We start from the raw sequence: 144,179 nt of genomic DNA, 5'->3' as shown, positions 1-144,179 counted from the left end.
GCCCAATGGCGGAGCCCTGCAAGTGGACGTTGCCCCTGCAGGGCAACAACATCCCACCTGATGGTATCTGCCGTGTGACCATGGCGATGGGTGCAACTCCTCCCTGGGTGCCCCCAGAGCCGGGGCTACGGTGAGCTGGGTGCCTCCATGCAGGGATTGTGGCTCCGGTGAGCCGGAGGCTGCAGGGTGCCCCTAATGGTCACCCACCAACATTGGGTCCCATCCGGTGTGCATGATTGCAGAGCGGGTGTTGGACTGATGATCCAGGCCTCCAACAAAGACCATGCGGTCACCCGAAACTGCATTATACCACTAGGACAAGTAAATGAGACTCAAAAACAAATGATAATGATGACAACATAATTGTAACTTTTCATCTAGTGTTTCAACTCTACTAACAGCATAAGAGTAGTTTACAGATCTTTCATGATTGCATAATAACATGCGTGGGTACAAAAAGAGCAGGTGACCATTATCCTCCAGTCTCCCGCTCTAATGGCATATTCACTTTTCGAAGATACTTCAGCTTCATAAGCAACTGCTTACCAAAAAAGTCAGCGTGTCAATTCGGTACATTGTATCACCTGTCAACCATTCACAACGCTAATATGAAAGACATTTGAAAATGTATGAAACATTTATTTTTTGCGATTCTTTTGCAATGCGGTTGGATCCTCTTCAAACAAGAACATTTGAATGTCGGAGACCCAAGCAGGAGATCACAGAATGCGCCTGCAGCACTTCACCTGCTTCAACCTCAAAGATATGGATATTCTCTAATGTTATACCTTGCATTTGCTCACAGATTGTATTAAAATACTTATTCTATGTTCCGGATAAAGCCTCTGGGCGGTCTTCTTTATGTACAAACCTGCTTTCATCCTCTTTTAACAGAAACAGGTTTTCTTGCCTGTATCCTGAACTATCACACTTTGTCATCAGAGCTGTTCAAATAAGTCTTTCATCAATTATTTACTTAGGTTAACCCATTAAGTGTGAACCGGTTCCCTTTGTAGGCATTCTCCTTGTATATACTTTGTCATTCTCATTGTTCTAGTTTCGGATGTACATTAGTTCAGTTTACACTACTACAAATCCTGCAATCCCATTGTCATTTCAGAATAGAACTTTGTACATTCTTTTTTGTTTTGATCCAATTTTGTATATTCTACGATCTGCATCAACAGCATTATGAAATTGCACACTCACAATCCTCACAAAACATGTTTTTTATAAAGTGCAAGCCCCATACAATACAGTGTTAGCCTGACCAAGCCTTATTACTGCATACCGTGTTTGTCCTCAGTGTTCGCTCTTTCTAGAAACTTCCACCATTCTGCTCTGCCAGAGTCAGTCTTTAATTCACTTATATTTTGTTTCCATCTCTTCAGCTGCAAGGCAGTTTCATGCATTCAATCACCTATCTGTGATGAAATATTGCCATATGTTACTACTGAAGCGCACCTTTCCATGGTATTATCCTAGCAGTGTTTTGGCAAGGAAAACCATTTTCCTCTTTGACCGTGATCATTCCTAAAAGGAAATGTACCATACATCATACTGCTTCTCAACATTTCTTAATTTAACATTTAGCTTCTCAACATTCCTTGTCTAGAATATGACATGCCTCTTCAAAATATGTATGGATTACTGTGCAAATCATTTTGACAGAATAGCATCTGCAAAGGTGGTCTCTCATGAGGTTTTTCGTTTTTATTTTTGTAACACAAAGTTAAGGTGGAGTGTGCACCGCAGTCTGTCTTAGAGTGGAAATAATAAAATCACTGTTATCCGAATAGTGGCTATACATATAGATGTGCTGTTTGTAGCCCAAGGACAAACCAAACAACTGAGACGTGAACTAGCCATAGTTTAGATCAAATGCAGTGGTCTAACACAAAATGTGCACCCCATGACCCCCGCAAGCCATGCTGAGACCTGACCCCCAAGCTTGACAACAAAGCACGGGGCGCGACAACCTCTATGCCGGCCTGGACCACCACGCATGCACAATGTGCATCATGGACATGCTGCTGCAGGGGCATGCTGCACACTGCACTAGGTGAAAGGTGTATGTGTTTTAATCAACCCTTACATCTTTCACCTAGCGTAGCAACAAGGGGGCTGTGCCTGGCTCCTGATTCCTGACACCAAATGTACCAACTTTCTGCATGACCAATAATATTACGCACATTAATGATACCATAAGAAAATGTTCATGCTGGCTTTGCCCTTAATGCCAATAACAATCTAACTCCACAGGAAGAAAACATGTTATTGCTGCTGCACAAATGCTTGCCCAACCTCCAACACCTCAAGGCCAGTAAAACATGCAATGTGACAGCAAGGACCAATTTTATTCATTGGTTGCTTTAATGCCTTCACCTACGACGCACTATGTAAGAACAGTCATTAAGTTGACTTTAGCACTGCATGTTTTACTGATGTTAAGAGCACAGCAACAAATATGTACTTGCTGACTGCACAGCACAAGTGCCCCCAACGTTCTCATGCCGGAACACACATCACATTGGCCTTTCCCCTTTTATGAGTATGAATTCCATGCTACAGAAAGAACATTTCTGGTCTGCACACCCCATTGTGCTACAAACACCCCACCCCAAATGTAACATTTATCAAGTTGGCTTTGCCCAAAAACACCAGTAAAATAGGCAAGAAAATGTCCATGCCCCAATGCCTCTCTCCTGTGTCCCAGCCTTGCACAGACATATTCATACAATTTCACCCAGGAAATTTCACCCAGTGGCAGCATGTGCATTTTCTACTTGGAATAGAGTAAGCATTTTCCACATATGCCAGAGCGAGCGAGTGTAGCGAGGGAGCCTTAACCAACCAAAGGGTTTTTTCGGGGGTGCCCTGAGAAATGATTTTGGGCTAAAATTGTGCATTATAAAGCACACGTTCTGTAAAAAAATGGGTAAAAAGCCAGATAGTTTGCAATTGGTATTGTGGGATAACCCCAATCCAAAAACCCAATAGATGCAATCCACCAGAAGAGTATTTCCAAATACATTTTCATGATTCCTTTGCCCACAATATGAGCCAGGTTAAAACATTTTCAAGCTGACTGTAACCATCAATATCCATGATGGCTACACCAATATTTGACAGTCTTCCCATAGAAAAAGACTCATATTTCATTTGCACATGCCAGTAATATTACATTTATTTTTAAATCTAATATGCCATAGTCAACACATTGACTTTTCATTTATCATTTTATTTTATTTTCCAATATAAAATCAATAAAACAGATGTATCTAAAAATCAGTCCTCAGGGATAATTGTAATACAGATTCAACAATTTCAAAACTTTTACAATTTCAAGTGACAAAAAGATTTCATGCCCTGATGACAACCTGTACAAAAAAAACATTTTCTGCAGTCACCACTGGGCACTTACAAACCGACTAAATGCAGAGTCCAACATTTCTCTCAACCCTCACATTTAATCAAAATATGATACAGAGACTGGCAAATTTCATTTTTACACCCAGAACACCGGTCCTTACTTGGTCTCATCCTAGATCTGCAATCCAGGATTGCACCAGCAGGTAGAATATTTTGCCGAAACCTTAAAAGTGCTTGTCTTCCTTGGCTATCTCGGAATTTGGTCAAGTAATTAGGCAGGACCCTTCTAGGTTTATCCAACACAGAAAGTGGTTAGACTGTCTCTCCTCTTCCTCATAGATATCCATATACATAGAGTTATCCTTAGGCATCTTTATTAGTTAGTGAGGTAAGACCAAGCTCATAATGGAGCTAGACCATTGGCAGGGACAAAGGCATCCCCAGAACCTTTTGCCAAAGCAAAATTTGCTTTGCAAAAAAAGGAGTCAAGATCCCATGCCTGGGATTCCCCATCCATTACATAGGCCAAAGTTGGGATTATTTTACCAGTATAAAACTTTAGCAGATGAATTAGCGAGAATCTGCAGAGTACTCTGAATGTTTATCATCTGGGTGGCCAGTTGATTAATCTTAATTTTCAGAGCAGCCTCCACCAGCTTCTTATTTGGGGAAGATGTTAATCAGAAGCCTAGATAGATAGTTTGCACGACTGGCTCAGTACATTTGGACTCCATGGACCACCTAAACAAGGACCCCTTCTTTTTAAATGTCCCAAGCCTCAATATGCTTGTCTTGCCATGATTGATGACCATTTCATTCTAGGATGCCTACTCGCTCATTGCCCCAAGAGTTGATGTACACCGCGTGGAGCAAACTCTAATAACAAAATGTCATTGCATCTAAACAACCACCAAAGTTCTTTTTTGTTCAAATGTTTTTTTTTTATATTGAGTCTGTCAGTGTCTGAGGAGTGGAAAGGAGTGGAGCCTGCTTTCCTTGATGTTTGCCAGTAACTCTACTGTGGCTATACCTGTGGGAGTGTCCTGCTTTAAAAAATGCATCTCCCCGTGGAGCGGGCGCGGACTCTGGCAGAGTCTGGCAGAGTCTGAAGAGTATGAGGAGTCTGAGGAAGTCCGTGGAATCCTGGACTCCTCCCTGTCTCTCCTCAGCTCGCCTTCCCTGTGCGTCGCCCCTGCTGCTGCTGCTGCTCGAGTTGTTCGAGCCATGCGTGTCGGTGTGAAAGCGAAATCGAAAACAAACACTGCGGCGAGGAAAATGCGGACTCAATGGAAGCAGGGAAATGACTCGCCGAGTCTGGAGTCAGAACGCTCCTCGTTGCCAGCAGAGCCTTCCCTGCGGACTGCTTCCGGGCTCGTATCTGTGTCGGCGTCCCCGAGTCGGCTGGAGATCGAAAGCCGAGAAACCGAGAGCCACAATCAATCAAGCCAAGTAAGTGACTATGTTCCCATCGAGCTGAATGAGTCTACTGTGTCCACTGAGACTACCCCGATCTATGCATCACACACTTTGAGTGTATTGGGAGAAGAAATAGTGCCTGTAACACTACTGTTATACATTTCGCCCGTTCAAATGTTACCATCTGAACTCTGCGCTGATGCAAGTGCGACCTTAAATAACAAGGAGCTATTTGCCCGCTCTGTGAAATCTGCTATGCCGTGACTCCCGGCCCCGGCTCCAGCCCTCTACTTGTTTCAGTAGTACCGAGTGAACTGAGGCATGAAAATGGGGCGGCTTCTGCGATAAATTACGTTGATGTTGGTCACCCTGTGCAAAATCCAGGCAAAAGTGCCATTGACAATATCTGTATGGGAGAGATTCTACAGCGCTTACGAAAACTTGCTGTCATCTCCTCTGAACTCCCGTGAATTGGCATGTGTTGGCGTTGATAAAGATAATGTATTCCTCACGCTTCAGGCTGATGTGGAATTAGGTAGAGAGCCAACTCCGGATGTGTTTTCAAATCAATCCCCTTCCTCTATAGCTCTCACGAGTGAGTCAAAGCAAGGTGATTCCAAACGAGACGATAATCGCAGAAACTCCCTGGATGTTGTGAACAAATTATTAACAGACCTTACTCGGATAAACAGAGACAGATGTAATAAATTAACACCAAAAGTAATATCAGAAAGATTGGAGGGTTTGGTGGAGCACCTTGCTATTTCAAATCCATCGGTTACAGTCAGAAATAGCAAAATGCAGACTCCTCATACAAATAGTCTGTCTAAAAGAAGGAGAGTTGAGTCGAGTATCTCGCCAAGACTTCAATGTTCACAGTTGAAGAAACCTAAAATGGGTACCATTCCACTGAAATCTTTGCAAAACTGTTCATTGAATGAGTAGCGCTTGGTTGGGGAAGAGCTTGCTCCCAACCATGAGCGAACTGACTCTTCATCTGATTTCGCTTCTTCAGATTCAACCTTAATGGAGTGTTCATTTCCGAAAATCAGACGTCTTCCATTTTGTAGAAAGCACCGAGTACGACAAGAAGTAGTGGATGACGCTAGTGTGGGACAGGAACTAAAAATGAAAGACCTTCAGGTCACTATAATATCATCTATGACTCTGTCTACTGCCCCCTTTCTGAAAATGTATGAACACCTAAATGAGAACATAAAAGAGCTCACAGCCTTAGTTTCCTCATGAACACCAAGCTCTTGACTATTGAAAATACACACATGTCATACAAGGACTCAGTGATGGGAACAAATATTAAGGCTGAGTTGGCGATGGCGTCACTTATGGACTTTACCAAAAATGCTAATTTAGACAAGAAACTACTGGCTGAAGTGGCGAAACAAGCGCTCAACCTGTTTCAACAAAAGACCGAAATGAGCTCCGAACGGGGCAATAAGTGTGAAAGAGGGGCTGACAACCACACTTGCATTGATATGTCGCCCATTCGTAACTCGAGTTGCTTTCTTCCCGTCCCAAGTGAATTGGCTTTGGTAGCTCAAGCATCGACTAAATTACTAAACACAACAGAAAGACCACAAGAGAGTGTAAGTATAGATGTCGGTCGAGGTAACGAGGCTACATTAGACAAAACAGAATCAACTTCAGCTGGAGTCACTCCACCACTCCTGAATCCGGCCTCCTCTAACCTTGACTGTGAAGTGAGAGCCCAAAAATTGGCTGGTGTGCTCTCCACGTCTGAAAAAGAAAAGAGGAACTCTACACATTTCCACGATATCCTCATGGTGAGTCAATCTTCAGGGAATGTGGCTCTCTTAGATCCACAAATGGCGTCTTCCTCCAATTTGATTCACCAGCATGCCTCGATAGGCGTGGATCTTGTCTTGGCAAATAAAGATGGGAATGCAAATTCCCCAGAAGTTTTTGACATATGTAAGACCTCTAAGACCAACCCAAAAGTTGGCTGGACTTCAAACAACTGCAGAGGCACTGGTGTCAAAAAATTGAAAAACCAACCCTTGAAAAAAACAAAGCGAGGAAAGGACTCACGGAAGTTCCTAAGAAACATCAAAACTGTAAATGTGACAGTCAATAGAACAATTATGAAAGAGAAAAGTGGTGAAGCTAAAGCCCAAACTAACGAAGTAGTAATTGAGCCGGATCAAACCATTGAGCCCAAAACAAACTCTTGTGACGCATCTGAAGACCTGATGAATATGTCAATTTACGAGGATGATGTGGTGAAGGAGAAGGGGGTGATGGAGGTAACTGATCCACTGCCCTACAGAGTTAATAACGGCGAAATGATTAACAACATTGATGGTGTTTCAAATCTCAATATTACCATAAATTTGCCGCAACTGCCCCAAGTGCCAGCGCCCACACAATTGGAAGATAATGCTTCTCTTGCATCCAAATCATCTTGCAGAGAAAACGGGGGTGGCAGAACTCTACCTCCACAACACAACAGAGTTGTAAGACTATGTGAAGTGATTCAGCAGATAGCAGTTTTGCCGGACGATCCTGACACACCGAAGAAGTCGTTTCTGACACTTGATGAAAAACGTTGTAGGATAACGGCGTTGTCAAATAAACTGGTCTGTCAGTCGAAAGCAACAGATTCACAAATACAATCTGACAGTTGCTGTAAACCAAGATCAGTCTATTCTGATGCACTTCAAATTCAAAAAGACCAGAAAAAGAAATCAAACCTTGATATGCAGTTGGGGTTCAGCGTTGGCCCTATTGTTCAACTGAGACCAACCGCAAGGGACAACATCAAAAATGCTCCTGCAAATTCCAATGTCCTAAAGAAGGGAAACCACACACGGAATGAACAAATGGTCGATAAAGTGCTCTTGGAACGGATAGAATCTTCAGATGATCTAATTTTGAATCGTCACAATGTCCTGTGGCTGTGTCATCTTGTACTGAGCCTTAGAGCCATTGAATCTGGAGACTTGAAAATTGTTGAATTCTTCAATGAAACTAAAAATGATGCTGTAATATTACATCTGCAGTCTAAACTCATAGTTGACACGCTGCTTGAAGCAAGTCCTGTGTTAATGTCGTTGGGGTTCGACATTTCTTTGGCACTGATTTGGTATGCAGCCATAGCAACGGAAAAAGTGTCTTGTAAGGCAGCTATCAGTGAAGTGAAACAGTTGGACACGTCTTTGGCGCATGGAACTCTGTTAGCGACATCCCCTGTGATCTCATCACGAACTGTTTTCCCTGAGTCTGAGCATCTGTCTGAGATGCTACGGAATGACTGCATAAGCATAACAATTCAAGGAGCGGACCGCGCCACTTCTAATGTGGATGCTACAGAATAGACCGCCCCTAAGGCTGTCAAAGAAAATGACTGGTCATGGGTTGCCGGAACACTGAATATTGAACAGTCAAAATAAGGCCAGGCCCATCAACCACGTACAAACTGGAGATCTCGATCCTGGAATACCAGGGGCTTCACACATCTGTTCAACACATCCTGGGCTGCTGATTTGATTTCATTTGTCTGCAGGAAAAGCGGCTGAATGAAAAACCAATACTGGAAGGGTTTGAAACAGCTCACAACCCAGCAATTAAACAGGTCAAGTGGAGACCAATGGCCTGGCTTATGGTGGCAGCAAAGATAGCCTCTGGTTTTAGGATTGTGAACTGCGTAAACCCCTCTCCTTTTATCCAGGTGGTGACGGTCGGTTGTTCAGGGGCAACACAGGCACAAGACTCGAAATTTTACATCATCAACCTTTACTGGAATCACGGGGCCATTGGTGCTAAATTTTTTGTCGACGAAGTAACAACTGTTATTGATGACTTATCGGAAATGGGCAACTCAAATGACCTGATCGTTTGTGGCGACCTTAACATCGATTGTGTCACCCACCTAAATCTAATCAATGGCAAGAAGAGAATAAGCAAATTTGAAGAACAACTGACAACTCAGTGGTGTCTAGAAATGGACATACGTGGATTAACAATGTTAAATGGCCAATCACCGGGAGATATCCCGACTGCCCTGACGTGGAGAAGAGGTGACCCAAGCTCTACGATTGATTACATATTCGTATCTGGAAATATCCATACGAGAGCTAACTCTTTTGAAGTCACAAAAATGATCCAGAGTGACCATGACATGGTGACCTTGAAATTTAATTCCATCATTCGGCCCAATCAGGAGCGTTGAGCCCATTCAGTAAGAACAGGAGCCTGCCGAATTAGTTTATATCTTGATACTGATGACTTATCTCTTATTTCGGCTAAATTTCAGAATTCAGGAACTTTGGAATACGATCACCTTTTGACCCAATATGTGGAACGGAAGAATAACTTAAGAAATGCTGAATTCACCTTTAAACATAAATTTGACCTAGACATTTCTCAACGAAAAAGATCTCTGCGTGGGCAATTGAGAAAGGTGCGCAAAATCCCCTCTTTAGATGCCTGCGAACAAAGACGAAAGCTTAAACAAGCCTACAAGAACTAGCTCAAGTCTCACAAAGCCATCATGTTACAAAATGACGCTGAGCTTATGCTGTCGAAAATGGCGAGTACTAACTCAGCAGATTATTGGAGACTAATAAATACCAATCTCGCGCCACAACATGCCCTGCAGGCAAACTTGGTCTTAGAGACAGAGTGGATATCCTTCTACTCTGATCTCTTTCATAAAGACGCGTTTACTAAAGAATGGGAACCTCCCATGCTAACGCACTGGGAGATTGAGTTTGATAAAGAAGCCATCTTGAGAGTAATTAAGAATGTGCATGACTCTAGAGCACCTGGCCCTGATGGGCTTACGAATTTCTCCATTAAACGCCACCCAGAAAAATGGTCAGACTTTTGTGCAACAGAATTGTCAAGTGCTGTAACACCCCGAAATCATGGAAATCTGCCGTGATTGTACCCATCTTCAGAAAAGGAGACCGAAGAAACCCAAAGAACTACAGACCCATTGCACTGCTTGATGTGCTAGGGAAAGTGTATGCCACCCTCCTACAACAGCAACTCCTGGAGTGGTCTACTAAATGTAATCGGGTAGACCCGAGACAGACAGGATTCGTCAAGGGGTAGGGTGTTGTGTTAATCTCCTGTTGTTAAATCTATTGAAGATGGAAGCTCATCGGTCAAATTCTAAGATATGCTTGGCCCTAATAGACTTATCACAAATATTTGACAGCATAAATAGAGACCTACTTTGGGGAAAGTTGAGTGAGTGGAATTGTCTACCTAGTTTGCTGGCTGCTATTCGTGAATTACATACAAACACTTCTATTAGGGTCAGATTAGACCTCAAGGGCAATCTATCAGCCCCAATTGAAATGTTTAGGGGCGTTAAACAAGGTTGCCCCTTAGCAGCCAGCATTTTCAACTTGTTCATATCCGACATTAAAGATATTTTCAAAGAATTGACCACGTTTCCACCAAAAATACACGGCACTCACATTGATTATCTTGTTTATGCGGATGACCTCATCGTTCTGGACTTATCACCTATAGGCCTACAGCACAAACTTACCATCGTTGAAAAGTACTTAACAGTGAATGGCCTTAATATTAACAAGGAAAAATGTGAAATTATGGTATTTGAAAAATTGCAGGGTACCAAAAGAAAGATGAAGAAATTCAACTGGTATCTGGATAAAGAGTTAATTAGGATTGTGAAGAACACCTCCTATTTGGGGATGAGAATCAGTGCCAGTAGAAATGACGCACCTTGGGTAGAGTCAGCGAAGAGTAAATGCCGGCAGTTGGCATGCCAGGCGTCTCTGATCAATAGAAAATTAGGTAAATTCTCTCTAAAACCCACAATAGTCTTTTTCCAGCAAAAAGTGGTGCCGGCCTTGATATACGGTGGAGAAAACGTTTTCGGCTGTGGGCACGAGGTATGGAACTCGCTTGAAAACATTTTTTGGTCAAAAGTTCTACACCTCCCAAAGGGGATTGCAACAGGCGGTGTAAAATATGAACTTGGTTACATCTCAATCCAAGCACGAGTCGCTTGGAATCTTCTAAGTCTATTCAGGAAAACAATACAAATGAATCCATTACCTCAAATTGCCATACTCCACAATCCAGAGTCTGAAAAAACACAATCAATTTTGTATCAATGGAAAGTGTTGTGTCGTGAGGTACTAGACACATACGATATCACGGTACAAACATTGATTGAAAATCCAGACTCGACGAAACTGAAGATGTGAAGAACTGATTGGATCAATACATGCAAACTAAGATCTGACTCACGAACAATGAAAGAAGGCATGGGCACCGAGAAAGCATTTTTTGAATTTGGCGCCGAAACGACGCCGCTTCCCGCCCGTAACCCGCAGCCTCATACGGCCTCCCACCCTGCCGGCTCCATCCCCCCACCATAAAGAGAGACGGGGCCCACCGCCAGGCGAAGCCGCAAGGAGAAGGCCAGAGGACAAGGCCTGCACTCCTCTTTGCAGCTCCGCTGCGAGTGCCTCCATCAGCTGTGCTCGATCAGCTGGCAGCAGAATTCCATCTGCTTTTCGGAGAGCCAGCTGATCTCGCGCAGGCCCCCGCCTTGGAAGGCATGGGCACCGAGAAAGCATTTTTTGAATTTGGCGCCGAAACGACGCTGCTTCCCGCCCGCAACCCGCAGCCTCATACGGCCTCCCACCCTGCCGGCTCCACCCCCCCACCATAAAGAGAGACGGGGCCCACCGCCAGGCGAAGCCGCAAGGAGAAGGCCAGAGGACAAGGCCTGCACTCCTCTTTGCAGCTCTTCGCTGCTCGAAGTCTGCCGTTTACCACGGACTCTTGCTGGAATCTCAAGGTAAGGAGTCCCGCACTCCAGAACTACCCCACACACTCGCAAAAAGGCGAGACCGTCTACGCACACGTACTTTACCTAGCGTATTGGTCACTCTGCCCATCCCCACAAGTGCACGCAATGCACGACTACAGTCGAGAACCTTACCTACAACTAACCGAAAGGCCACCTCCCCAGTACTGCATCTATACCACAAACTAATCCACACAACGAAGCTGACCCCACTTATCAAGCACCACCGTGAGCCACTTGCATTGGATACAATGTCTAAGACTCTTGTTAATGTGTCACTCACACGTATGAATGAAATTACCGCTATTAGCAATTCTTCTACCACTGCCTTGCTACCTAATGATGCAAATGCCACTTTATCTGTGTCTATGACTCCAGAAAACATGCCCCCCACTGGTTTGAATGAAATTACCGCTATTTGCAATTCTTCTACCACTGCCTTGCTACCTAATGATGCAAATGCCACTTTATCTGTGTCTATGACTCCAGAAAACATGCCCCCCACTGGTTTGAATGAAATTACCGCTATTTGCAATTCTTCTACCACTGCCTTGCTACCTAATGATGCAAATGCCACTTTATCTGTGTCTATGACTCCAGAAAACATGCCCCCCACTGGTTTGAATGAAATTACCGCTATTTGCAATTCTTCTACCACTGCCTTGCTACCTAATGATGCAAATGCCACTTTATTTGTGTCTATGACTCCAGAAAACATGCCCCCCACTGGTTTGAATGAAATTACCGCTATTTGCAATTCTTCTACCACTGCCTTGCTACCTAATGATGCAAATGCCACTTTATCTGTGTCTATGACTCCAGAAAACATGCCCCCCACTGGTTTGAATGAAATTACCGCTATTTGCAATTCTTCTACCACTGCCTTGCTACTTAATGATGCAAATGCCACTTTATCTGTGTCTATGACTCCAGAAAACATGCCCCCCACTGGTTTGAATGAAATTACCGCTATTTGCAATTCTTCTACCACTGCCTTGCTACCTAATGATGCAAATGCCACTTTATCTGTGTCTATGACCCCAGGAAACATGCCTCCCACCGGTTCGGATAGGCCACCCCGACCATCAATGTCACCCCTGAACCGCACCTCAAATGTGCCCTCATCAACGCCCGCTCCATCAATGCGCATGCACTAGACATCCACGACCTTATTACCACCCTAGATCTAGATCTTCTAATGGTCACCGAAACTTGGCTACATGAAGCCTCAGGCCCCGCCCTATCCCTCGCTCTCCCACCTGGCTATGCCATCACGAGACAAGATCGCATGACCACTGGAGGCGGTGTCGCACTTATAGCCAAAGACTCAATCACCATCAGAAGGGCTGACAAAACTATCAACAATAACAGCGACTACCTTCAATTAAAACTCACCATCTCGCACCAATGCACCATCACCCTACACCTCATCTATCGACCACCAGGCCCCCTAGGAGACTTCCAGGCCTCCATCACCCACCTCCTGGCGGACAACCTCAAAAAGTCATCCAAAGCCATTCTCCTTGGAGACATCAACCTTGGCCTGAATGACGCCAAAGACCCTACAGCCAAAGCACTTGACACAGCTCTAGCCACCCTAGGATTCGTCAACACCATCAACAACCCCACACACGCCCTAGGCAGATCACTAGACTGGATCGCCCACCACAATTGCCCCATCACAGTCACGGGCAACACCCCCACCCCATGGTCCGACCACCACACCATCACCTTTAACATCCCCACCACTACAACCACATCCCACCCCCCTCCTCCCTTGCCTCCTGCCCTTACAAGGAGTGCCCGTCAACTGACCAAAGAAAGACTCCTACCCTTCTTACAGGGACCCGCCTTCACAGCCCCATTCTCCAACGACCCGGAAACTCTGGCAAAAAATTATGATACGGCCATCACAGCAGCAATCAATACCATCGCCCCACTTAAACTTCGGAAAACCAAACCCACTAGACACGCTAATGCGTGGTTCACCCAAGACCTTCTAAAACTACGCTCCGACAAACGGGCAGCATTAGCTCTTTGGCAAACATCACGGGATGAGAAAGACAAACTCAACTTCAAATCCCTTGCAATTAATTACAAGAAAGCCATCATTAAAGCCAAAGCTAAATCCTTCGAAGAGAGAATTGCTGAGGCCAAGTCGAACACCAAGGAAATGTTCGCCATTTTCAGGGAACTTGAGAACCCCACACCCACCCCACAAAACTTCACTAAGGACAAAGAATGGTGTGACAACATCCAAACAGCCATGCGCAATAATAAGATCAGCTCTCTCCAAGCCAAAATCTTGAACACCAAACTAACACTCTCCACCCACACTACACCCTCCCCACCACCACTGCCCCCATCACCCACTGAGGCCCCACCCACCTTCTTGTTTAAAACCGTCCAAGAAAACGACATGATCAACATTATGAAAAACATAAAACCCTCCAATTGCAAAGGCGACCCCTGTCCTGCCTCCATCATCAAAGACTGCGCAGACACCTTGGCCCCTTTTCTAACAGCCTTCGTCAACGCCTCCTTCACCACGGGGAGAGTCCCCGCCTGCCTAAAGGAAGCATGGGTCCGACCCCTCATAAAGAAACACACACTTGACCCCACCTCCCCTAATAACTACCGCCCCATCACCACTGTCCCTTTCCTCCTCAAGATTCTAGACAAAGCAGCCTACCTGCAGGTCCAGCACTTCCTCGAAGAACAGAACCTCCTTGGACTGAGACAATCCGGCTTTCGCCCTAGGCATGGGACAGAGACCGCCCTACTCGACCTAAAAAACCAAATGGACGACGCAAGGGACCAAGGCAAACCTGCCTTGCTCCTTCTCCTGGATCTGTCGGCAGCCTTTGATCTTGTAGACCACGACATCCTCTGCCACCACCTCTCCTCCACAGCCAACTTCTCTCAAGAAGCCATTACATGGATCGCCTCCTTCCTCCAAGGCAGGACCATGCAGGTCTTCTCCGACCTAGCCACTGCATCACCCTCTATCATGCTATGTGGGGTGCCCCAAGGCTCCTGCCTCTCCCCACCCTCTACAACATCTTCACCCGCCCCCTCTTCCTCATCCTTGACGCCATGGGCATCTCTTACACCAACTACGCCGACGACACACAGATCCTTCTCACTCTGACAGGCAACTATGACACGGACTCTGCTACCCTCAACAACATCTACAACACAATTCAAATGTGGATGGCTATCAATGGCCTCTGCCTTAACTCCGACAAAACTGAGCTCCTACTCGTAGGCTCCCCTGACACCATCAAGAAACTTGATGCTCAGTTCAGCCATTTCACCATTGACTCAATCACGATCCCAGTACTTGACACGGTAAAAACACTAGGCGTCTACTTAGACTCCAATCTATCCATGACCAGACAAGTAAACGCCATTGCCTCCTCTGCCGCTTACCATGCAAAACTCCTTAACGCAATCAGACCTTATCTGTCAAAAGACACCTGCACTAACATAGCCAGGGCCATAACCGGCTCGCGACTTGATTACTGCAATATTCTTTTCCTTGGGACCTCCAACAAAAATCTTGAGAAGCTCCAAGTAATACAGAACAGTGCCCTACGCGCTGCACAAGGCATTGCCAAGAGAGAGCACATCACAGCTGCCAGAAAAGCTTCCCACTGGCTCCCCATAAAGGAGAGGATCCTATTCAAGGCTCTAAGCATCACCCACAAATGTGTCCATCTTGCCGCCCCAATGTACCTTTCGCAGAGGATCCACCTGGTCTCCTCCACAAGACCCACTAGATCACCCTATGCCAGCATGCTCTCAGTACCCAGGGTAAAAAGGACCAGAGCAGGGGGCTCCAGTTTCCCGTACCTCGCTGCCGTACACTGGAACACCCTCCCTAGCTCCCTGCGTTCTGAACCCTCACTGACCGCCTTTCGGAAAACCCTGAAAACGACCCTGTTCATCTAACAATTACATGGCCTAGCCCTCATAATTGTATTGTATGATGTATTATGTGATATATCTGATCACAGGTCACTGCCTTACTGTAACCCAAGGCACAACCTGCTCACATTGTAACTAAGTCTTCCTGCAAGTAACAGTGCCACAATGCCCCTGGGCTGCCTGCGCGCTATATAAATTTAATAAATAAATAAATAAATAAATAAAGAAGCTCCTGAAGAGGCAAGAGCATGTGGCCTGCTCCTGGAATACTTAACTTGCTTCCCAGACCAACAGTCAAGAATCTTATACATGCAGTTCAGGCTCAATGCACTGCCTACTAAGGAGCGCCTAAGCTTCTGGTCCCAGCTTGACGACTCGGATCTATCATGCCGATTCTGTGGAACCACCAACGAAACTCTCAAACATTTGGCAATGATGTGCTCTGGGCTAGAGCAACAAAGAAACACGATTTTTGGCCCAGTAACAAAGACATTTCAGTTTCCATCTCAAGAGGACTGGTGGAGAGCTCTGTTTGATGGTTCAAACAGATCTGTTTTATGTGCTTTGGTCACTTTTCTCTGTGTACTAAAGGAGAGTCTGGATGTAAAGACTGTTCACTAATTGATGTGGCAAAATTAGGTGTACCTTGTTGATGAAAGAGGTGGCTTTGATGACGAACTGGATGTAAAGAGGTGTATTCTTCTTTTATTGTTTGTTATTTTCGTCTCTCTCTTTTTAAAGGTTTGTAAAAAACCGAACAAAAAAAAAAAAATAAAAAAAAATGTCATTGGCGCCTGCCCCCCAACTGATCTTATGAATGCCGATTCTGGGGCTAGCAAGTGCATACTTTTTCAATGCCTCACCCAAGTCCGCCAGGTACAGGTTAAAGAGGCAGGGCGCAAGCATGCAACCCTGCCTCACTCCCCTCTCCATAAGTATTAGTCGTTTGAGATGGCCCACCGTGTAATGATATACATATACTGTGTGTTAGGAAGTGGCACTCAAATAACACGTTACGGTGCTGGAGACTTCCAGTGCAGTATTCCTTTGTGATAAAGCATAAAGGTAAGAGACCTTCCTTGAATGATTCCTGTAGCAGGGCTAGAGGGTGATTACTTCTGTTACTCGCTCCCTTTTTAGCGGCAACTTTGATACACATAAAAAACATGTTGGTGCCTTTTCACAGATGCTGAACAAGCGTGCATGAAAACAGTTCAGAATATGAAGTCACAAAAAATCCAACACCCATATCTGATACTTTTCTAATAGAACTTAGGGAGTAAGTTCGTTTTATTTATACTCCACACTGTTTATTTATTTGTGACACTAGACTTCACACCGAAACCTTGTTTTTGATGTTGTAGGCAGATATTGAGAACATACATTCTAGTTCAACATGGAGAAGAAGCCAATTCAAGGAGCTCATCCCTGTTTATAGATAACTTTGGACTTGCTAGGATTACATGTATTCTTTACAACAGTAGCCTTGTTGTTTGTTGTTTGTTATTCAGCACAACTTATGGGTCACTTTCAGCTTTTCACATCTGCATGAATTCTGGTGCATAGAATTATCATGAACAAGAAGTTATGAAGCCACAAGAAACATGTTTGTTCACATTTACAACGTGTACCATCTTTAATGTGCATAACTGGCAGACACGTGATATAATCATTTCCCAGAGGAATGTCAAAATGAAAAGGTGTTGACAGAAACATGGTGGAAAATGTATGAACACATGTGAACATAGAGCATGAATGAATTGGTCAGAGCAGACCCTTTTTAAAATGAATCATGGAAATTAGGTTATGTTTGTATCTGAATTATTTATCTACACACATGTATTGTTTAGTGTTTATGCCTGTATAATTATATATAGATAATGTTTTGTGACCATTTTTGATTAATGTGTCTTACATTTTTGCATTACATTGATGTTGTACTGATCAGCCTTATATGACAGTGCAGTTGGTTAAGGGCATTGAACAGATGTAGATGAAATTAAATGATTGAATTTGAATAGTAATTATATTTTTATAATTGACCTTTAAGGTGGTATGCATTCTCTACTGATGTAGTACAGTAGTTACACCGACACTCAGCCCCAATTTCACTTTCAGGGGTTGGGAGAGCTATTTAGAGATAGGTATAGACATGGTATGTCCAATGGATTCCTAGATAGAATCAGGAAATGTTTTATCCTTGTGGATGTGGACCATGATACCTGGCAGCCAGAAGTTGTTCCCATTCCCTTATGGAGCATAAAGATCCCTCCAATGGCAAAGTCTCTGATTGGGATTTTCTCTTCTGTGCATTTTCCCATGGGGGTACCAATTTCATATTGGGATGAACGTGGAGTGAAATATAAGTTCTCAACATCTGTTCTTCCAAAGACAAAATCCTAGAATACCTTACAAACGGGTTGATAGGTAAAGAAAAAGATAAAGCAATATTCTGCCAAATGAGAGTATTGTGATAGGAAGAGAAGCATAGTTATAGACAATTTGATGTTTCGTGAATTCGTTTTACTACATTTTGTTTGCACTCATTGGTTCTCTAGATAAAAGCAGCATCTACAGGGAAAGCTTCAGTACCCTTCAGGACTGACAGTATGTCCTTCAGTTCCTTCCACGATACCGCCCCTTATCCTCAATTGAGACTTTCATAACACACCAGCATGTAGGAAGGAAGGCTTCTAAAAGTTAGTCCGAACCATTAAGAAGCCCTAGAACCCTGTTAGCATGGACTGACACATGCAAAGTACAGTAATTGCAGGCAAAAAGCCCTTTACCCTCAGGGATTATGGGGAGGATATCAGCCGAGGTAAGGCAGTGCAGGAGCCAAGAAACAGCTAGACACTTGGGTTTATGAATAGTTTTATTATCCTCATGAAGAGGGATGAACAATCCTTACAGCCTAGTAGGAGTATTTCTCGAATGTTTGGCAGTCAAGTGACAAAGGGGGTATACAGATACCAAGCCTAGAAGGCGGATTAAGTTAGTTGTGTGCCATTTCTGGGGTTGCTAGGCTATTTCCTTGACTTACAAGCCAATTAATAAATCACCTCTTTTTACAATTGTAGGAATAATCGTATCGGGCAATGTGAATTTACCTGAGTGCAGAAGCCTTCTGGAAGGAGAGATATGCATTGTTAGGTGGGCTGTGTCAGTCTCTCCACACCACACAACCCTCCAGGTAGGAACCTGCCTGAGTCAAGTGCCCGGGAAAAAACCCTTACGGGAAAAAAACATTGAAGGATGCATGACTTGTGCAGGACTGCAGAGTAGTATGGGTGCCATAATGATTGCTATGTAAACTCAAAGAGACAGGGGGGCGCAAGGCAATACACAAGGCATGAACATGGAAAACAATAGGAGGGAAAAATGGGGCTAATATTCAGTGAGCAAGCAAGGGTGGAACACAAGAAAATGTGAGTGAGACTCACAGCATCTTCACAGGCAAACAAACTCCTACAGGAAGGTTAGACGAGTTGGGTTTATGATGCTCTTGCAGGGATCTGGCAGCTGGTTCCTGGTGTTGCAATCATGCATGAGGTACGGGCAACATCTTGGATGTGACACTTCAAACATGTAACCCCTCCCTGTAACTCAAAGTATAACATGTGTCCATATCCTTCCAAGTTTGAATCAATCAATCAATCAATCAATCAATCAAACTGTGTACTCTTAATTCTCCATGCTTCCAATTGTATGCATATAATTGTACCAAACCATGTTCCCATATTGTACAGTACTCCATTACGACATAACTAGATATGTACTATACAAAAGTTGATACATAGCCATTGGTCCTGGGGATTTGGTCCTTTACAGCGATGTCCCGGCTGGGCAATGTAATAATTCAGACATGAGTTGTTTGACTGAAAAAAAAGACCTACTGCCGAATTGACCTATTTTTGTTTGGTCACATTATTTTTGACCTACTATGGGTGGAGACCCCCTGCTGCCCCCATAACGTGTAGGAAACCTCCCCAATTCCCCCCACCGTAGCCTATTCTCTTACCCCACCCCACATCTATTGTTTAATTAAAATGTACGAATTGACCAACCAAATTCGACCAAAATAATGCTGTCAATTCGGAGTAGGTCAATTTGGCATTAGATCAAATTGGGCAATACCAATAATTCTACTTCCATGGAAATATCATGAGGCACCCCCTTTAACAGTTGACCCAAAGATGGAGAAATGGCTGCAAAGGCGGCACACCCAATACCAGATGCTCCTTTGTTTACTTGCCCTTTTCTAAGGAGTTGAGGAAGGATGCATTGAAATCCACTGTTTTCGACAAAGTGCAGGCGTCTATTAATAGTGTTTTGCTACATTATGTTTTTCCCAACACTGACTGGGGTAGCCTTCTCTCTCCTTCCCAATTCCAGGGCCAGACACAGAGGTTTGAAAAAGGCTGGCACCTACAAGCAGTGACAGGATTAACTCTGAAAAAAATAACTTTTACAAATTAGAAGCCATGCAGGTCGAGAAAGATGCATGAGTCGGTTCACTAAACAATCACAATACATACTACAGATCAGTGCACGGATTGCTCCTGCTCTGAAACTGTGTTGGAGACTTCCATGTTCCTGGACAGCTGTATAATAATCATGTTGTATCCCTGGGTCATGCACTTGGACCGAGGTTTCCATGTTGACATTTTGATTTTATGTGATTACTCTGAGACTATGACCAAATTCTCAACATTTGTTGACCAAATAATAAGGTGCAAATGATGAGATTTACTAGTGCATCTCATGATGAGTGCCAAAAAATGCTCTGCATTCATAAAGGGTATTTGAATGTGTGCATCACAGATGTGTGCATTTGGGCAAATCAGTGTGCATTTCTGCACATTTTAAAGCACATCCTGCATTCACAAAAAATGATATGCTTTTAAATGCACGGAAATGAAAGAGATCTTTGAAATAGGCACAGAATAATGCGTGTTGCATGATAGGGCCAGTGCAGACTGACGAAAAGAAAAAGAAATGGTCGATCCAGTAATCAATCTAAAACAGCTTAAAGGATGGCTAGTTTATCAGCATTTCATGACAGACAGATTATTCATCCACATTCATGCCCACGTTTCCAGGGATTGATTGCCAGGATTGAGCATGGAGACATAGAATTATTGGCTTTGACAATAGCCATGACATAGGTGATACCACAGTTCCTGATCTTGTATGTGCAATCCAACAATAGGGAGATCTGTGCCAATATCTCCAAGGAGCAGATATCACTCTGAGAGATGCCTTGGTTAATGGGATTCCTATCCTCTTCTTTTCCGACCAATTCCCCCTTCCTTTTAAATACAAATGCAAATGATGCTACATGTCTGGAGGGGACCACCATACTCAAAATGTTCCTGTATTTAGGTGACCAAGACACAGATCTGATGGTTGCTAGAACACAAGAATGTTGCATTCTGCGAACTGGCTTAGGAGTCTCGCAGACCTGTTTATATTGACAGACATGAGCAGGCCTGAGTTTGCTGCATGGTGTGAGGATCCACCGACAATGTGTGGGGAGGAAGAATAGCTCAGGGGCAATGTGTTTGTCTTGGAGCAAGACAATGCGCTGCAACACAGGTTGGAATCCTGATTCCTGATCCCCCGCTTAGAAACCACTCACTGGTATAAATGAAAAATAAATTAAATAAATAAAAGTGGTCAGTAGGACACATTAATCTTCATGGCAGTGGAGTGTGAAATATCTCAGTTGAATAATTAACTAGACTAAGAGCGTTCAGTGCAGTCAAAGTAATTTTCATGCATGACAAAATGGAAAAATAGGTTCATGACATATCAAAGCAATTGGAGGCAGTATCGCCTGATTTCCACCATACCACTGGGGCAGATATCTGCTTGCTTCAAGAGTCAACACCCTTGATTTTTCACCCAGGGAGGAAAGGCAGAAGTAACCGTTTGATACACATTCTCAACAACGTGCTATCTCTAGGCAGACTATGTGGTCCCTCTCTGCTCTCTATTTATGATGATCCCCAACTCCATAGGATGTGTCAAGAGGGGGTGACCAGGAGAAGTCTGAAATACTTCTTGGTATTGCATGACCTGGTGTCTTCTGGCCCAATAACTTTCTGTTCATTCTATACTCCATCTTCTACAGGTCACTGTTTTTGAGGATCATCGGGCTCTCCCCGTCTCCCGCATCACCTTATCCAAGTTTGGTCTGTCGCATCAATGTGGTGTGGTCAAAAATATCAAGGTATAATGTAGAATCACTGTGTTTTTGCAAGATGCAGCAAGTTTCAAATGGGATTCAACAGCACTAAATATGACCAAGTGTTATCGATCAGGCTTGGTGGTATGGTCTGATTGGTGGGTGTGAAAAGAGGCAGGGGGGCTTACGTTTTTGATGCAGGGACCACATTTGAGGCTATTTCGCCTCTGGTGGCAGCCATTCAATTGATTACGTTTCTAAAGAATTCCACTGAAACCAGCCACCCACCTTGTTTCATTTGTGGAATTCAACTTAAATCAACATAATAAAAGCCTCTGTTCTTGACATAGAATGTTTTTTTGTTTTAAATGTAACACAGTCTTCCGGTAAGCCGTGTTTAAATTGAAAATATGAATGTGAGGATTACACCACCCAGAATGTAGTTATTCAGTTTTGAGTGTGAGTGCAGGTTACGCCTTAGCATGCTGTGTTCTCTGAAAAATCAATGATTTCATGCAATGTTGTACTAACTGGACTGGGCGAACTTGGTCCCTATTGCACCCCAACCCTGCCCCCACACTTCCTGTTCTTGCACCTGCATGATCTGAATGTACCACGCCTAGTAACATCGTTTATCTTGTCTTGCTTACGTCTTCCGCTCCCATGCATGTTGCGCGTTCAAACACTTGTGTATAAGCACATTATAAATAATCAATCAATGTTGTTGATCAGATTTCTTGCTGGTTTTTCCTACTATTAGAAATGTCAGTGATAATAGGAGATCGAAAAGGAGTTTGTTGGTGGTGATTAAGATTATTTCAAGGAAAAAGAGGTGTTGGCACTATTGCCTAGTCACAATGAAAGAGGCAGAAGATTAACTAGATTGTGTCAGAGTTGTATGTGGCTTCAAGGAAGTACATGATCACATCGTATTTTACTTTGTGGTTATTTACTTTTTTATTTTAATTGCAGTTCCCCACATTCTTCCCCACCGCCCTCCCACCCACCTCACCCCAACCCGCTGCCACTCCTTTGCAACCCCGACCTCTCGCCATAGACATGTCCATTTTACCCCCACAAAGTACATTTCTATGAAGTAAATGACCACGCATTCATTTATTTCTATGAAACGTCTGTACACTGTTTTGGTCAGAATGTTAAAAAGCCTTTGCTTTGGAATCTACACTTTTTCTCAAGGTTTCGTTGGAAAGAACCTTTTTTAAAGTAACTTTTTATGTTCTGAGTAGTACAGAAAGCAAAACGCATAATGTTCGCCTCACTGGAATTAACGGTATCAAAATTATGTGCGACTTTACCATCTACCGGGGCACAAGCAATATTTTCCACTATTGCCACAGAATTACTGCAGTTTTCTAAAAAAAACGTACAGCTCTTCAGCCTCACAGCATAACAGCGTCAATGCGAACCCCATCAAGAACAGGCAGGTTTTGAGTCTTTGACTTGTATTATAACCGCAGAGATTAAATACAACTTTGTTAGAACTTAACTATTACCAAAATGGACTCTGTTTAATTAATTTTGGAACAGTTATGTCATGACTTTTCTTATGAATGATTTTAAGTGCAACTAAAAGGAGAAAAGGTGCAGGTAGTCCAATAAAATAAAACCTTTTGAATAGTTGGAGGACTACAAATCCCCCCCTCCGCCAAGAGCACTGCGTTTCTGTATAAAATTCCAAGCCCAATTCTGACACAATCCTATTGTAAAGCACTCCCCTGCTCTTAAGCTAGTTACGCTATATGCAAATTAAAACTAAATAGTCACTTAAACGCATTTCCAACTACAGAGCTGAAGAAATAAGCATAGCTCTCAACCATTTCTGTTGCAAAGGTGGGTGAAATCACCCGATTTTGTTTTTGGCGGGTGAGACGCCCATTGGAATGAATGGGCGTGCAAGGGTCTTGGCGGGTGAGTCAGCCCTTTACAAGGCGGGTGAAACCTGCCAAAAGCGGGTGAGTTGAGAGCTATGAATAAGAGGCTTCAGAAGAAGTGCCCTGAGGAAACAGTTTTATGAAGACAAAATGGCGGCTAATTATCCTTAGTTAAGGAACATGTTGAACACGGTGGGGAAGATGTTAGCAAACTTTATTGGGGTGAAAGGTGTTGGAAACATGCAGACGTACTGTAACTTGTTTTCAAAATATCTTGCTCCTACATCTCTTTTTATGAACTGCCAGAGTTGTTTTGCAAGTCATTTCTGACTATTTAGTGAATCTTTAGGGTTAAAGGCTCTTGAGATTCACAGTAATCCTCGAGATTCCTGACTTAAGTGAAATAGCTCACAGGCACCTCTGGCCCTGACTGCTGGCCAGCTTCGGGCTCTGACTTTTCACCCTTCATCTACTGCAGATGTCAGTGATGTCATCGAGCTCGCTGGGAAGTACATGACCTTGAATACAGAGCTTTATTTTAGGCGTTGTGCTTTACATATTTCCCTTTTATTTTCAGCCCTAGGGGTCCAGTTTTGGATAATATCCACTTCCAAAATCGAGACAAATGTGAGATGTTAGTCGTTTGAGCATTGAAAGAAACAGACTTAAAGGGAACGTAGCCAAGACCATGTTGTTATCCTATTAGGAAGGGCAATGGTAACATGATGTCTGTATTATGGACACATTCGGCCTCATTCCGAGTATGGAGGTAATCATGCGCTATTAGCGCCATGACTACCTCCAATACTGGTACCGTGTCTGCCCTCGTTCAATGGGGACCTACCGGTCTATTCCGACCTTTATCGGACCGGTAAGTCCCCATTGAAAAAGCCATACCCCATTCCTATTTCAGCCTCCATAGGGTTCAATGGGAAGAGGGAAGGCGCTAATAACGGTACCGCAAATTGTGGTACCGTTATTAGCTCTAAAATCCCTTAACGGGTCCCGTCCTTAACGCCTGGTAAAACCAGGCGTTAAGGAAGGGACCCGCTAAGGGAACAAGGAATAGGGTGCAAAGGGATTACCGGCACCGGTGTCCTTACCGGTGCCCGGTATCCCTTTGCGCCCAACTCGTAATGAGGCCCATTGTCATTTGCCCTTCACGCCTCATAAAGGAGAGTCGAAAACAAAGTCTCAATCCGTTAAAGCCATACCACATTCCTATTTCAGCCTCCATAGGGTTCAATGGGAAGAGGGAAGGCGCTAATAACGGTACCGCAAATTGTGGTACCGTTATTAGCTCTAAAATCCCTTAACGGGTCCCGTCCTTAACGCCTGGTAAAACCAGGCGTTAAGGAAGGGACCCGCTAAAGGGAACAAGGAATAGGGTGCAAAGGGATTACCGGCACCGGTGTCCTTACCGGTGCCCGGTATCCCTTTGCGCCCAACTCGTAATGAGGCCCATTGTCATTTGCCCTTCACGCCTCATAAAGGAGAGTCGAAAACAAAGTCTCAATCCGTTTACTCCTGCATGCAATTGTATTACTAAGTCGAGAGGAATCATTTTACAATTCAGAAATACGGTAACATCCTACGGTCAGAAATACTCCATGGTGCTCTGCCAAACTATAACACACTTACTGATGTAAAAGGTCAACAAAATAAAAAATATATAACACCTATGTTTTGTGCTTGATTTTGAGCAATTCAGTAGTCATCTTATTTTTTTAACAAGAGAATGCAAATTCCTTAAGTACAGTCTCCAGGTGTATGTTGTGGTGCCGTAAATTGAGTCTTGCTTTCTGGGAAACAGTTGTTCACACAGATGTGATAAAACAAACTACCAGTTCAATAACACGGGAGCAATGGCAATTGTAGCTTTTGTGTGTTTGTGACTGGTGCAAATTGGAATTTTTAGAATGGAACTTCAACAGTCCCTTCTCTATCTGAATCCAGCGCCTCCCGACCAAAGGCAAAATATAAATACCTGACGGGGTGCGTGTTGTCTCGTTCAAGTAGCTTCTCTTTTGGGTCTCGTTCATTGGGAACACAGGGGGCACTAGAGGGCCAGCCCACATAGAAGGTTGCCCCACTGTCCAACCCCAGGGGACACATACTCCCCACCTCCTCTCCTCACGGGGAGGAGGAAGTAGGGGTCCCCCTAGGCCCTCGATATCCAGACGCAGACCCAGGGAGTGCATATAAGGCGGGGGCTGCAGTCTCTCATCCTCTTTGTTCACTGCAGCCATCCCCCCACCCCCTGGCTTTAAGTACCTCCCTCCCTCTCCCTTTTTTCTTCAGCTGCAGTGGGTACAGCTGGAGGTATTGATCCATAGGGCGGTGGGTGCCTTCGAGTTCCATTTCATGCTGGGTAGAATGTCGGATTGCTGTAATGCATTTAGTGCAGGGTGAGGTATACCTTTTCCACTTCGGTTTTGTTGGTGTGGTTTAGGAATAACATTTTATGGATAACTCCCTGTTTTCACGTCAGGTACTGTTATTTGTAAATATAATGGGCACGTTGCAGGTCATGCACTTCAATTTATCAAATTGATGGACACGTTTCAGGTCATGAAGTTTAAATGTGAATATTAACGGTTCGCTTGTAATATAAAAATGTTGACTGTAATGATTGCATACATTGTGCTAAAGTTCTTTTTTCTGTCGCAGGTGGAGTTGGGGGCGGTCCTAGCCAGAGAAGAAAACTGTGACGCTGTGGTCGCAGCCCAGCGGTTCAGGTGTGGCCGCATCCGAGCCAAAGCCAATTGATGGGCACTGACTACCACTAGGAACAGCTGAGACTCCTTCACCTGAAGTCAGTGGTCCCAAGAATGACTGACTGGCAGTCAGGAAAACCAGAAGCGGGAGACCGGTCTTTAGACAGACTGGCAGTCATGAAAACCAGAAGTGTATGCCCGCTCTTTGCAAATTACAAACGTGGATTAGCACGGGTCACCCCATGGATATTATCTTGTTTACTGATGAGGCTTGGACGGCCCCAATTTCTGTGCTCCAATAAACTGCGATCTAATGTTTCCAAACTTTGCAACTGTTTCTGTGTGGATTATTTTGAATCGATTGCACTTGGTTTATTGCTTTATTATTTATTATATGAGTGGGTGACCCCTATTTAATGGGGCAGAGGTAAGGGTTCTCTCCTTTGAACTAGGACTCCCAAAGCATACTAATGCCATTGTAATTTACCCTAACCAAGCAATCACCAGTGTGTGCCGGAAAGATAAACAGGTCTCTCACGAGTGTGAAAAACATCCGTGCATTGGTCTTCTGTGAAATGAGCAGTGGCTGTTAGCATTAAGTCCCATCCTTTCAGTGCATAATTAACAGAGTGGTAAGGGGCTTTCATGTCCTGCCTGCTGCAGTAAGCCTGCAGACAGAAAAATACTAGCGGGTGTTAATCCAGAACCTCAAGTGAGTTGCAAATGGAGGGTCACAGTTTCCAAATGTTAATCGGTTGCTTGGTGAGACTTGATGCCGCCGGGGAGGCGGCATCTCTATCTGAATCCAGCGCCTCCCGACCAAAGGCAAAATATAAATACCTGACGGGGTGCGTGTTGTCTCGTTCAAGTAGCTTCTCTTTTGGGTCTCGTTCATTGGGAACACAGGGGGCACTAGAGGGCCAGCCCACATAGAAGGTTGCCCCACTGTCCAACCCCAGGGGACACATACTCCCCACCTCCTCTCCTCACGGGGAGGAGGAAGTAGGGGTCCCCCTAGGCCCTCCATATCCAGACGCAGACCCAGGGAGTGCATATAAGGCGGGGGCTGCAGTCTCTCATCCTCTTTGTTCACTGCAGCCATCCCCCCACCCCCTGGCTTTAAGTACCTCCCTCCCTCTCCCTTTTTTCTTCAGCTGCAGTGGGTACAGCTTGCTCAAGGGCCTCTTCAAGTTCCCGGCCTTCGTGTTGGTGGACGCCTTGAATCCACAGCCAGTGAGCCATCAGCATTTAAGCCTATGGTGAGCCCCATTGTCTCCACCTATTGCCTGACCTGGGTTGTCACTGGTTTCACAAGTTGAAGTCTGGTAATCGAGACATATTACTTCAAGCACCTTGATTCTCGTTGATTTGCATTGGCCATAAAGTCCTTTTTTAAAGGATCTACCACTGCTAAACCTGGTGAAGCATTCTGGAAGCCTGGTCTAGGTTTCCATTATGAACTGAAATGTTTTTTTGGGACAGAAACCTTATTTGGGTGACATGCAGCCGCACTCTTTATTTATTGCGTATTTATAATGCGCCTATACAGCAACAGTGTTTCAAGATGCAACAAGACGGGGGGAGGAGGGGGCAGGCATGAAATAACGCCAGCGTTCCTACTAGGTCTTGTGTCATTCGGATCGTGCAAGTGCAGTAACAAGAAGTGCAGGGGAGTGGGGATGAATGGGGAAGTGCCAGTCAGCATGGAATGCGCTGATGATAAGGAGGGAAAGGAGGTGCAGGTCGGAGTGGAGAGCGTGCAAGTGCTGTGGGGGGAGAAAAGGGGGATGGCCAGGGCTAGGAGAGTGATAAGGGGGCCAGATGGACAAGTGCCAGAGGAATGCAGAGAGCTCAGGGGAATGAGGGTCCATATGCTAAGTGTGAGGAAGGGCTGGATGGGCTCAAGGGCTGCAGGCCGAGCAAGGCTAGTGCAGGGGGAGGGAGTCCAAATGGGAAATGCAAGTTGGTGGGGGTTCAGGGGAGACCAAAGTGGTGTGGTAGACTGGGCAAGGTGGGCCTGGTATCTGTAAGAATTAGAAGGAACCAGGCAGCAAGTCAATGCGGCAGAGGGGACATTAGCAAGGGAGGGGGAGGTGGAAGGAATAAGAGAAAAGGAGGGTCTTGAGAAGCATCCATAACTTAAGGAGATCCGGCTGAAGTGTGGAAGGGGCAGGGAGGCCTTTCCAGAGGGACGCTTCTACGGAAGAGAGAGATCTACCCCCCACTCTCGGCTTGGAAAAGCATCGGATCTGCAGGGAGTTGGAGCTAAAAGACAGAAGAGCTCTAGCAGGAAGGTATTTAGGGAGAGAGAGGTGTATGTAGTGGGGTCCAAGGCACCAGAAATCCTTGTGGATGATGCAGAGGGTCTTGAACTTGATACTCGCAGCAATCCGGAGCCAGTGGAGAGATTTGAGGGCTGGAGAGATGTAATCCCTGGGCTTGAGGCCACAGATAGGTCTCGCAGTCCTATTCTGAATTAGTTAAAGGGGGAGAAAGGAAGAATTTAGGCAGATTGAGGAAGAGGCTGTTTCAGTACTCCAGCCTAAAAAGGACCAGAGATCTGGAGACATTGAGTTTCTGGGAGAATGTGAGGAAAAGGAGAATGTCTCTGAGGAGGTGCAGCTGAAAGTGGGTCTTCTTGGCAAGGGCAAAGATGACACCAAGTTTTTGAGGGGGTGAGGGTGAGGGTAGGGTGCTCATGCCGGGAGGCCAGCGAGTAGGGGGGAAGCAGGGAGCTGGGGCCCCAATAAGAAGGATCTCAATCTTACTAGAATTAAGGCAGAGGCAGCTAGAATCACTTCATGCCTGAATGGCAGTCAGACAGTTTGGAATGAGAGAGGACGAAGACCAGACAGAGGAAGGAAGCTTTATGGAGAGGTGAGTGTTGCTTGCAAAACACTGGAGTGAGGAGAGAAGGTGGAGATCAAATGGGCTAGAGGTGCAAGATAGATGTTGAAGAGCCATAGCAAGAGGATACAGCCCTGAAGTACAGTGGAGAGTGAGATGGAGGAGAGAAAAGGGTCAGCTGAACTTGGGATGGTCGTTCAGAGAGAAAGGAGGTCAACCAGTCCAGTGCCAGGTCCATGATGCCAAGGGTGTCACAGAGCCAATTTATGAGGGTTGCTTGGTTGACTGTATCAAAGGCAGAGGAAAGGCCAAGAAGGATGAGAATGAAAGGAGAGTTTGAATCGAGATTTGAGAGAAAGTCTTCATGGGTGTTCAGGAGAGCAGCTTCTGTACCTTTGGACGCTCGGAAGCCAGATTGGTAGTCGTGGAGAGAACCAACAGATTGAGTGTGATGGATCAGCTAGGAGACGACCAGCTTCTCCAAAAGAGTTTGCCAGGAAGGGGATTATGGAGATAGGGTGGTAGTTAGCCGGGCAGGAGGAGTTGGAAGAAGGTTCTTTGAGGAGAGGATGCATAAGGGAGTGCTTGAGGAGTAGCGGGAAGGTGCAAGTGGCAAAGGAGTGATAGTTTGGAGGAGCAGGGGAGAGCCTTTTTGGAGGAGACTTTCATTTATTTATTTACATTTTTATAAAGCGCCACACGCTCATGCGTCTCCGAGTGCACATAGCGAGGACTTGTCTAGAGACATCATCAGGTGATATGGGTGAGAAAGAGGAGAGGAGGAGAGAAAGGGAGAGGGGGCCAAAGGAGGCCTGAGAGCGGTTGAGGGCAAAAGGAGGGGTGTAGAGGAGAGTGAGGACAGAATTTCCTGAGTTTTGGTTATGAAATGATAAGCAACAGCAGTGCAGAGGGTCAGGGATGGCGGAGGAGAAGTGGAGACTGCAGTAGGATTGGCGAGTTCCTTGCAGATTTTGAAAAGTTCAGCTGTGTTGTTAGTGGCCCAGGTATGCAGGCTTGGATAATGTCGGGGACCGAATCCCACGATGTATCCCCTGACGTCCGAAAACATCAGGGGGCTCCTTTAGGGAGAGACTTTCCCCCAGAGAGCGCGGTCTGCAGAGTAAAAACAACCTGTCAGACCAGGGGCTCAGGTGAAAAGGCTGGGCAGCAATAGAGCTAAAGTGGGGAAAACACATAGGTACAGATAGCGCTCCTCCCACAACACACTTCCCAACTCTTACCTGTATTTCAAAAAGGCAGGTCAGAAAACCTACAGCTGCTGCGGTGGCCTTGAGTGGTGCAGGAGACATGCCAGATGATGTGCAGAAATCTTCCTAGGTGGTGAAAAAGTGTTGATGACCTGACCCGGGCGGAACGAGGGCGCAACTAAAAAGAACCAGAGTCAATGTCAATCCACATGAAGTCCCAGTCAAGAAAGTTCCCAGTGAAATCCGTAGAAAGAAAAAAGTCACAAAATCCAAACAATCCTTAGGAAAGAATCCTGATGTGGTCCAGTACTTGAAGTGTCCAGAAATCTGGGCCAATGTGTCCTATAAATCATTGAATGAAGGCAGAGATCAGGTAAGTGAACAATAGGGTTGAGGTATTGCAAGAAGAAGCAAAGGTGCAGTCATACTTGCCGGAAGGAACAAATGGAACTTAAGGAGGAAGCACATAAGTGATGACAAGGGTAGAGAAAACACAGAGCTGTAGGATGTGAGATAGAAAACACCTAAAGCTGTTACTAAATGTCCAACAGCTGTCTAAATAAGGGTGCCTTTTCTTGTCCGTGAGAGCGAGTACCAAGCACTCCATGGGAAAGTATGTGAAATGCAATTAAGGGACCAAACGCCTGATGTAGAATGACAAGGAAAAAGCAATCCGATGAGCAGAAATCCAAGTTCGAAATCCGGGAAGACCACAGAAGGGGAAGGCAGCTGGCCGTCACACAAGGGGCAAGAGAAGCAAAGCGTGAGTCCAAGTAAACGTGGCAGGAATCCTGGAAGCCGGTAAATCAGAAGTCAAGGAACAGATGAGGAACGAACACAGCTACCTTGCCGGGCAAATGCGTCAGTTAAGGAGAGTCACCCGACAACAACAAGGAAGCTTTAAACTAATGCTTCCATATCGCACAGGAGGCGCAATGACGTGGTTTAGGAATAGGACTGCTGGGAAACATAGTCCTCAACGGGGCACATCTCTGGAAGAGACGCCAGGGAATCTGCCAACGTCTCCGCATTGCCAGAGAAAGAGTTCCTTTGTGCAAAGTAGGGCATTTCCTGACAGATAAAGGCCTTCTTCTTAAAATAGATGGAGAGTCTGTATTGCCTTTGGAGCAGGTGGCAGGCCAGTCTGTCAGAGGATGTTCTTGAAACCGGGCATGTCAATTCAGCAGCTCTGCACTTGCGTTTCAGAGAGGCTAGATCGGAATCATACTTAGTGTTGCGCTTGAAGGCCGGCTTAAAGCGGATCCTCATGACAGGGGCAACAATGTACAGAGGGTTGGCGATGGTGAGGTGAAGGTAGCAAGGACTGTGTCAGTGTGAGAGTCAGTGGCCTAAGTGCGAGGGAGAATGAATGAATGAAAATGGTGGCAAAGGCAGCAACTGACACTCGCTTCATCGTTCAAATGACAGAGAAGGAGGATAGCGTTGAGTATAGAGGCTTAGCCAGGGAACCCAAGAAATCCAGGAAAGATGACAGGAGAGCATGATCAGACCAGGAGAGAGGTGTATTGAGAGGGTTGGGGTTGGGGATGTCTGCAGAGATGAAAGCAACTAAGGTGTGTGCAGCTGAATGCATTGCAGTCACAGAGCCTGCAGAAGAGTCCAGAAGCAGCATCAGGGGAGTCAAGATGAATGCTGAATTCTCAGAGGAAGAGAAGCTTGGAGGTGCAGGCCAGGAGAGAAGAGGTGAGGTCACACCATTCTTAAATGAAAAGGGAGATCAGAACAGGGCTCCTGTAGACGGTGCTAAGAGACTGCAAGAGGATTGGAAAGATATCAAGCCTGCAAAAAATGCATTCGAAGGAGGAGTACGATTGAGTGGGTATGATAGTAGAAGGCACCCGTTCAGGGAAGATCAGGGCCACTCCATGCCTACACTGGTTAGGCCTGGGCTGCCTGGGCTTTCGGAGCATATTGTAGCCCTCTAGGAGGAGTGTGCCAAAAGTAGTGACCGATATGGCCGTGAACCATGTCTTGGTGAGAGCGAGGACATCAAGGTTGAGGTCTTGAAGGAGGTGGCAGATGTCATTGGAGTGTTTAACGGCAGAGCGAAAGTTGAGGGTAGCTAAGTGAAGCTGTTTGCCACCTTTGAAGGGGTAGAGGATTGTGGTACACCTGTCGGTTGTGGTGAAGGGGTCCAAGGTGTGACAGAGGGAGTAGTGGCAGGAGAAGGGAGAAAGTTGATGAGAGATGAATGATGCCTATCAAGAAGCAGGAGTTTGGGCTGAGAGCCCTAAACCATGACAGTGCCATTCTGGTAGACATTAATGATGACCCTAGAGGATGGGAAATATGCCAAGAGTACTTCCCATCGGGTTCCATTAGCAGTTAGAGAAGATAGGGGAAATGGAAATCACCATGGAGGGAGAGAGCATAGAGATGGCAGGGGGAGAAAGAGTGAGAGGAAGAAACTGCACATTGCACGACAAACTCACCAGGAGGCCTAGCAGCAAGCCAGGCACAGACGAATCTGGTACACGAGAACAGTAGTGCAGACCAGTGAAGAGTCCTGCGGCAGGCCGAGGGCGAGCTCAGCGAAGAGGCCAGGGACTTGGTCCTATGCCAGCCTTCCTTCACTGACCCCAGTTGACTCACTATATGGCGACATAGTTCTGCAGTTTTTTTACCCGGAGCCTAGCAGTAATGCTAGAGACAGCACAGGGGCAACCCAGTGGAGGCAGTGGGGCACCTAGAGCTGGGAGCATCGTGCAGGAAGGAGGGGAGGGAGTCTAGAAATCTGGATAGAGAGAGGAACACCTAAACTTCAAACACAACAACAAATGCAAAACACCCAGGTTCGACTTTCCTAGATAGAATTGAGAAAACCCAATATGGCTAGCTAAGACAATTCGCCTAAATGCCAGATATGGATAACAAACAACTTTGGGTGACATGCAGCAGACTGCAAGCTTTACTAATAGGAGTAATAAAATAGGAGGGACAGTTAAATACAGAGCAGTAATGGCTGTTCCCCCCGCCAGCACCTTTCTTGCACTGTCAGTCACTGCTGGTTGATGGCTGCACTGCAGGCTCCACCGGCGAACACTGGCAAATACACTCTTTATTTAAAAAATCACCTTGCAGCAGCTTTGTACATCTGCAGGAAATCCTGTGTTGTAACCTCCCCTGTATTGGAGACATTAAATTGTGCCTTGCCTAAATCCAGCTATTGTACCAATACTGTAGTGAGTATTTTAAAGAAGATACCTACTGAGACAACCCTATCGAATGTACCCTCAAAGTGATGACAACCTGCAGGAGGAACTCCCTGAAGGAATATGAGACACAGCTAGACGCATGCGGCATACAAGTGTGCACAACGTCCCGAGATATTGGCCATCATTCTGAGTTTGGAGGTAAGTAACGTCCCTTACCAGCATGGCGCAAATAGCGTGTCCGTGCTGGCACCAGTCCGCTAATAGAGGACTAGTACAACTTTGCGGGCACAAGCTTTACGCCATGCCGGTAAGGTAACTCGCGCCATGCTGCAAAAGGCTCCCAAAAAGCCCTTACCGGCATCAAGCATAGTGCAGATAACCGTACCGACATTGTCCAATGCGTCATTAGCAGTGACCGTAAATAGCGGTGACTGTAATTAGCGGTCACTGCTATTTACAGTCACCGCTAATAAGCGGAACCGGAAGTAGCGTCATGGCACAGGAACGGGAAGGAGCACAGCGGCCATCTTTAAAAACACAATCCATTGCCATCCTCACCACACAGGACCCCTGGGACACTGCTAGTTGTCAGAAAACAACCACCTCCAAGACCACAATGCCCAAGGCCATGAAGAAGGGCGCTGCCCACCTGAGAAAGGAACGATTTAACGAGGATGAGCTCCAGATGCTTGTGGACACCCTGCACGAGCATGCTGCCACAGTCTTCTACAGCAACATGAGGAGAGAGGCAGTGCTAAGAAAAAAAGAGATCTGGGCACTTGTTTCCCAGAAGGTTAGTGCTGTGGGCAACACACCACGCACAGTAAAAGACTGCTGTAAGCGATGGGACGACCTGCGCCTAAGGGTGCGCAACATCCTCTCGGTCAATCACAGCCAGGCCGTGGGAACAGGAGGAGGTCCCAGTTCCCCTATAAAACTCACCTCATGGGAGGACATATGCGCAAGCATGAGTGGGACGGAATCCGTGGAAGGAGTTGGCGAGATGGAGTGTGGCGCCACAACATCGGGGTGATGGATGTGAGTGTCCAAAGTAAACACTGCTATGCCAAATCTGATGAACGTCAACCCCAATGTCAGTCCGAAGAGTCACGCTATGGTTGCCCACACACACAGACTCCCCGTAAAGTAGGCCGATGCATGACAGACACATGCAGATGCCTGTTGTTGTAAGGCAAAATCGTACATGACATATACCACACAAAGTAGAAAATTCCACAAGGCACACAGCGTGTATGTGCAAAATAGTATGCAAGTCAAACAGCTATGTTCCTGGCCAACATGACTGACGCCGACATATGCCTGCATTTACCACCCATGTATCAAATGATGTGCCCTTCCAAACACAAATGCCTATAACCCCCAATTGTGTGGATGAGCAATTGTCCCAATGTATGTATGATGCCTATCAAAACATCACTCATGCCCTCCCTCTCTTCCACCCCCACAGGCACTGAACATGACAGCGATGGGCAGGAAGGCACCCCTGAACAGGCCACACCCGGAAGAGGTCCCAGGAGGACAGCAACCGGCCGTCAACCTCGAGGGGACAAGCCTGGGGGGCGCCGTGTGCCAGCATCCAAGCCACCGCAGGTACCCATTGCACCTGCCCCACCAAGGCCCGTGGAGGGCACAGCACCACCACCACCTCGACCCACTGGTCAGCCTGATGACACCTGCGAGCTACCACATTCGGAGTAGTCTAGTGTGGCTGGGGAGGACGATATAATAGATGTGTTCCATACCCCAACTCAACTTGCATCCCCCCAAGTATCATTGTTCAATACCAGGAACGCCAGCACCCCAGAGCAGTCTGGCCATGACCTCACAGAGGGACACTTAAGTCCAGTTTCCAGTGTTGGGGAGGCTGAGCAGGCTGGCCATGACAGCCAGGGGCCCAATACATCCACGGGTGCACCTGCAGAGCCGCAGCGGGCTGACCTGCTAACTGCACTCGTGCGTGAGTTCGTACAGGACAACAGGCATCCCAGAGAGGAGTGGTGTACGGAGTTAGCTGCACTAGGCCGGTCCATTACGGACAACACTGCCTCCCTGGGGAGATCTTTCTCGGACAACACCAGTCGCCTCTGCGAGGAGGTCTCGGCCCTCCGGCACGTGTTAGGGCGCATCGCAGATGCCATGGAGGCAGGGCATGCCGCCACACAACCTCAGCAGGCGGCCACACCGTCGTCCTGCAGTTCCACACAAAAGAGCCCGCTCCGGAGGTCGGCCCGTACACAGCGCCAACAAGACATGCTGCCCCATGGGTCAGGGAGTGCCGAGTAATAGTTATGGCAGCCTCATGTAGGCTTCGGGGACTCAATGGGACTTGTGTGGGGGAGTTGTGTGGGGGAGTTGTGGGGGGAGGGGGAGAGGGGTGTGGGTGTGTGGGGGAGTTGTGGGGGGAGCGGGACGGGGTGAGGGTGGTGGCGGGTTTTGTCACTTACGTTCATATTGTTACATTCAATACACCGGTTGTGTGAAAAACAAGACCTGCGTGCACATTCATCATTGCGCATGTGTCATTTATTAACTTTCAGTGCATAGTGTAAATGTACCCCAACACCCAGTGCCCTCTGTCCATCCATCATGTCACCCTCTCCTGCCATGTGTGTCAGAAATATTGTGCAATCACTGACTGGTGCACAGCACATCTCTCCTGTGCATCAGCACCGTGATGATGTCCAGCCACATATTCTTCTTTCCCTTCATCATCACCAGGTGGTGGCAGTTCAATGTCAGGGGGCAGGGGCACGTTCCGGCGGATGCACATATTGTGCAGCATTACACATGCCATGATGATCTTGGCCATCTTCTCATGCCTGTTGAGGAGTGCCCCACCCGACTGGCTGAGGCAGCGAAATTGTGCCTTTAACAGGCCAAAGGTCTGCTCGATGACCACACGGGTACTGGTATGGGAATGATTGTAGTCCTCCTCGTGCCTGTTCTGTGGGTTTCGGACAGGGGTGAGGAGCCACGGCTTCAAGGGATAGCCACTATCACCTGCATGAGAGGGAAATAAAGGTAAATGTTAGGCGATTGTTGATGGACAGCTGTAATAGTCACACATGCCTTCCGGTTATCGTTGCCCACATGCACATGTCCCTGGATGCATTGACGCCATTTGCAGTCCCTCAATGTGTAGTCTGCCATGGACTAATGGTGTGGGTTGCATTTTCAAGACGATACATGGTGTGCACTGATGTCTTGTTGCACATGCATTGTGTATGCACACAGCTGTGTCAGTGTCAAATTAGTGAGGTGTTGCGTTCTGTGAGATTTACTTAGAGGGAGCGTTGGCAGTAGTCTGTGCAATATTGGGCAATAAGCGCTGATCATTCCCATGGTGACATGCAGCACTCCTGTGAGTGTACTGGCCCTGTGCCAGACAGTGGATTTCCTAGTAGGTTCAGTTTGATGCACTCCCAGGGATGCTTGTCCTGTGTGGTGATATGCTGGAGATAGCAACATGGTGCATATGCACTGCATGGTGCAGGATGGCGTTACGGAGGTTGAGGGTCGCTGATGAGTGGTGCATGTGTTGTGGGATGTGGGGTGGTTTCCTGTTAGTCATGTAGTGATAGGTCTCGACCTTTCTTCATTCCTGTGGGATTTGGGTGTCATGTACGGTTTGTGATGGTTTGGGGCACAGTGTTCAGTGATGTGCACATCGTGCAGTCATGTCAACATTGGCAGCATGATGGTGTGTGCATCTCTCCCCCATTTCAATGCCATGTGCCAGTCCTGCAATTTACCAAGCAGCCAAGCACCTCGTCCAGCATGTCGCTCCATGAAGCGTGGTAGCGTGGAGTTCCGCAGGACCAAAGAGTCATGAGTTGATCCTGGATATCAGGCACAACAATGTGTGATGATCTTGCTGGCATCGCATACCATCTGCACATTGACGGAGTGGTATTGCTTGCGGTTGCAGTACACCACCTCCATGGCATGCGGGACCACCAACTCCACGTGCGTGCAGTCGAGGGCACCTACACAATTTGGCATGGCTGCCAGTGCATGGAAGGCAACTTTTATATGAAATATCTCCTAGGGAGTCCGTGGTAGGGATATGTAGTCCCTTGTGTGCTTGAGGAGGGCATCCAGCACTTGGTTCAGAATCCGGAAAAAAAGGGTTGTGATATGCCATGCATGTGCCCCACTGTGTGCTGGTAGGTGCCTGTGGCAAGGAAGTGGAGCACAGACACTACCTTCTGTTGAGGGGGGATGGCGGTGCGTATTTCAATGGGGCTCACTATGTCGTTGTGTATCAGGTCCACTATGGTGGTGATGGTGTCCCGGTCCAGACGGTACAGGGTGTGGATCTGCTCAGGGGTTAGGTTGAAAGGAATGGCTCTGATGCGAGGGATTGGGGGCTGCCAGCATGGTAACGGTGGCTGCACTGGTGGGGCATGCTGGGCCTGTCTCATCCTCCTTCTCCTCCTGCGTCTCCTCTGTGGTGGTGGCTGTTGTTGTTGATGTTGTGGCAATGCAAGCATGTCCTCCAGCTCCAGTAATGCTACTACTATTGGAATTATCTTGGTGTGGGAGGGGTGTGGTGTGTGGGTGTGCTCCTTTTGTACTGGGCCTGACTCCATTGCCTCAACCTGTGCTGATTGTGTGCACCTGTGGCAGTTGTGAACACTGCTCAGGGCATTTTGCGGTAGGTCGGCGATGCCAGTATTTATGGCATGCCGGTAAGCACTTTTTCCACCTTCATGAGGCAGTTATTTGCATGTCCGCTTCACTTGTGATCTAGTCCAGTTTACGGCATGCCGCTAATGCCGGCATGGTGGATCGCGTGCGCGCGCCCTGACCGGTATTCATGGCATCGTACTTTACAATGCCGATAATAGCGGTCGGGCTGGTCAGAATATCCCGTAGCGGTAATCGATGCCGGTATTCCTTTACCAGCATCGTTGTTCCCTTAGCACCAAGCTCGGAATGACCCCCATTGACTAAAGATAATGTATAGATCCTGAAGAAACTAATGATGAAGTAAAGAATCGAGTGAACTCTCAAGTGTAAAAGAAGAGTGTTACACGTTAACAAAGTGCTGCAGAAAACAGAAGTTCAATAAATGTACAGATGCTGAAATGCAAGGTAGATTAAGTCATCAAAGGAGCTAGCTATAAGTAGTAAAGAGAATGCCGGCAGAGTCGCAATTGTACAGAAACTGGACATTGATATCATGAAATAAGTAAGCCAGAAATCACTAAGAGAGAATGGAAAGCTGTGTCGCAGCAAAATAGCAGGCAGATGGAGCTGCGTGGCGAGGCTACCTGGCCAGAAGTCAAGACCATAGAAATCAAGGTCAGCTATCTACTCTGAAGAAGAACGAGTGTGCAGAGGATGAACCTTCTCACGTTAAGGTGCAAGAAAGAACACAAAGAATGCCAAGTTTTAATTAATTTAGAGCATTTGGAAGCTGCAAAATGGACCAGAACGTGGTCTCCTGCCATGTGAGCCAAGGATCAAAATAAATCTTGAACTTGAAGTTCCAGACACGATAGCGAGTTCCCTCACTCCTGTGCATTCCCAAGGACGATAATACTCTACAAGGGAAAGTACAAAGACAATTTCATGGCAGAAGACATGTGTGATGAGAGATGCTGGGCTAATGGGGTTGTGAGGTAGTTTCACCTGGGTCTGGGCATGCATGCTGCTAAATTAACCAAATGTTCCAAACATGGCACAAGCATGCCAGCCAATTATCTTAGTCCATATAACGAAGGACCTTATAGCTTGTAAGACCAATGAGAAACTGTGTATCTAATGTTTCTGAAATTACATGTTTTAAGGGGTAGGCATAAGTTATCCACCTGATATCGGACAGCTAGTAACAATCCTAGCTCCTATACAAGTGTATATATAGAGGTTTCCCTTAACCAATCCTGACACTAGATATGTTTTTCACTATTGCCACGTAGTAGGACATCACTCTGACGTGTTATTACTATAAGAATTGTATTTTTTGTGGAGATCATCGAGAGACTGAGCATACATCCATTGGTGTGCGTTGTAACCTCCCTGTTTTAGATAATTGTTAATAAAACAGTACCTTGCCATCTTCTTGAGTTAGTTTGGTTATTTTGACTCAGAATTATTCTGGTGTTATCCCATCCATTCCATATGCACGTTCCTAAGGGCCATAAACTCAGATGGTAGCAGTGTGGATGGTTTCAGATCCAAACCAGTTTGACTCCACAGTTTCGGACGATTGGGCATCCTCCGCCATTAGCTGGAAGATCGTGGAGTTTCCTGTGAAGAGCGGCTGATAGAAAGAAACGTGCAAGAAGAATCAAGATGGTTGACAGGTTCCCTTTGAAGAAATCCCTGCTCGGTTTCCACTGAAGCTCTGCGTACGGAAGACAATGTGGTCAGATTGAAGGAGGAGTCGATACCGAAGGCCTCAAGTTGATTAACAAATGTAAGAAGACTGAGGAAAATGGCAATATAAAGTGGCTGGACTGGAATATTTCTGAGTAACCGGACATTTTGCGAAGTTAAAGGAATGCCTAAGTAATCCTATGTCAAGGGAGATAGAAGAAGACGTCTCAAATTCCATTCCAAAAAGTAAGAGACAGGATACCACAGTCAGGACTGTGAAAGGTGACGTCCTAAACCCTGTACAGGCTAATATAAGTAGAGGCATGGGAAGTATACCCCTTATCATAAATGGCAATGATATGATATGATATTTTATTTATAGCACGCCTATACACAAGTTTTTTAAGGCGTGACAAGGCAGGGGAGGAGAAAAGGGGGTACAAGAATGATCTTACTAGGCCCAGTGACATTGAGATCGTGCAAGTGTGGGGGAGAGGGAAGGGGAGAAGTGCCAGGAGACGGGGAGGAGGAGCTAGTTGAAGACATGGGATCAAACATTGAAAACAATAAGTGCGGCTAGCAGGTGGCAGTGCAGGCTTATGTGCAGAAAACCAGTGTTAGATAGGTCCAGGTATGGGGGTTGTAGGGTTTCAGATAAAGCCCAAAGTGCAGGGTTGCCAGGAGGCAGTGCAGGTGAGCAACTGGGAGTTCAGGGACCTAGGCCCTTGGTTCAGAGGGTAGCCAGGTAACCAGTGCAGTGTCAGACATGAGATCAGCAAGGTAGCGGAAAAGAGAAGGCAGAAGCAAAGAGGAAAGTTTTGAACTGCTACCGGAACCAGAGACGGTTCTGCTCAAGTTTCAGAGAGGTGGGCAGGCTGTTCCAGAAGGAGGTGCCAGCCGAAGAGAGAGATCTGCCCCCTGCTTGTTGCTTGGAAAAGCGACAGACGCTCAAGGGGTTGAAGGTGGAGGAGGGATGAGCTTGAGTAGGAAGATACTTCAAAAGAGAAAGCTGGAGACATTTTGGTCCCAGGCCCCAGAAGGCCTTGTGGACAGTGCAAAGGGTCTTGAACTTAATCCTTGCAGCCACTGGGAGACAATGGAGAGATTTCAGTGCTGGAGAGATACGATCCCTGGGCTTAGGGCCAAGGACAAGTCTCACAGTCCTGTTCTGGATGAGTTGCTGAGAGGCAGGCAGATTTAAAAAAAGGCTGTTACAGTAGTGAAGCCTAGAGAGAACCAGAGCTCTAGATACAGTGAGCTTCTGGGGAAGGAGAGGAAAGAAAAAATACCTCTGAGGGGGTGCAATTGGTAGTTTGACTTCTTAGAGATGTCGGCAATATGAGGAGAGAAGGAGAGTGAGGAGTCGAAGATAACCCCAAGGTTCTATCTCACAGGTGGTAGCAGGAGGAAGGCCAAGGGAGGCCAGCCAGAGAGTGGCGGGAAAGAGGGGTGCAGGTGTGCTGATGAGGACGATCTCCATCTTGTTGGCATTCAGGCAGCGATCATTCGCTGTGCACCACTCCTGGATTGCCGACAGACAATCAGGGATGAGAGAAGGAGAAGAGGCAGCAGAGGGGAGCCTGAATGAAGGGAAGGTGATCACAGGGGTTATTAATGGGTGGTGTGTTATTATATCATTTGGAGTATTATTTGGTGTGTGAAGTTTTAAAAAGTAAACCACTTTGAAGGTTGGAAGTAACGTTGTTTGAAGTTACGGTGCAGCAAACGATTGGCACCAATCAGGAGACAGATAGGTTGTTGAAACAAAAGAGGATTGAGCAGCAATTGATGATGCTCGCTCATATTTGTTGTTTTGAGAAAAAAGTGGTGCCTTGATATAGACAAAGATTTTATTAACGATCTGGTAAGTATAGACAGTCAATTGTGACTTGTCATTATGGAAGAAATTCCTCTCATGCACCTTTGTAAGACACTGGCAAGGCATGCACCCAAGCTCAAACAGTACAGTGCAGAATGGGTAAAGGGTACAGCTGATAAAATGTTCATGCCATGGCCGTAAGGGGGATCATTTTTCAAAAGTCGTATTGCAACAAATGACTACATATGTCCACGCAGCATACACAGGAAAGAAATTATAGAAAGGACTGGCAGTTTTAGAACCATGGAAAATGTACCAAGATGAGAAAGAGGACCCAACACCAGAGGATGGATGCTTAATCAGCATAAAGGGGAGGGAATTGAGCCCTCAGTTCCTCTTACTCTGCCCGAAATTAAGAGCGCAGATACAGGTGAGATAGGAGTTTATCCTTTGAAGGAATTGAAAGCAGCGACAGGGTACAGTAAACCAACATATATACCCCTCACTTACAGTAGTGAGGATAGTCCAGAAGAGAGCAAAAGGAAGGAAGATGCCTGTAAGTTAATACGAGCTAGAGAGGAAGGAGGCTAGAGATTGAATATATCGACAGGCATAGACCGAGAAAGAAAGAGCAAAGGACAAAAGGTTGCACAGAAGGAGAGAAGAAGAAGAAGACAAGAAGTGAAAAGGGAAGACTGAAGGCAAGAGGAAGAAAAGGCAAACAGTGATGCGAGAAAGTGAACGGAAGTGGACGAAGAGATAAAACAGAATAGAAGGCAGCGAGGTCTGGATGCCAGTCTCATTCTTAAAGAATGAATGATGCCGAGCGAGGAAATACGATGGTCGAGAACAAAAGAGGTTCTTCCGATAAAGGAAGTAGTGCCAGAAACATCTAGAGTGGCACTAGAATAGGAAAGATATGATGCAGACAATATTGGAGAAAGGATCGATAAAATATATCAGCAGCTGAGACAGGATAGCGAGTATGGAACACGAGGGAGCAGTAGCCGATCCCTGCTATCTCAATCATGAAATGAGCAGGAAACATGTTCAGTGATGAACGCCAAGCACTGTCTTTGAGCAGACTACATTTAGATAGAGTCGCAGGGGTGATAGTTGGGGTCTAGCAATGTCAGATGAAGAAAAAGTGTCAGGGCGTGAGATAGAGGGAGAGGGAGCGTGCGCCCCCCTGGGGAGTAAACAGATGGATAAAGAAGTAAGATGGTCAGATCTGGAACACCCTAAGGAAAGAACACCAGATCCCATATCATATCCTGAGCTTCCCCAAAGTCAATCATGTAGTGATAAAGGAGAGTCTCTGCTGTATGTGAGTAGGTTAAGGTTGTTACCAGCAGAAGACGAATACGGGTGATTACTCCTGCCATAGATAGATGATTAGTAGGATCCGACTATGGGATGGGGTTCTCATAGTTCCCCTTGTTAGAGAAAGGGGGAGCAAGACCACAATATATTCCATGGTCATAGATGGATAACGATAACTTAAAGTGCAAGCTCCCTTGTTTTACTTCGGGGCTGGGAAATGGATATATGAATTAGATGAAATGACAGGTGGACATATGCTGGCCACAGGATACATTAACGGTTACTCAGGGGTCTAACCTCTCTCCCTGGCTTTTCAACCACTCCCTGGCACCTCTTGCCCGCCGCATCATTCTGCTCCAATTTTCAATGTCATGCGAATGACACTCAGCTCTCTTTCAGGCTCCCCTCAGCCACCTCTGCCTCTTCTCTCATAACAGTCTGTCTGGCAGCAATTCAGGAATAGTGTGCTGCCAATGATCTCTGCCTTTATGCCAGTAAGACTGAGATCCTCCTCATTGGGACATCCGCTCCCTCCTTTCCTCTCTATCTGGCCACCCACTCTGGGCCCTTTTTCTGCTCGTTCCTGGGAGGTTAAGAACCTTGGTGTCATCTTCAACTCCACCCTCTTCTCAAACTATCAGCTGCACCTCCTCAGAGGTATTTTTCCTTTTCTCACTTTCCCCCAGAAGCTCACTGTCTCCAGGAGCTCTGATCCTCTCTAGGCTGGACTGTTGCAACAGCCTCTTTCTAAATCTTCCTGCCTCTACTCTTCGACCTTTGCAACTTACCCAGAGCAGCACTGTGAGACTTGTCCTTGGCCTCAAGCCCAGGGATCATATCTCTCCAGCTCTGAAATCCCTTCACTGGCTCCTCTTGGCTCCCCGTGGCTGCAAGTATCAACTGCAAGACCTGCTGCATTGTCCACAAGGCTTTCAGGGGCATGGGACTGCTCTACATTGAACAGTCTCTTCAAAAATATCTTCCTTCTCAAGCTCTCCGCTCATCCACCTCCAACAGGGTGAGATGCTTCTCCAAGCACAGAGTTGGGGGATGATCTATCTCCTCAGCTGGGGCCTCCCTCTGGAACAGCCTCCCTGCCTCTCTCAAACTTGAGCAGAACCACCTCTGGTTGCGGAAGCAACTCAAGACCTTCCTTTTTGCTTCAGCTTTCTCTCTTCCTCTTCCCTGCTGATGCGCCTGACTGCTCCCTGCACTGGTCACCCTCTCAACTTGGGCCCAGGCTCCTGCATGCCCAGTTGCCCTTGTACTGCCTCCAGGCTCCCCAGCACTTAATGGTCTGTATCTGCAACTCTACAGTGCATTCTCTCTGCACTTATGAGCCACTCACTGGCTGCACTTGTGAGTTAACAGCACATCCCACTTCCTCTCCCCCCTGGAACTTCTCCTCTTCCCTCTTCCCCACACTTGCACGACCTGAATAACACAAGGCCTAGTAAGAACGTTATTTTGTGTTCCCTTGGTTCCCCCTCCTTGTCTCACCAAGAAACACTTGTGTACAGGCGCGTTATAAATGCCACATCATATCATATCATATTATTGGTGGCCATTCTTGGGGAGAGAGCAGACGACATATGGAGACAAGCGGGATATGCAAGTGTGACAGCACAAAACACAGCTCATGATGGAGCACCACTTAATAATTGGAGGGCAGATGTTTGGAGGGCTCTCAGGGTACAATATCCTGATACATCAGATATGGGTGTGATTATGACACATAAAATGAAGGAAGATGTAGACCCCATTGCTTACATTCAGGATATTCAAGAGAAATGGCAGCTTGAAACTTGTGAACCATGGGAAAAGACAATTGCACTATTTTATCATATTTTGTGTCAGGGATTGCTAGAACCGACAGAGTCAAATGAAACAACAAGTAGGTATGGAAGTGAAGCAATGGGCTAAAATACAGTAAACCATTGTGCATCTTTATTGGTTGTTAGAAGAGAAGAATAAAAAGAAACATGAGAACAGAAAGATGGAGGAAGCTAAATTAGTTCAGAAGAAAGTGTCTAAGTTTGCTATAGAAGGGGCAGTACTGACAAGTGGGGAAGGAGTGGGAACACAAGAAATAATGGATATGTCACAGGTGAATAATGCACACCCAATGGATCAAAGTGAGTATGGGTTTTGGCCACGAGGTAGAGGTACAGGGTTCAGCGGAAGAGGAGGTGGATTTCAGAACGCCCAGGGTGGATTTCAAAGTTTTCAGAATGGAAGTCAAAATTCTCAAGGAAGGTTTGCAAGAGTGTCACCCACAATATGTTGGAATTATGAGATGGCAGGGCATATTGCGCGCCTATGTAGGAGCCGAGGGAATGCACAACAAAACGGACAGCTTTAAAGAGGGGGACAGCTTATCCACCACCATGCAGCACACAAACAAGAGAGGGCTTTGCCCAGGTCACACATCCTATCAGGCACTGACGCTGCAAGTACAAGAGGTACAACAGCAGGGGCCAATACAAATGCATCCACTGCAAGGGCAGTCACAAAAAGCACCTATGCAAACCCAGCAAAATAAGAACACGGCAAATACTGACACCTAGGATAGGAGGTGTCACTGTGGTAGGAGGAAACCTGTTTACAGGGACAAGGATGAATTTGTACCCTCAATAGGACAGCTCACAGGGTGATTGTGTGTGTTCAGTACTATCATTGACACCAGACCCCCAAGAGGAACCAAGGGTCGATGTGATGATAGGAGGCAAATCGTTTTCTTTTCTTGTAGAAACAAGGGGGACTCGCTCCTGCATAAGAGAGGGAAAATATCCAATGTCAAGTATTACCATGGATGCTCAATGTTCTCTGAAACTACACATTTAGTTCCTTTCACTGATAAATTACCTGTTTCTATAGGAGAATGTAACATTTCTGTTCCCTTTTCATATTCACGACAGACACCAGTTAACATCCTGGGAATAGATTTGATGACAAAACTTAACATGACGATTTCATTCACTGATCAGGGAATAGTGTGCTCCACTCCAGGAATACACTATTTAAACATAAAAGAGTTTATATTAGCATTTACAGGGCAAGTGGCTCTACGAGGAGTCCCAGTAGATCCGGAGGTTTTCATGTATGGGGTAAGCATTTTATTAACATGGCTACCTAAAATGGTGGGGAAGATTACGAGGATACCTGATGAGATCTTATTTAGACCACAAGTACCTATGGATGAGGAAGAAGGACAGGCTATTCCTATAGAATTAGAAGCAGCTATAGTACGAGGAGAAATAGCAATGTTTGAAGGAGTAGATGATGAAGGCAGAGCATGAAGGACAGTGATAGTTCTTGAGGAGGGATTCTGATTGACTTACATAACTGATGAAGATATGTTCAGAGATGAACGTATCAATGATGAAGTAATGTTTTTATAAGCATAACATACTGGATAAAGATTGAGAAAAGGGAAGTCGCACACCAAATGGTGATAATGCGGCAATGACCAGCATTTTTCCAGGAAGACCTAGAAAAGGTGCCAAGTGTCCTTTGGATTACGGGCCCCTATGACGTAGGACTATTGAAGGGAATACGAGAGGTTAAAATAAAACCTAAGCCAGGAGCAATTTTCCCATAAACGAAACAGTACCCCATGTCTCGAGAAGCTGATGAAGGCATATTTAAGACTATTTCAGCACTAATGAATCAGGGAATACTAGTGCCATCGGAATCATTGTGCAATACTGCACTGTATCCGATTCAAAAATCTAAAGGAGGGTCGTGGAGATTTATCCAGGACTTGCAGCCTCTTAATCAGATTGTACCTTCTGAATTTCCATTAGTTCCTAATCAAGCGACAATCTTGTATAGTATCCCAATTGGAGCCAAGTATTTCACAGTGATAGATTTGAAAAATGCGTTTTTCTCAATCCCATTGCACAAAGACTCATAAGACCTTACTTTCTTTACGTTTAGACAAAAGAGACTAATTGTGAGTCCCCAGCGATTTTTAACAGGGTCGTAAAAATGGATCTAGGTAGCATTGAACTCAAGAGTATGGCAATTCAGTACGTAGATGACATATTGGTTTGCAGTGCAACAGAGGAGGAATGCAGACAAGACTCTGTTCAGTTAATGACTATATTGGCAATCAAGGGGACACAAGGTGGACAAGGAGAAATTACAGTTTTATCAGGAGGAAGTGTTGTACATAGGTCAGTTAATTTCACATGAAGGAAATAAAGTGACACCTGAAAGAGCTGAGGCTATTATGAAAACGCCAAAGCCAAACACAGTGAGACAAATGCAACAGTTTCTGGGCTTGTGCAATTATTGCAGGGCTTGGGTTTTTGATTACAGCACGTATACCAAGCTACCTTTCCAAGCGTTAAAGAAAGCACAAGTTGGTAAGGAAAAGACAGAATGGACTGAAGAAATGGAGGAAGGATTTGTGGAATTAAAAAGAGCCATCTGCACAGCTTCAGTTTTGGAACTCCCCAAGTATAGCAAAGTATTGTATTTATTTTCACATACTAATGGGTCAATGATGACAGCAGTACTCACACAAAGGACAACATTAGGGTAAAACCTTTGGCATACCACAGCTGGATTTTAGATCCAATTATGAGGGTACATTTCCTGTGCAAACAATCTTTGGCTGCTGACGCATTTGCAATTGACAAGTCCACAAGTATGTGCTGTTCTACGACTCTTTACGTGGAGCATGCCTTATTTGCCATTTTAGTGAAACACAAGGGCACATTAACTTCACAGAGAGCTTCAGCATACAAGGTAATGATTTACAATCCAGCCATTAAGGTAGGGACGTGTAAAATAGTGAACCCAGCCACATTCGTAGCTGAACCTGTAGAAGAAGGTAATCATGTTCATGACTGTTCAAATTTTGTCGAATTTTATGATGATATACCCTGTGTGAAAGAAAATGCTCCAGCAGGAGGAGAATTTATCTTTATTCGTGGTTCTTCAAAAATGTATCAAACTTGTGGGGAGAGGCATTCAGGCTCCGCAGTTGTAAGGCACAGATTAAATGGTGAATTTGAGGTAGTGGTGAGTGCAAGATTACGTTTCACTTTTCAGCACAAGCGGCAGAATTAGTAGCGCTTATTGTGGTGCTCTAGAAACACAAAGGGCAGGAAGTGATGGTGTACAGTGACTCCACTTATGTGACGCAAACTGTACATGCAGGACTGTCATGCTGGAAAAGGAGGGGCTACCTCCATGCAGAAGGCACTCCAGTGCAACATGCATCTCTACTGGACAGGCTTATTAAGGCACTACAACTCCCAGTAGCCATAGCTTAAGGCACTACAACTCCCATTGGCCATAGCGGTCGTAAAATGAGTAGCACGTACTAAGAGAACAGACTTTATCTCTCGCAGAAATGAAGTTGCATGACATAGAAACCAAAAGAGGTGCATATTCTTCAGACATTTCGAGTTTTGATACTGAAGATACTAAAGAGGTTTTGACTAGAAGCATGCTAGTATGAGAGGGTCTTAATATACTGTCAATTACGTAACTAATAGAGATTCAGGTTTGAGCCCCACAAGAAGAGCCAGAGCTATGGAAACATAGGGGGTGTTCTTTATACCCCATGGAAGCATTATGGAGACATGAAAACACTGGAAAACCAGTGATGCCAGCGGCACTGTTGAAAGTCGTGCTTGAGTAGTTGCATTACTTTCTCCAGCCTCCTGCACCCATGCGCCCCCTTTACTCTTCCTCATTGACTGCCCTGTATCCATTGTATTACTCTGTGTTCTGTTGTATTCCTACCTCCTCTAGGTTATCATTTGCCGACTGCTCTGCTCTTTGTATATTGTTTTGTGTTTTTCCTCACTGACTGCCCTGTTTTGCATTGTATTGATTTTTGTTCTGATGTATTCTTCCTTCTTCTAGGTTTACATTTGTCGACTGCTTGTTGAAATGTATTTTGTTCTTTGTCTTCTGCTGTGCTTCACCCTCCTCTAGGTTCTCTTTTAACGACTGCTCTGGTCTTGATGCCCTGGTAACCTGATTTGCTTACCGGACTGCCTTGTTTTCTGCCTGCTCTTCGATCTCAGCTCTTGCCTACTTAATTCAATTGTCCACTATTGTCTTATCCCTTTCTGTCTTGTCTGCTTGCACCCTTTCTTGTGTCCTTCCCTAGAGTCTCCCCCCACCTTTCCTCTCCACCCCCCTTCCTCTCTCCTCTTCCCCCACCTACTCTATGGTGCTCTCTGTTTCTCCTATCTTTTCAAAGTGCTTCTCTATCGACTATCCTGCTCTCCTCATTAAGTCTGGTAGGAAGAAGTTCAAAAAGGACATCAGGGTCTCCACTCCACGCCTCCCTATCGTTGACAACTATAGCAGTGCTTCCTACAGACAGACCAATATCGACATCCTCTTTGTCGTTCCCTCGCCAGACCTATGGACTCTTCATATGGTCTCTGTGCTCTCTCCTTTCTCTTTGTCTCCCATTAATGGTGTCCCCCAGTGGGAGGCCCTACATCCCCCCTTCCACTCCTCTAAGGTCATCATTAACGTTTACCTGAATGGCACTGTCTTGGTTCAAGGCCCTCAGGTCAACCTTCTCCTCTTTGATAGACACTTCCTGTGCCTCATAAATTTCCTTTCGTCTCCTGCTGTCCCTTCTCTCCCTTCTTCGGCTTCCTTGCCTCCCCCCTCTACCTCCTCCTTGGCTAACTTGCCCTCTCCTCCTTCCTCCTCTGCACCCCTTCTACACCTCTGCAGGGCATACCTCTGATTTGTACCCCTCGCCGGAAGTCTTTCAAGGTTGGCAACCTTCTCCATATTGCCACTCTCAACTCTCACTCAGCTGTCAAACTCTCCTCTGACATCTGCTGCCTCCTGGATGAACTTGACCTCGATATCCTCTGTCTCACCGAGACATGGTTCACAGCAAGTTCTGTCATGAGCTTTGACACTCTCCTCCCTGATGGATACAAGATCTCTCTGTGCCCAGATCTAACCGTTCTGTAGGGGGTGTAGCCTTGATCGTCCCGGAGTGGATTCCTGCCTCTGTCATTCCTATTCAAGCCCACTCCTCCTTTGAATGCCTTGTCTGCAGACCTTCTCTCTCTCCTGGCCACTCTCTTACCATGGCTACTATCTATTGGCCACCTGGTCAGATCACCTCCTTCTTCTCTGAGAGGGCGGCCCTCTCCTCCTCCCTCCTGGCCTTGACCAATCAACTCCTCCTTTTTGGAGACTTCAGCATCCACCTGGATGCTTCCTGTCCCTCCTCTGGACTCTTTTGCGACCTCTGCAACTCTCTCTCTCTTTCTATTCTCCAGTCTGACCTGACTCTCGCTGCAGGGCACACTCTGGATGTTCTGGTATCCTCAGACCTCCCCCTATCTATCCCTCTCACCACTCCTCTCTCCTGGAGTGATCACTTTCTCTTGTCCTCCGATCTCTCTTGACCTACCCCTCAGGCCAAGCCAACTACAGCACTGCCACCTACCTTCTCGGTCATCCGACCCATGAAGTGTGTGTCAGTTGAGGCTTTCTCTGCCACTTTCTCTGCCCGTCCTCCTCCTCCTCTGGCTGACTCAAATCCTGAGACAGCCCTCTCCATGCTCCACTCTTCTATCTCTGATATTTTTGATGCTCTAGCCTCTATCATACGTTTCTGTTTGATGCCCAAAGCCAAGTGCAACTCCTGGTATGACTCTGACCTCGTCACCCTTAAACGCAAGTGCAGGGTGGCTGAGAGGAAATCGCAAGCTTCTTGTGCATCCTCTGACAAACTTGCTTGCTGCCTACTCCAAAGGGAATACGGCTCTATGTACGCACCAAGAAGAGAGCCCACATCCAAGCCCGCGTCTCTGTGGCATCTAACAACTCGGCCAAACTCTTTAAAATCGGCAAGGAACTGGTCAATCCTGCTGCGGTTTCTACCTCTCCCATCCCCTCCCAGGCCCCCTGCACAACCCTGGCTTCTCATTTCATCTCTAAAACCCAGGCCGTCCTGTCCACCCTCTCGTCCTCTCCTCCTCCTCCCGCTACTCTCTCCTCTACCTCCAGCCCACCATGTGGCCAACTCTCCTCCCTCTTTCTCTTCCTTTCCTCTATTCTCCCCTGACAAATGTAGGGAAGGGTAGGTCAATAGGACCCCCACTCCCACTACATGTCCCACCCTGGTTAAGACCCATGACTCGTCGGCAGCCCCCCGGCCTCCCGGGCCCAGGCGGCAGGGTGGCTGCAGGCGACACGTGGGGCTGCACCACCACGTTATGTGGCAGAGCATAGAGGCCATCTTGTATTAAGCCATCCCCATCTTGCTAGAAATGTGCATATCAAACCCAAGGCAGAGACACTGAACGCTGCAGAGTGACCCCCACTTGACCGCGCTCACAGAAGCCCACACTTCCCCCACCTCCCACTGCATGGCAGATCCCCTGAGAACACGTTCTCACGAGTCACCAGACACGAGCAAACAACAATATAAAACATTGTAGCTGTTAACCTTCCACAGTACATCACTGCCCCAGCCTTGAACGGGAAAATTAGGATGTAACTGAGACCAGCCCAAACCCTGCAGGCCCTGGCCCCTGCACCAAGCCCCCCAACTATAGACGGCGTGGCGCCTCATACCCATACCCACCCCGAAAACCCTTGCAACATGTAGAAACCATTTATGTAATATGTGCCTCGTTGACTAACGTTCGCTGCTAATGTAAAGGAGAATGGGTAAAGAGAAAAATGTGCAATCGATATTGTATATAGTGAAGAGATGTACAAGGACTGGACAGCTGATAACAGTGAGCAATAACCTGTGTTACTCTCTTTATACACTCTTTATACACACCTGCCTGACACTACCTCAAGTTCGTATGTCAACTGTAGATGTGAAATGCTATGTAAAAAAGTATGATCCGAGCTAGTATCCCATGTTAATGCAAATACATATGAGTGCTTTTAGAAACCCCATGTGTTGTTAGTCGCCCCTCACCCATACAACAGTAAACCGTCTTGTGCAAGATGCCACGCACAGAGATGCAAGGCCATTTCCCCCTCCTCCTGCCCAGGTCCTCTTGAGATAGACGGTGTTCAAACAGCATAGCCCTGCCTTCCCTCCCAATCCTGCTGGACCCGTTTCAAGCATCTGCCACCCTCCCCCGCGTCAGAGGCCGCCACAGCCTGACTCCATGACTTACGAGCTACCTGGTCCTAAATTCCACCAGTCACATGCCCCCCACGGGTCAGTAGTACCTTCATCGACCCCGAGTTAATGACCCTAGAAAGGGGGGCACCCACACGTGTACCAACAGATCGTAATACCATCCCTCACCGAAATTGAAAGGATGGTTAGTTAAGCACCCCCGCCCATGCCCCTGACTACGCCCATGATACCTGATTGTTTGAACCTAAGGTATCTCCCAAACTGATGTATTGAGACACTCCAGATCACATATCAATGTTCCTGGCCATGTATTGATCTAAGGTCAGCGCTTACAAGAGTTGTAAATCAACAGGACACATGAAGTGTGACGAATGGATGGGAATGTGTGGCCAAAAGGGCAAATGTTAGTTTAGTTATCAATCGTTGTTACAAGGCATGTCCGGCCCGGCGATACACCCCGATGAGCCCAGCTGACCTCCCACTCTACTTGGCGCAGCACCAACGTCCGCCAATCCTCGATAAGCAACTGTATACATTGTATACCACCTAGCCCTCACCACCCAATCCCTAAGACTCTGTGGCCCCTATAGCTTACCTCATGCATGACGTGTATTTGTAATATAACTGACTGTCTTTGCTATTGTCAGACAGAGCGCTCTCAGAGTTTGCAGAGTCCTTTGCATGCCCTATATTGAATTATATAAAGCTCTTTTTGATCTCACCTGCACTTGGTCCTGGCCTCATTCCCCTTCTGGGGTGTGTGGTCATTATTGCCTCTCACTAAGGGGGTTGCGTTTCTGGGGACACTTACATTCAGTGCTGACCCCATAGACGTGATTTGTTTTGTTAACTTTAAACTCTCCCCTTGGCACGAGACGACCCCGGCTGTAGTGGAGGCGCACGGCGCGTCCGCTCAACAGAGCCGCCCACCTACGGCAACTGGTACGCAGAGACGTGCGCACGCTGTTAGGGCGAGAGGGTACAGTCCCGTTTCAAAAAACCCTTAGTACCGCTCGCCAGAGCCGGGTGGGGCCATTGAGTGCGAGGCCGCGCTTGGGCGGACCAAATCCAGAGAGTCTCGGATCAAGACGGGCACGTGAGTATTAAGTGCAAGTGATATTAAAAGGGAACATTTTTTTGTTTTTTTGAAGGACAAGGGGAAACGAGAAAAAGGGAGTGGGGAATATAAGGGGAACTTTCTTACTTCTAATACGTTCTCTTTCTTTGCATATGGCCATTAGGACACTAAAGTGAAAAGGGAAAAGAGGACGGGAACCTAACTCTGTAAGGGGGTAGAAGGCGGCGCCGCGTAGTGCTATCTCGACTAGTGCTGGGAATAAGTAAAACTGTGAAAAGATAAATTAAGGGTGTCTGAGTGAAGAGACACAGAAAATAACTTAGAACTAGATTTTCTTCTTATTCTTCTCTAAATTCCTCTCATTTCGGGGTAGAAATAAGGTCTAAAAAAAAATAATAATAACTATATATATATATATACATATATAAACAAAAGAAGTGGTGTAAGGGGTAGAGGGGGTCGCCGTAGAAGGCGAAGGGCAAGACAGGGAGGGTAAATGCTATATGTGGATGCTGAGGTATGATGAATGTCTGTGGTGTGTTGTGCACATTGAATGGTTGTGATTTTCTGTAATTACGTGACACTATATAATTGCACTGTTTCAAGTACTTTTCTAGGGCGGTACGGTCATTGTAAGTATGGCCTGGTAAGATTTGACAAACCAGCACCTTTTTCATTGAGCAAAGTGTGAATTGTTTATTATAACGTGAAAGGGGTTGAAGTCGCATGTACACAGTAACCCACACATAGTGACAGAACAGACTAATACAGGAGAACAGAGTAACACCGCTCTAGGCATGGGAGCGGAGACACCCCTAGCGCACATCTGTAAAAGTTTACCAGGCCATGCAGAAAGAATAACTAAGTACCATGACCAGTGGGTAACGGAACTGCAGGGGCAGGGTCTCCCCCAGGTCTGGCCACAAGGAGGGTCCTTTGATAAAAGTGTTCTGGACATGGTAGCCACTGGTATATTCCTAAAATACAAGGGAAAACAATTTCATAATAGGAGGGAGATACTAGATATATGGCGATTATTCAAGGAAATACCTCCACCAAAGAAAATAGACACCACACTTGATCAACCCGCCCTCACGGCTACCCCATCAGCGCGAGCAGAGGGTAGCAAGGAGGATGAGGGAAAAGAGGGAGTCATAGTAACTCAATTGTACCCACTTCTAAATAAACCTCCACCCGCTGAAGGATACAGCGATCCCACATACGTGCCCACTAGCACCCCCACACCCACAGCAAGACCAACTGCACCACCGCCATACGAGTGCTCCCGATCAAATGGGCAGGTGACTACCACCTCGATAAACATATGTAAATTGACAGAAGATTTACACGCCAGACTCTCAATAGCAAGGGAAGAGTTGTCAAGGATAAAAAGCCTATGTGAACAAGGTGAGCCAAGTACAACAAGGTCAGAACGATTGTCCCGGCGCCACCCCATAGATAAGTCAAATGAGGAAGGGTGGAAGAAAGGGGAGATACTATTCAGAATACAAGAGAAGCCCACCCAGATAGTAGAACTAGGAGCGAACAATATGGGAGGAAGTGTAGAGGGAGAAGGAGTGGAACGTGATGGGAGAGAAGAGCTGTGGTGTGACCTAGATGAAGACGAGCAGGAAGCTGGGAGATTGGGAATGGCGGCAGGTGGAAGTTTAGTGGAATTAGGGGAAACACCACTGGGGAGGACACTAGAACAGAAGTGGACAGGGAGGTTAAGAAACAGGCCGGGAAGGATAGCCATGGTGGGAAAAAAGGGAACAAAGGTGAGTATTGGGAAAGGATGTAAGGGATGACTACAACTCCCACTAATACATCGGGGGGCGGGGAGACCGAATTATATACCTTGGGCACAGATGGATAAGGCAAACTTATTAAAATCTTTGCCCCCGCTATCAGGTGGAGCTAGTAAATGGATATACGCCTTTGAGAAACACACTGCAGGGGTGCCCCTGGCCATTGGAGATGTAAAAAGTTTACTTGTGTCAGCAGTAGGGTGTGGACAAAAGCAGGTTTCCCGGGAATAACGCTGGATAGTGACAGACATGATGATGCTGCCTTCAATACCGTGCGCGCGCGCGTTTGGGACGCATTGAGGGAAACATTCCCAGACACGCCAGATTTACAGTCAGTAATGCAATGCACTATGAATGATGGGGAAGAAGTTACGGATTACATTTTTCGGGTACGGGAGATGTGGAGAGCTGAAATGGGTACACAATATAACCAATCAACATCATTATTCTACTTCATAATAAAGAGAGGGCTCCCGAAAGAAGTGCAAAAAGCGCTTGACAAAATAGCAGGGATCGAAGCGAAGGGATGGCCAGAGATACAGAGCATAATAGTGCACCATTGCAAAAGAATTAAGGAACAAAAAAAGAAGGTGGCGCAAAAGAGGTTAGCAGACGAAGCCAAGTTAGTACAAACGAAACTGGTGAAGGTCGCAGCAGCTGTAGCAGCACTCCCACACGACAGAGACCCAGAGGAGGAGGAGGAGGGGGATTAGTAGCAATACAGGGGAGGATGGCTGCAAACTGGGCAGACAACGGGCAGTGGAATGGACAGGAGGAGTACGGAGGACTGCAGTGGGAAGCGTGGCACCCCAGCAACAGAAGAGGTGGGTACAGGGGGCGAAGATGGGGTGGACAGGGATATGGAGGTAATGGCGGAAATGGGGGACCAGGACCCAGAGGGGGGCAAGGAAATTGTTGGAATTGTGGGAGGTGGGGACATTTCTCGCGCGAATGCAGGAGCAGGCCTAACCTGAGTTACCAAGATGATCAGTATTACGGGCACCCCCATCCGGGAAGCCATACGGCTTTCCCCAGGACGGAGGAAGAGAACAACAAGACCAAAGAGGGCAAGAGCAATACAGGGAAAGACTACACCACACTCAACAACATCCACAAAGCAGTGAACACATACCAAACACACAAAACAACCCATTCACTACGACATCTAACGGCGCGCCTGCCCCATATGGAGGAGTAGCGGTAGTTTCAGGTAATGTTTTCAGCCAAGGGGGAACAACTAGGCATCCAGTATAGGACAGCCCACAGAGAGCACTTGCGTGCCCAATCCTATCGACAACCTTCAATGCAAGCGAGGAACCATTGATAGGAGCAGAGATAGGAAACCGACAATTCATCTTTATGGTAGAATCAGGAGCCGAAAAATCGTGCATAAGCGAGGGCCGGTTTCCGCTATCTAATCGTAAATTGGAGACACAGGGGTTCTCTGGGGCGGTGGTCGAAGTTTCTTACACAGAAGATTTGGACGTTACAGGGGGGGAAAAACAGTGAGGGCACCCCTATTGTATTATGAACAATCCCCTGTGAACCTGCTGGGAAGGGAACTCCTCAGCAAGTTGAACATGACTATCTCGTTCACAAAAAGGGGAGGGATTGTGTGCTCAACCCCAGGGATGTGTTCCATGCGTGCGATGCTAGTGATATATTCAAGAGCGACATGCCCAGAGGTGCGCGGATATGTTCATTCATGGGCTAAAAACATTAGCTAGGGTGGTCCCGGAGTTGAAAAAGCTAGACTGGAGAGTACCAGCAGAATTTGTCTTTCACCCAATAGCCAGCCCCGAGATAGTGCCAGGAACAGTGATGTCATTGGACATACATGCTGTACAAATCACAGCCAAAAGAATAGTTGTAATTGCAATGGATATGCACGGCTGTGAGTGGCACACAGTATTATGCATAAACACTGACATTGCACTCCAAGATCTGTCAGATGAGGAGCTTTTCACAGATTCAGAGAGTGATGGAGAAATAATCATGGAATAGCCATCCCTTGTGAAATAATGATACAGCAAAGGCAGGTGCCAGTACAGCTGATGGCAGTGGTGGGCGCCCCACCTTCATTCTTTAATGATGACATGCAGTCAGTGCCCTGGCAATTGTGGACGACCGGTCCCCATGACGTAGGGCTACTACACAGGGTCACACCAGTAAAGATCAATCTCAAGCCTGGAGCAATTCTACCCCGGGTCAAACAATACCCCTTTTCCCGGGAAGCAGAGGAAGGGATAAAAGAAACATTAAATGCTCTACTCGCACAGGGCATAATAGTACCCTCGAACTCCCCGTGAGGATGATCCAGGACTTACGCTCACTAAATTATGTCATCCAGAAAGAGTTCCCTTTGGTCCCAAATCCGGCATCCATCCTATACAGCATACCAAAAGACGCATCTCACTTCACTGTAGTGGATTTAAAAAACACATTTTTCTCAATACCACTCGCAGAAGAGTGCAGATACCTGACAGCATTCACCCTAGAGGGGAGGAGGTACGAACACTGCAGATTGCCCCAGGGATACTGCGAATGCCCCAGCATATTCAATAGAATATTGCATGAAGATCTTGGAAACATGACTGCCGACAGCACAATAATACAGTATGTGGACGATTTATCAATTTGCAGCAAAAACGAGGGAGAGTGTAGAAAAGACTCCATAGCCCTTTTTTTTCATTGCTATCCCAAAAGGGGTACAAAGTGGACAAAGAAAAGTTACAATACTGTCAGCGTGAAGTGCTATACTTAGGGTAATTGATATCGAAAGATGGCAAGAGAATAATCCCAGACAGAGTAGCGGCTATCTCGGCCATGGGAAGACCAAAGACAGTGAAAGACATGCAAAAATTCCTAGGGATGTGCAACTATTCTCGGGCCTGGATATTAGACTATGCTGCATACACACGCTCATTGCTCCAGGCACTCAAAGAGGCACAAAAGGAAAAAACAGAAAGACATTGGGACTCAGAGACATGCAATGCATTCACATCACTTAAAGAGCTCATTTCAAGTGCACCAGTACTCATGACCCCAGATTATGAACGCGAGTTCTACCTATTCTTGTACTGCAAGAGGGCACTCGTGACAGCAGTCCTAACCCAGAAAACGTCACTAGGTCACAAGCCTCTAGCATACTACAGTGGGACACTGGACGCTGTAATGCAGGGACATTTTGCATGTGAACAGGCTCTTGCAGCCACCGCGTTCGCTATTGAAAAGTGTGCCACCATAGTAATGGGGTGCTCACTGACACTGTATGTAGAACACTCATTGTTCGCCATACTCGAGCGATCAAAAAGCACATTAACCACACAGAGAGTCACCGCGTATGAGGTAATACTGTCAAGCACCAACATACACGTGGTAAGATGCAAGGTGGTTAACCCCGCAAGATTCATCTCAGAACCATGCACTGTAGAGGATATCCAGGCACATGATTGCGCAACATATCAGGGCGAGGACAATGGCACAACTGTGGTAAGCGAGACGCACTGACGGAAGGAGAGGTATTTTTCATAGATGGGTCAGCTTCCATAAATTCAGAAACTGGAGAAAAACATGTGGGGGGTGGCAGTCGTGCGAATGGAAGAAGGTGAGTATGAGGTCCTAATACAGCGGCGACTGTCGGCTCATTTCTCAGCACAAGCAGCAGAACTTGTAGCATTAATTGAAGCATTACGAGCAGCAAAAGGATGTGCAGTAACAATTTATACGGATTCAGCATATATGGCCACAACAGTACATGGAGGGCTTGCCAGGTGGGGAAGAAGGGGGTTCAACAGGGCAGATGGTTCACCCGTACAACATGCAGAACTGGTAAAGGAACACATAGATGCATTGAAAGAACCCACCATGGTAGCAATAGTAAAACGCCAGGCCCATACCAATAACACTGACTTTGTCTCTTTGGGAAACGCGGCAGTAGACGCGGCTGCCAAGGAGGCGTCATATTTGAGAAAAGAAAACACAGGTGAGTACTTAATCCGAAGAGAAGCAGAGGAAAGTGTCCCAGACGGGTACAATGCCATGACAGTGTCTCAAATACTGGAGCTACAGGAAGAGGCACCTGAGGACGAAAAAGAGGATGCAGCCAGTCGGCAACTGATATTTTATGGCGGCAAAACAACACGGGTAAAGTAGTGATGCCAACTAAGTTATTAGAAGTAGCATTCCAGCAGCTACTCTTCCCAGCACACAACGTAAGGCAGCACATCGCAGCCGAGATACAAGAAAACTGGTTTATTCCATGATTATAGGAACAATTCTCCAAGCCAACAATGGAATGCACAACGTGTCAAATATACAACGCCGGCATGACTTTGAGAACACTAAGGGGAACGATACCCAAGCCAATAGGACCTTTCAGAGAGCTGCATATCGACTATGTGGATATGGGTGAGAGATGCAACGGAGCGAGGTACATGATAGTGGTAGTTTGCCCCTTTTCACAATGGGTAGAAGCAGGTCCCTGTGCCCGCCCAGATGCAAAATGCGCTGCAAAGTTTCTCGTGCGGGAAGTACTCCCCCGAATTTGCGACGTAATTCGCTCTGACAACAGCACACATTTTGTGAACGATCTCTTTAAAGAAGTGACATCATTGCTAGGAATAAGGCATAAATTGTACTCGATTTATCACCCGCAAAGTAACGGGATGGTAGAAAAGATCAACGGATTACTAATAGGCAGACTCTCAAAACTGTGTTTCACCCTTAAGACAAAGTGGGTGCACTGTCTCCCCTTGGCCCTTTTTGAGCTGAGGAATCAGCCAAGCAAGGACCACCATTTGTCACCCCATGAGATCATGACAGGGAGACGAATGCACACAACACACTCACCCCTCCCTAGACATTCAGATGCACACAGAAGTGCACCTCTACTAGGAGAAGAATTTAATGACTACCTGACCAAACTTACTAAGGCAGCACGAATGATAGCGAGACAACTTGCACCACCATTCATAAGTGATGGGGAGAAGGAAATGCACACCCCAGAGAAAGAAAGCCCAACAGGTCAGCTGGAACCAAGGGAAATGATATATGTCAGGAGCTTCATGCGTAGGTGGAATGCTCCAAGATTTCATGGCCCATACGAGGTGGTGTTTTGTACCCCCACAGCGGTGAAAGTGAAGGGCTTAAGATATTGGATACATTTAATAGACGTCTGAAAAGCCTATGCCAGCGTGGGGTCAGTAGAAGGTGCAGAGGGCCCAGACGGGGTAAATGGGCATGAATAAAAGAAATGCAGAAACAAGAGCATGAAAAATGTATTGAACTGACAACTGTATTACAATAAGGTTTATGACAAAGTGTGAAGCAGCATAAAATGATCTCTCTCTTTCTCTCTCTCTCTCTCTCTCTCTCTCTCTCTCTTTCTCTCTCTCCCTCACTCTCTATCTATCTCTCTATCTCTCTCTATCTATCTCTCCCTCACTCTCTATCTATCTCTCTACCCCTCTCTCTCTCTCTCTCTCTCTCTCTCTCTCTCTCCCTCTCTCTCTCTCTTTCTCTCTCTCTCTCGTTCTCTCTCTCTCTCTCTCTCTGGAAAATGGAAAAAGCAAAAATATTTGCACTGTATGCTTAATGCACCCTTTTCTATGTTTCAACATATAGGAGTAACCATGGCAATGAACAGGCCGCCTGCAACGATTAGCAATAGGGACACTAGGAGTAGAAATGTTTTTGATTTGCGAACATACTCATATGAATGTGGGTTGACTGTCTGTGCTATTATATTTGTTACACTGATGTTTGGCTTAACAACATATTACATAATAGCATTTATCTGCATTGAGATAAATGAGGGGGGAGGTAATGGAACTAATATGGAAAATGCAAGCAAACCTTTTAAGGAGGGTAACTATTTAATATGGGATGGCTTTCAGCTGGTATGGGGGTATGGCCCACATCCAGACGAGGCAAAATGTCAGAACAATACTAACAACAATCCGACCATCCATTTGAAGCCCCAAAGCCACACCACAAATTTGAGTGTACATGAACTAAATGATCGACACCCATCTGTTATATCATGGTTATATGGCACCACTGCTACCACGTCAACAACGATAATCAGTCCTCCCAGAGAAAAAGACTACACCACAGAGAGAATGAAGGAAAATATGGAAATGGCTAACAAGTTCATTACTCTGTATGAGGAATGGGAGAAGGAGGGGGCCGGGGAGAGGGAATCCCTGTTGCACGCAGCCAGGCATGCTAAAACATCCCTTAAAAACAGGAGGAAGAGGGAAACAGGTAGGAAGAGAGATGACGAATACTATGGCCTGGGACTTGACACGATAGAGGATCCCAGGCACCCACACCAGTCGAATAAATGGTATGCAGACATGAGCTCCACAGCCAAACAAACAACTAATGAAAGTTGCTATGTGTGCTCCCTGATCCCCCATGCCTCAGGCACACCTAAAGTTTTAATGCCGAACGAATTGCCTCTTGCAGACGCCCAGTGTCTCCTCCATCTCACTCTGTGCAGAATTAAGAACACCTTCCAGGCACACACGGTATCTTTTGAAATGCTGCAGAACGGAAAAACGTGCTACTCAAGACCAAAAGAAGTGGTATGCTTAAAAGAACCATTTTTAGTAATAAAAGGAACACTATTTTCAGAAAACAAATGGAAAGATGATGTGGTAACGTGCAAAGCTGAAGCACTGCGAGGACTGCCAACCGAAAAAATACAATGGATTGCAAAGACGTGTGCCGCGGTGTGGTCAGAACATGTGGCAAAATTGACCTGGGTGAGCACTATAGAAAAAGCATTGAAACTACAGAAAGAAATCTCAAACGAACTTTGCCTCCTAGGAGAAGGGAAAATCGAAATGGGAAGAAACACGAACTGCAGCAAGAGCCTAATGATCCCAGACATGAAGAAAGGAACAGCATCCCTGATGGACACTTACTGGGTCTGTGGCAAGCGGGGGTACATGCACCTCCCACCATCATGGAGGGGCAAGTGATCCCCTGGCGACACTGTACTCAGCCTTAATGGTAATACCGGAGAGCCACCTCGGCCAAAGGGGCCGGAAAACGACTCAAGCTACAACCAATGCCTCACCCACTGAAGAGCCACCACTGTACGCCCTATCAGAAGGAAACGCCGATGAAATCATGTCCAGAAAACGGAGGTCATCAAACTATATCTCAAAGGCCTCCTCAGAACTCTTGGCACAGATCCCAGACAGGTACAGGTTATTCAGCTCAGCGGAAAGCTTCTTCGCCTCCCTCATTCCAAGCATTCAGGCCCGAGCAAATGCAAAATGGCTGCAGATCATGCGGTGGGAGCTGATTCAATTGGCAACGACACTGAAGAAGGGTTCAACGTGATCAAAGTGGAACTAAGGGCACTGAGACTGATGACAATGCAAAACAGGTATGTCCTAGACCTGTTGACAGCGATGGACGGAGGTGTTTGCCGAAAAATCGGAAGAGCCTGTTGCACTTTTGTACCTTTTGAAGATGCTGATAATGGAACACTATCACACGTCATCGCTGCAGTCCACAACCTAGGGGAACGAATGAAGATGGAAGGCGGCACCGACCCAAGCACATGGTTTGACAACCTTTTTTCCTGGGTACCTTCCTGGATGGGGCTTGCTGTCAAACTACTAGTGCCCCTCATCGTGTTTTTATTTGTGATTTTTTGTGTGTGCCAGTTGGGTCTTCGATGCTGCGCAAATGCAGTCCCCAATGGAGCAATGATGATGATGACAATGGGCAACGGCGGATAAAGGGCACAGCGCAACAGGAAGCACACGTACAAACTGGAGAGGATTCAGAATCCAAGTATAGAATGGTTCCCAAATATTATGACGGGGATATGGTAGACAGGTTATATCATACCACAATAAAGGAGCCCCGGGAGCTAGAGTGGTACACGGAGGTATGGGTGGACCTGGAGGGAGATATGGGATGTATATATATGACCTGCACCCCTGATGAGTATGCTAGAAGGGGGGAAAGCCTCTGGGGGTGTGCAGAGCCTGGATGCCAATAAAAGGAACGCCAGCCTCGGAAGAGGCAGTGTTGGCTGAGAAAGAGAGCGAACGACTGGGGGAGCTAAGGTATTCGTTACTTAAGTAACGAAAGTGGGGAAATGTAGGGACCCCCCCTCCCACTACATGTCCCACCCTGGTTAAGACCCATGACTCGTCGGCAGCCCCCCGGCCTCCCGGGCCCAGGCCGCAGGGCGGCTGCAGGCCGACACGTGGGGCTGCACCACCACATTATGTGGCAGAGCATAGACGGCATCTTGTATTAAGCCATCCCCATCTTGCTAGAAATGTGCATATCTAACCCAAGGCAGAGACACTGAACGCTGCAGAGTGACCCCCACTTGACCGCGCTCACAGAGGCCCCCACTTGCCCCACCTCCCACTGCATGGCAGATCCGCTGAGAACAAGTTCGCACGAGTCACCAGACGCGAGCAAACAACAAAATAAAACACTGTAGCTGTTAACGTTCCGCAGTACAGCACTGCCCCAGCCATGAACGGGATCATTAGGATGTAACTGAGACCAGCCCAAACCCTGCAGGCCCTGACCCCTGCACCAAGCTCCCCAACTATAGACGGCATGGCACCTCGCACCCACACCCACCCCGAAAACCCTTGCAACATGTAGAAACCATTTATGTAATATGTGCCTCGTTGACTAAAGTTCGCTGCTAATGTAAAGGAGAATGGGTAAAGAGAAAAATGTGCAACCGATATTGTATATAGTGAAGAGATGTACAAGGACTGGACAGCTGATAACAGTGAGCAATAACCTGTGTTACTCTCTTTATACACTCTTTATACACACCTGCCTGACACTACCTCAAGTTCGTATGTCAACTGTAGATGTGAAATGCTATGTAAAAAAGTATGATCCGAGCTAGTATCCCATGTTAGTGCAAATACATATGAGTGCTTTTAGAAACCCCATGTGTTGTTAGTCGCCCCTCACCCATACAACAGTAAACCGTCTTGGGCAAGATGCCACGCACGGAGATGCAAGGCCATTTCCCCCTCCTCCTGCCCAGGTCCTCTTGAGATAGACGGTGTTCAAACAGCATAGCCCTGCCTTCCCTCCCAATCCTGCTGGACCCGTTTCAAGCATCTGCCACCCTCCCCCGCGTCAGAGGCCGCCACAGCCTGACTCCATGACTTACGAGCTACCTGGTCCTAAATCCCACTGCCTTTCAGGCACCAGTCACATGCCCCCCACGGGTCAGTAGTACCTCCATCGACCCCGAGTTAATGACCCTAGAAAGACAGGCGCCCACACGTGTACCAACAGATCGTAATACCATCCCTCACCGCAATTGCCAAGGATGGTTAGTTAAGCACCCCCGCCCATGCCCCTGTCTACGCCCATGAGACCTGATTCTTTGAACCTAAGGTATCTCCCAAACTGATGTATTGAGACACTCCAGATCACATATCAATGTTCCTGGCCATGTATTGATCTAAGGTCAGCGCTTACAAGAGTTGCAAATCAACAGGACACATGAAGTGTGACGAATGGGTGGGAATGTGTGGCCAAAAGGGCAAATGTTAGTTTAGTTATCAATCGTTGTTACAAGGCATGTGCGGCCCGGCGCCAGACCCCGATGAGCCCAGCTGACCTCCCACCCCACGTTGAGCAGCACCAATGTCCGCCGATCGTGGAGAAGCAACTGTATACATTGTATACCACCTAGCCCTCACCACCCAATCCCTAAGACTCTGTGGCCCCTATAGATTACCTCATGCATGACGTGTATTTGCAATATAACTGACTGTCTTTGCTATTGTCAGACAGAGCGCTCTCAGAGTTTGCAGAGTCCTTTGCATGCCCTGTATTGAATTATATAAAGCTCTTTTTGATCTCACTCGCACTTGGTCCTGGCCTCATCCCCCTTCTGGGGTGTGTCCATTATTGCCTCTCACTAAGGGGGGCGCGTTTCTGGGGACACTTACATTCACAAGGTTTCTAGACAAGTCCAAACTATGAAAGTCTTGTCAAAACAGGTTATTCCCTGTTCTTCCAAAATCATCAAGGACCACATTGACACCCTTGCTCCTGCCTTGGCTAACTTCTGCAACCAATCTTTTGCCACTGGAGCCTTCCCTTCCCCCCTGAAGCACTCTCTTGTTCACCCTCTTCTCAAGAAACCCTCAGCTGACCCCTCCTGCCCAGTTAACTATCTCCCAATCGCCATTACTCCTTTCCTCGGCAAACCCCTGGAAAATCTGTCCATTTCCCAGCTTAATCTTCACACTGAATCTGTTGGTTGTCTCCATGACCATTAGTCTGGCTTCAAAGCAGCCAGAAGCATGGAAACCACTCTCCTGAACATCGTGGAGACCTGCTCTCTAACCTTGATTCTAATCTCCCCTCTGTCCTCATCTTACCCGATCTCTCTTCTGCCTTTGACATGGTCAACCATGCCATCCTGCTCAATCGTCTCTGTGATAATCTGGGTATAACCGATCAGGCCCTGACATGGCTGATCTCGTTCCTCTCTGAATGACCTTCCCAGGTCCAACTTGGGTCCTTCCTTTCCTTTATCTCACTCTCTACCTGTGGTGTTCCCCAGAGGTCTAACCTCTCTCCCTGGCTGTTCAATCAATACCTGGCACCTCTCGCCCACTGCATTGCCGCTTTCTGCTTCAACTTTTAGTGTTATGTGGATGACACTCAGCTCGTTTTCAGGCTCTCCTCTGCCGCCTCTTCTCCTTCTCTTATTCTGATTGCCTGTCTGCTATCCAGGAGTGGTGTGCTGCCAACAATCTATTCCTTAATGCCGGTAAGATGGAGATTCTCTTTATCGGCACACCTGCACCCTCCTTTCCTGTCACTCTCTTGCCGGCCTCCCTTGGCCCTCTTTCTGCTACCACCCGTGAGGCTAAGAACCTCAGGGTCATCTTGGACTCCACACTCTCCTTTTCTCCTCACATATCTGATGTCTCTAAGAAGTCAAACTACCAACTGCATCTACTCAGAGGTATTCTTCCTTTCCTCACCTTCCTCAGAAGCTCACTGTCTCTAGAGCTCTGGTTCTCTCTAGACTGGACTACTGCAACAGCCTCTTTCTAAATCTGCCTGCTTCTACTCTCCGCCCTCTGCAACTCATCCAGAACAGAACTGCAAGTCTTGTCCTTGGCCTCAAGCCCAGGGATCGTATTTCTCCAGCACTGAAATCTCTGCATTGGCTCCCAGTGGCTGCAAGGAGTAAGTGCAAGACCCTTTGCATTGTCCACAAGGCATTCTGGGCCCGGGGTCCTCAATACCTCCAACTCTCTGTTTGTAAATACCTTCTTACTCTAGCTGTTTGCTCTTCCACCTCCAACTCCCTCAGGGTCAGTCGCTTCTCCAAGCAATTAGTTGGTGGTAGATCTCTTTCTTCAGCTTGGGCTTCCCTCTGGAACAGCCTCCCTGCCTCTCTGAAACTTTATGAGAACTATCTCCAGTTCTGGAAACAGCTCAGGACCTTCCTCTTTGCTTCTGCCTTCTCTCTTCCTCTCTACTGCTGATTTCCTGTCTGATACTGTAAGCGACTTCAATTCAACATTACAGCTAAGTCAATGCCAGTAGGGATGCTGATGGAAGCCCTTATTGATGTATTTTTATGTCCAGTTTGTTTACTCTGGATGACAACCCTTATATAACACCCCTCTCTCAGAATCCCCCTGTCCCCGCTGAGCCAAGAAGTAGGTTTGTTTTGCAAATTTAAAAGGTTTATTTGAAAATTAAACAATATATATCTATCACACTTTTATAGTAAATTAATATTTGATAGCACACCTGTGACAATGATAGTGATCAACAATGGATAATGTTACAGTGGTACACTCTTTTTGATGGCTTAGAAGTGATATAGAGAGGATAAAGTAGCTGAGAATGCTTTTATGGCTTCAAGCATAATGCAATGATGAATGAAAATGCAGTACAGAAAATAAACTTGATATGACTTCAACAAAAGACAATGTAATCACTTTTCTTTGACAATTCACCCCCCCCCCTTTATGCAAGGTAAAGAGATGGAAGGGAAGCACACAGTTCTCAGGAATGCAATCAAATATATTTCAGTTCCCCCCCTAGCAAGCTTAGAGCAACAGGGATGATTTTAAACACAGGCAAAGTACTTTAAAGGTGGTATGCAAAAAAGTGAAAAATATGCTAAAATGATTTTAATTCCCTCTAGAGGTTCAGGGTGGGTGACAGCTACTTTGTATTAGTTCAGGATCACTTTAGCAATGCTCTATGAATGATTGTCAGGTTGCAAACAAATTTCAGCAAAGGAAAGCAAGGACAAATCTTTTTACACGTGGCTGAAATTAAGCAAAATGTCAAATCGCGGCAAATTTAGTTGTGTGCGTCGAGCGCAATTACGGAGGGAGTATGAGGAGTAGCAGGTCGGTTTAGAGCTTGTTGGAAAGCTTAGAATCTCAGCCACAAACGGTTCCGGAGATACGGCCGATTTAGTAAAGGTAGTTTTTCGGATTTGAAATTTTAAAGCTCAGAATGACAGATGACAGTTTTCAGGTTTAAAGATGACAGAATGCCACAATTCTAGGAGGCAGTTCTAAATAGGTTAAAATAGTTTGGATTAGATTATTTTAAACTAAGAGATTGGGTTTTGGCACAGTGCTAGCTGGGTACTCACACTAGATTTTGGACAGGAATGCGACTTCGCCACGGATCGGGTCAGGATTGGGCTGCGGTTCCCTCGCCACAGACGGTCTCAGCCTGGTTCTGCTCACTGGATAATTCTACCTTCTGGGTCAGCTCTGCTAGCGGCACTGCAAAGCGGTCTGGATCTCTGGTTCTGACAAAAATTCTCGGCACTGCACGGCGGTCTGGTCTCTGGTTCTGACAAAAGTTCTTGGCAAAAATTCAAACAGCTGGCCCGGCTGTTGAATAGTTTGCAAATGATTTGGAGGCCTGCTGAAAAAGGATTCAGCTTGTGGATTCAGGCCTCTCTGCTACAAATTCTGGAGTTAATTTCTGGTCTCTGGAGATTGATGGATTTGAAGTCTGGATCTCTGGATGTGAAGTCTGAAGTCAAAATGCTCTGCAGAAAGTGAAAAAGAAAAGTCCTATCTGGCTTCCAGTGGCTCTTTTTATGTGTTTAGAAAGTGGGTGGGTAAGCTAATTCTGCATGCCCAACCCTTTCAACTTATCATTGGCCAGTTCCTCCTCTCTTCCTTGATTGGGGGAACTGGGTTGTGTGTCAGATTGATGAGGTAGGTTTATGGTCAGAGGATCCTCCCCTTGTCAAATTGCACACAAATCTATTTCTGATCCAAATACATATTTATGTACCATTTTTTCTAATATTATATGTCCAGTTAACATATTTTCTGTAGCACCAAACCATCCGATCCCTGTCTTTGTAAGATGGCGTGTCCACTTATGACAGAATTCTGCCCTTTTCATCCAGATCACAACCTCTAAACCTTTCCAGATTTTACACAAATGTGCACCAGGGATATGGGTTTCAGATGATAAAGTGTCAGATTTTTAACATGCATACATTTGGAGTAACAACCTTTTTTTCCGCTACTATCCCCAAGAACATACCACAGGGTCCTAACACCTCTTAAAAGGTGCACAGAAAAATCACAAGAATTATGATGTTATTTATATAATTTTTACAAGTCCGCACTATGAATTATCCATCTTTTTAAAATTATGCTCTGGCCCCAAAGGGTTGTGGTTTTCCAAAGCACATGGTGGAATTTCTGGTTTATCCACTTCCCCCAAGCTCAGCTTGCTCACAGATGCAGTGCCCCCCCCAGTTTCTCCCAAGAGGAAGCCATTTTACGACCCCCCCTAATATAACATTTGCCTGAGTACAGGACAGGGCTTTGTTCAATTTCCTGCAGTCTGCAGGTACCACTCCCCTAATTCAATCAGAGAGGTGTCATCTCCTTTTGGCAGGGGCAGCAGGATGCAGCCAGGCCTGGGAACACAGCTGCTGAATTCCCTCTCCTGTCGGGGGTAGTTGTCAGGCAGAATCCAGTTTCATTAAGCAGGCTTCAGCTAAATGTCACTTTTGTTCCCAGTTTTTCTTCATTCAAATCAAACTCACAATTTTTACACATGCAGCTAGAATGCTGATTCTAAGTTCAAAACTATGACATTTAACATTTGCAAACTATGTGACACTCAAAAGTAGGTCACTCATTTAATTGAAACATTTCGATTTTAGTGGTTTTAAATCCAATTTCAGTTAAGCTGCTGACATCCACAGCTCAGCCAGTTTTGTTATAAACACTGTTTTGGGCTCTTCATCTTTCCAGATTTTGTATGCACACAAAACTTCATTCTGCCAGATGTCTGCTGGTGTTCAGTAAGATTTTTGAATATCCTGCAATGTTTGAAATAGGCATTTTGAGCTTGCATTCAGGGAAACAAAGGTTATTTAAAAGCGCTTTTTTAGCCAACCGGCACTGCTGTTTTTCCTTTGGCACACATTTCACTCATGGCACTCCTGGCCCATCGTGCTTGCACTGGTGGGTGGCAGGTTAGGCAATAATTTTGGTGTGCGCACAAACTGCGCGGTTTTCCCGGATTCTGGCGCAACTGTGGGCTTTTCTGCCATCTTGGATTTTCTAAGCCCACAGCACCAAATGTTGCAGCTTAATAGTCCAAAAGTGGTTCAGGACACCCAACAAGCCCCCCCGCCCGACTGCACTTTGATTTCGAGTCGAGGAGGAGTCGGGTGCAAAGGATGTTTCTGATTCCGTAGATGGCACAGTTCTGCATCTTTACCTCCATCCAGTTGGATCAATCAGTTCTCTTCACCGTTTCTGATGGGAATATTGGGCGGTACCCCAGGCCCCTCGGATCTCTGCTCCCAGTCCCCGGATCATTCTCCTTGGTCAGTCTCCATGGTTTCATCTCTCCTAGGATGAGAAAGCAAAAGCGGCAATACCTATTCGTAGACATTTCTCTGCCACTATTGATCTAGTGGGGCAGCATGTACATTTTATAAATCAAGAGACATAGCATTCTTATTTTGAAAAACAAGATATAATTCAAAGACAGTTGCATACAAGAATCATAACATTTTAGAGACTATATGTGGGATATTTTAGGGTGGAACTGAATTAATCTGGAGCGGTCCCCTCTGGTATTGCAGAGGACTCCTCCTGTTGCTGCACAGTATGCCTGGGATGGCAAAACTTTAGCTGATTTATATGAACCCACTTGTCTTCCCCTTCCGCCAGACTACCTTTGGGGATGCAGATCTTTTACGCTACTGGGGAGACATTGTCTATAATTTCAAACGTCCCTTCCATGTAGGCAAACATTTTCGCTGTTTGGCCTGGTTCCTTTGGAAATTGTATAGATAGACCCGGTCTCCCACAGTATATTCCTTCCTGGTGGTCTTCAGGTCGTAGTGGGTTTTCATGCTTTCAGCTGATCTTTCTAGGTTCCGCTGAGCATAGGCAAAAGCATGCTGAAGGTGTTTCCTTAAATTCTCCACATACTCATGAGTTGTGGAAGCATTTATCAATGTCTGCTCTTGGGACCTGTAGAGCAAATGCTGGGGAAGCACCATCTTGCGTCCAGTCATCAGCTCAAACAGTGACATTTTATTTGCAGATGAAGGGGTAGATCTAAAAGCCATTAGGACCAGAGGTAATCAGATATCCCAACTTGGCCCAGGATCTGCCACAAACTTTTTTAATATGCTCACAATGGTTCGGTTGTATCTCTCTACTGCTCCAGAGGAAGCTGGCTTGTAAGCAATGTGTAGCTTCCTTTTAACCCCCAGTATCTCCCACATCTTTTTCATTACCTCGCTGGTGAAATGGCTACCTCTGTCTGACTCAATCCTTTGAGGTAGACCAAAACGGGAAAAGATGTGGTTAATCATCAGGGCAGCTGTTGTTTCTGCCTTGCAATTTGGGGCCGGGATACATTCCACCCACTTGGTAAACAAGCATGTGATGGTCAACATGTACTTGTTTCCTCTAGACGAGAGAATTACAGGGCCTACGAAGTCGATTTGCAAATCTGACCATGGCAGTGTCATCTCCCTCTTTTGGAGAGGCGCCCGGTGTGTGAGGGATGTTGGCTGAAATTGTGCACACACCAGACACCCCTTCAAGTATTGGTCGAGGTCCTGCCCATTGTGTGGCCAGTATGCAACCTCTCTTAAGATCTCAAGTGTTGTGTGAAACCCCCTATGACCGTCGGTGGCCGCATCATGGGCGTGACTTAACATCAGGCTTCGGAATGAGGTAGGAACCACCCACTGATCATGGCCAGCTTGGGATTTCCTTACCAACAAACCTTCTTGCATTCGGAACCTTTTTGGACATTTCATCAACACTCTTAGGTCCTCTTTTCCAATGTAATCGGTATCCGTCAGGGGAAAGTTCTCAGGGTCCTCAATGTGTTGGTATAACTTACCAATTATTGGGTCCCCCTTCTGAGCTGTAATCAAATCAGCATCTGGGGTCTCCTTACTCCGTTGTGCAGTTGAAAGATCATTGTGAGCATTTGTCTGGGACCTAGTGATAGCAGTGACCTGGATTTTCCCCAACAGGGACTCTATTTCTATTAGATCCCCTTGGATGGCCCCGGTTTTAGCCAGCGGATCAGCTAAGTCATTTCCAGTTTTGTCTGGTCCCTCTACTTTTGAATGACCCTTGATCTTCTTCCAGTAGATGGTCATCCCATTTGAGGTGACCAAATCATCAATGTTTTGGATTAACTTCCCATGTTTCAAAGGTTTGTTATTAGCACATAGCATGCCTCTGGTTTTCCAATTAACCAGGTGCTCCACGAACCCATTCCGTACATAATCCGAATTTGTGATTATGACCAGTTCGTGGAGTTGATGTTTGACAGCAGTGAGGATGGCTTGATGCACAGCCATCAATTCTGCCACCTGACTACTTTGGGGACCAATTTTGTATCCAGCAGAGGGTTCTGGAAACTCCTTCACCCATGCATTCCCTACGCCGGCCAACAGTTCTTTCTCCCCTTTGTTGTCAACATGGTAAGAGCATCCATCCACGTAGACAGTGGGCATTCCCTCACACTTGTCTTCTTCAAAGACTTTGTGTGGGGAATTAAGGTATGCCTCCATGTTGTCCTTGATTTTTAGACTTTCGTCCTCGAGACAGTTTTCTCTGGCACAATCATGCAAGTCAGCCAGACCTTGCGCGAGGGGACTCTTCTTGTTTTGGCCACATCTGACCTCCACAGGAAAGCCTTGCATTGACAGAATCCAGGAAGTAATTTGGGAATTACTCACATTTCCGGCCCGGATTCTGTCACTTTGGAGGTATTGCAGAGGCTGGTGTGGAGTCTCCACTCTGATGTGTTCCCCCTGGATAAACAGGCAGTAATTCATCAATGCCCACACCGTTGCCAGGAGTGCCTTCTCACAATCGTTGAATTTTTCCTCCACAGAGGATAAAGTTTTGCTCGCATAGGAGATTACTTTATTAACCTTGCCATGCTTTTGGTATAATACTGCTGTCAAGCACGTATTAGAGAACCCTGTCTCCAGGAAGAACTCCTTGTTTCTGACAGGGTAAGCTAGGCAAGGCGCTTGTGAGAGGCTTCTCTTGAGGAGTCTTACTGCCTCGGATTGTTCTGGACCCCATTCCCACTTGACCCCCCCTTCAAGAGATGAATTAGGGGTCTAGTGATCTCTGTGTAGCCTTCAATGAACTTTCTGCTGTAATTAGTCAGTCCAAGGAGGCTCCTTTGTTCCCACAGAGTTGAGGGTTCCTTCAGTTTCTGAGGTGCTTCCACTTTCTTTTCCTGGGGACAGAGACCCTGAGGAGTAATCTCATGCCCCAAGAAATTAACACGGGTTCTACACCACTGTGCTTTCTGAAAGGAAAGTTTTGCTCGGGCGGCCCTTCACTGTGTCAGAACATAACGGATCTCCGCTATGTGTTCCTCCACAGATGAACTTTTGATGAGGACATCATCTACATAAGCCAGGTTACCCCTCGCACCCAGGTCGGGCATGGCCTTATGTAGGAAAATGTTGAATTCATTGCCAGAGTTGAGGTATCCGAAGGGAGTCCGGGTCCATGTGTACTGCTGGCCCCCAAAGGTAAAAGCTAGTTTGTATTGGTCCTCCCTACTGACAGGCACGGTCCAGTATCCATTGGTCAGGTCTATTGCAGTGAATACCTGTGACCCCTGGATCAGGGCCAGCCCTTGGTCAATGTAGGGTAGAGGCCATCGGGAAGTATGGACCCGTTTGTTGAGCTCCCTAAGGTCAGCGCAGAGTCTCCACTGGCCGTTTGGCTTCAATATTCCCAGCACTGGATTATTGAAGGTGCTGTGTAATGGACGGATTATTCCCCGGGACTCAAGGTTCTTAATTATTTCAGTAAGGGACTCCATGGATGCGAGAGGCAAGCAATATTGCTTCACAAACACTGGAGTCATGCCAGGTTCCATGGAAATTGTTGTTGTGTGGATGTCGGTGCAACCACAGTCATATGAGTCTACCGCAAGAGATCTTGGAAATCCAAGAAAACTTGTTTCAACTTTTGCTTCTGTTCCAGAGTCACACAGGCGTCAGCTAGGTTGACTCTCTCTTCCACCATCTGCCTGAAGCCTGGAAAGACTTCTGGTTTGGCTATCTAAGCGGCCTCCTCCAGCTGGGTGGAGAAGTCCCTGGTCAGAGTGCTGATTTGGACTGGAGGCTTCTGGTGGGAAAGGCAGCCCTCATGGACCTGGAAAATCACCTCATCCCTCCTGAAGTCACAAGTCACATCTTCCTTACCATAAGGGCAAGAAGTGTACACCAGGAAGCCCCCCCCTGCCGGGTGAAAATCCTGTCTGGTGTTATATTGTCCTCACTGTCACTGTCAAAACAGTCCTTGGGGATTGGTCCTAACAGTTCATTTCCTAAATCAATGGAGAAATGTCGGTCATCAACCGCCATTCCAATAATGGTGCCTGCGGCTAGAGTAATACTCTTTAAGTCGCTGTTATCCACCTCTATTGGAATGGTGTCATGTTCTATGTTGACTAATGGTGTTGGGTTTACCCCTAACCCTTGCTGTTGAAGGAAAGCATTTAGATGAATATAAGCATCAGGGCTTTTCAATTTTTGTCCTCTTTTAACTTTCACTTCCAGGGAGAATTGTCGGGTCCTTTCTGGGATGGTGACTTCCTCCTTAATCTGAATTTCAACTGCATAGGGTGCAATTGAGCTGACCTAAATGCTTTTTCTGGATCATCAAAGCCCATGGGATTATCCGCTAATCGGGACCAAGCTTTGAAGTTTACTAGGTCCAAACTAATGGCAAAGCGATTGAGAATGTCACTGCCTAAGTAAAAGGCGTCAGTGACGTCTCGCACGACCCAACAATTATGGACTATGCTCTTGATGCCAATGGAGATTTTGAGCATACACCTGCTTGGCAGGAGATGTTTGGAATTAGGTGCTTCCAGGTCCATTTCCCATTTGTCTATCAGTTTGAATGTGGGAATGGCTGGATCTTTTGGGAGTTGGCGGAACATGGCTTCGCTGATGAAGCTCTTACCGTTGTTCACACACACTCGAGCGAGAACAGAGACCTTCCCATCATTTAACTGAATGGGGATGAACAACTGCTCTCCAATTTGCTGAATATCAGCCAGGCTCTGAGCTGATTTCACATCTTGCTGGACTATAGGAGTGGGAGTGTCTGATTGTGGATAGGTAAAGAATTTCAGAGTGTTTCCTTCCAGTGTGGAATACCACCTTAAACTGGAAGGAAGGTTGATTTTCAGAAATAGAGAGGACCCCCCATCACCAGTCTGTTGCCCTACTGCTATTACTGTCACGTCTGGAATTTGGTTGTTCTGGAAGTGAAATTCTACTTGGTCAGATTTTTGTTCAACCATGTGGCAAGTGCCATTTAAACTAACATGGTTGACACTCTGTTTTAATTTTATTGGTCGGCTAGTCTGGGTCCAGAGGACCTTGTTTATGCAATCTATTAGGGGTGACAACCTTCTCAGGATGTCATTCCCTAGTAAACAAGGGGTGCCCTCTGGAGTTACTACTATGACCGGGTGTTTCACCTTGTGTCGCCCAATTTTAATGTCCAACTCTGCAGTCCCCTCGACGGGAATTTCCTTCCCGTCAAGTTCTGAAGTTGTCCAGGAAGAGAGGTGAGGGGAATTTGGTACTTCTCCCCCCTACCTGAATTCAGTTCATCAAAGGCCCTTCTGGACAGAAGGGTGGCTTGAGATCCAGTGTCCACCAGCGCCAAGATTGTACCCTGTCCCTGTGCTTGTACCGGGGCATAATATCTTCCCTCCTTCTCATCAAGGGGGCACAGATAATGCACATTTTTGGACAACTGGTGGGCTAACTTTCTGGTTTTGGACATGGCGAGAGAAGAGATTTGGCCAGAATTCTGTGGAGAGTCTGGGGAATCTGAAAGAAAATGTTGGCAACTGGAAATGGTTTCGGGTTCTGGGCCGCCCCCCCCCTTTTTGGAGGCAGTCATCAGGATGGGTTTGACCCATGGGATTTTGGTATTGTTGGTTCTGGGATAGAAAGATGGGCGGCAACAGCTCAATCCCCACATCTACCCAGTCTGTTGATTCGGTTTTAGGTTCCCCTGGTTCCGGTTCTGGGCCGCCCCTGCCTTTTTGGAGGCAGTCACCAGGATGGGTTTGAACCAGGGAAGTTTGGTTTTGTTGGTTCTGGGATAGGATGATGGGCAGCGACAGCTCAATCCCCACATCCACCCAGTCTGGATTGGAATCTCTTGGGACCCATTTTTCCTTGGGAAGAGTTCCCCCATCTCTGAAGGAGACAATCATTTTCCCAGTATCCTCTGAGGATCCCTCTTCCTCAAAATGGAAGACCTGTACCTCCTCCACAAAGTGGGTCTGTTTGGGTCCTTTGTTTCTCCTACACCCCCTCTGCTCCTTGGGAGTCAGGCTTTCAGGGGCAGGAGATTTTGTTTCCGGTTCCTGGTTTTCCAGGGGCTGTTTACAAGTTGGGAAGGAAGCTTCCTCCAAGGCTTTACACCCCTCTTCCCCTTGTGCCTCCTCCCTGGGAACCGGTGGGTTATCGGGGTGCTGCCCCCGTCATTTTTCTGGAGCACTAGGTCCAGAGTTTGGGGCATTCTGTGCCGGCATGCCCATCTGAGGGTTCTGTTGGGCCCTCAACATGCGACCCAAATCCTGTGCCATGTTTTGGACCTGGCGCTCAAGTTGTGAAACCCGCTCAGGCTGATATGGGGCTCTATTTTCTCCCCTGGGCTGATCCCGGGAAGGGTAGCTATCCCTTCTCTGGTAATACCCCGGGTTGGGAAGATTTGGGTACCCCTCCATCCTTGGCCTCCCCTCTCCCGGATTAGGTTGTCTGGGCTCAGGGAATTGGGGAAAGAAGGATGGATGGTTTTGGGGTTGGAAATTGGGTGGATACCTGGGGAAAAAAGTTCTGCCCAGGATTTGGTGAATTTCTGCCCTCCTGGGGGAAGTTAGGAGGGAAGTTCCCTGGGTTAGGCGCTTGGCTGGATCCCCCCCCTTGGGCTGGAGGAGTCCACACATAACCGAGGATGGGTCGGTTTCCCTTGTAGTGGGGACTTACATAATCCGGGTAGCGAGGGACCCCATTTGTGGGACTACCTCCTTGACTCCCTGTCTGTGACTGGCCCGAGGGCCTTCTGGTGTTAGAGTTATTCTGCGCAGCAGGTTTTTAGGCCCCCCTATCCCCAAATCTAAAACAGGGGCAACCTTTACCTCCGCCACTTTGGCAGCAGCAGGGGTGCTGTTGGTTTTCGGGTTTTTCTGCACATTACTTTCATTTTCTATGGGCTTCTGCACCTCATAGATCCGGGTGGCTTGCTCAATGACCCAGTCTAAAGATCTTTTCTCGTGAAAATGTCTCACGAGTTGGGTCATTATGTACTTGGGAAGAGCATGGAAAAATGTGTTGATGAATTCTCTGCTGTCCGTGCGCACCCTTCTGGTGGTCTGCGCAAAGGCACACTTCAATTCTTGCATGAATTCTTGTGGGGCCTGATCCTCCCCACATTGCAAATTGTAGGCTGCCTTGTGAGCCTCTTGGGGATTTCTATGTACAGAAAAGTGTTTCAAGATGGCCGCCCTATATGTGGACCATCTTGAATGGTTTTCGTCCTCCAGCACCGCAAAGAAACTGGAGTATTCAGGGGAGAATGTCCATTTGGCATACTGGATGCAGCTACTGCTGTCCTTCAAATGGAAAGTCTCCATCATTTGCTCATAGAGCTCCAAGTGTTCCCTAACAAAATACTTGGTGTTCTTATGATAAGGCGTGATGACACTCCTGATTGCCTTAATCTGTTTTAAAGGGTCCTTAAGCAAGGCCCTTTTCACCTTATTGGCCTTTTTGGTTCGGGAAACCCTGGTCCATTCATCCTCTGATTCAGAAGCACTGCTCCCAGAGGTGCCCGTCTGATCTTCCAGGATTTCCCGGATTCTGCGAGCCTGGGAATAGCTGGCAGAATGTGGGGACGTGGTCTCCTGTGTCCTGTGACGCTCAGAGGGGTCTTCATATCCCTCCTTGCTACCAGGATTTGATGGGTACCCCCCCCCCCACTGACCTAACTGGGCAGAGGTTTTCAGGATGCCCTTAGTGGGCCTACTCTCCTGGGGTTCCCCACTAAATTGCACTGTACTTAGGTGCCCATACCCGGATGCCCGCCCATCCATTCCTGGGTGGTACTGGCCTACGAGCCCCATCCTTTTGGCTGGATAGTAATCTGCCATCCCTGTGGCCCCGTGCTCATGTGCGCCAGGGGACATGGGGGTGGCAGAGTCCAGGGACTGGGAGAAATGAAGGCCTCTGGTACTAGGGCTCCTGAGGTTATGCTCAGGCGCTTCCCTTTCCCAGCGAACCTCATCTCTATCAGCCCCTGCTCCCTGTTGCAATGCAAGAGCCTGCGCTTTCAGTTCCTCAGTTAAGGCCTCACTAGACTCTATCAGTCTCTCCTGCATGGCTACATGTTGCTGGAGCCTATCATTGTGCTGACAGAGAGCCTCATTCTCTCTCTGTGCCTCCTGATTGGTCCTGGAGTACTGGGCCAGTCTTTGCTGCAGGAGAGTTACCTTCTGAGTCCCATCCCTACTGGCCTGCTCCTTTCTTGCCAGAGCTTCTTCCACCCTCCTGGTGTGCTCTAACACGTTCTGATGCTCTTTTTGGAGGCCACCCAGCCCCTGGAGGGCCAAGTGATTTTCTTCAGTTTTTCTTTTTTAAATGGCAGACTTCCTGGCCTAAGGTGTCCCTTTCCTGACTAAGAGTCTGCATCTGTGCCGCCAGGTCGTCCCTTTGCCTTGCAAAGGCACAAGCTTTCTGGCGCTCCTGATCAAACTCTGCCTGGGTATCCAGGTCTTTCAGGATCAGTTTATTGCTCTCTGCCTTTTGCCTATCTAGGTGGCTTTGCAGGGTGACTACCTGCTCAGCACATGCCCTATTGAAATCTAATTGTTGCTCCAGCTTTTTCTGGCTCTGCAGTAGGGAGTCCAAACCTTCTTGGTACTCCTTCTGTAAGGCCAGAAATCTGGTATCCTGGTCAGACTTTTCCTGTTGCAGCGTACACATGTCCTCTTTCATTTTAATGAGATACTGTCTGCTCTCATTTTCTGACTCCTGGCTTCTGTGCATCCTCTGCTCAGAAGAGACCAGGTCAGATTGGGCCTTCTCTAACCCGATCTGTGCCTATTTGCCAGATCTTGGCCTTCAGCACATTTGTCCTGCATGGCTCCCATATATAGATACAAATATGCCGCTATCCTAACCATCTTGTCGTGTTCATCTTTAGCTTTAGGAGCCATGTATAGTTCACTCAGGGCCACATGTAAGGGACCCTGATCTCTCCAGATATCTAACCCAGTTGCAGTGACCTGTTGTGTGATTGCCTGCAACCACACATCCTGGCCCTGCTCAGTCCATTCACCTCTCACAAATAGCTTATGTAAGAAGTTCTCTCTGGCTATTTTGATGTCTACCAGTGTCGTCATTCTGGAATTTGAGTTCCTTCCTGATGTACAGAAGTTTGTATTTTATTTTGCAAAACAGACCGTTTCCTGAGAGCCTTCCTTTGAGGAGTGCTTTACAGCGTAATACAGCTTGGTGATCTAACCGGATATGTGTATCCGGTCAGTTGGCACACTGTATTAAGCTGCACAAGTGGTAATTCTAACCCAGAATATCCCGGCTCCGAGCCCCCACTTTGTAAGCGACTTCAATTCAACACTACAGCTAAGTCAATGCCTAGTCTGGGATGCTGATGGAAGCCCTTATTGATGTATTTTTATGTCCAGTTCGTTTACTCTGGATGACAACCCTTATATAACACCCCTCTCTCAGAATCCCCCTGACCCCGCTGAGCCAAGAAGTAGGTTTGTTTTGCAAATTTAAAAGGTTTATTTGAAAATTAAACAATATATATCTATCACACTTTTATAGTAAATTAATATTTGATAGCACACTTGTGACGATGATAGTGATCAACAATGGATAATGTTACAGTGGTACACTCTTTTTGATGGCTTAGAAGTGATATAGAAAGGATAAAGTAGCTGAGAATGCTTTTATGGCTTCAAGGACAATGCAATGATGAATGAAAATTCAGTACAGAAAATAAACTTGATATGACTTCAACAAAAGACAATGTAATCACTTTTCTTTGACAATTCACCCCCCCCCCTTTATGCAAGGTAAAGAGATGGAAGGGAAGCACACAGTTCTCAGGAATGCAATCAAATATAATTCAGTTCCCCCCTAGCAAGCTTAGAGCAACAGGGATGATTTTAAACACAGGCAAAGTACTTTGAAGGTGGTATGCAAAGAAGTGAAAAATATGCTAAAATGATTTTAATTCCCTCTAGAGGTTCAGGGTGGGTGACAGCTACTTTGTATTAGTTCAGGATCACTTTAGCAATGTTCTATGAATGATTGTCAGGTTGCAAACGAATTTCAGCAATGGAAAGCAAGGACAAATCTTTTTACACATGGCTGAAATTAAGCAAAATGTCAAATCAAAGCAAATTTAGTTGCGTGCGTCGAGCACAATTATGGAGGGAGTATGAGGAGTAGCAGGTCGATTTAGAGCTTGTTCGAAAGCTTAGAATCTCAGCTTCCAAATAAAAGTTAAACCTCGCTTTTATCACAAACGGTTCCGGAGATACGGCCGATTTAGTAAAGGTCGTTTTTCGGATTTGAAATTTTAAAGCTCAGAATGACAGATGACAGTTTTCAGGTTTAAAGATGACAGAATGACACAATTCTAGGAGGCAGTTCTAAATAGGTTAAAATAGTTTGGATTAGATTATTTTAAACTAAGAGATTGGGTTTTGGCACAGTGCTAGCTGGGTACTCACACTAGATTTTGGACAGGGATGCGACTTCGCCACAGATCGGGTCAGGATTGGACTGCGGTTCCCTCGCCACGGACGGTCTCGGCCTGGTTCTGCTCACTGGATAATTCTACCTTCTGGGTCAGCTCTGCTAGCGGCACTGCACAGCGGTCTGGATCTCTGGTTCTGACAAAAGTTCTCGGCACTGCACGGCGGTCTGCTCTCCGGTTCTGACAAAAGTTCTTGGCAAAAATTCAAACAGCTCGCCCGGCTGTTGAATAGTTTGCAAATGATTTGGAGGCCTGCTAGTTCCTCCTCTCTTCCTTGATTGGGGGAACTGGGTTGTGAGTCAGAGTGATGAGGTAGGTTTATGGTCAGAGGATCCTCCCCTTGTCAAATTGCACACAAATCTATTTCTGATCCAAATACATATTTGTGTACCATCTTTCTGATATTATATGTCCAGTTAACATATTTTCTGTAGCACCAAACCATCCGATCCCTGTCTTTGTAAGATGTCGTGTCCACTTATGACAGAATTCTGCCCTTTTCATCCAGATCACGACCTCTAAACCTTTCCAGATTTTACACAAATGTGCACCAGGGATATGGGTTTCAGATGATAAAGTGTCAGATTTTTAACATGCATACATTTGGAGTAACAACCTTTTGTTCTGCTACTATCCCCAAGAACATGCCACAGGGTCCTAACACCTCTTAAAAGGTGCACAGAAAAATCACAAGAATGATGATGTTATTTATATAATTTTTTAAAGTCTGCACTATGAATTATCCATCTTTTTAAAATTATGCTCTGGCCCCAAAGGGGTGTGGTTTTCCAAACCACATGGTGGAATTTCTGGTTTATCCACTTCCCCCAAGCTCAGCTTGCTCACAGATGCAGTGCTCCCCCCAGTTTCTCCCAAGAGGAAGCCATTTTACGACCCCCCAATATTACATTTGCCTGAGTCCAGGACAGGGCTTTGTTCAATTTCCTGCAGTCTGCAGGTACCACTCCCCGAATTCAGTCAGAGAGGTGTCATCTCCTTTTGGCAGGGGCAGCAGGATGCTGCCAGGCCTGGGAACACAGCTGCTAAATTCCCTCTCCTGTCGGGGGTAGTTGCCAGGCAGAATCCAGTTTCATTAAGCCAGGTTTTAGCTAAATGTCACTTTTGTTCCCAGTTTTTCTTCATTCAAATCAAACTCACAATTGTTACACATGCAGCTAGAATGCTGATTCTAAGTTCAAAACTATGACATTTAACAGTTGCAAACTATGTGACACTCAAAAGTAGGTCACTCATTTAATTTAAACATTTCGATTTTAGTGGTTTTAAATCCAATTTCAGTTAAGCTGCTGACATCCAGAGCTCAGCCAGTTTTGTTATAAACATTGTTTTGGGCTCTTCATCTTTCCAGATTTTGTATGCACACAAAACTTCATTCTGCCAGATGTCTGCTGGTGTTCAGTAAGATTTTTGAATGTCCTGCAATGTTTGAAATAGGCATTTTGAGCTTGCATTCAGGGAAACAAAGGTTATTTTAAAGCACTTTTTTAGCCAACCGGCACTGCTGTTTTTCCTTTGGCACACATTTCACTCATGGCACTCCTGGCCCATCATGCTTGCACTGGTGGATGGCAGGTTAGGCAATCATTTGGTGTGCGCACAAACTGCGCGGTTTTCCCGGATTCTGGCGCAACTGTGGGCTTTTCCGCCATCTTGGATTTTCTAAGCCCACAGCACCAAATGTTGCAGCTCAATAGTCCAAACGTGAGTCAGGAAACCCAACAATACTGCACTGGTCACCTGGCTACCCTCTGATTTCGGCCCAGGTCCCTACCGGCCCAGTTGCACACTTGCACTGCCACCCAGCAACCCTTGCACTTGGGTCTGTATCTATAACCCTACAGTTCCCCTACCTGCACTTTTGGACACCTGCTGTCTGCACTTACCCTTGCACCTGCCACCTGCTGGCAACACTTCTTGTTATTGTTTTGATCCCATGTACAGCACTGCCCCCTCCCCTTTCACCTGGCACTTCCCCCTCCCCTGCACTTGCACAATGTCAATGTCACTTGGCCTAGTAAGATTGTTGTCTCAGTCCTCCCTCTGTTCCTCCTCCCTTGCCTTGTCACGCCTTGAAACACTTGTGTATAGGTGCGTTATAAATGCCATATCATATCATTACCCTGCGTATATAAGGAGAGAAAGTCTTACTGCCACAATTGCAGAAGACTGGTTCATTCCCAATTTACTGGAACATGTTGCACATTTCATGGGACTTGCATTGTGTGTCAAATGTTTACTGCTGGGCATACACTAAGAACAATTAGGGAAGTAATACCCCATATAAATGGTCCATATCAACATTTGGATATCGATTACGTTGATATGCTGCCGACATGTAATGGATACAGGTATCTATTATTGGCAGTGTGTCCCTTCTCTAGGTCAATCAAAGCTGGACCATGTACACACCCTGATGCCACTTGCGCTGCAAAGTTTTGAGAGTGCAAAGTATTGCCAAGATATGGTGTATGCAAAGTGCTAAGATCGGATAACGGACCACATTTTGTTAATGAGCTATTTGAACAAATAGGAATTCTGTTGAGCATAAAGCACACATTTTCTTCTGCTTATCATCCACAATCAAATGGGATATGTGAGAGACTCAACGCTCTCAAGGGGTCGATAGTCATGATCAAATTAACTCTGAAGAAAGGATGGCTATATTGCCTACCCCTAGCCTTATATGCCCGTTTGAAATCAGCCAGGTTCAGACCACCACCTTGCTCCGCATGAATTAGGGACAGTGAATTGCATTAGAGCGCCTCTTATGCCCCCATCTAGAGTCGGGAGTGATGCCCAGAGTGTAGAGAAGGCTTTATGTTAATAAATGCACGATTATTTGACATGTATGACTACCAGTGCTTCTTTCATTGCATATCAAGTCAAGCATCGGAGGGGGGGTCAAAGAATATGAAAGAGGACAGTCCAGTAACCGATCCAAGCAAACTATTGGCACTGCTGAAATGATATTTTGGTGACCACATTCTCATCAAGAATTTTACCCGTAAGTGGCACAAGTCTAGACTTCATGGTCCCTTTAGTGTTGAGGAAGTCTCCCCTTCTGCAGTTAAGGTATGGGGAAGACAAGCTTGGCTGCATTTAGGATATATTAAGATCTACAAAGGTGAGACCCTCCAGAGCCCGTTGATCAAGAAGCAAGACAAGAAGTAGAATTTCCACATGTGCAGACTCATTCAATGACCAAGAAGAAGGACGACAAAACAGCGTGTCATAAGCGCGTGTCTTTTGGACTGGAATTCATTGGACACTCCGTAAACGTGTAGCAGGAAGTGCATAGACATGCCGAGAATTCCAGAGGGTGAAAACATACTTTTTAGAAATTCCTTGAAAGAGTAAAATCTGCATCAGTATTATGCCTAAACATCAGTTCCTGATTAGAAATTGGAAAAGAGATCAATACCGAGCTTCATTTTTAGGAGAATCTCTGTTTCAGTGATAAATACATGATTCCTGCATACAGTGACACACACAGGCTTGTGGTTGCTATTTTTGTGTTTATTCTTCAGTCCTACCCTACCCTTGTTAGGAGAGATGTTAATATTCACATTTTTCTACATGATCCCAAAAATGGTCTAGTGATAAGGAGACTCTTAATAGCAATTATTTTACATATTGTACAGCTACAAATGTAAAATGTAATACCTGAATTAAAAATGATTTGAGAAGAGCATAATGGGATTATAGAAAGAGCACGAGTTCAAAAATTATTGGGATAGCACACCAAATGATTCTTCAGGCTTCAATGCATGATATATATATATATATATATATATATGTATTACATGGACTCGTTAGCATCCATGTAGTTATGGTTAAGTTGGTGTTTCCATAGGAAAAGCATTTTTTGGATGGCTTATAGCTTCTCTCCCTCTAGACGAATCCTCACCAAACTTTGCAAAAAAAGTATATGGCCCACTCTGAATTTTATTTTTTGCAAAGTTTGGAGAGGTTTCGTCCAGGGGGGCAAAGTAATAGGGGGGGTCCCAAAACTCGTGTTTTTTCCCATAGATATAATGGGAAAAAACTTTGCGCACGCCTACAGACCAAACTGCTGGACGGATTTACACCAAATTTGCGGCAGGAGCGGGGGTTTGGTCCCGAAAGCATGCTTTTGCAAATTTGGTGTAAATCCGTCCAGTGGTGTTTTTTTTAAATGACTAAAACGTAAGGTAAAAAAAATAGTGATATCTCCATTCGCTCCGCGGACGGACTTCCCGGTTCGCTACGCGGACAGCGCCCCGATTGGCCGAGCGGCTTGCGTGATGTCTGCGGACATGCAACGTGTTCGCTGATTGGATGGCGTGGGGCGTGGAGCACGTCAGATTTTCTGTGGCACCCGCCATCTTGCATTCGCTGACGACCGCGGACAGCGCAGTGAAATTTGGATTAAAAATTGTATTTAGTGGAGTGTGTTGGTGTGTAAGAGAGTTTGGGGAGGGTGGGGAAGTATGAGATAGGTTCAATGTTCTGTTTTTTTTATGTGCTAGACACTTTTGTTGTGTTCGATTTGTCTGCGGACAACACAGCTGTTCTGAAATTTTCTAAATAAACTAAATGGTGGGGTGTTCTGAGGACGGAGTATGTGTCCGTTTTGTTCGCAAGCAAGCTAAAATTGAGCTAAGAACACTTGCGGTGTCCTTAAATGTTCGTACATAAACAAAATGGGGGTGTCCTGAGGACGCTGTCCATATTGTACTCTGGCAAGTTGAATGTGTTCTAAGAACACTTGCGGTGTCCCGAACTGTTTGCAATTAAACAAAGTGGGGGTGTTCTGAGAACGCTGTTCGTATTGTTCGTTGTCAGGTTGAAAGCATTTTCAAGAACCCTCCTTATGTCCGCTGACATTACAATTTCCTATGGGCCTTACCCGACTTTTTGTCCACTAAACAAACGATAAATCAGGCTGCTGTGCGCCGACATTATGTGATACTCCTATCACTTGCCCCATCGACCTGGCTGACCTGATTTTGTGACACTAAATCATATCTCCCGCCCCTAAGCCTGACATTATCAAAGCATTCATATTCCCCGCCTCTCTCCGTGACGTTACAGGGTGCGTAGTCAAATGCGCTCAGTCGTCTTCAGTCCTACGCGACTTTACAAAGAACCCGGAAAACAACACACATCATCACACAACAAAGCGTGCCACAATTCGGAATATGAAACTGTGGTTTAAAAGCAAACAGCAAGATTGTACATTTGGTAAAGTACATTTATTTCACATCAAGTGTTTAGAGAATATTCAGCGATTTGCATTTGTCTTTGCTGACGATCAGCAAAAGTTCATCTTAAGCCACGCGCTGCTCCTTTGCGGTACACAGGCTGTTGGTTTATGATAAAAGAAGCAAATGGTTGCACTGATAATCGGAAGGCTGCTCCAACAACGAGGCATTAGACCACCATAATGGTTGGTATGTTGCTTCTAGCCGCTAGTACCGCGTAAGGGCATATTGGTCCTTGGCGATTGTCCCATAAAATGATGAGGGTCATGAAGTTGCTTACATGGAGCTGCACCTGGGAGTTAAAAAAACCATTGGCTGGGGTCTGAAAATCGTGGCATTGACAGTAGGGAAGAATGTACCTGTTTTAAAAAACATAAATTAGTGTCACCAGCCGATCTTCATTAAAAATATTCATTTTATTTATTAGGGCGTGAAACTATTTGCTAGCGAGGATAGTGCAACGGAGTATGTTGACTTATTCCCATTAACCCACCCTCTCTCCTCTGCCTTTTTCAGAGCCCTCGAAGCGACAGGGGACCACTTCGGCGGAGATAGTGTACGGTACAAAACAATATGCCACATTGAACGAACAAGTACAACTTAACCGGGCTTTAACGCCACGCTATTGTTATTATATTCCGGTATAAAATAATCTAAAGGGTTACTTACATTATATTGGCATTTTCCATTGTCTACGCGTAATGCAGTCCCACAATACAACTCTGTCTGTGCCAACAATCTTTCTCATAGTGATATAATATATAAAAGTGGTTTCGTTTCAGAAATGTCATCCTTATCGTGTCTTACGTTTTTGCAACCCTCCTTCAAAAGAAGTCTTTTAGCACGATTCCTGTCTGTCAAGGTCGTGGGCCACTCCGGTCGCGAGCAAAAAATGGAAGCAGCTGACCTTTACTGTGAACAACAATAAATTCTTACTTTGCAACATTCTGTGTAAAGCCATCTCTGAGAAATTGCTTTTTACACTGCATCTTTGTATATTGTCTGCGTACTAAAAAAAGTTTGTTAAAGGGAGTTTATGGTGAAGCTGCGCTACTAAAAACCTATGAAATTCAGTAAAAAAAACGTTGTTAACGGGACGTTATGGTTACGTTGCGCTACTAAAAACCTATGAAATTCAGTGAAAAAACTTTGTTAAAGGGACGTTATGGTTCCAAGTAAAACCGAAAAACCCCTGAAATTCGCCAGTTATGGTAAGCTAAGCAACCATAACTTGCACCACCACCGTGCACTGCTAAGACTAACACCCACAACATCAAAGATGACATCACAAATGTCATTGATGACATCACTGATGACATCAAATGTGTATGTACTTTTCATGAAATATATATGCATGTGTATTTATTTTATCTTTTTGTACCTTACATTTTGAAGTCTCCATTACCGTAATGGTCCTATTGAAAAAAGAACTCCTATGATCTTTCCAAGTATGAGTACAAATGATGATAACTTCTTTAACCTCTACGGGCATATCAGGAGACATAGGAGGGATGCAGAAGAAGATAATCTGGGATAAATACCTATCTTGATAATGCAGCTCACCTGGGGAATAATATGTGGTATCAGCACATGAAAAAGTGGGGTAGAGAGCATCTGATGAGAATTGCAATGCCATGAAAATAGTGAAGACCTTAATTTCAAAAGAGATGTCAGCGTAAGATGCAAGTTGCCTCAGTCATCTAGCAGTAAGGATGTAATTTAGGGGTCGCCAGAGGTCGCAACTGGGACCTCTGAGGTCTCCCTTGCTACCCCTATGGTCTCTCTTCCTACCCCTTATAAAAAAGAAAAAGAAACTTTCTTGTTCAGGCCTCTTAAAAAAAGAAGATAAAAAAGAACAGGCGTGCCACAAGTCTAACACTGTTAGCACTGACCCTAAATAAAAAAGAATAGGAATACCAAATAATGTGTCTTTCTGGAATTCTATACAATATTTGCTAGACTCATTAAAGGTTTATTTCAGGCACACTTCAGGGGGTGAGTCACACAAATGGAGACAGAGGGCCTCATTACGACCCAGGTGGTAAGTTACCGCCAAGGACCGTGACTTTACCACCATGGCGTAAACTACGTTTACGCCATGGTGGTTGCCGGACTTACCGCCCCATTCCGAGGTTGGCGGGGCGGTAAGTCCCCAATCCCCATTTACCCTTCCCCATTCCCATTTTTGCCCCATAGGGCATAATGGGAGTGGGGAAGGCGTTAATTACGCCACCGTAAATTACGGTGGCGTAATTAACTCCATGGTCCCTTAGCGCCTTTTAGCAGGTGTTAAATCCGCCATGGCGCTAAGGGACCTCGTACTCAGGCGGTAAGGGTCGGCGCTGTTTACGCCGGCGTAAACCCCTTACCGCCTGAGTCGTAATGAGGCCCAGAATCTGTATCGACAGACAGAATGCTTGTGTATCCCCTGCTGCAGGACAAGATGAGGTGATTGTTGAATAAATGAAATTAATGAACTGTCCTGACATGACAGAGAAGACTGGAATGCTCGGATGATGGGAACGTTCACAACTGCTGATCTATGGACGAGTGCATACAAATAAAGGATGAGAAGATGGAATTATGTCATGTGCAGCTCATCTGCTGAGGAAAGAAGCAGTGCAAGGAGTACAGAATGTGAATCATGAGTGTTTGAAATATTGGGCCAAATACTTCAAACTGCTGACATGGGTGGAAAATGAAGCTGGCACATGGGCTATAATCCCACTGACTAATGCAACAACGTGCTTTCGAAGCAAAGGCAAAAATTATGTTGGACATAATAAAGGGTGCAAAAACAACATAGACGTTGGGCCTGCGGATCCAGAGCATATATGAAACTACCCAGGAATTGGGTAGGATTGTGTTTCTTGGTATATAACCATGTTCCAGCATTGATGATTCCAAAGAGTGACCTTAAGAGTGACCTTAAGATTGAAGAATTTTCAAAAGTGGATGACCACTTGAGAAGGAAAAGGTCAATAGAACTCCGTTGGAGGAAGAGATCACATTAGTTCTCACAAAAATCACTAATGGTGTATGAAAACATTCCTGACAAACGCAAACTATTTAGTACAACTGCAGTGATGTTCACATCCATGTTCAAACAGCGGTCAATGCCAAATGGCTACAGATCACCAGATGGGAGGTGCTGCAAACAATCAATGCCACTATAAAAGGATGTAACGCTATAAAAGAAGAACTGAGGGCCATAAAGCTGATGACCCTCCAGAATAGGTATGTGTTAGGCAGAATCCTGTGCAGCACCCTTTGGGAACACTACACAAAATGAATACTACAATTGTAAGTACAAATTCAACTTTGGTACAAGCCTGTACTACAATGTAAATTGGTAGTGATGGCTGAGCAGCCAGACTTATCTCAAGAGTAAAGTGAGCAGTAAACAAGTTACACAAAGGACCAATAATTACAGTGATTCAAACAAACACTTACTCAAGGTTTCTTGGTAAAATAATATACATTTATTTACACAGTCAGTTTGAAAACATTACACTAGCAAGAGCAGCTCAATATCGCACACTAATAAACCACAATTACACAACCGTTAAGTAAAGGAACAAGTTCACCTCCCCTAAAGTGGGAGCAAAATGGCACTTCAGATACTTAATAAAGGGGTAAAAAATACATGTTTATAAGAATAGACAGAACAAATACTTCCATAGGCAGGGCAAAGGGCTTCAGTTAACTGCAACCAGCAAAACAATTCGTAGGACTGGGCCAAAGTCAATGGTTCAGCGTCTTTGTATAGGATAGCACAGTTCTGGTAGTAAACGGTGAAGACTTTGCCACAGAGTTTAGAAGAATTTTGCAAGGCGAAAAGTTTGACGAATGTTTATGGAAGAACAAGCCTTGGAAGTTGAGAAAGTTTCTACGAACTTTCGCAATGGCGAAAAGATTTCCGTACCACATTTGCACAATACCTTGTTAGTGAATTAGAGCTGCTGCTTATGCAATTGTTCATGGCAGTTCGAGCAGATCTTGCTGTTCCTGAGCTTCAGTCATGGGGACAAGAAGGAGGATGTCGGGAGGTTTCTGCACTGCCCAGGGATGAGGCCAAAAGCTTTAGCAAGACGTCGGTTTAAGGTGTGAGTGCCTTAAAGTCCACAAGCTGGTTTCCTTCCATCTGGCTATCCGATTTTCAACATCATTCTGATGAAAATTCAACCAGATGGGTACGGTGTCCAGGTGGCTTGCGAGTTGGTTGTTCCCACCAAACTCAAGGGAAGAAGTTAAGCTTGAAGGGCTTCTCTGTCGGTGGAGTTTCAGGCAATTCAGACCTGCAGCAGGACTTCACCGGTTGTCCAGGAGTTGCAGCAGTCCTCTTCCTTCAGCTCGTCTTCAGTTCTTTAGTTCCAGTGGTCGTCTCTGCTTTCCAAGTCCCAGAGACCTGCTTTTAAACAGTTTTCCCCCATTCATTCCAGCATGGCTGTCAATCACACAGCAGGGTGGCTGTCTTTGCCGTACAGCCAGCCAGCCAATCATGTCAGAGTGCATTCAGGTCTCCTAGGAGACTAAGCACAGGGAGTTTCGGGCACCTCCCTCACATCCTGTCCACCCCAGACACTCAGGCGAAAGAGGTGGGCTTCAACACTGAAGCCCACCAAAGGCCAATGAACAAAGGGAAAAAACCTGGTTTGGCGTGCAGAGACAAACACAAGAAGGACCTTTTCAAAAGGAAATGGCAAAAAAGCCTACCAGAGTCTGTTTTTACAGATAGGTTTGGGGCTCCATATTGAAAAACATGGCTGACCTGATTTTTAGCTACAGTTGTTAGCGGTCGTGAAAAATCACGGTAGTTTCATATAAAGCACTGACACCAGCCATTTAAAGTAGGAAAGGGTAACATTTGACTGTTACGTGAGTGTTTTGACTCAGGGGAAGCCAGGCAACCCCTGCAGCACTCTATAGGAAGATAGTGTGTGCTGGGTCAGTAAATTTAAAGAGACAAGTAAAGTCCATTTAACTTTACAGTTTATGGGAAACAGTAGTCAGTCCCAGAGAAGGTATTTAAACCTTGGGAAGTCTGAAAGACATCCCTGTGCCACTGCACTGAAGGTTCTGTGTGACACACACAAAAATATGATGCATATGGAGTTGTTTTAAAACTTCATAACCAAAGAACACAAAAGTAAAACACACATCAAAATACATGGAAGAGTGGGAAAAAAAGGCTCACACTCTTCCCGGGTAGAAAAATCAAATCCTAGAAATCCAGCAAAGTTTCTGGGGGTCTCAAAATGTAATGGAAATTGGCACAATTCTCCCTAACAGTATGTCTTCGATATGATTACTGCATTGGAAGTAGGTGTTTGCGCCAAGATCCACCATCATGTTGCACATTCATACCATCTCATGATGGCGAAAATGGGACCTTGACGGAGGACATATTGATGTTGACAAATCTACACATAAAAATGGTGGACAAGACAGAGGCCATTGGAGATGACAGTTGGTTTGCACTTCTGTTCTCATGTATTCCTTATTGGATGGCCAACCTTTTCAAGTTCTTTGGATCAATATTGGGGATAATCATATTTGGATTCTGTATGATAAGGATAATTAATTTAAACTGAAGTCATCTCACCAATCCCTTCTTACATGTTCGTCCTCGTCTTTGTGTTTCGCGCCCTGAAGCCTGCGGGCTTCATTGCGCTACAAATAAATAATGAATAAAAAATAAAATAATTGGACAATGTAAGAAAACTGCCAAGAAAGAAGTAAGAATGAAGATTCTGATTGACGCAAAGGATGAACCAGAAGACAAGCTGCTGACTGTTGATGCCATCAAAGAGTACATAAAAGCAAGTATTGTTGCACCTGAAGGAACGAAATTCTGGTATCCATAGATACATAAGAAATATGTGGGATGATGAGTCTATTGTCCCCAAATGGACAATGCAGCTATATTACCTGGAGTGTGGATGAACATGTTAAAACTGCAGGCACCCTGAGGGGAGTGATGAAGATATGGACATCAAAAAGACACATCTTCAAGAGAAAATACAAAGGAGCAGAAAGACTTGAGGAGATGATCGAGGACTCAACCAGAGGGGTGAATGCAGAGGAGCAGCTGTGTACATCTGCAGAAGATGCCGCCCCCCTACGTCCCTGTATTGGAGACATGAGATTGTGACTTGCTAAAACCAGCTATTGTACCAATAACGCAGCAAGTATTTGAAAGAAGATACCCATTGAGACAACCCTATCGAATGTACCCTCGAAGTGATGACAACCTGCAAGAGGAACTCCCTGAAGGAATATGAGAAGGAGCTAGACAAATGAACTGATGACGTCATAAGAAAGTGTGCACGACATCACGAGATATTGACTAAAGATAATGTATAGATCCTGAAGAAACTAATGACGAAGAAAAGAATAGAGTGGACTGTCAAGTGTAAAAGAAGAGGATTACATGTTAACAAAGTGCTGCAGAAAACAGAAGTTCAATAAATGTACAGATGCTGAAATGCAAGGTACATTAAGTTATCATAGAAGCTAGTTATAAGTAGTAAATAGAATGCAGGCGGAGCCGCCATTGTGCAGAAACTGGGATTGGACATTGGTATCATGAAATAAGTAATCCAGAAATCATGAAGGAATAATGGAAATCTGTGTCACAGCAGAATAGCAGGCTCATGGAGCTGCGTGGCGAGGCTGCCTGGCCTGAAGTCAAGATCGTAGAAATCAAGGTCAGCTATCTACTCTGAAGAAGAACGATTGTGCGGAGGATGAACATTCTCACATTAAGGTGCAAGAAAGAACACAAAGGATGCCAAGTTTTAATTCATTTAGAGCATTTAAAACCTGCAAAATGGACCAGATCGTGGTCTCCTGTCACGCCAAGAATGAAAATAGAGCTTGAACTTGAAGTTCCAGACACAATAGTGAGTGCCCTCACTCCCGTACATTCCCAAAGATGAGAACACTCTACAAGGCCAAGTACAAAGAGAATTTCATGGCAGAAGGCATGGATGATGAGAAAAGCAAGGCTAACTGGGTGGTGAAGGTGGCTTCATGTCTTATCCTGCACCTGGGCTTACGTGCTGCTAAATGAGCCGAATGTTCCAGACATGGCACACGTGTGTCAATCAATTGTATAAGTCCATATAAAAAAGGACCTTATAGCTTGTAAGACCAATGAGAAACTGTGTATCTAATGTTTCTGAAATGACATGTTTTAAGGGGTAGGCGTAAGTTGTCCACCGGATATCGGACAGCCAGTAACAATCCTAGCTCCTATATAAGTGTATATCTAGATGTTTCCCTTAACCAATCCCTCCCGGGATATGTTTTTCACTATTGCCACATAGTATGACGTCAATCTGACGTGTTATTACTATAAGACCTGTATTTTGTGTGGAGATCATTGAGAGACTGAGCATACATCCGTTGATGTTCGTTGTAACCTCCCTGTTTTAGATAACTGTTAATAAAACAGTAGTTTGCCATCTTCTTGAGTTGTTTCGGTTATTTGGACTCAGAATTATTCTGGTGTTATCCCATTAATTCCATATACACGTTCCTAAGGACAATAAGCTCAACCTTAGTATCATCCTCTGGATCCTGAAGAAAGAGAGAGGCAAGATATGAACCGCATGAGTGCCTCTGCTCATAAGTGACAGACGTCTCCTGGTTGCTTTCACTAATCTGGTAAACATTATCACACAGCATTGCGCATGCGCATTAGGCTTTTTGCCACTACACCTCTGCGCATGTGCATTAAAGAAGAGAAACCGTTCCAAACAGCATTGCACACCAGCGTGCTGAGAGAAGAAGAACCGCTACCGGACCGACGGCGTCACAGACCATAGTAACCATTTTAAAGTCTCATGTAAGTAAAAAGATGACCAACATACAATCCTTGCAATTATACTTACTATAACCTGCATAGAATGAATTACGATCATGCCCACGGCATGAAGCTGCACACTCATAGACACATGCTTTAACCCAGACCATCTCCAATTACAGCATGAGCATGATTCAGCCGCCCTCCACAACTTGAAGATGCTACCTTTGCCTGGAGCGAAGCGATACCTAAGACACATGAACCAAACAGGGAAACAAGGTAATACTTTCTTGTTGCCCATCCCCACTTTACCCCCTTTCCTGAAACTATTTCACAATGTTGTGATGCCGCCACCCTGCTCAGCCCTGTAGCACAAGGAGCCAACAGGTGGCCATGTCATCAACATAGAGTTTTTAATTACTCCCTCATTCTCTTTTTATTTGCAATATTCCTGAACCTAACTACTGAATGGCTTTAGGCATACCAAGTATGAAACACTTGTGCATGAGATGCGATAGAAATAAAATATCAATATCAATATCAAAAGTATGAGGGACTACATCCCATCATCACCACAGCTACTTTAGGCGTAGCACACATTTCACCACGAAGATCATAGGCCAAGACCGCTTCTAGCACCTGCAAGTCAACCAGAGGGGCACCAACAAGGTTAGTGTTGCTCCATTCAAAAAAGAGACTAATCCCAGCCTATTAATTTCCCCCCAGAGGTACCCTAAGGGACCCTGTTTTTAGTAAACGTTCTAAAATGATCTTTCTGTGTTCCTCCTCTAGAAAGACACAATCCGAGGCCCGGAACAAGGCGCACTCATAATTAGCCGAAACGTCCGTGGACAAAGCACCATGCGCTGTAAAGTTCACGTTACACATAGGGCTTACAACCCTGACGTAGACCCATGGATTGGTCACTTTTTGCCTGGAATTTTACCTGTGTTAGGTCTAAAAAGAGGACATATATTTAGTCCAACAACCTCTTCTGTACAAAATCACAATTTAGAATATTTTGTATCATATGCTTACAAATGTGTCCAGAAATCATGACAATTTGATGGCTACCGTCTTTGCATTGAAATGACCAAGTTTATATTTCACATTGCTTTGTTTGTTTTTTCACTGGTCAGTTTGTGTCTAATTGTTCTTTCTTATATGTTTAGATTTGTCAATGAAAAAGTAACTTCATTACTTGATCCTTCTATGCACCTTGATGTGTAAAGTAAAAAGAAAAATAAGAAAAATAAGAAAAAGATAATGCATTAGCCAATGAACTTACATGAAGCTTGGTAAGTTAAATACAATAAGTGGCAGGACGCTCCCTTGTTTCATAAATCTGCTCATAAGTCAAGGCACATGAACTTGTGGCCCAAATTTCTATTTTTTTACAACCGCCATCATTTCAGATGAAGCATTCTTTGGCCACTTTTGTCTGAGGCTAGAATTATCCACTTTCAAGAGGCCCTAGAGTGGCCCTATACACCACATGTTCTGCTATGGTCTTTGCTATAGGTACCTACATTTGGCTCAGGAACATCTCATCGCATTTGCCTTTTTGCCGCATTTTTTGTGACTTTTAGATGGGGAGGGGAATACGCCCCCATATCCCTCCTCCACACCCCTAGCCCCAATATAGTATGCCAACATTCCATTTTTAAGCCCCCTAATCTGGCCTACCCTCAAACTATCACAGTGAAAAAGGCTGCAAAATGACAATTTTACCAATTGAGTGTGAAACGGCCTGCCCCCCTACATGTTCATGGCTTTGAAGTGGCGGACATTACTTTTGTCCAGTGGCAACCATGAGCCTCCTTAACACCATTCTTGAGTTCCTCTTCCTGCATATGTCTCTCTTTTATGTGTACAGCTGCAAGATAATTTATAACAACTTGTTTGTGTTTTGCATGCATGTTTTCTATGGACTTTAATTTTATTGGTAATTGTTATATTATTTATGGATTGTATGTGTCTTTAACTCGGGTTATGCTATGTTATGACTTTTGGGTTAAACAAATACAGATTTTGATTGCCTGATTGTCTTTCTGTGTGGGAAAAATGTTAGCCCTCGGAATGTGTTTTGTTTGGAATGCTGATGTAGGTCCTTCAAAGAAATCCTTTCACAAGGGCACTTTGTGTGCTCTAGTAACTTTTTCTAAAGGATGCCACTAGCAACAATTGTTATTTTGGAATATTGTATTTGCTCCCTTGGATATTGTAGTATTTCCTCCTTTGCTACAACCTGCTGCCGGCTCGTGGACTCTCTGTCTCGTGAGCAAGTGCAGCATAAGATTGACTAATGAGATGGCTCGTGGATAACACTGTGATGGAACATGGAATGCGAGTTGAAGGACAACTACGCAATACGCTCCCTCCTATTCAACCCAATAACTTAACCTTAATAGTTAATAAACATACAATTCAATAAATCTTCCTTGTCATATGTGCATATTAATAAACGTCATTAGTGTATAACCCATACTACAGATATCAGAGCACTCGCTTCTCTTCTAGCTGATGTCACGCAGAAACTATCTGTGAGATATACCATTGGTATTCATAGTTGTCCATCTACAAGGCTATTTGTACAGCGTGCATTTGTCTGCTATACCAGCATGTTAAAGTGCCTCACCCCTCATTAACCACACTCGCTTTGTGAGGGCCATTCAGCACACTGAATTAAACAGCAGGTAGAGTCCACAGCTGCAGGCTAAAAACCTGTACCATGAAGCGTTTTGTTGTACAAGGAATCTGCTGTAACCACGCATAAGCAGTGGACCTAATTATCAAAAGTCCTGATGACAAATTCGCACCCGAGGATGGGCGCTCAGCCAATCAGCAGGCTGGAGCAGCAGGAGAGAATACACAATCCCCACTTGCTGTCCCAGCCACCCGATGCCTCTTCGCCAGTGGCCGCCTTGTTTTTTGTTCTTTCAATGCAGATAAGCAACAGGGAGCTCAAAATGTCAGGCGTAGGCCAGAGCTACCCATAATAACATATTTGTGAATCAAATAGCCCCTTGCAAGAGTAAGACAGAGTAAACTCTTTGTGAACTGACCACTGCTTGTTCAATGCAGCCCTAAGGCTAAAACGACTACACTTCCACCCAGGGATAGGTTCTCCTTGGGCACTGTAGGGAATGGGCATATTGCAATGGTGCAAAGCCCTGGCTTTTTTTGATTTTAAGTACATAAAATTATATGGGCGATTCCTTCTCCAAAGTGATACTCTGCTAACCAGATCCCCCTTTTTATTAAACTCCATTCCAAAAGATTAGTGCACTTGTGCCCTGCTGGCCCAGTAGACTGATCCATAGCGCCCGCTCCATTCATGGCGCAGAGCAGGTTGAAAGGTCAAAAGATGCCCACACGACTTTTGGCATAGTGCGTGGCAATATTTATGATCATGGCTGCCACATCCCAATTGATATTGCACATGTGTCAGCTCCTGTGAGTCAGCTCTGCTGTAGAAGGGAATGTATATTCGGGTCAGATAGACGGATACTGCCACACAGCAGGACAGAAACCCAGAAGACAAAGCCTCTCTTAGATTCTCTTTTTGAGAGGATTGGTATCCCCCTCCTTTAAAGACAGCCATAGAGCAGGCAGCTATCCTGTACCCATGTATCAAAGGAGCACACCCATTCAGGAAGAGAAGTCTCACAAAGGGGTGTTGCATGTCTAAAAGTCTTTGCTGTCAGGTGGAAGGGGTGGGAGTAGAGTAGGCAGGAGTGCCCTGGACACTGGAAGAAGTCTTCCACCATCTTCTTGTTTCTGACCGTTTCTCTTCCCCTTTCCTGTCTCCTCCACTTCCTCTGCAGCAAAGCACTTTGGGTGCAAAATCAACAGGGCAAAGTCCACTCCAGACAGGAGCAAGAATGTTTCCCCTAAAGCAGGCTCGCTTTAGACCAATCACCTGAAGACTTATGCCCTTAAAAGAAGGAGTCTCCAAATCCCTCAGTTGCTCAAGGACCCTTTAAAGCCGAAGAGATGTTCTGAAGATTCTCAAATGGACTTCCTTTGGGACAGTTGCACTCTCAAAAGCCCTCAGCCTGAGGGGTTTGAAGAGAGGGTCCCAGGAATTCCCCCCTCATCCCCATGAACATGACGGGCAAAAGAGTCAAGAATGCACAAAGTCACTCACTATTTGGACAGCGCCTAGGAGCACCAGTGTCTGACACGTATGCACATTTGCACAGAAGTACTCTATCAGACAGCAATTCAAACCTTAGCCAGTGAATGTCATTTTGGATACTGGTGCTTTAACAGTGGTCATGCATCCAAATGACATGATGGATTACGTTGACTAAATGCAGAGAAACCACTGTGCTGACGTCATTAGTGACACCATCACATACCTACACTAATCATCAAATACACTCGTAGCTCTACGCAAACACACACTCGTGTACATGAAGAGCATGCTTACACAGTTCGGTAGATAGCGCTCAGATATATATCCATACTGTCAAAGCGTTTTATTATATTTATCATTAGCCAAGTGCATAAATGCTGAACACAAGGCAACAAAGAGATGCAGAGCAAGCTTGCAGATGCTAATGGCAACTAACTCTATGGAACTGCAGGAGTCCGTAAGGAGCCTAACAGGACTAAGTGTGACTAACATATAGGACGCATAGCACGATATAAGCATGCAGGAATCATAGAATAAGTATAATGAAAATCATAAGGCCTCAAACCACAGGACGAGAAGATGAGAGAAAGGCAGACCCAGGCTGCACAAGGCAGGAAGGCCAGGCCTCACAGTCAAGGTCAGAGACAAGCAGCATATTCCAAACTTGGGACCATAATGGGCCATCTGCAGAAAAACAGAATAAATCCTCGTAATTGCAGACCAGAAGAGCTCGATTTTGTGGTCCTAAACCATGTGATGCGACCGAGCTAGAGAATGGTTTTTCACCCACAGTGGGAAGACAAGCAGTTCTCAGCAATCCATTTATAAAGTGAAACATGAATAGGTTAACAACATTGCAACATGGAGAGCTCTCTCACGGGCAAAAGTGGTAGTGCTAACTGATACATTGGGCACAAACAGTAATTCACATCACTAGGAAGAGGTGCATGGAGTGCTGAGAACCAAACTGGGTCCCAGGCCTTAGGAGACCAGTTCCAGCCAATCAGGGGACAGACATCCAGGGGTGGATGGCAGGGGACAAGGGCCAATTGTAATCCTGCAACCCTGCAACAATGTAATAGGTAGTTTCAAATGGAAGGGGCAGGCCAGCCACCTGACATGGAAGCACCAATTGAGTAGAATGTATAAGGGCAATCTATACTGTCTACCACTCCGAGCACCCAATGAGTATGTGTGATAATTATTTTGGGGAGGGCACTGATTGTGACGTAATTCTGTAGCAAAAAGGGTTGACATTACTTTGGGAATGGTGACTGCTGAAAATGTTTGAATGTCCTGTATGATCCCTGTTGGTTTTTGTAATAACCGAAAGTTCTAACTTGCCCCTAGCTGAGTCCTCTGTTTGTTCAGGGGGAAGGGTTGTTGGGCCCTTGGTAGCTGAACAGGTCAGCTCCTAGTAACCCACAGACCTCTGGTATACCAGACCTCACCAACACGTTCCAAGGCAGAATGAAGTTCTGTCCCCTAACTACACCCAGGGAACATCAGGAGTGACCAGTGCTGTGGACCAAGACCAACCATTCTGCAACAAATCTCCTAAAGCAAAGGGAGTAGACCCTGAACGGAAGTATCCTGTCCCCTCTCCCTTTGCAAAGGTCTCACTGCAACCAAAGGGCCAGACCAGCTGAAGCTCCCCATTCTATCGCACCGGACCAGTCACTCTATGTTCCCCACATCCTGAACAATAGGGAAGGCACTGGTGTTGGTGTCTGTGTTCCTCTAACCACCCGAACTATTGCACTGCATCTAAACCAACTGGACACTACATTGTGTCCTAATGAAGCATGTCTCCTGCTAGGCCAGAATCCGCAGTGTCACTCACTGAGTCAAACCGGGATTACAAACACGGCTCAGTCCAACTAGCCCAAGAAATGCTGCCTCATTCATAGCACCTCGATGCACACTCGATCACCACTGTCGCCCACTGACCTGAATCGCTGGAGCATCACTCGACGACCTCTTAGAGGGGCTAAAGCTTGACTCGGCGTGGCCAACTGCAAAGCGTTCTTGGGACCACCCCAACTGGTACCATTAATCCACCGCTGTTCGATAGCACAGAGCTCCAGCATTCACCCTTGGTTGATGCCCGCTTGTTGCCATGGTCTCCATGATCCTATGGGCCTACATCGCTCGAACACCGGGTCTGATGTGTCAGCCCACCAAGATCTGAATTCAGGGACTGTTGACACTGAACTGTCCCACGGTCCACTTGGACTCTACAGACTGGTTAGGTCACGATTGCTCCTATTTTCAACCCATTATCCTTTTTGTGGTAGTACCTTACCTACCGCCACTGGAATTACACTCACAGGCCGATTCATGGAATAATTAGCGCGGCGCAAGTGGCCAAAAACGTGCGATTCGCAGTGGAATAGCGAAAATCGCAGTGCAAGTGCGAAAATCGCACGAAAAGCAGCGCACATCGATTCATGGAAGGCCGTGCGCGAGAAAACCATCGGATGTGCGCTAAAAAAGTGTGCGGCGCACGTTGGCGCACAGGCCATCTAACGGCGTGCGCCAGGTCACAGCGAAAATCGCACAGGCCACAGCGAAAATCGCACATAGCGCGGTGCACACAACAAAAGTAGGCCGAACACGGGGCGTAACACTCGGAATGGGGAACAACTTGCCAAAATGTGGGCGTCACGGGGGAAGTACAGGGTGCAAGTGCGCGGAACGCCCACACGCTCGCCTACAACACGTATTCATGGAATCGAATAGGGCAAAAAAGCGCACGGTCAAACCAGAGCACAGGCACAAACACGACCGCCACAAGAAAGCAGGCGGTAGCGTCTCTGCACCTGTAATAAATGTGCGCCAAAAGGTGCGCCAACAAATAGCACCTATATACAGCTATGATGAATGTCCTATTCAGTGGCCCTCCAGGACAAATGACGTGCAAAGGGGTACCCACAAACACGGACACCCGCTGACTGAAAAATAACGTGTGCGTGTATTCTGGGGTGCGCGGGAAGTTTCACACGCGATTTGGCAGGGTACGTGGATTTCAGGAGTGCGCGGGAAGTTCCACACGCGATTTGGCCGGGTACGTTCGTGGGAATTTCCACACGCGATTTGGCTGGGTATGTGGATCTCAGGGGTGCGTGGGAAGTCTCACACGCGATTTGGCAGGGTACGTGGACTTCAGGGGTGCGCGGGAAGTTCCACACGCGATTAGGCCGGGTACGTGCGTGGGAATTTCCACACGCGACTTGGCTGGGTACGTGGATCTCAGGGGTGCGCGGGAAGTTTCACACGCGATTTGGCAGGGTACGTGGATTTCAGGGGTGCGCGGGAAGTTCCACACGCGATTTGGCCAGGTACGTGCGCGGGAATTTCCACACGCGATTTGGCTGGGTACGTGGATCTCAGGGGTGCGCGGGAAGTCTCACACGCAATTTGGCAGGGTACGTGGATTTCAGGGGTGCGCGGGAAGTTCCACACGCGATTTGGCCGGGTACGTGCGCAGGAATTTCCACATGCGACTTGGCTGGGTACGTGGATCTCAGGGGTGCGCGGGAAGTTTAACAGGCGATTTGGCAGGGTACGTGGATTTCAGGGGTGCGCGGGAAGTCCCACACGCGATTTGGCCGGGTGCGTGCGCGGGAATTTCCACACGCGATTTGGCTGGGTACGTGTATTTCAGGGGTACGAGGGAAATTCTACACGCGATTTGGCTGTGTGCTCCCAGGTATTCCCTGTACACCCTCCACGGCCCCTGCAGGCAGCCGACACCACAGGGGACTACCCTGCACACCTGCTCATGTCACCCAGCACCCCCACACCCCAGCACTGTGGGGCACCCTCCACCAGGCCCCCACTCATGTCTCCCATCACCCCCACCCCCCAGCAGTGCAGGGCACCCTACACCAGGCCACCACTCATGTCAAACTCATGACTCCCACCACCCCCACCCCCCAGCAGTGCAGGGGCACCCTCCACCAGGCCCCCACTCATGTCCAACTCATGTCTCCCATCACCCCCACCCCCCAGCATCCAGGGGCACCCTGCACCAGGCCCCCACTCATGTCTCCCATCACCCCCACCCCCAGCATCCAGGGGCACCCTCCACCAGGCCCCCACTCATGTCCCACTGCAACCTCACACCCCAGCATCCAGGGGCACCCTCCACCAGGCCCCCACTCATGGCCCCCTACACCGCCACCCCCCAGCATCCAGGGGCACCCTCCACCATGCCCCCACTCATGTCCAACTCATGTCTCCCATCACCCCCACCCCCCAGCATCCAGGGGCACCCTCCACCAGGCCCCCACTCATGTCTCCCATCACCCCCACACCCCAGCATCCAGGGGCACCCTCCACCAGGCCCCCACTCATGTCCCCCTGCACCCCCATCCCCCAGCATCCAGGGGCACCCTCCACCAGGCCCCCACTCATGTCCCTTATCACCCCCACCCCGCAGCAGTGCATGGGCAGCCTCCACCAGGCCCTCACTCATGTCTACCACCACCCCCACCCCCTAGCAGTGCAGGGACAGCACCACCAGGCCCCCACTCATGTCCCCTATCACCCCCACCCCCCAGCAGTGCAGGGGCAGCCTCCACCAGGCCCCCACTCATGTCTCCCACCACCCCCACCCCCCAGCCACCGGGGGCAGCCTCCACCAGGCTCCCACTCATGTCCCCTATCACCCCCACCCCCCAGCAGTGCAGGGGCAGCCTCCACCAGGCCCCCATTCATGTCCAACTCATGTCTCCCATCACCCTCACCCCACAGCATCCAGGGGCACCCTCCACCAGGCCCCCACTCATGTCTCCCATCACCCCCACCCCCCAGCATCCAGGGGCACCCTCCACCAGGCCCCCACTCATGTCCCCTGCACCCCCACCCCCCAGCATCCAGGGGCACCCCCCACCAGGCTCCCACTCATGTCCCCCTGCACCCCCACCCCCCAGCATCCAGGGGCATCCTCCACCAGGCCCCCACTCATGTCTCCCATCACCCCCACCCCCAGCAGTGCAGGGCACCCTCCACCAGGCCCCCACTCATGTCCAACTCATGTCCCCCTGCACCCCCACCCCCCAGCATCCAGGGGCACCCTCCACCAGGCCCCCACTCATGTCTCCCACAACCCCCACCCCCCAGCAGTGCAGGGGCACCCTCCACAGGCCCCCACCCATGTCCAACTCATGTCTCCCACCACCCCCACCCCCCAGCAGTGCAGGGGCAGCCTCCACCAGGCCCCCACTCATGTCCAACTCATGTCTCCCATCACCCCCACCCCCTAGCATCCAGGGGCACCCTCCACCAGGCCCCCACTCTTGTCCCACTGCACCCCCACCCCCCAGCATCCAGGGGCACCCTCCACCAGGCCCCCACTCATGGCCCTCTGCACCCCCACCCCCCAGCATCCAGGGGCACCCTCCACCAGGCCCCCACTCATGTCCCCCTGCACCCCCACCCCCCAGCATCCAGGGGCACCCTCCACCAGGCCCCCATTCATGTCCCCCTGCACCCCCACCCCCCAGCATCCAGGGGCACCCTCCACCAGGCCCCCACTCATGTCCCCCTGCACCCCCACCCCCCAGCATCCAGGGGCACCCTCCACCAGGCCCCCACTCATGTCCCCTATCACCCCCACCCCCCAGCAGTGCAGGGGCAGCCTCCACCAGGCCCCCACTCATGTCTACCACCACCCCCACCCCCCAGCCACTGGGGGCAGCCTCCACCAGGCCTCACTCATGGCCCCCTGCACCCCCACCCCCCAGCATCCAGGGGCACCCTCCACCAGGCCCCCACTCATGTCCCCCTGAACCCCCACCCCCCAGCATCCAGGGGCACCCTCCACCAGGCCCCCATTCATGTCCCCCTGCACCCCCACCCCCCAGCATCCAGGGGCACCCTCCACCAGGCCCCCACTCATGTCCCCCTGCACCCCCACCCCCCAGCATCCAGGGGCACCCTCCACCAGGCCCCCACTCATGTCCCCTATCACCCCCACCCCCCAGCAGTGCAGGGGCAGCCTCCACCAGGCCTCCACTCATGTCTACCACCACCCCCACCCCCTAGCAGTGCAGGGGCAGCACCACCAGGCCCCCACTCATGTCCCCTATCACCCCCACCCCCCAGCAGTGCAGGGGCAGCCTCCACCAGGCCCCCACTCATGTCTCCCACTACCCCCATCCCCCAGCCACCGGGGGCAGCCTCCACCAGGCTCCCACTCATTTCCCCTATCACGCCCATCCCCCAGCAGTGCAGGGGCAGCCTCCACCAGGCCCCCACTCATGTCCAACTCATGTCTCCCATCACCCCCCAGCATCCAGGGGCACCCTCCACAAGGCCCCCACTCATGTCCCCCTGCACCCCCACCCCCCAGCATCCAGGGGCACCCTCCACCAGGCCCCCACTCATGTCCCCCTGCACCCCCACCCCCCAGCATCCAGGGGAACCCTCCACCAGGCCCCCACTCATGTCCCCCTGCACCCCCACCCCCCAGCATCCAGGGGCACCCTCCCACAGGCCCCCACTCATGTCCCCCTGCACCCCCACCCCCCAGCATCCAGGGGCACCCTCCACCAGGCCCCCACTCATGTCCCCCTGCACCCCCACCCCCCAGCAGTGCAGGGGCACCCTCCACCAGGCCCCCACTCATGTCCAACTCATGTCTCCCACCACCCCCACCCCCCAGCGTCCAGGGGCACCCTCCACCAGGCCCCCATTCACATTCATGTCCCCCTGTACCCAGGTCCTCACAATCCCCAATCATGTGCGTTATGGTCAGCCTCCACAGCCAAAAGGCCCTACCAAGTAACCCATTCACCCACATGGAAATGGAAATTACATGTTACACCCCCAATGTTCATAAAGCAAATGAACCCATGTCCGTCACACAGAATGGTTGCAATTGAATGGGAAAACACCCAACACGACATGCATGAAACCAATGAGATGATACCACACAGTGAAGTATGAAAACAAAATTGTATTAAAAAAATTGAATGCAAATGAAATGAAACAAACTACAATGGCAATGAAAAAAAGATAAGCTGCATGTCCGTCAAAATAAATTAAAACTACAAATCAAATTCAAAAAAATGTTGTCCAAAGTCACATTAAAAATAAAATCAATCCGAGAGAGAAAAATAAATGCAAAGACCATTGCTCCATGGTGAATGAATAAAAACAAAAAAAATAATACAATCCAATGAAGAACTATGTACAAAACATCCAAGGGTCCATGAGCCCAACTGAACAAAGGAAACCTACAAAAAACCCTAACTAAAATGCAACTATATACAAAAAGTGGAGCAGTGTCCGTCGACTCCAAATCATAAGAAGAAACAAAGGAAACCTAAAACTAAAGAACTATATACAAAGGCGGTGGGCAAGTCCAGCGGCTCACTCTGTGATGTTCCAGGCCAGGGCATCATCAAACTCCTCTTCGATGTCCCGGAGGCGGTCCTGTTCCATGGCCCCGAGGGTCCGCAGGGACGACGCCATCTGCTCCTCCAACCCCCTGCGGATTGCCTCGAGGCACTCGGCCCGCCTCAGGGCCCTCCACATGGAGTTCTCCGCCCTGACCATCGTGAGCCGCGCCTCTTCCGCCCGCCGCCGCTCCGCACCTATCTGCTGGCCCAACCGCAGCCACACGGAAGACACTTCCCGTCCTGGGTCCTCCTGCCCTCCGGCCGATGCCTGCCCCTCCGATGTTGATGGCCCCGAGCCATGATGCCTCCCACGTTGACTCTGCTGCTGCCTCCGACGCAACTGCCTCTGCCAGCACGACGGCATCCATGCTGATGGAATCCACCGACGCCGTCGTGCACGTGCCCTGCCTGATGATGCCTGCACATCCTCCATCTGCTGGGGTACAGTTGCTGTGGTGTCCACCCCTGCTGGACCTCCGACTCCCGACTGTGGCAGGGATGGGATCCCCACCAAGCTGGCTGCATTGGTCAGGGCAGCTCCACAGGGGGCACTGGTGGCATCTGGGCCGGAAGACAGCAAGGAGAACGACTGGCGTATAGCCTCCACAGAGGAGGAGAGGGCCGCCAGATTGGCCGACACATGCAGGAAACCCCCGAACATGGAAGATCCCAATTGGGCCACGTCGGCACGGTGCTCTTCGTGATGACATGCGTGCTCCTCCCGGGAAGCACGCACGTCATCACGAATTGCACCCGCGCGCATCGCAACCCCAATCAGGACCTTCTCCATACGGGTCCCCTCGTCCACAGGTGGAGGGGAGTCAGGTGACATGGACATCCCCTCTACCTGCGGACGGGCCTAGGATGGGGCATCCCTGCTGGTGCATGGTGGTGCACTCACAGGGTCAGGGACAGCCACATGCACAGGCCCCTCCACGGAGACCTGTGCTGCCTCCTGCCCCTGCCCCTGGACTGCACCACTTGCACCAGCAGGGATGCCCCCACCAGGCCCCATGTGTGCCTCAGTGGCGGCCTCCTCCTCCTGAGTGGAAACCACCAACCTGGATGGCTCCTCACCATCTTCCACTGTAGCAGGCCCCTGTGGGGGCTCACCCACCCCTTCCGCTGCAGCCATGGGGGCATCCCCGCCGCCTTGCTCCACAGTGCCGTCTCCGCCCTCTTCTTCACTAGCCACTCCGTAGAGGGAGACATAGAACACAAGCATCAGGGTACTGTACAATGGTCCCCTAGACAGGAAGCAATAGCAGATGAGTACCACTGTCAAAGTACACTTCCATCATGTCCCTCCACAACACATGGGTCAGTCCAGGCAAAACACACACAGTAACAGGCATGGTGCATGCCATGGACATTTCCATACATGTCCAATGGACTCTTGAAACATTCAATGATATGGAACTCACATGCATCATGGGTCATGCCTATCACATGCACACACTTCACCTCAGTCACATCCATCTGGCCTCATACACCCCAAACACAGCGGATACAAGGATAACTAGGCTGCATCAGTGAATCTGTGCACTGTCACACACATGTGTCATGCATCCATGGCATTCACAAGTCACAGACACGCAGGTCAGGCACACAGATATGGCTACCATATATGTACCTGGCATCAGCACCCATCCCTCATCCCCACCCATGTCCAGGAACAGAGACTGGCATGCTCTCATGTGTAAAATCTGCATAGGGCTCCCCATGTCGCATTTAAACACATGCAACGATCATGTGGTTCACACATCACTGGTCGCACATGCATTACCATGATGTCCCTGCACACATACATGCGTACATGGCCTATGTCACACATACAGGCAAGTATCAGACAACCAGCACACCGCAACATGCCCTGTCTCACACAGCAATGCTTGGCCACTTACCGCTCAACTCCAGACGGGTCTCCCTCTCAAGGATCTAGGCGTGGAGCGCTGGGCGTACGCGTTCCAGGACCCTCATCTGGATGTAACTCATGCGGCCCCGGCCCCCCTCCACGAGGCGCCGGGCCTTCACGAGGGTCCTGGACCTCAAGTCCTCCCAGAGCTTCTTTATCTTTTGGACGTTGCGGGTTGCCACCCCCTCCGCATTGATGGCAACCACACAGTCGGCCCAGATCCTCTCCCGTCCTTCCTTGCTGGCGCGGGACGATACAAAGAGGGCATCATACTGCCCCAGGACATGCTCCACCAGGACACCAACTTCGATGGCAGTGAAGCTGGTGCCCCTCTGCCCCTCTGGCCTGGGGTTGCCACTGGTGCCAGATGTCGAAGTGCCCGACATGGCAACCCCAGAGGCAGGAGTGGGTGGGCAACTGGGTCCTGGGGCTGGGCTGTGGAGTGATGTTATCCCAGTCGGGAGTCTTCTGTTCCAGCAGGGGTGGACACAGCAACTGGACCCCTGCAGATGGCTGATGTGCAGGCACCAAATGGCAGGGCACGATGGCAGCAGGCAGGCAGCAGCAGATGGCACGTGGGATGCTGCTCGGGGCACTGGGGGGCAGTAATTCGGCCTTCTGGGCAGGAGCGTGGTCTTCCGTGTGTTTTCACGTGGCAAGCTTGATACGGAGTGATTTGGCACGTGAAAATCCTGCACGTCAGCGTGAAATTCGAGGAAAGGCCCCTAGCGCGTAAGCGCGTCAGCACGCATACGCAATTCTATTGGACCAAAGGCCCTCAGCGCGTAAGCGCGTCTGTGACGTGACCCACACGGGTGTTTCCCTCATAGCACGTGATGACTGAGCACACGTGGAAAGACTGCACGTCAGAGTGTCATCGCGTGTAATTGGACAAAAGTGCGCGTACACGCGATTGGCCTATGTACGTGTATTTCAGGGGTGCGCGGGCACTTACACACGCGAGTACATCAGCGCACGTGTATTGCGGGGTGCACGGGAATTTCCACACGCTATTGGCCTGGGTACTGGATTTCAGGGGTGCGCGGTAGGTTTCACACGCTCGCCTACAACACGCGCATAGAAACACGTACGCCAGTAGGAAGCAGGCATACGTCGACCCGTGACGTATAACTTTGCGCGCAAAAAACTAACAAGCTCAGACGCCAGGATGAATATACCGTTCCTAGCAGCAGTGGCCATGGGCTACCAAAGGAGGAGGAGGAGGATAGTCAGGGCCAGAATTTTCACACCCAGAACCAGCCTTTTCGGGATGCCTGATGACTAGGTGTATGGGAGGTACAGGTTTCCACCACACATAATACTGGACCTGGTGAGTGAGTGGGAGGATGACCTCACATCACCCACCCTGTGCTCCCAAGCACTCAGCCCCCTGGAGAAGGTCCTCAATGTACTGCACTTCTTAGCCATTGGATCATTTCAGCGGACAAGTGCCATAGGCAGCAGCAGATGGCACGTGGGAGGCTGCTCGGGGCACTGGGGGGCAGTAATTCGGCCTTCTGGGCAGGAGCGTGGTCTTCCGTGTGTTTTCACGTGGCCAGCTTGATACGGAGTGATTTGGCACGTGAAAATCCTGCACGTCAGCGTGAAATTCGAGGAAAGGCCCTTAGCGCGTAAGCGCGTCAGCACGCATATGCGATTCTATTGGACCAAAGGCCCTCAGCGCGTAAGCGCGTCTGTGACGTGACCCGCACGGGTGTTTCCCTCATAGCACGTGATGACTGAGCACACGTGGAAAGACTGCACGTCAGAGTGTCATCGCGTGTAATTGGACAAAAGTGCGCGTACACGCGATTGGCCTATGTACGTGTATTTCAGGGGTGCGCGGGCACTTACACACGCGAGTACATCAGCGCACGTGTATTGCGGGGTGCGCGGGAATTTCCACACGCTATTGGCCTGGGTACTGGATTTCAGGGGTGCGCGGTAGGTTTCACACGCTCGCCTACAACACGCGCAAAGAAACACGTACGCCAGTAGGAAGCAGGCATACGTCGACCCGTGACGCATAAATTTGCGCGCAAAAAACTAACAAGCTCAGACGCCAGGATGAATATACCGTTCCTAGCAGCAGTGGCCATGGGCTACCAAAGGAGGAGGAGGAGGATAGTCAGGGCCAGAATGTTCACACCCAGAACCAGCCTTTTCGGGATGCCTGATGACCAGGTGTATGGGAGGTACAGGTTTCCACCACACATAATACTGGACCTGGTGAGTGAGTGGGAGGATGACCTCACATCACCCACCCTGTGCTCCCAAGCACTCAGCCCTCTGGAGAAGGTCCTCAATGTACTGCACTTCTTAGCCATTGGATCATTTCAGCGGACAAGTGCCATAGTGGGTGGGGTGTCACAGGCCACGCAGTCACGCTGCCTACACCAGGTCTTGAACATCATCACTGCATGCCCATCAGTCCGCATGCACATATACCTGCCCAGAACACCTGCAGAAAGGCATGCTGCCGCCCTGGATTTTTACGGCGTGGCACGATTCCCCAAAGTGCTAGGTGCCATCGACTGCACCCATGTGGCTCTACGTCCCCCCAGGGCATCTGAGCACATCTATAGGAACCACAAGCACTGGCATTCCATCAACGTGCAGGTAGTATGTAATGCCAAGGGAATCATCAACTCAGTATATGCCAACTATCCCGGGTCCACCCACAACAGCTTCATTTACCGAATGTCCACCCTAAGCCGGGACCTAGAAGCTGGGTGGCATGGCGACACATGGCTGCTTGGTGAGTATGAGTGCCACTGAACATGCATGCATGTCAGATACTGAGCAAGGTCACAATCCCACCAATGATACCCATCACCACCTCCACAGGGGACAGTGCCTACCCTCTCAGCCCCCACATGATGACGCCAATTCAGAACCCCACCACGCCACCCGAGGTAAGATATAACACAGCCCACATTGCAACCCGGGGCATAGTGAAGCGCACATTCGGAGAGCTTAAGTCACGCTTTCGCTCCCTTGACCGTTCTGGCGGGCAGCTGTTATACGCTCCCCCAGTAGTGTGCAGGATCATAGTGGCAGCATGTGTCCTGCACAACGTTGCAACACGCCGGGGCCTGGCTGTGGACATGGTGGTGCCCCCACATCCCAAACCACATGCACGCCCGCTGCCCATGGGAGGGGAAAGGTAACGGGGGGAGGCAGCCCGTACACAGCTAGTGGCTAATTACTTCACATAGAAATCACACCCCTGTGGAGTGCACACTGCCCTGGCACATACCATCTGACAATCAATGATGACTCAACCTGACAATGATCCTGAATGTCTGGAGAATCAACCGTCATAACCATATCAGCCTGAGATTGTTCACCTGGAAGTGTTACAATGTGTGCATCCCTACTTACACAGACACCACCAATGCAGTTTCGTGAAAAAACACATTCATGCAGCTAAAATGAATACCCACTTGCAAAATGCAACATGAGGACAGTGCCATGTCACCCAACCCATCCCCAGCACCGCCACACGACACACCATGCCATGTCATGCTATGTGCGGGTAAACAAAGTAATCCCCACAACATGACACAAGTGTCACAAAGTACAGTGTCCCTAATTGAAACTCGCGACACCTGAAATGCTCACAGTAATGCAGGACCAACAACACACTTGAGCAGGTATTTAGCAATAACACTTATCAGCTACTGACCCTCAAAACTACCACTAACATGACATTACAAATGTAAGGAATTAGTAGTCTCACCACCTGGAAATGCCTGCACTCCCACCACATCCAACTGTACAGTGTTGCTGCCATGTAGAGTTGTAGGTACATTGCTGCCAACATGGACTCCATCTCCAAAGTAGAGGGCCTTGTGTAGACATGAGGAAAGGACCTGGAAATTAGGAGGTAGACATGGATGATGAGTTACACATCAATGCAACATGCAGTGTACAACACAACAGCAATATGCACTAGGAATGTATACACAGTATTGACTAGACTACCCACACATGTAGTGGGAGTCCAATGTCACCATGTACGTCAATGTCACTTGGGCACACCCTTTGCAAGCCCATGGAAACGGGAAGCAGGAGGGGTGTGTGTGACAAAAACCCAAGCATCTGAACCAAATACATGACAAGCCTGCATGTGCCCAGCCACAATGCAGCGTATGCCCACGGGAGTCACACAAGGCAACACACTGTCCCAAAAAAAAAAAATAAATAAATAAAAAAAAAGAAAATTGCCATTAATGGGCCCGGGGGGGTTGGGGAGGCCACCCAGGAGGTCCGAGGACAGGGTGCACACCAAAACCCACCTGTGTGGATCTTGCAAAAAAAAAACACCTCCATGGGCTCATGGCCCACACGGCTACCCTATTGTGGGAGTATCACTGCTGTCGCTATTCTCACCCTGTGCAGCTGCATCCGGAGGTGGTGGCACTATGGGAGGCAGCCCACGCAAGGCCCTAGTCTGTTCCTCCATGGCTGCAAGCATGCGGGTGTGGTAGGTCTCGTTCTGGAGGATGAGTGTGCGGAGGTCCCCATGCAACAACTCACGGGATGCCCGGACCTCCGCCCTAGTTGCCTGCATCTCAGCTGAGAGCGTACAGGTGAGACGCTCCAGCTGCTGTTCTGTCCTTCGGTTTTATGAAGCCTCAAGCTCAACAAGAGTCGTCCTGAGGTGAAGGAGTTCCAGCCTCAGGGCTTCCCTGTGGCCCTGGGACTCTATGGAGATGGCTTCCTGCAGAGTCGCCAGTGCCGCCCACCTGTCCCTGTTGGACGCCAACATGTCCTCCCTGTGTGACTGGCAGATGGAGTCGGTTGCCTGCTGTAGTTGCTCCATCAGACTTTCGGGGGGGACAATGGAAGTGGCCACCCTATCCTTGGCCTGAGCCATCATCTCTGATGATGCTGCCTGTTAGGTTGCCATACCGTAAATGGATTGCTCCCATGCGGTATTGCCAGGTGGCGTACGGCCACCACGTCGGCGGGCACCACACCTGTCTGGGGCAAGGCGAACTGCGCCTTGCTGTGCCGGCACTGCCTGAGGCTGCAGGACTGCATTCCCCCTCTGATCTGCTGGCCCAGGAACAGGATCAGATGTCGCAGAGTGTGACCCTGCATCCGTAACCACCAAAGGCATAGCTGCCAACACTGACATACCCATTGAGGGTTCTGACCCTGGTGCAGGTGGGTCAGACAGAACAGAATCCCTCCCAGGAACACTCACCTGCGATGGCACGTAGGTCTCATCATCCGAATCAACACCTGAGTACAGCTCGGGGGAGGTGCAGCCAGACCACCCCTTGAGAGCACGACCTGCAGCAGTTGTGGGTTCTCACCCACTACCACACCACATCCCTCACTGGTGGTCGGTCAGCCCTCAGACCCCTCCTGGGTCTGCACCATCTCCACAACCCCAGCAGTATCATGTGCGTCTTCCCCTGCAAAGACATAAAAGCAAACAAATGGAAACAGGCATTAGCACCATGGCACACAATGAGGGCTGAGAAGCAACAGAACCAGTACTTGATTGACACATGCCCCACATGACTAAAACCCTCCCATGCATGCACCCTCACTGCGTATGAAGGGTAGGCAAATGGCACACACTGATGACACCAAGATGGAAGATGAACACATTTTCTGCATGCTGCCTAGCAGTGGCATCACACATTGGCCTGTGATTGCCAGGTGAAATACACATGCCATCACACAGATGGCATGTACCATTGCTATTGAGTGAAGGTGGAGAGAAGGGCAGCACTTATTCATTCAGTCCAGTTCCCTCATGTAATAGCTTTTCTAATTCAAACAGGTCTGATTTTTCACCTGGAGCTGCCAGTCCAAAATGGTCCGATTGCACAGGGACATGTCTAAACAAATGATATCCAGGTAACAAAGTAACTCCACTTTACCATAGCCATGTCAGACATGTGACTAGAGGACTGAGAAATGCCTAGTAAAAGTGGTGGAATGCAAACAATCTGCCTGAATGAACAGAGAAAAATAAGCAACAATGTTGTGGCAAGGTGACACTTCAAGGGTAACTGGCGTGCTGATGGGCTAGATGTCTACTGTTGGCAGAAGGGATACTGCTATGGCCAACTGCTGCTGCGCAGAATGTATTGCATGAAGCACATGGGTGACCCAAACGACTCAGGCGCACACACCCTCACCTGGCACACAAACAGAAGCCCTCACACACACACCATGCACATGGATGACACACACATGCATGTGCACTCACCGGACAATGCCTCATAATCAGGCAGATCTCCCACGCCTTGGATCTGTTCCTCCGCGACGTAGGTCCCAGTGACTGACTCATGTGGAGTGAGTTCCATGTCTTCTACTGGAGACCCACCTCCAGTCACTAGAGTTGCGCATGACTTGAGGCCAGCTTATTCTTTGCCCTGCGCTTTAGGTCATTCCAGCGCTTATAGCAATCATTGGCTGTGCGCCTCACGATTCCAAGGGCACTTACGATGTCCGCAACGGTCTGCCAGTGTGCCTGTCGTTGTGCAGGTGTGGTCTTGGATCCTGCAACAATGACCATTTCGTTATCATGTGCGGACACATACTCGACAAGTGCATTCAGTTCGGCATCTGTGAAGTTGGGTTTCCTCGACGGGCCGGACTGTGTAGCCGTGTCTGGGGCATCAGCCTGTGCCGGACGAGCACTCTTCCTCTTCCGCTTGGAAGGTGGTGGTGATCCTGAGTGTCCTACGCCGCTCTGGACACTAGGGGCAGGAGCCCTGGTGGACTCTGTATCAGGAGTGTGGGATTGCACACTCAGCATGGGAGTTGGTGCAGGCATTGGCTCAAGTGTAATGGTGTCAGGGGGAATGTCAGCAGGATGGACTAGGACCGACACTGTCCTGGCTGGGTGTGTGAGAGCTGGGGTGGATGGAGCCGCAGCTGCCCCTGCAGCCTCTCCACCCTGCCTACTTGGGGCAGCAGATGACCTTGCTGCCCCTGATCCACGTGGCCTGATGACATCAACGTGCACCAGCGCATGTGTCATAGGCCTGCTGACCTGGAAGTTAGCCATGGAGTCAGCCAGGTCTGGTGCCACAATGGGCTGGTCCAACAAGGGCTGAGCATGGATGGTGTCAGCCACATCAGCCTCAACCAGGGGGGCGGGGGGGATTATGGGTGCCCTTGAATGGTCCTCCACACATGGGGGGACAGGGTCACCCTGCAAGTAACGACCACGTCCCCGACCGGATCCACCACGGCCACCACTTGTGGCTCGTCCACCTTTGCCACCCTTACGGATTCCTCGCCTCCCAACAATGGCACTGATGTTAATGTGCGTATGGGAGTGGCTGTAAACTATTGTCCTGGGCAATTGGGGGTCAAAGGGGTTGGGTACCAGATGGTAATTGTACCCTAGTTCTCTAGCAAGGCTGAATGTGACCCCTGGGGAAAGATGACGGGTCACGCAACGCACAGGAAGCCCAAAAAAGGGAGATGACGTGCACGCAACCCCTCCTAGACCACGTGTGCAGAAAAAAAAACCTGCACTACGCTGTGGCACCCAGTAACACAAGAATGAACGTATGCGTGTCACACACAGCCTAGAATGACCTCTGAAGGGGTAGGCTATACACGGGGCAAGCACAGATGTTAGATACGTGCGTGACTCACCGTCTGCCAGGAAAAAGAGCGTGAAAAAGAAGCGCGTGTGCGCGTTGGCAACACCCCCGCCAAAAGAAGAATTGTACGATGTCTGAGGAGACAGTACAACAGTAGAAGGGAACGCTGTTTGAGGGAACAGGCCCAGGAAAACCAGAAAAAGAGAAAAAAGAGAAAAAGCTGTCAGAGGTAACAGGGAGTATGAACTTGAAATGCTGTGAAGTAAATCGCGTGTGAAACGACAAGAAGTACAGATTTCACCCACTCGCTCTCCACGAAAAGCACGTACAAGGAAATGGTGTTCCACACGTACCTTTTATGCAGGCCCACACGTCCAGCGTCACTTCCGCGTGTACGCGCTAGGGCCATTTCCACCAATTACATGCTTTGTCAATTCCCCGTGTACGCGCTAGGGCCATTTCCACCAATTACACTCTTTGTCACTTCCGCGTGTATGCGCTAAGGCCATTTCCACCAATTACACGCCTTGACACTCGGACGTGTCTTTCATTTTTTTAATATGCAACATTTCAAACGTGTGCCATATTCAACGTGCACGTGACTTCATAGACGCGCATACGCTGGTGGCCTTTGGGCCAATGAATGTACAGACGTGTGCTGATGCGCTTACGCGCTAAGGGCCTTTCCTCGATTTACATGCAGACGTGCTGGATTTTCACGTGCAAAATCACTCCGTATCAATTTGGCCACGCGTTCACACACGGAAGACCACGCTCCTGCCCAGAAAGCAGAATTACTGCCCCCCAGAGCCCTGAGCACGCTCCCACCTGCCATCTGCTGCTGCCTGACTGCCTGCTGCCCACGTGCCCTGACATTTGCTGCCTGCACATCAGCCAGGGGTGCTGTTGCTGTGACCACCCCTGCTGGAACCGAAGACTCCCGACTGCTTTTCCATCGCCTCACAGCCCAGCCCCAGGACCCAGTTGCCCACCCACTCCTGCCTCTGGGGTTGCCATGTCGGGCACTGCAACATCTGGCACCAGTGGCAACCCCCGGCCAAGGAGGCAGAGGGGCACCAGCTTCACTGCCACTGAAGTTGGTGTCCTGGTGGAGCATGTCCTGGGGCAGTATGATGCCCTCTTCGGAAGGTTGCGCGCCGACAAGGAAGGACGGACTCGGATCTGGATGGACATCATGACTGCAATCAACGCGGAGGAGGTGGCAGTCCGCGACTACGAACGTGTCAGGAAGCGCTGGGAGGACTTCAGGTCCAGGACCCTCAACAAGGCCCGGCGCTTCCTGAAGTCAGCGGATGCTAAGGGGTGCCGGGGCCACTTGTCGGAAGATCAGATGAGGGTCCTGGAACGCATATCCCCAGCGCTCCACGTCCAGGTCCTTGAGAGGCAGACCCATCTGGAGTCGAGCAGTAAGTGTACATGCATACTGATTGTAAGCTGTGCGTGTGGTGTGCCAGGAGTGTGCAGTTTGAACATGTATTATTATGTGGGCAAGTGGGGGGGGTGTAAAGGGCCGTGAGGGTGACACATGCGAGGGGTCTCATGTGTGACACATGGATGGTGCTTGTATGTGTGGGCTTGCATCGCACAGGATGTGGAGAAATGATTGTCAGGTGTGACATGGATGTCGATCGGAACACTGCGACAGTTGGCGGAGGTATACACATGCATGCAAGTTTGGTGGTGTGTGTGCATGTGTAGTGTACTCCCTATGTTGCATGTGATGTGTGGATGACCTTTGGCTGCTCATGCTGTTGTATGTGAATGGATGGTGCTGGCTGTTGCAATATGGCTGTGGTATGGCTCGTGTGTGCAAGTTGAAATGACATGTGTGTTGGGGATTGTGATGCCATGTCTGAGGTTTACCAATGTCACTCATGTATGACTGTCATGTGTGTATGAGTCCATTGTACAGTGCCCTGATGCCTGTGTTTTCTTTCTCCCTGTCTGCAGCGTCAACTGATGAAGAGGGCGGAGAAGGTGCTGTGGAGCACAGCGGCAGGGGTCGCACCACCAGCCGGAGACGCAAGGCCCGGATCCCCTCCCAGGTTCTGATCTCGTCGGGGAGTGAGGAGTCTGGTGCCGTCCCAGGCCGCAGCTGCCGAGGGGAGGTCCAAGAGGCGGAGGTTGGAGTTGGACTCCTTGGCAACAGAAGGGGCAGCTGGGACCCCACAGGGCCCAACGGAGGAAGATGGCACAGAGTCATCCAGGTTGGTGGGGGATTTGGAGGAGGAGGAGGCCGTGCAAGCGACAGAGGCGGGGTCTGGAGGTGGGGATTCCACTGGTGCTAGTGGTGCAGTGCAGGATCAGGGACAGGAAGCAGCACAGCCCGCCGCAGAGGTGCCTGTGTGCAATCCTGTCCCTGCTCCTGTCACTGCATCATCTTGCACCAGCGGGGATGCCTACCTCCAGACCCGTTCTCAGGGAGGGGATTGGCTTACAACACCTGGCCTTCCTCTCCCTGCGGATGTGGCTATCCTGCACCAGGTTGAGCCTGTCCAGGGTGGGGTGGCGTTGCGTCAACGGGCCATGCGAGCTGACCTGCAGTCTTTTCATGATGAGTCTGCATGTCTTCTCGCATGGCTCGTTGACCGCGTTGACCCACTGGGACAGCTCACCAGGGCTGGATTCCTCTGTTTCCTGGACCTTGTTCCGACCCCCTCCTCCCCGGAACCCCCTATGCCCCAGTCGTCCTCCATGCCATCTTCCCACCCATGTGTCACCTGGGTGCCTTGTGGAGCTTCCTCCGACCGTACGGCCAGGCTGGTGGACAACAGATCCCTGCCACAGTCGGGAGTCGGACGTCCAGCAGGGGTGGCCACATCAATGACTGCACCCCAGCTGGAGGAGGATGTGCAGGCACCATCGGACAGGGCACATGGACAGCAGCAGCTGCAGCAGCAGGAGGCTGTAGGTGGGAGCCACGATAGCTCGGGGCCTTCAACATCGGAGTGGCAGGCATCGGCCGGAGGGCAGGAGGACCCTGGACGGGAAGTGTCTTCCGTGTGGCAGCGGTTGGGCCACGCCATAGATGCGGAGCGGCGGCGGGCGGAAGAGGCGTGGCTCACGATGGTCAGGGCAGAGAACTCCATGCGGAGGGCCCTGAGGCGGGCCGAGTGCCTCGAGGCAATCCGCAGGGAGTTGGAGGTGAACATGTCGGCTTCCCTGCGGACCCTCGGGGCCATGGAACAGGACCACCTCCGGGACATAGACGAGGAGTTCGATGATGCCCTGGCCCGGAACACCACTAAGTGAGCCGCTGGACTGGCCCGCCGCCATTGTATATAGTTATTTAGTGATAGGTTTCCTTTATAGTTTATTTTTATTTGGAGTTGACGGACACTGCTCCACCTTTTGTATATAGTTCCATTTTAGATAGGTTTTTTGGTAGGTTTCATTTCTTCTGTTGGGATGATGGACCCTGAATACTTTGTACATAGTTGGACTTTGGATTTGGATATTTCTTTTACTATGAATATTTTTTCCCATGGAGCAATGGCTTTCTATTTCTTTTTTCCCTTCATTTCCTTTTTATGGACTTGAACTTTGGAAGAATTTTTTTGGGATTATCATTTATTGATTTTAATTTGAAAAGGGACAGCCAGTTTAATTTTGTTATTTTTTTACTTGTGTATTTTGTTTAATTTTGATTGCCATTACTGTTGTTTTTAATACATTATTTGGATTTTTTCATTCTTCAATGTGTGGTTTCATCTCATTGTTTTCATGCATGTCATGATTTGGGTTTTCAGGTTCACTTGCAACCATTGTGTGTGTGTGAGACACGTGTTGATTTACATTGTTTCCATTGGAGTAGTATCATGGGTGCATGTAATACTTGGTTGTGTCTTTGGGCTGTGGTGGCTGGCCATGAGGCCCATGCTTGAGGATTGTCAGGGCCTGTGGGCAGGGGACATGAGTGGGGGCCTGGTGGGGGCTGCCCATGGTAGCTGGGGGGTGGGGGTGGTGGGAGACATGAGTGGGGGCCTGGTGGAGGCTGCCCCACAGTGCTGGGGGGTGGGGGTGGGGGTGGTGGTAGACATGGGTGGGAGCCTGGTGGGGGCTGCCCATGGTGGCTGGGGGGTGGGTGGTAGACATGGGTGGGAGCCTGGTGGGGGCTGCCCATGGTGGCTGGGGGGTGGGGGTGGGTGGGAGACATGAGTGGGGGCCTGGTGGAGGCTGCCCCTGCACTGCTGGGGGGTGGGGGTGGTGGTAGACATGGGTGGGAGCCTGGTGGGGGCTGCCCATGGTGGCTGGGGGGTGGGGGTGGGTGATAGACATGAGTGGGGCCTGGTGGAGGCTGCCCATGGTGGCTGGGTGGTGGGGGTGGTGGGAGACATAGGTGGGGGCCTGGTGGAGGGTGCCCCACACTGCTGGGGGGTGGGGGTGGTGGGAGACATGAGTGGGGGCCTGGTGGGGGCTGTCCATGGTGGCTGGGGGGTGGGGGGTGGTAGACATGGGTGGGAGCCTGGTGGGGGCTGCCCATGGTGGCTGGGGGGTGGGGGTGGGTGGGAGACATGAGCGGGGGCCTGGCGGAGGCTGCCCATGGTGGCTGGGGGTGGGGGTGGTGGGAGACATGGGTGGGGGCCTGGTGGAGGGTGCCCCACACTGCTGGGGGGTGGGGGTGGTGGGAGACATGAGTGGGGGCCTGGTGGGGGCTGCCCATGGTGGCTGGGGGGGTGGGGGGTGGTAGACATGGGTGGGAGCCTGGTGGGGGCTAGCCATGGTGGCTGGGGGGGTGGGTGGGAGACATGAGTGGGGGCCTGGTGGGGGCTGCCCATGGTGGCTGGGGGGTGGGGGTGGTGGGAGACATGAGTGGGTGCCTGGTGGAGGCTGCCCCACAGTGCTGGGGGCTGGGGGTGGTGGTAGACATGGGTGGGAGCCTGGTGGGGGCTGCCCATGGTGGCTGGGGGGTGGGGGTGGGTGGGAGACATGAGTGGGGGCCTGGTGGAGGCTGCCCCTGCACTGCTGGGGGGTGAGGGTGGTGGTAGACATGGGTGGGAGCCTGGTGGGGGCTGCCCATGGTGGCTGGGGGGTGGGGGTGGGTGATAGACATGAGTGGGGCCTGGTGGAGGCTGCCCATGGTGGCTGGAGGGTGGGGGTGGTGGGAGACATGGGTGGGGGCCTGGTGGAGGGTGCCCCACACTGCTGGGGGGGTGGTGGTGGTGGGAGACATGAGTGGGGGCCTGGTGGGGGCTGTCCATGGTGGCTGGGGGGTGGAGGGGGTGGTAGACATGGGTGGGAGCCTGGTGGGGGCTGCCCATCGTTGCTGGGGGGTGGGGGTGGGTGGGAGACATGAGTGGGGGCTTGGCGGAGGCTGCCCATGGTGGCTGGGGGTGGGGGTGGTGGGAGACATGGGTAGGGGCCTGGTGGAGGGTGGCCCACACTGCTGGGGGTGGTGGGAGACATGAGTGGGGGCCTGGTGGGGGCTGCCCATGGTGGCTGGGGGGGTGGGGGGTGGTAGACATGGGTGGGAGCCTGGTGGGGGCTGCCCATGGTGGCTGGGGGGGGTGGGTGGGAGACATGAGTGGGGGCCTGGTGGGGGCTGCCCATGGTGGCTGCGGGGTGGGGGTGGTGGGAGACATGAGTGGGGGCCTGGTGGAGGCTGCCCCACAGTGCTGGGGGGTGGGGGTGGTGGTAGACATGGGTGGGAGCCTGGTGGGGGCTGCCCATGGTGGCTGGAGGGGGGGTGTTTGGTAGACATGGGTGGGAGCCTGGTGGAGGCTGCCCATGGTGGCTGGAGGAGGGATGGGTGGAGGCCTGGTGGGGGCCTGGCGGAGGCTGCCCATGGTGGCTGGGGGGTGGGGGTGGTGGGAGACATGGGTGGGGGCCTGGTGGAGGGTGCCCCACACTGCTGGGGGGGTGGGGGTGGTGGGAGACATGAGTGGGGGCCTGGTGGGGGCTGCCCATGGTGGCTGGGGAGTGGGGGGGTGGTAGACATGGGTGGGAACCTGGTGGGGGCTGCCCATGGTGGCTGGGGGGGTGGGTGGGAGACATGAGTGGGGGCCTGGTGGGGGCTGCCCATGGTGGCTGGGGGGTGGGGGTGGTGGGAGACATGAGTGGGGGCCTGGTGGAGGCTGCCCATGGTGCTGGGGGGTGGGGGTGGTGGAAGACATGGGTGGGGGCCTGGTGGAGGGTGCCCCACACTGCTGGGGGGTGGGGGTGGTGGGAGACATGAGTGGGGGCCTGGTGGAGGCTGCCCCTGCACTGCTGGGGGGTGGGGGTGGTGGTAGACATGGGTGGGAGCCTGGTGGGGGCTTCCCATGGTAGCTGGAGGACAGGGGTGACTGGGAGACATGAGTGGGGGCCTGGTGGGGGCTGCCCATGGTGGCTGGGGGGTGGGGGTGGGTGGTAGACATGGGGGGGAGCTTGACAGAGGGTGCCCCTGGATGCTGGGGGGTGGGGGTGCAGGGGGACATGAGTGGGGGCCTGGTGGAGGCTGCCCCTGCACTGCTGGGGCCTGGGGGCGGGTGGAAGACATGAGTGGGGGCCTGGTGGGGGCTGCCCATGGTGGCTGGGGGGGTGGGGGTGGTGGTAGACATGGGTGGAAGCCTGGTGGAGGGTGCCCCTGGATGCTGGGGGGTGGGGGTGCAGGGGGACATGAGTGGGTGCCTGGTGGAGGATGCCCCTGCACTGCTGGGGGGTGGGGGTGGGTGGGAGACATGAGTGGGGGCCTGGCGGAGGCTGCCCATGGTGGTTGGGGGTTGGGGGTGGTGGGAGACATGGGTGGGGGCCTGGTGGAGGGTGCCCCACACTGCTGGGAGGGTGGGGGTGGTGGGAGACATGAGTGGGGGCCTGGTGGGGGCTGCCCATGGTGGCTGGGGGGTGGGGGGTGGTAGACATGGGTGGGAGCCTGGTGGGGGCTGCCCATGGTGGCTGGGGGGGTGGGTGGGAGACATGAGTGGGGACCTGGTGGGGGCTGCCCATGGTGGCTGGGGGTGGGGGTGGTGGGAGACATGAGTGGGGACCTGGTGGAGGCTCCCCACAGTGCTGGGGGGTGGGGGTGGTGGTAGACATGGGTGGGAGCCTGGTGGGGGCTGCCCATGGTGGCTGGGGAGGAGTGGGTGGTAGACATGAGTGGGAGCCTGGTGGGGGCTGCCCATGGTGGCTGGGGGGTGGGGGTGGGTGGGAGACATGAGTGGGGGCCTGGTGGAGGCTGCCCCTGCACTGCTGGGGGGTGGGGGTGGTGGTAGATATGGGTTGGAGCCTGGTGGGGGCTGCCCATGGTGGCTGGGGGGTGGGGGTGGGTGGGAGACATGAGTGGGGGCCTGGTGGAGGCTACCCATGGTGGCTGGGGGGTGGGGGTGGTGGGAGACATGAGTGGGGGCCTGGTGGAGGCTGCCCATGGTGGCTGGGGGGTGGGGGTGGTGGGAGACATGAGTGGGGGCCTGGTGGAGGCTGCCCCTGCACTGCTGGGGGGTGGGGGTGGTGGTAGACATGGGTGGGAGCCTGGTGGGGGCTGCCCATGGTGGCTGGGGGTGGGGGTGGGTGGGAGACATGGTTGGGGGCCTGGTGGGGGCTGCCCATGGTGGCTGGGGGGTGGGGGTGGGTGGTAGACATGGGTGGGAGCCTGGTGGAGGGTGCCCCTGGATGCTGGGGGGTGGGGTGCAGGGAGACATGAGTGGGGGCCTGGTGGGGGCTGCCCAGGGTGGCTGGGGGTGGGGGTGGTGTTAGACATGAGTGGGGGCCTGGTGGAGGCTGCCCCTGCACTGCTGGGGGGTGGGGGTGGGTGGGAGACATGAGTGGGGGCCTGGCAGAGGCTGCCCATGGTGGCTGGGGGGTGGGGGTGGTGGGAGACATGGGTGGGGGCCTGGTGGAGGGTGCCCCCACACTGCTGGGCGGTGGGGGTGGTGGGAGACATGAGTGGGGGCCTGATGGGGGCTGCCCATGGTGGCTGAGGGGTGGGGGGGTGGCAGACATGGGTGGGAGCCTGGTGGGGGCTGCCCATGGTGGCTGGGGGGGTGGGTGGGAGACATGAGTGGGGGCCTGGTGGGGGCTGCCCATGGTGGCTGGGGGGTGGGGGTGGTGGGAGACATGAGTGGGGGCCTGGTGGAGGCTGCCCCACAGTGCTGGGGGGTGGGGGTGGTGGTAGACATGGGCGGGTGCCTGGTGGGGGCTGCCCATGGTGGCTGGGGGGCTGGGTGATAGACATCGGTGGCAGCCTGGTGTGGGCTGCCCATGGTGGCTGGGGGGTGGGGGCGGGTGGGAGACATGAGTGGGGGCCTGGTGGAGGCTGCCCCTGCACTGATGGGGGGTGGGGGTGGTGGTAGACATGGGTGGGAGCCTGGTGGGGGCTGCCCATGGTGGCTGGGGGGTGGGGGTGGGTGGGAGACATGAGTGGGGGCCTGGTGGAGGCTGCCCATGGTGGCTGGGGGGTGGGGGTGGTGGGAGTCATGGGTGGGGGCCTGGTGGAGGGTGCCCCACACTGCTGGGGGGGTGGGGGTGATGGGAGACATGAGTGGGGGCCTGGTGGAGGCTGCCCCTGCACTGCTGGGGGTGGGGGTGGTGGTAGACAAGGGTGGGAGCCTGGTGGGGGCTGCCCATGGTGGCTGGGGGGTGGGGGTGGGTGGGAGACATGAGTGGGGGCCTGGTGGGGGCTGCCCATGGTGGCTGGGGGGTGGGGGTGGGTGGGAGACATGAGTGGGGGCCTGGTGGAGGCTGCCCATGGTGGCTGGGGGGTGGGGGTGGTGGGAGTCATGGGTGGGGGCCTGGTGGAGGGTGCCCCACACTGCTGGGGGGTGGGGGTGGTGGGAGACATGAGTGGGGGCCTGGTGGAGGCTGCCCCTGCACTGCTGGGGGTGGGGGTGGTGGTAGACAAGGGTGGGAGCCTGGTGGGGGCTGCCCATGGTGGCTGGGGGGTGGGGGTGGGTGGGAGACATGAGTGGGGGCCTGGTGGGGGCTGCCCATGGTGGCTGGGGGGTGGGGGTGGGTGGTAGACATATGTGGGAGCCTGGTGGAGGGTGCCCCTGGATGCTGGGGGGTGGGTATGCAGGGGGACATGAGTGGGGGCCTGGTGGAGGCTGCCCCTGCACTGCTGGGGGGTGGGGGTGGGTGGGAGACATGAGTGGGGGCCTGGTGGGGGCTGCCCATGGTGGCCGGGGGTGGGGGTGGTGGTAGACATGGGTGGGAGCCTGGTGGAGGGTGCCTCTGGATGCTGGGGGGTGGGGGTGCAGGGGGACATGAGTGGCGGCCTGGTGGAGGCTGCCCCTGCACTGCTGGGGGATGGGGGTGGGTGGGAGACATCAGTGGGGGCCTGGCGGAGGCTGCCCATGGTGGCTGGGGGGTTGGGGTGGTGGGAGACATGGGTGGGGGCCTGGTGGAGGGTGCCCCACACTGCTGGGGGGGAGGGGGTGGTGGGAGATATGAGTGGGGACCTGGTGGGGGCTGCCCATGGTGGCTGGGGGGTGGGGAGGGTGGTAGACATGGGTGGGAGCCTGGTGGGGGCTGCCCATGGTGGCTGGGGGGGTGGGAGACATGAGTGGGGGCCTGGTGGGGGCTGCCCATGGTGGCTGGGGGGTGGGGGTGGTGGGAGACATGAGTGGGGGCCTGGTGGAGGCTTCCCCTGCACTGCTGGGGGGTGGGGGTGGTGGTAGACATGGGTGGGAGCCTGGTGGGGGCTGCCCATGGTGGCTGGGGGGTGGGGGTGGGTGGGAGACATGAGTGGGGCCTGGTGGAGGCTGCCCATGGTGGCTGGGGGGTGGGGGTGGTGGGAGACATGGGTGGGGGCCTGGTGGATGGTGCTCCTGGATGCTGGGGGGTGGGGGTGCAGGGGGACATGAGTGGGGGCCTGGTGGAGGCTGCCCCTGCACTGCTGGGGGGTGGGGGTGGGTGGGAGACATGAGTGGGGGCCTGGTGGGGGCTGCCCATGGTGGCTGGGGGGTGGGGGTGGTGGTAGACATGGGTGGGAGCCTGGTGGAGGGTGCCCCTGGATGCTGGGGGTGGGGGTGCAGGGGGACATGAGTGGGGGCCTGGTGGAGGCTGCCCCTGCACTGCTGGGGGGTGGGGGTGGGTGGGAGACATGAGTGGGGGCCTGGCAGAGGCTGCCCATGGTGGCTGGGGGGTGGGGGTGATGGGAGACATGGGTGGGGGGCTGGTGGAGGGTGCCCCACACTGCTGGAGGGTTGGGGGTGCTGGTAGACATGAGTGGGGGCCTGGTGGGGGCTGCCCTTGGTGGCTGGGGGTGGGGGTGTGGTAGACATGGGTGGGAACCTGGTGGGGGCTGCCCATGGTGGCTGGGGGGGTGGGTGGGAGACATGAGTGGGGGCCTGGTGGGGGCTGCCCATGGTGGCTGGGGGGTGGGGGTGGTGGGAGACATGAGTGGGGGCCTGGTGGAGGCTGCCCCACAGTGCTGGGGGGTTGGGGTGGTGGTGGACATGGGTGGGAGCCTGGTGGGGGCTGGCCATGGTGGTTTGGGGAGTGGGGGTGATAGGGGACATGAGTGGGGGCCTGGTGGAGGGTGCCCCACACTGCTGGGAGGGGTGGGGGGTGGGAGACATGAGCAGGTGTGCAGGGTAGTCCCCTGTTTTGTGGGCTGCCTGCAGGGGCCGTGGACGGTGTACAGGGAACACCTGTGAGGACCCACCCAGCCTAATCGCGTGTGTAACTTCCCACGCACTCCTGTAATACACGTACCCAGCCAAATCGCGTGTGACAGTTCCCGCGTACCCCTGTAATACACTACCCTGGCTAATCGCGTGTAAAACTTCACGCGTACCCCTGTCATACACGTACCCAGCCAAATCGCGTGTGATAATTCCCGCATACCCCTGTAATACACGTACCCTGGCTAATCGCGTGTAAAACTTCACGCGTACCCCTGTCATACACGTACCCAGCCAAATCGCGTGTGATGATTCCCGCGTACCCCTGTAATACACGTACCCTGGCTAATCGCGTGTAAAACTTCACGTGTACCTCTGTCATACACGTACCCTGGCTAATCGCATGTAAAACTTCCCGCGTACCCCTGATATGAACGTTACCCGCTTTGCGTTTCTTGTTTGGCAGCCCTGTAAACTGGTCCAGGGTTAGCGCAGCCTTTTGCGATGACTTAGCGATTTTGATGGCTTTTCCTTGCGCGAGGGCATTCTTGGGGGCATTACTGGCGCTGCTGCAGGGTCGCTGCGATACTCTGCGCCACGGCTGGTTTGGGAGCCTAAAATCCATGAATACGCTGTGCTCGGAAATCGGTTTTGGCGCACGTGCCTGGCGCAGACAATCGCACGCGGACGCTCTGCGCCAGCCGCTTGCGACACTTTTCTGCGAAATTCTATGAATTACCCTGTCAGTGTTACTTTCTCCAGTCTGCTCTGTCCTGTGGGGTGGGTTTTTGTGTAGTTATCTCTTTTAGATCTATGTGCAGATGGTGTTTTTTATTAAAGTGTTTATATTTTTATAGAACCTTGATTTGACACTCCCTTTATTTTGGACTGTGATACTGGCCCTCATTACGACCCTGGCGGAAATTGAAAAACGATGGCGGAAATGCAATACCGCCATCGAATAGCGCTCGGTGCGATTATGACCCGTCACCGCAAAGTACGATGCCATTAGCGACACCGCAGTGAACGCCAACGCTAACTGCACCAAGTACGCGCGCGCGCGCCATGCCAAACCGCAATTACCACCATGGCGCAACGGTACGCGAATTCTGACCCCAGCGGACATGCACCTAACGCCATCAAGCACGGCGGAAAGTACCATTCCGCCATGGTGAGAAGTACGGCATCGCGAACCAACCGTAAACGGCCCTACTGAGTGCCTGTACACCGCTCCCTGGCCACATTGTACAACTCCCTGTAGGTGCAATGAAGCCACACAATGCAACCAGTGAAAAGTACAAGTCATCCATGCCTGCCAACGAACAAATGAATCTCAAGAGGGGCCAATGGAAGCTGCAGGGCACAGATGGCACGAATACAGAAGCCACACAAATGGACATGACCTCAGTCTCCCTCCAAGAAACGCACGCAAACACAGGCACCTGTGACCAGCCATATTCTGATAATCACATCATACCACCAATCCAACTGGCTGACCGGCATCTGTTACACAAAAGCCATTCCCCCGCCCCTGAGCATCACATCATCAAAACAGTCACATTGGCAGCCCTCATCCCTGACCTCACTGGCCTTCGTAGGCAAACGCGCCCAGCACAGTACCACGCAACTATACTCCGAAGCTGGAACCCAATGCAGATCTCCTCACAATACATCGCTCCCCAAATAGGAATATGACACATCACCTGCAAAGAAGAACGCTACACGGTTCATATCAGAATAGGAATTTAATGCACAACAAATTCACCAAGCCCATACAGCCATCAGGCCATGAACTCCAAAATACATTTCACCATTGTGGGCTGCATCCGCAATAAATGACCAGCTACTTCTTGTGTGACGCCCTGTACCCTCATGGCACACAGGGGCTACATTCTCGTACGAAAAGGCAACATGGAAGCGCCTCGACCCGCAGGGCCGTCCCAATAGGGAGGCACTAGTCCAGCTGAAAGGCCGAAATGTTGCTCCTAGCCACTAGTACTGCGTAAGGGCATGTGGCCCATTGGCGATCGTCCCATAAGATCGTAATGCTGCTCCACTGATTAACACGAAGCAGCAGGTGTCGGGAGTAAAATCCATCTGCAGGAGTGGCATACAGATGGCAGTGGCAAAAGGGGAGGAGATACCTGTCACCCAAACGAAATGAAAAAGAATAGAATGGCCATCAGAACTACATTTGAATTACTCACTTCAATGATCACACCAAATCCACAGCCATATGCATGCTAGCCCACTCAAAAGGATCATCACCAACCAAAAACCACTGGCGAATCATAACTATCTATATCGAGGTGAAAACACTATCACAAACGCCTGCTTCCATACTCACATGACATGTGAAACTTCCATTGAGTCTGTGCGTAATGCAGCCTGCAAAATCCACTGTTCCCCCAGCCCGTAATTCCAGTGTTGTGAAGCAACATGTAATTGGGAACGTCCGGCCTTATCGCCCACTTCGCTATTGCGCATCCCATACTATTCATATCAATCATTGCATCCTCGCCATGGCCCCTGTCCCAAGGACATTGAACAATAGAACGTTATATTCGCAGTCAGACCTGTGGGCATCTCCTCGCCGCTAGCTGAAAACCGAAAGCGCTGTCCTTCGAATTCCTCATTTGCAACATCACGTCGAAAAGGCATCTGTGGCCGCTTGAAATCACAAATTAATCCATCTAGTGCGGCTGTGTGTGAAAATGGCAACTGCCTTCACTCACAAATGGGACGCCCCGCCCGTCGGTGAACCTCGGTGCAGTGTTGCATGAGGGTCCACCGTTACTCGAGTACTACGTTCCACTGACCCTTCACAAGTCTGTTCGCGACTGCAAAGATAGTATGTGAAACAATGGGACCAAAGCAGAATGAACATATCAACCATTGTTACACTGCCATCGGGTACAAATACATGATTGTAATAGCAAGATGCCATTCGTCGAATTGCAGCGTTGTGTGCGGGACGTGCTCGCCCAAAGGGGAGAGCAGCTTGCACAGGTGGAATGAATCACCACAGGTGGAGGCCATACAGCCTGGAAACACATTAATTGCACACCCAACCCCCTCCCACAACCACACCCACTCCGAAATGCTACCGGCAGGACTAGCCATGTTGGCCCTGGGGACCTGATAGCACTGCAAGTACTCCAACTTCAAGAAGAAGACGAACACCGACTACAACCGGCCGCACGGAGGAGACGCAGGAGGAGGAGGAGGAGGAGGGCAAGGCAGGGCCAGCAAGGGCCGCCAGCACAGCCACTACCACCACGCAGGCAGCCCGCTATCCCACGCCTCCGAGCACATCCGTTCAACCTCACTGATGAGCAGATCCACACCCTCTACCGTTTGGACCGGGACACCATAACCGCCATTGTGGACATGACACAGGCTGACCTTGTCAGCATGATAGATAGCCCAACTGCCATCCCACCCCTACTGAAGGTGGTGTCTGTACTCCACTTCCTGGCCACAGGCACCTACCAGCACACAGTCGGACAGTTGCATGGCATTTCACAGCCACTGTTCTCACGGACACTATTGCAAGTGCTCGATGCCCTCCTGCTGCACGCAGACGACTACATCTCTCTACCACGCTCGGAGCAGGAAATTACGAACGCAAAAGTGGGATTCCATGCACTTGGCGGCATACCGGGTTGCATTGGTGCCATCGACTGCACCCATGTGGAATTGGTTGTCCCACATGCCATGGAGGCCCAGTACCGCAACCGAAAACAATTTCATTCCCTGAATGTACAAATGGTGTGTGACTCCAACAGGATCATTACACATTGTTGTGCCCGATTCCCAGGATCAACCCATGATTCTATGGTCTTGAGGAACTCTACTATACCACGCTACATGGAGCGACACGCAGGGAACAGATCCTGGCTACTCGGTGAGTCTCATTTCAAGCATGATAGTGTGGGGTATGTGATGCGGCAATGACCTGGCAGGAAGGGGGGGGGTGCGTACGTAGCAATGGCATTCCTCAAAATACCTTCATTGTCCACATACAGGTGATGCCGGGTATCCACTGAAGAGATGGCTCCTTACACCAGTCCGCAACCCACGGGACCAGCATGAGGAGGACTACAACCATGCCCACTCACGTACCCGTGTAGTCATTGAACAGGCATTCGGCCTACTGAAGACTCGTTTCCGCTGCCTCAGCAGGTCTGGCGGGGCACTCCTGTACCGACATGAGAAGGTTGCAAAGATGGTCATGGCATGTGTCATGCTACACAACATGTGCGTACGTAGAAATGTGCCCATGCCCCCTGACGCAGAACTGCAAGCACCTGAAGATGGTCATGATGAGGGTGGGGATGTGGCAGCACCTCAAGGAGTCTGCGAGGCACAGGAGGGCCGTGACATTCGTCAGCATATCATAGATGCATGCTTCTAGCACTCACGCCTGGTGGCTGATACATGGACACGGGACTTGTGGCACTGTGTGTGTGTGGAACACGCACAATATGGACTGTACGCCTATAATGGCCTCGTACACAAAGATCAATGTCCACGCATCTCATTGTATGATCGTGCATTGTTCATGGCATATGTGATATCATGTTAAACACCCTATCGACCCGCCACCCAAGTAAGCCCAACACACCCCCTCCACCCTCCTACCTCCCCCCCGAACACCAGTGTCCAAAGATGCTCATTGTCAGTGGGCAGACGCTATTGCAAGCCCCCTCTCCGGGTATCAGGGGCACCCCTGCCTGTGGAGCGCAGGTTCCTCCCAGATCTACGTTGGGGGCTGCCCTGGACGGAACTTGCAACGGATGATGTCTCTGCCTGCTCACGTCCATGCATGTCCCTAAGGGTTTGTGAGAGCTCAGTGAGCACACGGCGCACTGCGGCAAGTTCAGCACATACGTCTTTGGACGTCGCATGCAGTTCCCCCCTCAGGCTCTCGGTGCTTCTCTCCATTTATACTCTCAGGCTCTCGGTGCTTCTCTCCATTTGTGCCCTTAGTGTCTCTGTACTTCGCTCCATTTCTGCCCTAAGTGTCTCAGTTGAAGTTTCTATGGCTGCCTTAGTACCCCCACATTCATCAGCATGGTCCTTGAGGAGCGTGGCCAGTTGCTGCTGTTGCACGATCACCTGGTCGAGGGACTGTTGCCTCTGCTGTGCCATGGCCATTTGCGGTGGTGTCACAGAGGGGCTGGTCACCTCATGTTGCCTTGCCACAGGGCTTGTGGGGGATGGCCAGTCGTCGTCTTGTGGGTGCCCCTGCGTGGTATCCTCATGGTGTACGGGATGAAACAGACAGGGGGATTGAGACAGGTCATGGATGGATCTAACTTCGACATCCCCGTTTTCTGTGTCGGAGCATGCTGCCATTAATGCAGTGTCACCTATGGTGCTGCTGCCACCAGAAGCAGTGCCTACTGTGGCATCCATTGGGGGGACCTGTGGTGGTGCTGTTGTGGGCATGCTGGCTGCTGGGGTGCCTGTTGGAGTTCCCTCCTGTGTGCTGCCACTCGATTTGTGCTGCTGCCGTGTCTTGATGCGTGCAGCTGAGGTGGAGGGTCTTTGGCCGTTGGTCTTGGCCCTCTTTGCAGGTGTGCTGGTAGGGGTGTCCTGGAGCTCGTCGTTTGAATCGGACCCTGTGGTGGAGTAAAGGAGGGCGAGCGTTATTAATGGGTCTGTGGAAATTGGAATGGCAATGTATCACATGCATTGGGGTGGTACCTGAGGGTGATTTGGGTTGGGGCCTTGGAGGTGGTTTCATTTGTGTGTGGAGTGAGGGTGCAGTTGTTTTGCAGCCTGCAGTTAGGGTGTGCCTGCTGCACGTGTAGAGGGTGTTTTTAGGATTTTTAATTATTTATGTATTTAATGTGACTTTTAAAGTGTGCTATCAGGCCTATGCATGTGGCCGTTCTCCTGGACATGTGTTACTGTTGCACTATGTGGACACGTGGTACTTCACATGATTGGACATTGTGGTTTTGGCATTGTTTTATTTGGGGCACCTACCTGATTCTTCGGTTGTCTGCACTCCTTTCTCCATCCCTCCGACTCCCTCTATACTCTCCATTCCAATGGTGGAGGCACAGATTTCTTCCCAGGGGGTCAACTTGATGGGTGATTCCGATCCCCCACCGGTAGCTGTGGCAATGTTGCGGTTGGCAGAAAGTATGCTACGGACGCGGATCCGCAGGTCGTCCCATCGCTTTCTGCATTGCTGTGGGTTGTGGGGTGCGGTCCCCACCGCACTTACCTGCTGTGCCACCAGGGCCCATATGGCCTTCTTGTTCGCAAGTGCCGTCCTGGTCATTTGCGTGGAGAAGACGGCGGCAGCATTCTCCTGGAGGGTCTCTGTGAGCACGGTGAGTTCCTCACGGGAGAAGTGGACCTGCCGCTTGCGGTCGCACGCTTTCTTCGCTACTTTTCCCATTGTTCTTGGTTTCACTAGGGTGGCTGACGGGTTGGGATATGTCTCAGGGTAGTGTTTTTAATGGTTGTGTGGAAATAGTGTTTTTATAGGTGTACGGCGTGATGTTTCCCGTTCCGGGACCATGTTTTTACTTCCGTTTCCGTATATTTCCGGTCACCGTACTTTCCGGTTGCCGCTCATTGCGGTGACCGCTAAGATGGGTGGCGGAATTGCACCTAGGGCGCCGTACGGCGGCGGTGTGGGCCGTTTTGGGGTCATTTCCACCATCGCAGACTTTGCACTTCCGCCATGGCGTGGTGCTCGTGCCCGATGGGTCGGAATGAGCCGCACTTTGCTCCATCGTGCAATGGCGGAAACGCTATTTACGCTATGGCGGTCCGGTCGGTCGATTTCCGCAAGGGTCGTAATGAGGGCCACTGTGTTGTTTGGGTCACTATTGGTTCAGCTCCACATCCCTATTGAGTCTTCCCTCGGCCCGTGTTACCACAAAAAGCGAAGGAGCTATATCTCTTGATTGTCCCCATTTTACCTTTAAGATTTCATTGTGTTTTGGTTTGCAGAAGTGTCAGGGCTGGAGAGGCCATTTTACCCCTCTTCTTTGCACTCCTGCGAGTCGGAATCCATTTTGTCACAGGCACCATGAGTGTTTTTTCCTTTATTTAAAGCAGTGTGAGGCCTAGAAGCACAATGAATAGTGACTTATAAAAACCCTAAAAAATTAATATTAGGGTAAAACATAAGGAAACACGTCGAATAACAGTGGAAGTCAAAAGCTTTGCCATTATTGCATAAACATAGTGCAAGACATATTGTTATCTGTTCTGTGCACTGTATAGTCTTTCAGAGTAAGGAGAGGAAGAAGAACTCAGTACAATGATCAAAATAAGTCGTTTCCAATTTCATTAAAGATGATTCCTGGAAGCAAAAATAAATACCTATGTTATCCACTTTCACTGAGATGTCTATGGAATCCCTTGACAAACAAAAAAGTACGTTACCAGTTGCTTCTTGTCAAGGCATGTGACAGATGAACTATATGCACCCAACATTTATTGCCAGGTATGCGCGGCAGCCACACGGTTATTTTACTGTGGCACCAAGCATAAATACTCTCCTTTTCTACTTCCGCCAGCTTGCATTTGAGCAACACTTCGGCCCCGCCTCAGGCGCCGGGACCCAAGAATGTTTTAAATTACACACATTGCTGTTAACACTGACACTCGTGTATTTGTATGTGAAGCATGCGATCACTTTAAAGGTTCTGCTTAGATTCCCTTTACATCCTTTGCAGCTAATAACATGTACAAACAGTTTTCCCCAAGAATTGAAAACTACTGGCAAAAATAAGCATGCCTTTCAGTTAGACAAAATGATGCTGATAAAAAAATGCACGTGTTCTGCAATAAACTTTAGCCTAATGCTCATCCCCAGTAGGGAACGGCGATCCAATCTGGATCTTAGCAGACCGTTTAAATATTTCATATTTCATGAAATCAAATTCTGCCTTTCTCCCCACGCCACCCTATTCCTGATAACCTTTTGACTTCACGTTTGAAGCCCTAAATTGAAGTAGATACGGAAACAATCAATGTTTTTGTTGTACTATTAATAACTTTTTTGTAAATGTACTATGTAATGAAAATGTTCCCTATTGTGGGAGTCGAAGTCAATTTCTTAAATAAATAAATAAATAAATAAATACATACACAAGTGATAGCAAGCAACGCAATGACAATGAGGGCGGGTGGGGTGTCCTTTGCAGAAAGTATTGGGAACCTCTCATAAGGACTTCAGCCCTGAATACCCCTTTACATGGGATTGTGCCCCGTATAGTGTAGATCCTTTCTTTAGGCTCTTCTTTTCCTCTTTGCTGAAGGTAATGTTGGACATTTGGCCAAGGGAAAATACTATGTACTATCAGGCTCCTTCCACTCCACTCCTGCTACTGGTGCAAGGTCATGGGCTCATGTGCAATGGCTCCAGCCGGCTTGAGCAAGTGTGAACAATATACTGTTGTATGAGACGAAAGTGGTCAAGGAGGGGGTGGACAGACCCCTCTTGACTGATTCAGGAGATCCAGAAGTAATCTCCACCCCCTTGTAGGCTGCGTGGTGCTGGAACTGCGTCATCTCTTTCTATGGACAGAGATGACAGATTCTTAGATCTAGGTGTCACACAGGTACCTACCACAGAGCCGCAGTTACTATTGTCATCCACTGAACACATGCAGTCTGAGGCGAGCATCTCGTGGCCTCTGGCAATGGCATTTATGCACACTGCACCTCCCTTTAACACACCATCTGTGACAAGGGGAGGTACGGCTTATGTGATCGTCTCTACCCTATTACAAGCGGCACTTAGACAGGGACCAAGAGCACCTGCAGCTGAAGCGGGAGAGCAACAGTTAATCACTGTCCACGTTCCATGAACATTGGGAGATTTGCACAACATGGCAAAGGAATTTCATACTATCCAAGAAGAAATACAACCGTTCACAGAGGAACTCCTTAACTCTAATCAGTGCTTTAATGTCAACCTGGCTAATATGGATCAGCTCATGGGAATAGCCATGCCACTGGAAGTTAGATTTTAGATATTAATTGTCCTTCCACAGATTGAGGAACAGGGGACTCATACACCAAGCTCAAGATATATTCATGCAGCTATTTCTGAGATATGCATGAGAAGGACTGATTGGGGAAAGACAGGCAACTGTAAGCAGAATAAAGGGGAATCACATTACTTAGATAGATTAAAGATAGTGTTCAGTCAACACTGGGGCATTACGAAACCAGATGAGAAAGAGCAGGAAGCGCTAGCTAATTCTTTAGTTTCAGGTTTGGAGCTGAAAGTGCAGGAAGCGCTAGCTAATTCTTTTGTTTCTGATTTGCATCTGAAAACATAAGCACAACACAAAACCATCTGTAAAGGATGGCAAAATAAGCTATTGTCGGAGCAAGTCAAGGTTGTGAATCACTGTTTGGCTTCCTTACCATTGTCATAGCTTGCCATGAACAAACAAAGGAGAACATTGAGAATACATTGATGACTTTGCAGTTGTTGACCTTTCAAATACAGACATAAAACCCCCAAATGCTATGGGGAGGGGTTCAGGCAACTATTGTGGGAAGGGGGAGGAGCAGGGAAAGAGGAGTCTACCAGACAGCTCCCTCTGGACCACAAAGGAACAATGGTTGCAGTGGGTGTCAGGACAACAATCTCCTCATGGGCAACCAGGATGTATGGGTCCCCCTACATATTATACTGATCCCTATGTGTGCGCATATTATAAACAACCTGGACATTGGAAGAATGAGTGTCCCTATAGACCAGAGCAAAGTATGTTCCCTATTGCCCAAGCTCAGTGTTTTAGTATGGCTACCATGATCACACAGGAGGACTCATGAGCAGTCGCCCATTACCCCTAGCACTTTCCTGTACCCGAATGTTCAGAACTTTGAACCTGTCAGTCAGCCTGAGCCACTGTTAGTGAACTCAGACCCCGACTGACTTTTTGCAGGGAGGTGTTCACTGTTGGTCCCCTGAGACCCATAGAACAGGAAGGCCCCAATATACAATGTTAACTGGAAGGGATATATGTGCACTGTTAATCGATACTGGTGCCATTAGGTCCACGCTTCTCTCTCAATGCTTTTGCAATGTCCCATTAGCCACAAACACAATAAAGAATGCTATAGGAATCACTAATATCCCTGTGATCCATCAAATACCTTAGTCTCTCACTGTGACATTGGAACCTTTAACTTACTCCCAGGTTTTCTTTTTCTAATCCCACTGCTGTGTTTAACCTGCGAGGTGAGGATTTGCTTTGTAAGCTTAGCTGTACGTTACACTATACCTCAGGGGGTGTATTATTAAGTGTCCTGTGCAGAAATGCTGAGCCACTTTTTGCAGCATTCCACAGAAATGTCACCCAGACTTTGTAAAACAGTGTAGCGGAAATGGTCACCAGGTGTGAGCGATTTCATGAATGTAATACCATAGTCATTGTCGTCCATGCATGATAACGAGGCTGGATACATACGCAATGCAGAACCAGTGAGTATCAGTGTAGACCCCTCTAAGTAACTGCCCCCGGTTACCCAGTTCCCTTTGAAACCTTAAGCTCAGGAAGGCATCACCCAAGTTACTGAATCCCTCCTGTCACAGGGTATTATTGTTACTACATCTAGCCATTGTAACACCCCAATACTGCTAGTTATAAACAGCCTGGAAAGAATGCTTACAGGTTTATGTAAGATTTAAAGGCAGTGAATTATGTGGTCATCACATCTTTACCTCTGGACCCCATTCCTGCTACTAGTCTGGCTCTGTTACCATACATATTGATAGTGAGCATCTATTTTAATTCTTACATAGAGGAATCCAGTACACCTGGACCAATTTTCTCCAGGATTACGCTGAATCCTCCAATCTGTTTTCCCAATAATTGAAAAAGGATCTGCATTTTATATATATATATATATATATATATATATATATATATATATACATACCCAGTTAGCACAATGCTGGTAACAGTAGGTGGATGACCTCATGCTAGCCTCTCCTTCCCATGGCGCTTGCAAGGTGGACACTATTGTGCTATTAACAGTGATAACTGACAAAGGTCATAAAGCATCTAAATATAAATTGGTTATTGTCGACAATTGATCCTAGGGTATGCTTAGCTAGTGAAACCTGTGCCAATTCATGCTAGTATGAACACTGCTGAATCGTTACAATGAACTACTGAATGAGAGCAGGCATTCTCCAAGGTAAAGAGACAGTTGTCTGAAACACCAGCACTGGAACAGTAGATGTAGCAGTCATATTAATAAATAAAGCATCTGGTGATTGAGTGTTCAAAAACCAACGCCAACAGGAAAATTTACCTCCCTCCACTGGTTAAAAACTTATAGATCTTTCGACCTGAGTATCTGTGGAATAGACTGATTTCCGGCGAGAAAACGAGATGGACAATAGCGCTGGTCAAACTAATAGAACTTGCATTTAAACAGATAAATCAACAAGCGTCCCAGGGTGGGTCTCCATAAGGCGTGGGTCGTAGGAGGCAAGTTTCAGGTATCCCGTTTACTAGTGGCCAGCGCGATGAACCAGTTGTTGGGAGGTTTTTGTAAATAGAGATGTTTTCAGTGTATCGCGATTTGCGGATGTGAAAAATTTGATAAAACTTAGTTTTAACTAAGTAGAAGTTCAAATAAAAAAAAAATAATAATAATAATAATTTTAGGTCCTCCATTAGAGGGGACATTTACACACTATGTAGTATATTTGCTTTTGAGAAACCAAAACACAATATATGTCTATTTCCAAAGCCAACAATTATGAGGAATTGTTGTTGAACACTTTAAATATCACTCTGAACAGGTGTCCTGGTTAAATTCTGACATTCTGCTTTCTACATGCAGCATGAGGAGGACATGATCAGTGATCCATGGCTGTGTTGCAATTACAGACCATTTTTCTACTCCCTGAGGAGATCTGAGTAACACTCCCTTACACAATACAGCCTTGATTTACTTAATTGATGGACCATTTTACTGAGATCAAAGAGGTGGTTTGGTGGTTGGGCATGTGATGTCTGTCTCCAGAAAAGTTGTAGAAAGTAGATAACTGTCACATGTTACCTCAGCACAGCTAGCATTTAACAAATACACAGACTTCTGCTACATTTTTGGAGTGGCCCACGAACTTAATAGATCTGGAAGAAACAAGGATTCCTAACTTCCTCTGGCTCCCCTGTAAAGAACCGTCATATGTCAAAGAGCTTTTAGATTCTATTACGCTTGCATACCTTACCATCATATTTAAATCTGCTGCCCACCAGACATTAGATGATGATGCTAGTTGTGGGCACAATGTTGCTGATTCTACTACTAAACTGGCAGAGGATCAGACTCTAAATATGAATATATATTGGCAATGAGAAAAACTTAGTAATAGCCTGCCTTCAAAATTATTGCAGAACTGGCCAGTATTCAATAAAGTACCCCTCCTAGTGAGGAAGACTGTTGGACCTTCAAAGGATGCAACCTTCATGATTATTCTGTCTTGAGAGATGTTCAGATCGGTTGGTAGCTGTGAATATATCATCATCTCATTTAGTTAGGATATATCATGGACAGGATCCAGTTGGAAAAAGTGGTATGATCTCCATTATCACAAAACATTTGTTTGTCCCGGATTTTGCATCACTAGTAGAAGATCTTTGCAGATGGTTTGTCATTTGTCTCCAAAATAAAATTGGCACATTTCTCCCAACTGCCCAGGGAGCACATCCTCCCCCTTACAGGCCTTTTGCAAACATACAGGTGGATTTCCTCCAGTTGCTCCATTGCAATAACTTTCAGTCAGTCAGTCAAACAAGTTTATTTGGATGCAAAAAAATCCATCAAACACAGAAACAACATTATAAACATACAAAAAAGATTTCACAGTACATAAACAGTTCCTTAAAATCATGTACAAAAGACCATATCAAACATTCTTTTAAACGGGGCACAGTAGGGTATTGTTGATGTAAATTACAACACCACTAATACACAGATTAGGTCACTTTAAACACAATGCCTCCTTCAGTCCCCCCTTGCATTATGGGCCACCAGCTCCCTGGAGCCTCATCAACCCCTTTTTAAAGTACAAGCTCTCCTTAAAAAGGAGAGCAGGGCCCAGGCCGTAAAAACAGAGTCAGCACTCAGGAGGAATGCGAGTGCCACTTTGTACTGGCGGATCTCTGTCTTCTTTAGGGCCGGTAACAGGGTAGCTCTTCGTATCCCTATATAACCAGTGCAGAAAAACAATACATGAGCCAGATCTTTGCGCTGGTGTCCACACACCGGACAGCTAGCAGAGTTCGAGAACCCTTTCCAATTAGCTGTGTTCCCTTGCAAAAGAAGACAGTCAAATCTTGCCCTGGTTATTAGCCAACAGTCTTTTTTGTAGGGGCTCCAGGTATTCAGTATGTATTGGTTGGCCTGGACATCTTCTCCAGCTGGGTGGAGGCATACCAACATCAATAAGCAAATGCCATAACTGTGGCAGAAATCTTAATGACGATTTCATACAAAGGTTTGGGCTCCCGATCACTAGTAACAATGACCAGGTAACTGCTTGGTAAAGCACTTCTTCAAATACATCCTTACTGCCCTAAATGGACAACATAATCCTAATTTCCCATATCACCCACAATCTGGAGGAGTGGTGGAAACACAGAACAGCGTTATCTAAGCTATGCAAAGAAAGATGGTTAAAGTGGCCAGATGCACTTCCTTTAGTTTTGCTCTCAATCCAGAGTACACCAAGCCATAAAACTGGACTAAGTCTGCATGCAATTGTTTATGAGAACTATTAGACTACCGTCCTCTCTTCCTGTTGAAGTTGTTCCCATAGACATCAATCTGTCTGATGTTGTTTTACTTGACTAAGTTAAAAGACTTAATTATTCAGTCAATTAAGTACAATCACAGGTGAAGGAAGCCCTCTCAAAAACTCCTACTGAAGCATGCCATTAACTGGAACAAGGGGAGAGTTTGATGGTTAGAAGTTATCAGTGAATATCTGCTGTTGCGCTCAAGTGGAGAGGATCTATCCAGGTGATTCATACTGCTAATACAGTGGTCAAGTTATGCAAGATTCCTACCTGGATTTGTGTTTTTCCTTTTCAATGTGTATTAAAGATTAGACACTAAGTACACAGACAAGGGGATACACAACACATTGGGATCACATAAAGGGATATGTGGATTCATGCTTGTCATTCCAAGCGTGCACTGACACCATGAAGTAAATAACATGGGCAAAAGATGTTTGTTGATTTTGGTTATCCTCTAAGTTATTGTTTTGTCCAGGCATTTTCTCTCTTCACTGCATCTTCAACCTGTTCCAGCACATCATGGGCAAGGGAAAGCATTGATTCTGTATCAGATTGTCTCAACCTCAGATATTGAGTCCAGGCTCTGGTATCAAAGGATAACTACTGTATCTTGGAAGGGAAGGGGCCTGTGGCCATGGAGGAAGCTGGGATTGCGACATCAACCTACTATTAGTATTTCTATCAAAGCTAGAACAATGTCAGCCGGGTCAGGTTCCTCATGCATGTGAGCACTCCCTAACTGTCTCTCAGACTAGAAATATGGCCATGCTCTGGCTGCTGAGCAACCTTCATATAAAGCCCCTCCAGAGGTGCTTAATGTCACTAAAATAGAGAACACCTGATCCCAGTCAGTTAAAGAGGCTGCTATATTACCCAAATTAACACACTTTTTTCAAATGACACAATATTATTTCTCTGTTTTGCATTTTAGAAAAAAGGGACAGAGTATGCAGTGGGTGTTACATTGGTACAGGAATGGGCCAGTTTTCAAAGCTCATGGGAGCATTCTCAGCCAAAAGGTGAACTCTGACAAGTATACTGAAATGGTCAACCTTCCCATGGGTTTTAATAAGGTGGCATTGCCAGGCAGCTGTACGATGGAATAACTAGAACGTGGAATAGAGGAGGACTTTAACAGTGATATGACATGATAGTGCATTTATAACGTGCATATACACAAGTGTTCAAGGCGCCATGAAGCAAGGGAGGGGAAACAGGAAGGGCAAAAACAACAATCTTACTAGGCCTAGTGACATTGAGAATTTAGTTTCTTGATAAATATTCTAGAAACAACGCAGTGGTGACAAAGAGATGTTCAAATTTGTCACTGGTAATATGTGAATATTGAACAGGCGAAGGTAAAAAATCATGTACTCTGGTCAAGTATTTGCCCTCCCCCATTCCATGTAGGAACAATCTTTCAATAATAACAGAGTAGGTTATCAGTCATTGTGGTATGATACTGTCAGTAAGATAGTTAAGCCAGGGGTTATCTATGTTATTATAAGTTCCACCCTTGGCACCACGATATTCTCTCTTCATGTGTCAGCTTTTCAGGTCACTACACAGTTCCCCAACTGTTTGGAGGGGAGCCAGATCAGATGGCACCAGCTGTTTGGAGAAATGTCTGTCAGAAGGGGTAAAAGGGAATCTTTAGACAGGTTTGGGATGGGGTAAACACAACCCTTCCATCATGGGGAATCTGCCAGGGACAAGGGTTAAATGATCAGTTGGGTTGATTAAAATGTGTGTCAGGACTTATCACTGCAGCACAACTTACGAGTAACAATACAAATATTGGAGCGCTCCATGCAATCAGAACTCTGAGTGCCATCACATAAGATGTTCTGATTCAACTTGTAAAAGGAACTGTTGTTGCAGGGCATACGATGGAATGGGACATTGTGTAGGAGTGCTAGACTATCTTTTATATTTTTAGATCCGCATCATCAAGCAAGATGAATTGCTCAACAGCTGGCCAGGGATTCTTGATAACAACTCTGGAATTACACAAGATCTGTGCCCCTCAAGAGACCTGTGGAAGAACAGCAATTTGACCTCTGAGAGACAGGTCCGTATATTAAAAGCTAAGGGTATGTTAAAAGGATTATGGCCCGAATAGTACAATTCCTCCAGGTCCATGGTTAGGTGCAATGAGGACTGGGTCACAGTTATAGCCCAGGACATATGAGAAGTTCGGCATACTGGGATCCCGGCCAGGTACTGAACTTTTTCCCTGCAGCCAACCCCTGATGTATCGCTAGGGATAGGTTCCAGTTGGAAATGATGGCCCTTCCAATGTCCCTAGCTGCAATACCTCAGTAGGTCTGTAACTGGAGGGGCACTTATTTTGGTTACTGGGTCTATAAGGATGGTATTTAAAAAGAAGGATTTATGTGTGGAGTTGGGTTCTATCTCCTCTGTGGAAATACATTTATCTTACACACATAAATCCACCAGTTTGATGTCTTTTGGCCTGAAGATGGAAGAAGGTCTGGCATGCTGCATCTAGAGCTACAGTTCAAGTGGACTAAAGTATTGTCACAGTGGTTTGACCATGTGTTACAATTATTGCCTGAAGTTAGAAGGATTACAGATGTGAAGAAAGGTTTACAGGCATTACACATTGTATGTAATGAGAAAAAACAGGTTTTCAAGATAGGTCATTACACTGCTATCTTCTGTGCTTCATATAATGTCATCTGTGCTGTTGGTAATGAAATGACTGAGAACCCTTACATCACCAATGTTGTGTTTCTGACCCTTTTCTTTAGCTTCCTATTGGTGATAATATTCTGCTGCTGCAGATACTGCTGTAGAGAAAACGGGTAACCCTAGTAAACAGCACTTACAGGTCCCAGTCGAAAGTGAAATCTGAACAATGTATCCTATTCTCACGCTACATAGGCTGCATGAACAATCAATCTACTTGCCAGCTCAGATCGCTAGTTTGAGATTGTTTGAGATGAATGTTTTATTGTTTTAGACTAATTTACGGACACAGTGAAGGCCTTGCAGGGTTGGCCAGGACCCCATAATACAATTTCTTGTAACAAAATGATTTAAATTTGAGAAATGATACCATGAGGGGTACTATGAGAGTCAACGCTAATTCTTCAACAAATAAATAAATACACACATAAAGAGATAAATGAACACATGAACTTAAGTAACGAGATAACAATGAGGATGGAGGGTTTTCTTTGCCGAAGGGATTGGGAACCTCCCATATGAACTTCAGCCCTGAATACCTCTTTGCATGGGAATGTGCCCTATATAGACTCTGTTATTTTGGGGGGCAGACATTTATTAGACCTCATTTTCCTATTAGCTAAATGTAATGTTGGACATTTGCCACATGCGTAACTATTATGGACTATCAGTTTCTGTCCTCTCCAGCGTTACTGTCACAAGGTTGTGGGCTCATGTCTAATGGATCCACATGGCTTGAGCAAGGGTGAATAATAGACTACTTTATGACACCTGAAGTGGTCATGGGGAGTGAACGGACGCCCCTCAGCTAATTTGGCAGAACCTCAAGGATTTTCCCAGAAGCCCTTGTAGATTACTTTATGCCATAACTGTGTCATCTCTTTCCATGAACAGAGATTAAGGACTTCTAGATCCATCAACGGGGTTGTCGTTTTTGCAAAGTTGGGGTGAGTATGCCTGAAGGCCTAGAAGCCAGGTTTCTTTAAACTTCTATGATCATGCGATCAAAAGGATATATATGTGTCAGGTATGGAGAGCAAGTTAGGTTAGCTAAGTGCAATAGCTGGGGTTGCTATGCCGTTTCTCTTTGACTTGCAAGCCGAATAATGCATCACTTCTGCTTAAAATCTTCTGGATAAAAGAGCATGCCGTGTTTCTTCCACAATATGCATATATGCATGGAACTTTCATCAATAAAACACACAGAAGTTCAGCTTGTAGAAGTTTGTGTCACGGTTGCCTTGGTTACTCGATTAAATATTCCCAGGCAGGTATAGAGGAGAATGAAGATGGTGCTGCAGCAGGTGAAGTGGATTTTAACCAAAAGACAAGGGAAGAAGGATGTTTTAGACACACAGGCATGTAACCGATTCAGATATGCCACGAGGACATAGATTTCTGAGAGTAAAGAGAGATGAAAGATCAGTAAAGAGGGAATAGTAATCTCCTCCCTGGAAATAGCATTTTAGAGATGCTGGTTGAATGTGAAAGAGAGAGATTCAGCAAAAAATACTCAGTGGTGATGACATCTGACAAATAGAGTTGGAAATTAGGATCAGACAGGGAAGGAGTTGAAGCTAGCACTTTTTTAAATGCTGGGTTATACATGGTTTCCCCAATGTGGGGCGAGCATACGCGGCATGTAGGCCAAACATTTTTTAGGAGGGTTTGGAGTGTCTCTAACCTTTACAAGTTTAAAATATTAGCTGCAAGTGGGGAATGTAACACCAATAATGTCAGGAGATGTGGGTACACTTTTATGCAATGTAGATCTGGCTACCATATTGACAAATAAGCAAATTAATCCACTACTTCCAGTAGGTAACCAATAACACTAAATTTACATGTTATTCCTCGCCTTGCCATTCATCTGTTTTTCTGCATTAATCACTGGCTTTTTATTATTAAACATGCAGAAAAGGACTCTAACAATTTAGGAATATCAAGTTCAGTTCTGCCCATAATTTCTGTGTCATCTGCATATAATAATGCTGGGACTGTGCTGTAGCCCATTCTAGGGATATTAATCCCCACTGCATCCAGTCACCTGCCCAAATAATGTAGAATCAGATTGAATACAATGAAGGCCTAAACACACATCTGACATACACCTCTCTCTATGGGTCTGATTTTTTACCGACTGACCTGAACCAAATCTGTGCATAGTTCTCTTTGTGGAAAACCTTCAAAAAACTTTCAAAAAATCAGCCAAACTGGGAGCAATATTTTCCTCACCAAGTGAACCTCACTGCAAGGCATGGTGAACCATGATAAAAACAGCACTGACATCTGAAAAAGACTGAGAACAAAGAACACTTTTTCAGTTTTATATATTTATCTGTGAACAACTGGACCCTAAAGCAATGGTCTATAGTAGAAACCCCTTTCCTAAAACAAGTCTAGATAGGAAATTCAATATAATTTTCAGAAAGCAACAGTTGAATTAAATTTAATTACACCTTACTGTATATTTCCCTTGGTTGTCTACTAATGAAAAATGATCATACAATTCGCAAAGC

This window comes from Ambystoma mexicanum, chromosome 7q, assembly GCF_040938575.1.
Source record: "Ambystoma mexicanum isolate Mex_15411 chromosome 7q, UKY_AmexF1_1, whole genome shotgun sequence".
Classification (NCBI taxonomy): domain Eukaryota; kingdom Metazoa; phylum Chordata; class Amphibia; order Caudata; family Ambystomatidae; genus Ambystoma; species Ambystoma mexicanum.
The sequence above is the reverse complement of the archived record's forward strand: the minus strand, read 5'-3'. Positions refer to the sequence as shown.